Source organism: Saccoglossus kowalevskii, chromosome 6 (assembly GCF_978046115.1).
Source record: "Saccoglossus kowalevskii chromosome 6, keSacKowa6.1, whole genome shotgun sequence".
Taxonomy (NCBI): Eukaryota; Metazoa; Hemichordata; class Enteropneusta; family Harrimaniidae; genus Saccoglossus; species Saccoglossus kowalevskii.
The window spans coordinates 15,228,171-15,372,349 of NC_140646.1; the positions used below are offsets into that span (position 1 = coordinate 15,228,171).

Below are 144,179 nucleotides of genomic sequence, written 5' to 3' on the forward strand. Positions count from 1 at the left end.
GTTGTATTTATGAAATTTCTAAATAATAGTGAAATTGTTATATATTATTACAGGTTAGACGGGCTTGCTTAGATTATACGCAAATTATGGAGTATGGTAATCACCACCATAAGGCATTCAACATTGAGGCTACGCCAATAGAATAATATCTATGAACAAAATGAATATATTAATTTGATCACAGAGAATTAACGCCTGCATAGCGATGCATCATCCAGTTTACTAACTCGAGCAATGACAACAACACCGTGCATGTTTAATTTCATCGGTTACGTAACTTATGCCAGGTAGATAGTATAAGTACATGTTATTATTGAAAATACTAAAATCAATAAATGTATTGCTACATGCACAGTATGTCTGCTCACGATGGTGAAGTGTGTGAGCATTTTTCTTCTAATATTTTCTTATGAATCATGCATAGTTGGGTGTTTCATGTTGAAACGTTGCATGTGTGTTTTCTGGAGTGTTTCAAGATAAAAACAGTTTGGAAGAACAGTTTTTTAGTTAATGTCATGAACTGTGTCTTAAACATTAGCACTTCGTGAAACATTTATAGTCTGGTGTTTTGGGTTGAAGTGCTTGAAATTGAACAGTTTTTGAGAAAAATGTTTGAATCACATGTGAGAATGGTTCGATGCAATTCGAACCACCATCACCGTTCATCAAATGCGAAAAATCACACTCCATTAGATAACTTCGCCACATTAATTGATTGCCATGTATCAACGCATACAATTATTTCCTCCTTTACCTGTATGTTACTGACATGTTGCTTACTGAGGATATATTTGAATTTAATAAAGTCGTGACATCATAAAAATATTCCCTGAATAAAGAAATGTCAAGACAATTATGAGTAGAATTACGTTACGTTAAATTTCGGTGGTCGTCTAGTTGAGTCAATGGCATACAAATCATAATGTTTACTTACCAGTTCGCAGTTCGCGCACCAGACAATAGTTTAATTTCTTTTCACTCAATTGTTACATTAGTTCATAAATGTCCTATCAATAAACATTTTATTAACACATTATTTTATTCTGAAAAATGTATATTTGTGTGTTCACAATGAAAGTGTTTTACTCACTCCAATTAACAACACTTTTACAAACATACTAACACACTAATGTTATTGACAAAAATACAGACGTGTTTTTACAGGTTTTTAATTTAAACAGCGCAATTTCAATTTAATGAAAAATATGACAGTGTTCCTAATATACCATATATATATATATATATATATATATATATATATATATATATATATATATATATATATATATATATATATATATATATATATATATATATATATATATATATTTATATATGTAGCAGGTAAATAAACATTGGACATCTTACAATGAAACTAGAATGTATGCACTGTCATCTGGCGTACAAGTGATAACATTAGGGCTGTCACTGATTAACTCCTGAGTTGGAATGACAATTTTGGTTTTAGAAAGTGTTCTGTTTTTTGTTTGTGTGTTGGCATGCAAGGGATTTCTCCATACAGACGACGTATTCGGCCGAATTAAGCGGCTGGCTTAATATTACCCAAACGGATCATTTAAGCTGTGAAAGTGTAGTATTTTTTCCTGAATCGTAATCTGAAATACGCGTTTCTCAACTTGTCTCTCATTTAGTTTCATGCCGGATTCAAGATGGCGACTCCCATATTAGTAAGTATCGATAAATCAATCGCATTTATATTATCACTTGTACGCCAGCTGAATGTGGATGTAGGTGAACCACTTGCAAGGTGGGTCACATAATTTCTATAGTTTTGTCATGAATTTGTTTTTGCGTATCTGTTAACCGACTTAATTAACTGATTATTAGCGAATTGCTGTGTTATGTCTGTCATCGTGTAGGCCTATTTGAAGTTTTGGACTGAACTTGGCTCAGTGATTTGGAACTAATTACCAGATAACCACCGCTTTTTAGACTACTCATTCTGACAGTTTATATCCATAGTTATTAAGGTAGTGAACGATTAATCAAAAGATATGACGTATTCAGTACTTAGTGTGATTGGCTTTATGATTGAAGGTTACGCCTTAGAGTCTTTTTACTGCTTTGTAATTGGTTAGAGTTTTGAAAATGAATAAAGAGAGTTTGAGTTGGTCTTGGGGAGCACAGCACGATAGACGCAGTAGAGAGAGAGAGTGCAGTCCTGGGCGAATCTTGGTTCAGCCTTGTGATAGTCTTGGGGATTTTTTCCCCAGGGCGCTGTGTCTTATAGAGTGCTCCAAAAGATCGACTAAGACGAGAGTTGAAACGTATTTCGTTGTGTGTGTCTTATTTGACTGTAAAGTTAAAGTGACTTTCCCAATCCCGTACCTCAAGGGGACGAGATATAGAGACGAGACGAGATTCCCCCTGACAAGGGTGGAAAACCCCGAGAGAGAGATTTCCCCCTGATACGTGGTGGAGAATCCGGGCATTGCGTTTTACGCACATTGACATCCTGTGAAGAGAAGTGAAATGGCGAAGGTGTGTCTTTCTTGCGAACCGAACTAACAGCTCCATGGCAGAGACGACTCAGAAACCGCGCTTGACGACTAACGACTTTACCAGTATGGCACCGATGTACAACGCTGAAGAGATGAAGACTTCTGAACCCCTTACGAAGGATGAGTACTGGATAGAACAGTATAATTAAGAATTGAGCGACATTAAAGACAAGAAGATGACAAAGAACGACCCGGAATAACGCGACAAGAGAAGAGACGCTTATAGACTTTGATTAGAACTTTAGCTATCTGTGTATTGCTTAGAGAACTGCTCGCTGGACACTGTAACTGACACTGTGTAACTCAAGACGTTGAACTCTTTTTCACAACCCTAACCCTATTGCTCAGTAATGTAATGTATTGTTTGCTTTTCCTATCGTTTTTACTGTTTCTTTTAGTGATGTTGAATTGTATGTGTGTAAGCGCCCAGATCTTTGTTTTGAACTGATATTTAATGACGTTCGAGGTCCTTTATAACGATTTAAGCGCGCCTCAGTTAACAAGTATTTGCAACACAGTGTTTTGAGTTTTGTGATGTTTTATGGAGTTTTAATGAGTTTATGAGTACGGAATATGATGGGAGGAATGATGCCCCCACGTGTTTTTTTTAAGAGTTTTGAGATTTGTCGAGTACAGAGATACCGACGTTTTAAGAGTTGTTCCGGAATACTTCTGATGCTTTTTGAGTTTAGAGCACCTTTGTAACGTTTTTTTATGTCTTTTTGAGATGAGAGTTTGGTGCGCTTATATACGTATTGTTTGATAACGCAAGCTTTTGTTCATGATTGACAGGCTTATATGTAATTCAGTAGTTTCTATCGTTTTAGTCTTTTTCCCCGTCTTTTTGCCAGAGGAGTAATGTGTTATGAAAGCGAATTTGTCTTTGCATTCTGTTTCCACGCCATATGACTTGTGTTTAGATTAACGACTTGTGAGTTCAGTTGATGTTTATAAGCGTATATGACAGGAGTTTGATTAATAGCTTGTTTATTCATTGTTTATTAGTTACCGCTTTGCAATGCTTTAACCGAGAGACGCATCCCTGGTAATCACGTGATCGTGCTGTCGACTGCAGCGATTGGCTGATCGCTTGGTTACACCGCCACGCCTTAGTTTTTTGACCTTTTGATATAGAGTTTGTAACCTTAGTAACGGAAACAGTGCAGCAAAGGGTTATCTCAGCGAAGCGTTTTGAGAAAAGTGAGTCGATTGGTAGCCTTTCCTTTGTTTTTGATTTATAACCATTGATATTTGGGACTTTATAACCATTGCATTTAGACTTTATAATCATTGTACTTAATTAGTGTGTTTTACTCTTTTGATTTATACCTTTTATTAGTATTGTATTTAACCCTATGACGATGAGTGGCTGACGGTATCTTTGATTTGTGAACGTGCAATGCCGAGAGGCATATCTCAGTTTGGGTGAAGGGATGTGTCATGAATTTGTTTTTGCGTATGTTGCATACGACTTGTTTACCACTTCCGTGTGACTGAGAATGTTCTAGAACCGTACTGTGTCTGGGTGGAATTTTTAGAAGTTGGTTGAATAGGTAATAGGGCACTGTAGAAGGTAATGGAACATTCTAGAAATTTGTAGTAAGTTCCAGACTCATTATGTATGCTGATGTAATGGTCTATTTATAGACAGTGTGGGTATATATAGGGGAGTTGTTCAGCACTGAGATCAGATCGGAGATCTCGTTGAATTGTGTTGGAGTTTAAGTATCTAGTTATTGGAGTTTTGGAGTTTTACCGAGTTATTGTACTTGATGTTTGCAGAGTATAATAATACCAGTACCAGTTGAAACCTCATCTGTTGACTCCGTGTTCGTATGTTATCATCACCGCCAGGGAAGTCTTTATGTTACTGTTGCCATTTTGGTATTTGAACCATCACACCTGTACTATACCAATTGCGGTAATATTACGCTGCGTGTGACATCTGGGGGCTCGTCCAGGAGCAGTGAAGACATATAGAAGACAACATGGCCAGCGAGATAAAAGATATGTCGAAACAAGAGTTGATGGAATGGGCGGATGAGCTGGGAATGACTGGAGAAGACAAAAGGAAATTTATTTTGGAGCAACTGAGTTCTCAGCGGGCTGACAGACAAGCGGCAAGGGAAGAGAGAAAGGCAAAAATGGAAGCAGAACAGCGAGAAAAGGAAAGGGAAGCAGAGGTGAGGAAAATGGAGATTGAGGAAAGAAAGGAAAAGTTACGGCTGGAAGCGGAAGCAGGCGAAAGAGAATTTGAGTTGAAGAAATTAGAGCTGCAAGCAGCAATGCCGGGGTTCCAACAGGCTGATTTTGGTGGTCAACGAAATGTGGTCAGTGATGCACAGTCACCAAAGTTGCCTGCATTTGTTGATGGTAAGGACGAACTTGATAGTTATTTATTGCGGTTTGAGAGGTTTGCAATGAATGCGAGTTGGCATAGAAATGGATGGGCCACAAAATTGAGTGCGCTGTTGACTGGTAGAGCACTGGAAGTATATTCCAGGATGTCCAACACTGATGCAGTTGACTATGATCGTGTGAAGGTGGCGCTGTTGACAAGATACGATTTCACAGAGAATGGGTACAGGAAGCGATTCCGTGAAATTAAACCTGAAAGTTCCGAGAGTCCTGACCAGTTAATTGTGCGGCTTAAGATTTATTTTGCTAAATGGGTTGAGTTGTCAGGCACTGCAGCAACATATGATGGTGTTACCGACTTGATGGTGAAGGATGTTATGTATGTCAGGGTGTTGGTCATCGAGCAGTACAATGTCCATCCCGTGTTACTGATGTCAACCATGACAAAGGTGGACAATGCCTTCAGTGTGGTGCTATAGGACATGTGGCTAAGTTCTGCCGTAGTGGACAACACAGGGGTCAAGAAAGAAAGAGTGTCAAACCCAGCACTACTACTGGTACAGCTGCAGTGGTTAAAGAGGAGTCTAATATCAGTGCTAGCTGTGCTGTTCAAATTAACGGTGACGTGCCTAAAATGGTTGAGAAGGACCATTTGTTGTTAGCATCGGAGGAGCAGTTAAAGGTTGTGAATGGTGCATGTATGGAACGGAGTGGCGTTGTGGAGGACAGGACTTTGCCTGTGGGTCAAGGGAAGGTTGGTGACACAGTTGTGACCATGTTGAGAGACACTGGGTGTAATGGCATTATAGTCAAGAAGAGCTTGGTACCAGATGACCAGTATACAAAAAAGATGGGTCATATGTTGATGGTTGATCATACTGTAAGAAGGGTTCCAGTCGCCATGGTGGAAATTGATACGCCATATTTGAGAGGCACGGTGGAAGCATTATGTGTGCAGGACCCAATCTATGATTTAATTGTTGGGAATGTGCCCGGAGCAAGACCACCAGATGACCCGGATCCAGTGTGGAATGTGAGTGGAGCAGTAACAACCAGAGCACAAGCGAAGAAATCTGGTAAGGTGAAGCCGCTCAAAGTGTGTGATGTAAAGACTGGAGCACATGTAACAAAAGACAAATTAATCGAGATGCAGCAAGCAGACACATCGTTGAAGAAATATTATAATAGGAGAGAACCAGAAGTGAGAGGGCACCATACAACCGAGTTCCAGGTATATGGAGGCTTGCTATATCGTGTGTATCGGGATCGTTCAGTTCCAGGAGGCAAGACGGTATGTCAAGTGGTTGTGCCAAAACTGTTGAGGACTCGTGTTATGGAGATTGCCCATGATTCAATATTTGGTGGACACATGGGGATAAAGAAGACAGAAGACCGGATTGTGACTAGCTTTTATTGGCCTGGGCTACATCAATATGTTACCAGTTTTTGTAGGTCGTGTGATGTGTGCCAGAAGACTGTTTCAAAGGGATCAGTTGTGAAGGCCCCATTAGGTAAGATGCCTTTAATTGATATGCCATTCAAGCGTGTGGCTATAGATTTGGTTGGACCAATTACACCAGCCAGTGACGGGGGTCATCGATACATCTTAACTATGGTGGACTATGCTACACGGTATCCAGAGGCCGTTCCACTTAAAAATATAGATACAGAGACTGTAGCCGAGGCGTTGATTGACTTTTATAGCCGATTGGGGATTCCAGAAGAAGTATTAAGTGACATGGGGACTCAGTTTGTGTCAGAATGCATGCAAGAAGTATCAAGATTGCTTAGCATTAAGAGACTGACGTCTACGCCCTATCACCCCATCTGTAATGGACTGGTGGAAAAGTTTAATGGCACTTTGAAGAAGATGTTAAAGCGGTTGTGCCATGAACAACCAAGGCAATGGCATCGGTATATTAGTGCTTTACTCTTTGAGTATAGAGAGGTACCACAGGAGTCAACTGGTTTTTCCCCATTTGAGCTGTTATATGGTCGAACGGTTAGAGGCCCAATGAAGATCCTTAAAGAGTTATGGACCGAAGAGAGCGATACTCCTGAGATAGTTAATAGTTACCAGTATGTGTTTGAGTTGAGAGATCGGTTAGAACAGACTTTAGAGATTGCTCAAGAGGAATTACAAAAGGCACAGAACCGATACAAGTGTTACTATGATCGTAAAACAAAGAAACGAGTGCTTAAGGAAGGAGATAAGGTGTTAATTTTGCTGCCAACTGACAACAACAAGCTATTGATGCAGTGGAAGGGTCCTTATGTGGTGGAGCAGGTAATAGGCGAAAACGATTATCGAGTGAGGGTAGGTGACAAAGTGAAGACGTATCATGTAAATATGTTAAAGTTGTATGTTGAGAGGGAGATGTCACCTCAACAAGATGGAAGTGAGACAAGTTACTCACCAAATACGGCCATAGACTTGATGAATGCTGTGCGCGCAGCTACAGCGGGGTGCAACGAGTCAGATGAAGAAAATGCTGTAGATGAAGATGATCTTCTAGAGTTAGGAACTTGTAAACCCAAGGAGTCAGGTAAAGATGTTCAAATTGGTACAGACCTGACAGAAATCCAGAGAAATGAACTGGTGGGTTTAGTCAATACTTATGATAAGGTGTTTACTGACTTGCCAGGAAAGACCAAGATAATCAGTCATAAGATTGACCTGACAAATGATACACCAATACGATCTAAGCCATACTCACTACCATATGCAATAAGGGAGAACCTTAGGCAAGATATTGAAGACATGTTAAAAATGGGAGTAATCAGGAAGTCCACATCACCCTATGCGTCACCGGTGGTGATTGTAAAGAAGAAGGATGGATCGAATCGCATATGTGTAGATTATAGGAAATTAAATAAGGTCACTGTAACCGACCCTGAGCCAATGGCAACAACAGGGGACATATTTCAGAGGCTACATAATAGTAAGTTCCTGTCGAAAATTGATTTAAGTAAGGGTTATTGGCAGATACCAGTAGCTGAAGAAGATATACCAAAGACAGCATTTGTTACTCCTGATGGAACTTATGAATTTTTAAGGATGCCATTTGGAATGAAGAATTCGGGAGCTACTCTGGTGCGGGGAATCAGGGAAATATTGTCAGGTATGGAGGGGTAGATAGTATAAGTACATGTTATTATTGAAAATACTAAAATCAATAAATGTATTGCTACATGCACAGTATGTCTGCTCACGATGGTGAAGTGTGTGAGCATTTTTCTTCTAATATTTTCTTATGAATCATGCATAGTTGGGTGTTTCATGTTGAAACGTTGCATGTGTGTTTTCTGGAGTGTTTCAAGATAAAAACAGTTTGGAAGAACAGTTTTTTAGTTAATGTCATGAACTGTGTCTTAAACATTAGCACTTCGTGAAACATTTATAGTCTGGTGTTTTGGGTTGAAGTGCTTGAAATTGAACAGTTTTTGAGAAAAATGTTTGAATCACATGTGAGAATGGTTCGATGCAATTCGAACCACCATCACCGTTCATCAAATGCGAAAAATCACACTCCATTAGATAACTTCGCCACATTAATTGATTGCCATGTATCAACGCATACAATTATTTCCTCCTTTACCTGTATGTTACTGACATGTTGCTTACTGAGGATATATTTGAATTTAATAAAGTCGTGACATCATAAAAATATTCCCTGAATAAAGAAATGTCAAGACAATTATGAGTAGAATTACGTTACGTTAAATTTCGGTGGTCGTCTAGTTGAGTCAATGGCATACAAATCATAATGTTTACTTACCAGTTCGCAGTTCGCGCACCAGACAATAGTTTAATTTCTTTTCACTCAATTGTTACATTAGTTCATAAATGTCCTATCAATAAACATTTTATTAACACATTATTTTATTCTGAAAAATGTATATTTGTGTGTTCACAATGAAAGTGTTTTACTCACTCCAATTAACAACACTTTTACAAACATACTAACACACTAATGTTATTGACAAAAATACAGACGTGTTTTTACAGGTTTTTAATTTAAACAGCGCAATTTCAATTTAATGAAAAATATGACAGTGTTCCTAATATACCATATATATATATATATATATATATATATATATATATATATATATATATATATATATATATATATATATATATATATATATATATATATATATATATATATATATATATATATATATATATATATATATGTAGCAGGTAAATAAACATTGGACATCTTACAATGAAACTAGAATGTATGCACTGTCATCTGGCGTACAAGTGATAACATTAGGGCTGTCACTGATTAACTCCTGAGTTGGAATGACAATTTTGGTTTTAGAAAGTGTTCTGTTTTTTGTTTGTGTGTTGGCATGCAAGGGATTTCTCCATACAGACGACGTATTCGGCCGAATTAAGCGGCTGGCTTAATATTACCCAAACGGATCATTTAAGCTGTGAAAGTGTAGTATTTTTTCCTGAATCGTAATCTGAAATACGCGTTTCTCAACTTGTCTCTCATTTAGTTTCATGCCGGATTCAAGATGGCGACTCCCATATTAGTAAGTATCGATAAATCAATCGCATTTATATTATCACTTGTACGCCAGCTGAATGTGGATGTAGGTGAACCACTTGCAAGGTGGGTCACATAATTTCTATAGTTTTGTCATGAATTTGTTTTTGCGTATCTGTTAACCGACTTAATTAACTGATTATTAGCGAATTGCTGTGTTATGTCTGTCATCGTGTAGGCCTATTTGAAGTTTTGGACTGAACTTGGCTCAGTGATTTGGAACTAATTACCAGATAACCACCGCTTTTTAGACTACTCATTCTGACAGTTTATATCCATAGTTATTAAGGTAGTGAACGATTAATCAAAAGATATGACGTATTCAGTACTTAGTGTGATTGGCTTTATGATTGAAGGTTACGCCTTAGAGTCTTTTTACTGCTTTGTAATTGGTTAGAGTTTTGAAAATGAATAAAGAGAGTTTGAGTTGGTCTTGGGGAGCACAGCACGATAGACGCAGTAGAGAGAGAGAGTGCAGTCCTGGGCGAATCTTGGTTCAGCCTTGTGATAGTCTTGGGGATTTTTTCCCCAGGGCGCTGTGTCTTATAGAGTGCTCCAAAAGATCGACTAAGACGAGAGTTGAAACGTATTTCGTTGTGTGTGTCTTATTTGACTGTAACGTTAAAGTGACTTTCCCAATCCCGTACCTCAAGGGGACGAGATATAGAGACGAGACGAGATTCCCCCTGACAAGGGTGGAAAACCCCGAGAGAGAGATTTCCCCCTGATACGTGGTGGAGAATCCGGGCATTGCGTTTTACGCACATTGACATCCTGTGAAGAGAAGTGAAATGGCGAAGGTGTGTCTTTCTTGCGAACCGAACTAACAGCTCCATGGCAGAGACGACTCAGAAACCGCGCTTGACGACTAACGACTTTACCAGTATGGCACCGATGTACAACGCTGAAGAGATGAAGACTTCTGAACCCCTTACGAAGGATGAGTACCGGATAGAACAGTATAATTAAGAATTGAGCGACATTAAAGACAAGAAGATGACAAAGAACGACCCGGAATAACGCGACAAGAGAAGAGACGCTTATAGACTTTGATTAGAACTTTAGCTATCTGTGTATTGCTTAGAGAACTGCTCGCTGGACACTGTAACTGACACTGTGTAACTCAAGACGTTGAACTCTTTTTCACAACCCTAACCCTATTGCTCAGTAATGTAATGTATTGTTTGCTTTTCCTATCGTTTTTACTGTTTCTTTTAGTGATGTTGAATTGTATGTGTGTAAGCGCCCAGATCTTTGTTTTGAACTGATATTTAATGACGTTCGAGGTCCTTTATAACGATTTAAGCGCGCCTCAGTTAACAAGTATTTGCAACACAGTGTTTTGAGTTTTGTGATGTTTTATGGAGTTTTAATGAGTTTATGAGTACGGAATATGATGGGAGGAATGATGCCCCCACGTGTTTTTTTTAAGAGTTTTGAGATTTGTCGAGTACAGAGATACCGACGTTTTAAGAGTTGTTCCGGAATACTTCTGATGCTTTTTGAGTTTAGAGCACCTTTGTAACGTTTTTTTATGTCTTTTTGAGATGAGAGTTTGGTGCGCTTATATACGTATTGTTTGATAACGCAAGCTTTTGTTCATGATTGACAGGCTTATATGTAATTCAGTAGTTTCTATCGTTTTAGTCTTTTTCCCCGTCTTTTTGCCAGAGGAGTAATGTGTTATGAAAGCGAATTTGTCTTTGCATTCTGTTTCCACGCCATATGACTTGTGTTTAGATTAACGACTTGTGAGTTCAGTTGATGTTTATAAGCGTATATGACAGGAGTTTGATTAATAGCTTGTTTATTCATTGTTTATTAGTTACCGCTTTGCAATGCTTTAACCGAGAGACGCATCCCTGGTAATCACGTGATCGTGCTGTCGACTGCAGCGATTGGCTGATCGCTTGGTTACACCGCCACGCCTTAGTTTTTTGACCTTTTGATATAGAGTTTGTAACCTTAGTAACGGAAACAGTGCAGCGAAGGGTTATCTCAGCGAAGCGTTTTGAGAAAAGTGAGTCGATTGGTAGCCTTTCCTTTGTTTTTGATTTATAACCATTGATATTTGGGACTTTATAACCATTGCATTTAGACTTTATAATCATTGTACTTAATTAGTGTGTTTTACTCTTTTGATTTATACCTTTTATTAGTATTGTATTTAACCCTATGACGATGAGTGGCTGACGGTATCTTTGATTTGTGAACGTGCAATGCCGAGAGGCATATCTCAGTTTGGGTGAAGGGATGTGTCATGAATTTGTTTTTGCGTATGTTGCATACGACTTGTTTACCACTTCCGTGTGACTGAGAATGTTCTAGAACCGTACTGTGTCTGGGTGGAATTTTTAGAAGTTGGTTGAATAGGTAATAGGGCACTGTAGAAGGTAATGGAACATTCTAGAAATTTGTAGTAAGTTCCAGACTCATTATGTATGCTGATGTAATGGTCTATTTATAGACAGTGTGGGTATATATAGGGGAGTTGTTCAGCACTGAGATCAGATCGGAGATCTCGTTGAATTGTGTTGGAGTTTAAGTATCTAGTTATTGGAGTTTTGGAGTTTTACCGAGTTATTGTACTTGATGTTTGCAGAGTATAATAATACCAGTACCAGTTGAAACCTCATCTGTTGACTCCGTGTTCGTATGTTATCATCACCGCCAGGGAAGTCTTTATGTTACTGTTGCCATTTTGGTATTTGAACCATCACACCTGTACTATACCAATTGCGGTAATATTACGCTGCGTGTGACATCTGGGGGCTCGTCCGGGAGCAGTGAAGACATATAGAAGACAACATGGCCAGCGAGATAAAAGATATGTCGAAACAAGAGTTGATGGAATGGGCGGATGAGCTGGGAATGACTGGAGAAGACAAAAGGAAATTTATTTTGGAGCAACTGAGTTCTCAGCGGGCTGACAGACAAGCGGCAAGGGAAGAGAGAAAGGCAAAAATGGAAGCAGAACAGCGAGAAAAGGAAAGGGAAGCAGAGGTGAGGAAAATGGAGATTGAGGAAAGAAAGGAAAAGTTACGGCTGGAAGCGGAAGCAGGCGAAAGAGAATTTGAGTTGAAGAAATTAGAGCTGCAAGCAGCAATGCCGGGGTTCCAACAGGCTGATTTTGGTGGTCAACGAAATGTGGTCAGTGATGCACAGTCACCAAAGTTGCCTGCATTTGTTGATGGTAAGGACGAACTTGATAGTTATTTATTGCGGTTTGAGAGGTTTGCAATGAATGCGAGTTGGCATAGAAATGGATGGGCCACAAAATTGAGTGCGCTGTTGACTGGTAGAGCACTGGAAGTATATTCCAGGATGTCCAACACTGATGCAGTTGACTATGATCGTGTGAAGGTGGCGCTGTTGACAAGATACGATTTCACAGAGAATGGGTACAGGAAGCGATTCCGTGAAATTAAACCTGAAAGTTCCGAGAGTCCTGACCAGTTAATTGTGCGGCTTAAGATTTATTTTGCTAAATGGGTTGAGTTGTCAGGCACTGCAGCAACATATGATGGTGTTACCGACTTGATGGTGAAGGATGTTATGTATGTCAGGGTGTTGGTCATCGAGCAGTACAATGTCCATCCCGTGTTACTGATGTCAACCATGACAAAGGTGGACAATGCCTTCAGTGTGGTGCTATAGGACATGTGGCTAAGTTCTGCCGTAGTGGACAACACAGGGGTCAAGAAAGAAAGAGTGTCAAACCCAGCACTACTACTGGTACAGCTGCAGTGGTTAAAGAGGAGTCTAATATCAGTGCTAGCTGTGCTGTTCAAATTAACGGTGACGTGCCTAAAATGGTTGAGAAGGACCATTTGTTGTTAGCATCGGGGGAGCAGTTAAAGGTTGTGAATGGTGCATGTATGGAACGGAGTGGCGTTGTGGAGGACAGGACTTTGCCTGTGGGTCAAGGGAAGGTTGGTGACACAGTTGTGACCATGTTGAGAGACACTGGGTGTAATGGCATTATAGTCAAGAAGAGCTTGGTACCAGATGACCAGTATACAAAAAAGATGGGTCATATGTTGATGGTTGATCGTACTGTAAGAAGGGTTCCAGTCGCCATGGTGGAAATTGATACGCCATATTTGAGAGGCACGGTGGAAGCATTATGTGTGCAGGACCCAATCTATGATTTAATTGTTGGGAATGTGCCCGGAGCAAGACCACCAGATGACCCGGATCCAGTGTGGAATGTGAGTGGAGCAGTAACAACCAGAGCACAAGCGAAGAAATCTGGTAAGGTGAAGCCGCTCAAAGTGTGTGATGTAAAGACTGGAGCACATGTAACAAAAGACAAATTAATCGAGATGCAGCAAGCAGACACATCGTTGAAGAAATATTATAATAGGAGAGAACCAGAAGTGAGAGGGCACCATACAACCGAGTTCCAGGTATATGGAGGCTTGCTATATCGTGTGTATCGGGATCGTTCAGTTCCAGGAGGCAAGACGGTATGTCAAGTGGTTGTGCCAAAACTGTTGAGGACTCGTGTTATGGAGATTGCCCATGATTCAATATTTGGTGGACACATGGGGATAAAGAAGACAGAAGACCGGATTGTGACTAGCTTTTATTGGCCTGGGCTACATCAATATGTTACCAGTTTTTGTAGGTCGTGTGATGTGTGCCAGAAGACTGTTTCAAAGGGATCAGTTGTGAAGGCCCCATTAGGTAAGATGCCTTTAATTGATATGCCATTCAAGCGTGTGGCTATAGATTTGGTTGGACCAATTACACCAGCCAGTGACGGGGGTCATCGATACATCTTAACTATGGTGGACTATGCTACACGGTATCCAGAGGCCGTTCCACTTAAAAATATAGATACAGAGACTGTAGCCAAGGCGTTGATTGACTTTTATAGCCGATTGGGGATTCCAGAAGAAGTACTAAGTACATGGGGACTCAGTTTGTGTCAGAATGCATGCAAGAAGTATCAAGATTGCTTAGCATTAAGAGACTGACGTCTACACCCTATCACCCCATCTGTAATGGACTGGTGGAAAAGTTTAATGGCACTTTGAAGAAGATGTTAAAGCGGTTGTGCCATGAACAACCAAGGCAATGGCATCGGTATATTAGTGCTTTACTCTTTGAGTATAGAGAGGTACCACAGGAGTCAACTGGTTTTTCCCCATTTGAGCTGTTATATGGTCGAACGGTTAGAGGCCCAATGAAGATCCTTAAAGAGTTATGGACCGAAGAGAGCGATACTCCTGAGATAGTTAATAGTTACCAGTATGTGTTTGAGTTGAGAGATCGGTTAGAACAGAACAGATTGCTCAAGAGGAATTACAAAAGGCACAGAACCGATACAAGTGTTACTATGATCGTAAAACAAAGAAACGAGTGCTTAAGGAAGGAGATAAGGTGTTAATTTTGCTGCCAACTGACAACAACAAGCTATTGATGCAGTGGAAGGGTCCTTATGTGGTGGAGCAGGTAATAGGCGAAAACGATTATCGAGTGAGGGTAGGTGACAAAGTGAAGACGTATCATGTAAATATGTTAAAGTTGTATGTTGAGAGGGAGATGTCACCTCAACAAGATGGAAGTGAGACAAGTTACTCACCAAATACGGCCATAGACTTGATGAATGCTGTGCGCGCAGCTACAGCGGGGTGCAACGAGTCAGATGAAGAGAATGCTGTAGATGAAGATGATCTTCTAGAGTTAGGAACTTGTAAATCCAAGGAGTCAGGTAAAGATGTTCAAATTGGTACAGACCTGACAGAAATCCAGAGAAATGAACTGGTGGGTTTAGTCAATACTTATGATAAGGTGTTTACTGACTTGCCAGGAAAGACCAAGATAATCAGTCATAAGATTGACCTGACAAATGATACACCAATACGATCTAAGCCATACTCACTACCATATGCAATAAGGGAGAACCTTAGGCAAGATATTGAAGACATGTTAAAAATGGGAGTAATCAGGAAGTCCACATCACCCTATGCGTCACCGGTGGTGATTGTAAAGAAGAAGGATGGATCGAATCGCATATGTGTAGATTATAGGAAATTAAATAAGGTCACTGTAACCGACCCTGAGCCAATGGCAACAACAGGGGACATATTTCAGAGGCTACATAATAGTAAGTTCCTGTCGAAAATTGATTTAAGTAAGGGTTATTGGCAGATACCAGTAGCTGAAGAAGATATACCAAAGACAGCATTTGTTACTCCTGATGGAACTTATGAATTTTTAAGGATGCCATTTGGAATGAAGAATTCGGGAGCTACTCTGGTGCGGGGAATCAGGGAAATATTGTCAGGTATGGAGGGGGTTGGAAGCTATATAGATGACCTGATAGTTTATTCAAGCTGCTGGGATGAGCATGTTCAAGTATTATCTGAGTTGTTACGAAGACTGAGGGCAGCGGACATAACAGCTAGACCATCCAAGTGTGTTCTGGGTGCAACATCAGTAGAATTCCTGGGTCATGAAATTGGACACAATTGGGTGAGTCCGAGTCACGACAACATGAAAAAAATTCGAGAAGCGCAAAGACCAGCGACCAAGTAGGTGTCCGATCATTCTTTGGGCTGGTCAATTACTACAGAGACCACATCCCCTTATTCGCAACTATTGCAGCACCCCTGAGTGATCTACTAAGGAAAGGACAGCCCAACAAAGTTGTATAGGGAGAGGCCCAGGAGAAAGCATATAACACTTTGCGGGAATACTTATTGGGCAAACCAATTTTGAAGTTACCAGACCCACAGAAACCATTTGTGTTGCGGACGGATGCGTCTCAGGTAGGAATTGGAGCAGTACTTATGCAGAATCATGGTGAGAAGCTTCATCCAGTTGCGTATGCAAGTAAGAAGTTATCCGATGCAGAAAAGAAATATTCAACTGTAGAAAGGGAATGTTTAGCCATTGTATGGGGCGTGAATAAATTTCGCCTATATTTAGCCGGTGTGGAGTTCATTTTGCAGACAGATCATAAACCATTGTCTTACCTGGATAAAGGCAAGTTTGCAAATGACCGAGTGATGAGATGGGCGATGACTCTGCAAGGATATAATTATCGTGTTGAGGATATTCCTGGACGGGACAATGTGGTAGCGGACTACCTGAGTAGATTGATGGATTGAAGAACTTTTGAACAGTATAGTAGAATGTTATTCGTTTATGACTGTATTTCATATTTTATTATATTCTACTGTATGTGATTTTCGAATTTTTGTACTCAGAGCTTTATTCAGTTCGATTTGATATATTGTATTGTTGTTTTATTTAAAATTGTTATCGTATTCGTATCATTGACGTCGTTGCTAGTCATGTAATATTATATGTTATAATATTCTTGAGAGGGGAGGTATGTCGCATACAACTTGTTTACCACTTCCGTGTGACTGAGAATGTTCTAGAACCGTACTGTGTCTGGGTGGAATTTTTAGAAGTTGGTTGAATAGGTAATAGGGCACTGTAGAAGGTAATGGAACATTCTAGAAATTTGTAGTAAGTTCCAGACTCATTATGTATGCTGATGTAATGGTCTATTTATAGACAGTGTGGGTATATATAGGGGAGTTGTTCAGCACTGAGATCAGATCAGAGATCTCGTTGAATTGTGTTGGAGTTTAAGTATCTAGTTATTGGAGTTTTGGAGTTTTACCGAGTTATTGTACTTGATGTTTGCAGAGTATAATAATACCAGTACCAGTTGAAACCTCATCTGTTGACTCCGTGTTCGTATGTTATCATCGCCGCCAGGGAAGTCTTTATGTTACTGTTGCCATTTTGGTATTTGAACCATCACACCTGTACTATACCAATTACGGTAATATTACGTTGCGTATGACAGCGTATCTGTTAACCGACTTAATTAACTGATTATTAGCGAATTGCTGTGTTATGTCTGTCATCGTGTAGGCCTATTTGAAGTTTTGGACGGAACTTGGCTCAGTGATTTGGAACTAATTACCAGATAACCACCACTTTTTAGACTACTCATTCTGACAGTTTATATCCATAGTTATTAATGTAGTGAACGATTAATCAAAAGATATGACGTATTCAGTACTTTGTGTGATTGGCTTTATGATTGAAGGTTACGCCTTAGAGTCTTTTTACTGCTTTGTAATTGGTTAGAGTTTTGAAAATAAATAAAGAGAGTTTGAGTTGGTCTTGGGGAGCACAGCACGATAGACGCAGTAGAGAAAGAGAGTGCAGTCCTGGAGAGTCGAGACGCAGTCGAGAGTCCAGTCCAGGGGCAAGCCTTGAGGCAGTCCAGTCTTGGGCGAGTCTTGGTTCAGCCTTGTGAGAGTCTTGGGGATTTTTTTCTCCAGGGCGCTGTGTCTTATAGAGTGCTCCAAAAGATCGACGAAGACGAGAGTTGAAACGTATTTCGTTGTGTGTGTCTTATTTGACTGTAAAGTTAAAGTGACTTTCCCGATCCCGTACCTCAAGGGGACGAGATATAGAGACGAGACGAGATTCCCCCCTGACAAGGGTGGAAAACCCCGAGAGAGAGATTTCCCCCTGATAGTTTACTAATAATGTGCAGGAAACATAATACATACCGAAATCAAGAAATATAAAATCTAAACTACTCAACCTATTAATTCCGAAACAAATTGTAATAACCACCAGCAACTTGCGCTACACTTTGTTCAACCGTTATGAAAACTGTAATGGACCTCGGGTAAATGAAGTGAGCAAAACTGAACTTGTATACACATTTCATTCACTGCGAGGTCCCGTACAAAGGTCGTAGCGTCGTGATGACATGGAACACATCACATCACGTGGGATTCGGCAAGCGCGAAACTATTTTTGGGGTATATCCGCGCTTAATAATGTGCTAAACCACATTTGACGATGGTCATTTTTTATGAAGTACAGAAACCTCAATGCCATATTCTCCTGTGAAATACGGGCATTTCGAAATTGAACTGTAAACAAATAAAGTTCAAAATCAGATCATTCGAGTTTTGCGGCTTACGTTCGATCGGTGTCTTTCACACGGAAAGTTACCTATTATAGTTAAAATAGTCACGAAATTGAATTCACGATTTTTTTTTTATTTTCCTATAATTGATTCACACACTGAATGTGTGCACGTTTATGGAGCATTTCATATCTTTCATAAAATTTCAACACTATACCACTAAAGGTAAACCAATTCGACACGGACAAATGACAGATGGGAAAATACATTTTATTTCTGCTTATATATATATATATATATACCAACATCTCTGCGTATATGTACATACAAATTGAAATGCAATGAAGAATGTATTGGAGCAGTAACTGGTATTAAAGGTGGTAGTCGTCAAGTCGCGTATGTGCGACATTTGTGTTGAGAAACATTGATTTTCCCACAATCCAATGTGCTTTTCTAAATCACAAGTGTGAGGTTTGACCTGGTCGTGACTTGCACTAATTACCATCGGTGACTCTTTCGATACCTTCCAATCACCTAAAAAATACCTAATTAAAGCATGGTAATGTCTCACTTTGTACTCGTTGATCTGTGCAACAGCCAAAGTCGCCATCTTTGTTTATATGAGACCCATAGATCTCGCGCATGCGTGGCGCGACGACTACCACCCTTTAAATATTAATTGTAATGCTACAAATCATTTGTTTAGTACACTATATTCATTCAGTTTTAAAGTATACAAATAATTCAATCAATTGCTGTACAAATTAAGGGCAGAACATTATGCTTATTCAGAACAAACTGGTAATAAATAGCCACTAGAATACTAAAAAGATTATATGTTATTTAGTACTAGTTCTAGCACACAATTGAGTCGATTTCTATGCAGATTATGTGTACCACGTAATGTACATTTCGTACCAATATATACAAATTATTACCAATTGACTGACTGTTATGCAGATTATAGCTTCTAACATAAAAACACAAATTAGATCGATTGCCAGACAAAAAACGATTTACAAGGTTTTGTAAAAAAGAAAGTGTATTCTATTCCCAGCATTAGCATATGCGGTGGGGTCACTATACTTCAGGCTTATCAGAATGCACAAACTGATATGGAGATTCGTTTATTTACCAGACCAGTACCCACACTGAATATTCATACCCAAATATGAGAAAAGTACTTGACCATAATTTACATTTTTAATTTATTTAGATAATTTTATTATTATCTTTACCTGATTATTTGATCTCTATCTAATTATTTCTCACATGTTACAAACAGAAAGTTGCATCATTACATATCAGTGCCTGTAAATACAAACAAGTATCATATTTTGTAATGAGAGGCTACAGCTGTTACTTTGCTCAGTATTTACCCAGATCGAATAATCAAATTGTGGCGTCTGTCTTCAACATTGAAGAGCTGCAAATTGTAGCTTCTGTAATAGTTATGAATATGTTAAGGTAGAGATGCAGGTTCATGGGCACTTGAGAGTAAATTTTTTTTTTTGGCTTTTTATTATCCAAACAGTCTTGGCTATAGACTGTTAAAATTTTGTAGAATTGTGAATAGTGGAACATACTCAAAAAAGCAATTTTAAAATATAGATAACAGATGCAAACATTCTCTCTTTTGAATGCTTAGCAAGATTTAGCAAGGCATACATAAATACATACATACATAAATAATAAAAAAGAAACATGGTGAAAAAAAGAAATGACGGGATTTCCATATTATGCACTATATTTAACTTTTTACAAAAAGATAATAGGTTTAAATTTGTGTTTGTCTTCAAAACGCCGTCGGGGCATTGTTTTTGGTTGAACAGTGTTACAACAATCGTACAGACAACTAACCTGGGTGTTAATTTATGCATAAACTTGAAGTAATGAAATTTGAGCTGCTGCCCTGAAAAATTGACAACTGGTAGACAGTTTTCAAGACGACACTTTCTTCACAGTAAACAGATGTACCCATCACCAATTTTGACAGGAAACAGAAGCATGGTTTAGAAGCTAATTTTTTTAAATCACTTTTAACCAAAAAAGCACATTTTTGTGCATATTTCAAACTACAGTGTCCATAACAAAAAAATACTAACAAAATTTTTAAATTCATACAATAAGCTTTCCGAAAATATAGTTTTCTGGACAAGGGAGGTCATCTTGGTTTCCTAATTAACTAATTAAAATACCTGTCAGGTAAACTGCATCTCTACCTTAATACTACGCTTCTTCATTAGATGAGATATCATGGTACCGGAAAGTCATGTCATGTTTCCTTTATATTTAATTTTTATCTTTTTATTTTTCACATAGTGTGAAAATAAGTGCTTGTATTGAACACATTTTAAATGAATAAGTTTTAAAAGATGAAATTGCAATTCAGTTATGCAGCCACCATATTGATTTTTGACCCCACTGTACACAAACTTCAATTTGATATGCAGAATAAAGTAAGCAGCGCCCTCAAACATCATACTTAAACATTTATAAAAAATGTCTAAATATATAAATTTTCGTCTAATCCCAATCCTCCTCATCATCAGACCAATCATCACCGTCTTCATCATCATCTATAACAAGAGTAAAAACAAATGATCAAATTCGTTATTAAGACATGCAACTAAAACATTAAATAGAAGTTAATGATGTATGCAGCAATGCACCTATGCTAATGAGGTATGCAGCAATACACCTATGTTAATGAGGTATGCAGCAATACACCTATGTTAATGAGGTATGCAGCAATACACCTATGTTAATGAGGTATGCAGCATTACACCTATGTTAATGAGGTATGCAGCAATACACCTATGCTAATGAGGTATGCAGCAATACACCTATGTTAATGAGGTATGCAGCAATACACCTATGTTAATGAGGTATGCAGCATTACACCTATGTTAATGAGGTATGCAGCAATACACCTATGTTAATGAGGTATGCAGCATTACACTTATGTTAATGAGGTATGCAGCAATACACTTATGTTAATGAGGTATGCAGCAATATACCTATGCTAATGAGGTATGCAGCAATACACTTATGTTAATGAGGTATGCAGCAATGCACCTATGCTAATGAGGTATGCAGCAATACACCTATGCTAATGAGGTATGCAGCAATACATCGATGTTAATGAGGTATGCAGCAATACACCTATGTTAATGAGGTATGCAGCAATACATCTATGTTAATGAGGTATGCAGCAATACACCTATGCTAATGAGGTATGCAGCAATACACTTATGTTAATGAGGTATGCAGCAATACACTTATGTTAATGAAGTATGCAGCAATACACCTATGTTAATGAGGTATGCAGCAATACACCTATGTTAATGAGGTATGCAGCAATACACCTATGTTAATGAGGTATGCAGCAATACACCTATGTTAATGAGGTATGCAGCAATACACCTATGTTAATGAGGTATGCAGCAATACACCTATGCTAATGAGGTATGCAGCAATACACTTATGTTAATGAGGTATGCAGCAATATACCAATGCTAATGAGGTATGCAGCAATACACTTATGTTAATGAGGTATGCAGCAATGCACCTATGCTAATGAGGTATGCAGCAATACATCTATGTTAATGAGGTATGCAGCAACACACCTATGTTAATGAGGTATGCAGCAATACACCTATGTTAATGAGGTATGCAGCAATACACCTATGTTAATGAGGTATGCAGCAATACACCTATGCTAATGAGGTATGCAGCATTGCACCTATGTTAATGAGGTATGTAACAATACATCTATGTTAATGAGGTATGCAGCAATACACCTATGCTAATGAGGTATGCAGCAATACACCTATGCTAATGAGGTATGCAGCAATACACCTATGCTAATGAGGTATGCAGCATTGCACCTATGCTAATAATGTATGAAGCAATACACCTATGTTAATGAGGTATGCAGCCATGCACCTATGCTAATGCGGTATGTAGCCATGCACCTATGCTAATGAGGTATGCAGCACTACACCTATGCTAATGAGGTATGCAGTACTACACCTATGGTAATGAGGTATGCAGCAATGCACCTATGCTAATGAGGTATGCAGCCATGCACTTATGTTAATGAGGTATGCAGCAATACACTTATGTTAATGAGGTATGCAGCAATACACCTATGTTAATGAGGTATGCAGCAATACACCTATGTTAATGAGGTATGCAGCAATACACTTATGTTAATGAGGTATGCAGCAATACACCTATGTTAATGAAGTATGCAGCAATACACCTATGTTAATGAGGTATGCAGCAGTACACCTATGTTAATGAGGTATGCAGCAATACAATTATGTTAATGAGGTATGCAGCAATACACCTATGCTAATGAGGTATGCAGCAATACACCTATGCTAATGAGGTATGCAGCAATACACTTATGTTAATGAGGTATGCAGCAATACACCTATGTTAATGAGGTATGCAGCAATACACCTATGTTAATGAGGTATGCAGCAATACACCTATGTTAATGAGGTATGCAGCAATACACCTATGTTAATGAGGTATGCAGCAATACACCTATGTTAATGAGGTATGCAGCAATACACCTATGCTAATGAGGTATGCAGCAATATACCTATGCTAATGAGGTATGCAGCAATACACTTATGTTAATGAGGTATGCAGCAATGCACCAATGCTAATGAGGTATGCAGCAATACACCTACGCTAATGAGGTATGCAGCAATACACATATGTTAATGAGGTATGCAGCAATACATCTATGTTAATGAGGTATGCAGCAATACACTTATGTTAATGAGGTATGCAGCAATACACCTATGTTAATGAGGTATGCAGCCATGCACCTATGCTAATGTGGTATGTAGCCATGCACCTATGCTAATGAGGTATGCAGCACTACACCTATGCTAATGAGGTATACAGCACTACACCTATGGTAATGAGGTATGCAGCAATGCACCTATGCTAATGAGGTATGCAGCAATACACTTATGTTAATGAGGTATGCAGCAATACACCTATGTTAATGAGGTATGCAGCAATACACTTATGTTAATGAGGTATGCAGCAATACACCTATGTTAATGAGGTATGCAGCAATACACCTATGTTAATGAGGTATGCAGCAGTACACCTATGTTAATGAGGTATGCAGCAATACAATTATGTTAATGAGGTATGCAGCAATACACCTATGTTAATGAGGTATGCAGCAATACACCTATGCTAATGAGGTATGCAGCAATACACCTATGCTAATGAGGTATGCAGCAATACACCTATGCTAATGAGGTATGCAGCAATACACCTATGCTAATGAGGTATGCAGCAATACACCTATGCTAATGAGGTATGCAGCAATACACCTATGCTAATGAGGTATGCAGCAATACACCTATGCTAATGAGGTATGCAGCAATACACCTATGCTAATGAGGTATGCAGCAATACACCTATGTTAATGAGGTATGCAGCCATGCACCTATGCTAATGTGGTATGTAGCCATGCACCTATGCTAATGAGGTATGCAGCACTACACCTATGCTAATGAGGTATGCAGCACTACACCTATGGTAATGAGGTATGCAGCAATGTACCTATGCTAATGAGGTATGCAGCCATGCACCTATGCTAATGAGGTATGCAGCCATGCACCTGTGCTAATGAGGTATGCAGCCATGCACCTGTGCTATTGAGGTATGCAGCCATGCACCTGTGCTATTGAGGTATGCAGCCATGCACCTGTGCTATTGAGGTATGCAGCCATGCACCTGTGCTATTGAGGTATGCACCCATGCACCTGTGCTATTGAGGTATGCAGCCATGCACCTGTTCTATTGAGGTATGCAGCCATGCACCTGTGCTAATGAGGTATACAGCCATGCACCTGTGCTAATGAGGTATGCAGCAATGCACCTATGCTAATTATGTATGCAGCCATGCACCTATGTTAATGAGGTATGCAGCAATACACCTATGTTAATGAGGTATGCAGCAATACACCTATGCTAATGAGGTATGCAGCAATACACCTATGCTAATGAGGTATGCAGCATTGCACCTATGCTAATAATGTATGAAGCAATACACCTATGTTAATGAGGTATGCAGCCATGCACCTATGCTAATGCGGTATGTAGCCATGCACCTATGCTAATGAGGTATGCAGCACTACACCTATGCTAATGAGGTATGCAGTACTACACCTATGGTAATGAGGTATGCAGCAATGCACCTATGCTAATGAGGTATGCAGCCATGCACTTATGTTAATGAGGTATGCAGCAATACACTTATGTTAATGAGGTATGCAGCAATACACCTATGTTAATGAGGTATGCAGCAATACACTTATGTTAATGAGGTATGCAGCAATACACCTATGTTAATGAAGTATGCAGCAATACACCTATGTTAATGAGGTATGCAGCAGTACACCTATGTTAATGAGGTATGCAGCAATACAATTATGTTAATGAGGTATGCAGCAATACACCTATGCTAATGAGGTATGCAGCAATACACCTATGCTAATGAGGTATGCAGCAATACACTTATGTTAATGAGGTATGCAGCAATACACCTATGTTAATGAGGTATGCAGCAATACACCTATGTTAATGAGGTATGCAGCAATACACCTATGTTAATGAGGTATGCAGCAATACACCTATGTTAATGAGGTATGCAGCAATACACCTATGTTAATGAGGTATGCAGCAATACACCTATGCTAATGAGGTATGCAGCAATATACCTATGCTAATGAGGTATGCAGCAATACACTTATGTTAATGAGGTATGCAGCAATGCACCAATGCTAATGAGGTATGCAGCAATACACCTACGCTAATGAGGTATGCAGCAATACACATATGTTAATGAGGTATGCAGCAATACATCTATGTTAATGAGGTATGCAGCAATACACTTATGTTAATGAGGTATGCAGCAATACACCTATGTTAATGAGGTATGCAGCCATGCACCTATGCTAATGTGGTATGTAGCCATGCACCTATGCTAATGAGGTATGCAGCACTACACCTATGCTAATGAGGTATACAGCACTACACCTATGGTAATGAGGTATGCAGCAATGCACCTATGCTAATGAGGTATGCAGCCATGCACTTATGTTAATGAGGTATGCAGCAATACACTTATGTTAATGAGGTATGCAGCAATACACCTATGTTAATGAGGTATGCAGCAATACACTTATGTTAATGAGGTATGCAGCAATACACCTATGTTAATGAGGTATGCAGCAATACACCTATGTTAATGAGGTATGCAGCAGTACACCTATGTTAATGAGGTATGCAGCAATACAATTATGTTAATGAGGTATGCAGCAATACACCTATGTTAATGAGGTATGCAGCAATACACCTATGCTAATGAGGTATGCAGCAATACACCTATGCTAATGAGGTATGCAGCAATACACCTATGCTAATGAGGTATGCAGCAATACACCTATGCTAATGAGGTATGCAGCAATACACCTATGCTAATGAGGTATGCAGCAATACACCTATGCTAATGAGGTATGCAGCAATACACCTATGCTAATGAGGTATGCAGCAATACACCTATGTTAATGAGGTATGCAGCCATGCACCTATGCTAATGTGGTATGTAGCCATGCACCTATGCTAATGAGGTATGCAGCACTACACCTATGCTAATGAGGTATGCAGCACTACACCTATGGTAATGAGGTATGCAGCAATGTACCTATGCTAATGAGGTATGCAGCCATGCACCTATGCTAATGAGGTATGCAGCCATGCACCTGTGCTAATGAGGTATGCAGCCATGCACCTGTGCTATTGAGGTATGCAGCCATGCACCTGTGCTATTGAGGTATGCAGCCATGCACCTGTGCTATTGAGGTATGCAGCCATGCACCTGTGCTATTGAGGTATGCACCCATGCACCTGTGCTATTGAGGTATGCAGCCATGCACCTGTTCTATTGAGGTATGCAACCATGCACCTGTGCTAATGAGGTATACAGCCATGCACCTGTGCTAATGAGGTATGCAGCAATGCACCTATGCTAATTATGTATGCAGCCATGCACCTATGTTAATGAGGTATGCAGCAATACACCTATGTTAATGAGGTATGCAGCAATACACCTATGTTAATGAGGTATGCAGCAATACACCTATGTTAATTATGTATGCAGCCATGCACATATGCTAATGAGGTATACAGCAATACACCTATGCTAATGAGGTATGCAGCCATACACCTATGCTAATGAGGTATGCAGCAATACATCTATGTTAATGAGGTACGCAGCAATACACCTATGTTAATGAGGTATGCAGCAATACACCTATGTTAATGAGGTATGCAGCAATACACCTATGCTAATGAGGTATGCAGCAATGCACCTATGCTAATGAGGTATGCAGCAATACACCTATGTTAATGAGGTATGCAGCAATACACCTATGTTAATGAGGTATGCAGCATTACACCTATGTTAATGAGGTATGCAGCAATACACCTATGTTAATGAGGTATGCAGCAATACACCTATGTTAATGAGGTATGCAGCAATACACCTATGCTAATGAGGTATGCAGCAATACACTTATGTTAATGAGGTATGCAGCAATACACCTATGTTAATGAGGTATGCAGCAATACACCTATGCTAATGAGGTATGCAGCAATACACTTATGTTAATGAGGTATGCAGCAATATACCAATGCTAATGAGGTATGCAGCAATACACTTATGTTAATGAGGTATGCAGCAATGCACCTATGCTAATGAGGTATGCAGCCATACACCTATGCTAATGAGGTATGCAGCAATACACTTATATTAATGAGGTATGCAGCAATACACCTATGTTAATGAGGTATGCAGCATTGCACCTATGTTAATGAGGTATGCAGCAATACACTTGTGTTAATGAGGTGTGCAGCAATACACTTATGTTAATGAGGTGTGCAGCAATACACTTATGTTAATGAGGTATGCAGCAATACACTTATGTTAATGAGGTGTGCAGCAATACACTTATCTTAATGAGGTGTGCAGCAATACACTTATGTTAATGAGGTGTGCAGCAATACACTTATGTTAATGAGGTGTGCAGCAATACACCTATGTTAATGAGGTGTGCAGCAATACACCTATGCTAATGAGGTATGCAGCATTGCACCTATGTTAATGAGGTATGCAGCAATACATCTATGTTAATGAGGTATGCAGCAACACACTTATGTTAATGAGGTATGCAGCAATACACCTATGTTAATGAGGTATGCAGCAATACACCTATGTTAATGAGGTATGCAGCAATACACCTATGTTAATGAGGTATGCAGCAATACACCTATGCTAATGAGGTATGCAGCATTGCACCTATGTTAATGAGGTATGTAACAATACATCTATGTTAATGAGGTATGCAGCAATACACCTATGCTAATGAGGTATGCAGCAATACACCTATGCTAATGAGGTATGCAGCAATACACCTATGCTAATGAGGTATGCAGCATTGCACCTATGCTAATAATGTATGAAGCAATACACCTATGTTAATGAGGTATGCAGCCATGCACCTATGCTAATGCGGTATGTAGCCATGCACCTATGCTAATGAGGTATGCAGCACTACACCTATGCTAATGAGGTATGCAGCACTACACCTATGCTAATGAGGTATGCAGTACTACACCTATGGTAATGAGGTATGCAGCAATGCACCTATGCTAATGAGGTATGCAGGCATGCACTTATGTTAATGAGGTATGCAGCAATACACCTATGTTAATGAGGTATGCAGCAATACACTTATGTTAATGAGGTATGCAGCAATACACCTATGTTAATGAAGTATGCAGCAATACACCTATGTTAATGAGGTATGCAGCAGTACATCTATGTTAATGAGGTATGCAGCAATACAATTATGTTAATGAGGTATGCAGCAATACACCTATGCTAATGAGGTATGCAGCAATACACCTATGCTAATGAGGTATGCAGCAATACACTTATGTTAATGAGGTATGCAGCAATACACCTATGTTAATGAGGTATGCAGCAATACACCTATGTTAATGAGGTATGCAGCAATACACCTATGTTAATGAGGTATGCAGCAATACACCTATGTTAATGAGGTATGCAGCAATACACCTATGTTAATGAGGTATGCAGCAATACACCTATGTTAATGAGGTATGCAGCAATACACTTATGTTAATGAAGTATGCAGCAATACACCTATGCTAATGAGGTGTGCAGCAATACACTTATGTTAATGAGGTATACAGCAATACACATATGTTAATGAGGTATGCAGCAATACACTTATGTTAATGAGGTGTGCAGCAATACACTTATGTTAATGAGGTATGCAGCAATACACCTATGCTAATGAGGTATGCAGCATTACACCTATGTTAATGAGGTGTGCAGCAATACATCTATGTTAATGAGGTATGCAGCAATACACTTATGTTAATGAGGTGTGTAGCAATACACCTATGTTAATTAGGTATGCAGCAATACACCTATGCTAATGAGGTATGCAGCATTGCACTTATGTTAATGAGGTATGCAGCAATACATCTATGTTAATGAGGTATGCATCAATACACTTATGTTAATGAGGTATGCAGCAATACACCTATGTTAATGAGGTATGCAGCCATGCACCTATGCTAATGTGGTATGTAGCCATGCACCTATGCTAATGAGGTATGCAGCACTACACCTATGCTAATGAGGTATGCAGCACTACACCTATGGTAATGAGGTATGCAGCAATGCACCTATGCTAATGAGGTATGCAGCCATGCACTTATGTTAATGAGGTATGCAGCAATACACTTATGTTAATGAGGTATGCAGCAAGACACCTATGTTAATGAGGTATGCAGCAATACACTTATGTTAATGAGGTATGCAGCAATACACCTATGTTAATGAAGTATGCAGCAGTACACCTATGTTAATGAGGTATGCAGCAATACAATTATGTTAATGAGGTATGCAGCAATACACCTATGTTAATGAGGTATGCAGCAATACACCTATGTTAATGAGGTATGCAGCAATACACCTATGCTAATGAGGTATGCAGCAATACACCTATGCTAATGAGGTATGCAGCAATACACCTATGCTAATGAGGTATGCAGCAATACACCTATGTTAATGCGGTATGCAGCCATGCACCTATGCTAATGTGGTATGTAGCCATGCACCTATGCTAATGAGGTATGCAGCACTACACCTATGCTAATGAGGTATGCAGCACTACACCTATGCTAATGAGGTATGCAGCACTACACCTATGGTAATGAGGTATGCAGCAATGCACCTATGCTAATGAGGTATGCAGCCATGCACCTATGCTAATGAGGTATGCAGCCATGCACCTGTGCTAATGAGGTATGCAGCCATGCACCTGTGCTATTGAGGTATGCAGCCATGCACCTGTGCTATTGAGGTATGCAGCCATGCACCTGTGCTATTGAGGTATGCAGCCATGCACCTGTGCTATTGAGGTATGCACCCATGCACCTGTGCTATTGAGGTATGCACCCATGCACCTGTGCTAATGAGGTATGCATCCATGCACCTGTGCTAATGAGGTATACAGCTATGCACCTGTGCTAATGAGGTATGCAGCAATACACCTATGCTAATGAGGTATGCAGCAATACACCTATGCTAATGAGGTATGCAGCAATACACTTATGCTAATGAGGTATGCAGCAATACACCTATGTTAATGAGGTATGCAGCCATGCACCTATGCTAATGTGGTATGTAGCCATGCACCTATGCTAATGAGGTATGCAGCACTACACCTATGCTAATGAGGTATGCAGCACTACACCTATGGTAATGAGGTATGCAGCAATGTACCTATGCTAATGAGGTATGCAGCCATGCACCTATGCTAATGAGGTATGCAGCCATGCACCTGTGCTAATGAGGTATGCAGCCATGCACCTGTGCTATTGAGGTATGCAGCCATGCACCTGTGCTATTGAGGTATGCAGCCATGCACCTGTGCTATTGAGGTATGCAGCCATGCACCTGTGCTTTTGAGGTATGCACCCATGCACCTGTGCTATTGAGGTATGCAGCCATGCACCTGTTCTATTGAGGTATGCAACCATGCACCTGTGCTAATGAGGTATACAGCCATGCACCTGTGCTAATGAGGTATGCAGCAATGCACCTATGCTAATTATGTATGCAGCCATGCACCTATGTTAATGAGGTATGCAGCAATACACCTATGTTAATGAGGTATGCAGCAATACACCTATGTTAATGAGGTATGCAGCAATACACCTATGTTAATTATGTATGCAGCCATGCACATATGCTAATGAGGTATACAGCAATACACCTATGCTAATGAGGTATGCAGCCATACACCTATGCTAATGAGGTATGCAGCAATACATCTATGTTAATGAGGTACGCAGCAATACACCTATGTTAATGAGGTATGCAGCAATACACCTATGTTAATGAGGTATGCAGCAATACACCTATGCTAATGAGGTATGCAGCAATGCACCTATGCTAATGAGGTATGCAGCAATACACCTATGTTAATGAGGTATGCAGCAATACACCTATGTTAATGAGGTATGCAGCATTACACCTATGTTAATGAGGTATGCAGCAATACACCTATGTTAATGAGGTATGCAGCAATACACCTATGTTAATGAGGTATGCAGCAATACACCTATGCTAATGAGGTATGCAGCAATACACTTATGTTAATGAGGTATGCAGCAATACACCTATGTTAATGAGGTATGCAGCAATACACCTATGCTAATGAGGTATGCAGCAATACACTTATGTTAATGAGGTATGCAGCAATATACCAATGCTAATGAGGTATGCAGCAATACACTTATGTTAATGAGGTATGCAGCAATGTACCTATGCTAATGAGGTATGCAGCCATACACCTATGCTAATGAGGTATGCAGCAATACACTTATATTAATGAGGTATGCAGCAATACACCTATGTTAATGAGGTATGCAGCATTGCACCTATGTTAATGAGGTATGCAGCAATACACTTGTGTTAATGAGGTGTGCAGCAATACACTTATGTTAATGAGGTGTGCAGCAATACACTTATGTTAATGAGGTATGCAGCAATACACTTATGTTAATGAGGTGTGCAGCAATACACTTATCTTAATGAGGTGTGCAGCAATACACTTATGTTAATGAGGTGTGCAGCAATACACTTATGTTAATGAGGTGTGCAGCAATACACCTATGTTAATGAGGTGTGCAGCAATACACCTATGCTAATGAGGTATGCAGCATTGCACCTATGTTAATGAGGTATGCAGCAATACATCTATGTTAATGAGGTATGCAGCAACACACTTATGTTAATGAGGTATGCAGCAATACACCTATGTTAATGAGGTATGCAGCAATACACCTATGTTAATGAGGTATGCAGCAATACACCTATGTTAATGAGGTATGCAGCAATACACCTATGCTAATGAGGTATGCAGCATTGCACCTATGTTAATGAGGTATGTAACAATACATCTATGTTAATGAGGTATGCAGCAATACACCTATGCTAATGAGGTATGCAGCAATACACCTATGCTAATGAGGTATGCAGCAATACACCTATGCTAATGAGGTATGCAGCATTGCACCTATGCTAATAATGTATGAAGCAATACACCTATGTTAATGAGGTATGCAGCCATGCACCTATGCTAATGCGGTATGTAGCCATGCACCTATGCTAATGAGGTATGCAGCACTACACCTATGCTAATGAGGTATGCAGCACTACACCTATGCTAATGAGGTATGCAGTACTACACCTATGGTAATGAGGTATGCAGCAATGCACCTATGCTAATGAGGTATGCAGGCATGCACTTATGTTAATGAGGTATGCAGCAATACACCTATGTTAATGAGGTATGCAGCAATACACTTATGTTAATGAGGTATGCAGCAATACACCTATGTTAATGAAGTATGCAGCAATACACCTATGTTAATGAGGTATGCAGCAGTACATCTATGTTAATGAGGTATGCAGCAATACAATTATGTTAATGAGGTATGCAGCAATACACCTATGCTAATGAGGTATGCAGCAATACACCTATGCTAATGAGGTATGCAGCAATACACTTATGTTAATGAGGTATGCAGCAATACACCTATGTTAATGAGGTATGCAGCAATACACCTATGTTAATGAGGTATGCAGCAATACACCTATGTTAATGAGGTATGCAGCAATACACCTATGTTAATGAGGTATGCAGCAATACACCTATGTTAATGAGGTATGCAGCAATACACCTATGTTAATGAGGTATGCAGCAATACACTTATGTTAATGAAGTATGCAGCAATACACCTATGCTAATGAGGTGTGCAGCAATACACTTATGTTAATGAGGTATACAGCAATACACATATGTTAATGAGGTATGCAGCAATACACTTATGTTAATGAGGTGTGCAGCAATACACTTATGTTAATGAGGTATGCAGCAATACACCTATGCTAATGAGGTATGCAGCATTACACCTATGTTAATGAGGTGTGCAGCAATACATCTATGTTATTGAGGTATGCAGCAATACACTTATGTTAATGAGGTGTGTAGCAATACACCTATGTTAATTAGGTATGCAGCAATACACCTATGCTAATGAGGTATGCAGCATTGCACTTATGTTAATGAGGTATGCAGCAATACATCTATGTTAATGAGGTATGCAGCAATACACTTATGTTAATGAGGTATGCAGCAATACACCTATGTTAATGAGGTATGCAGCCATGCACCTATGCTAATGTGGTATGTAGCCATGCACCTATGCTAATGAGGTATGCAGCACTACACCTATGCTAATGAGGTATGCAGCACTACACCTATGGTAATGAGGTATGCAGCAATGCACCTATGCTAATGAGGTATGCAGCCATGCACTTATGTTAATGAGGTATGCAGCAATACACTTATGTTAATGAGGTATGCAGCAAGACACCTATGTTAATGAGGTATGCAGCAATACACTTATGTTAATGAGGTATGCAGCAATACACCTATGTTAATGAAGTATGCAGCAGTACACCTATGTTAATGAGGTATGCAGCAATACAATTATGTTAATGAGGTATGCAGCAATACACCTATGTTAATGAGGTATGCAGCAATACACCTATGTTAATGAGGTATGCAGCAATACACCTATGCTAATGAGGTATGCAGCAATACACCTATGCTAATGAGGTATGCAGCAATACACCTATGCTAATGAGGTATGCAGCAATACACCTATGTTAATGCGGTATGCAGCCATGCACCTATGCTAATGTGGTATGTAGCCATGCACCTATGCTAATGAGGTATGCAGCACTACACCTATGCTAATGAGGTATGCAGCACTACACCTATGCTAATGAGGTATGCAGCACTACACCTATGGTAATGAGGTATGCAGCAATGCACCTATGCTAATGAGGTATGCAGCCATGCACCTATGCTAATGAGGTATGCAGCCATGCACCTGTGCTAATGAGGTATGCAGCCATGCACCTGTGCTATTGAGGTATGCAGCCATGCACCTGTGCTATTGAGGTATGCAGCCATGCACCTGTGCTATTGAGGTATGCAGCCATGCACCTGTGCTATTGAGGTATGCACCCATGCACCTGTGCTATTGAGGTATGCACCCATGCACCTGTGCTAATGAGGTATGCATCCATGCACCTGTGCTAATGAGGTATACAGCTATGCACCTGTGCTAATGAGGTATACAGCCATGCACCTGTGCTAATGAGGTATGCAGCCATGCACCTATGCTAATGAGGTATGCAGCAATGCACCTATGCTAATTATGTATGCAGCCATGCACATATGCTAATGAGGTATGCAGCAATACACATATGCTAATGAAGTATGCAGCAATACACCTATGTTAATGAGTTATGCAGCAATGCACCTATGCTAATTATGTATGCAGCCATGCACCTATGCTAATGAGGTATGCAGCAATGCACCTATGATAATTATGTATGCAGCCATGCACATATGCTAATGAGGTATGCAGCAATACACCTATGTTAATGAGGTATTCAGCAATACACCTATGTTAATGAGTTATGCAGCAATGCACCTATGCTAATTATGTATGCAGCCATGCACCTATGCTAATGAGGTATGCAGCAATGCACCTATGATAATTATGTATGCAGCCATGCACATATGCTAATGAGGTATGCAGCAATACATCTATGTTAATGAGGTATTCAGCAATACACCTATGCTAATGAGGTATGCAGCAATACACTTATGTTAATGAGGTATGCAGCAATACACTTATGTTAATGAGGTATGCAGCAATACACTTATGTTAATGAGGTATGCAGCAATACACCTATGCTAATGAGGTATGCAGCATTGCACCTATGTTAATGAGGTATGCAGCAATACATCTATGTTAATGAGGTATGCAGCAATACACTTATGTTAATGAGGTATGCAGCAATACACTTATATTAATGAGGTATGCAGCAATACACCTATGTTAATGAGGTATGCAGCATTGCACCTATGTTAATGAGGTATGCAGCAATACATCTATGTTAATGAGGTATGCAGCAATACACTTATGTTAATGAGGTATGCAGCAATACACCTATGTTAATGAGGTATGCAGCAATACACCTATGCTAATGAGGTATGCAGCAATACACCTATGCTAATGAGGTATGCAGCATTGCACCTATGTTAATGAGGTATGCAACAATACATCTATGTTAATGAGGTATGTAGCAATACACCTATGCTAATGAGGTATGCAGCATTGCACCTATGCTAATAATGTATGAAGCAATACACCTATGTCAATGAGGTATGCAGCCATGCACCTATGCTAATGTGGTATGTAGCCATGCACCTATGCTAATGTGGTATGTAGCCATGCACCTAAGCTAATGAGGTATGCAGCACTACACCTATGCTAATGAGGTATGCAGCACTACACCTATGGTAATGAGGTATGCAGCAATGCACCTATGCTAATGAGGTATGCAGCCATGCACCTGTGCTATTGAGGTATGCAGCCATGCACCTGTGCTATTGAGGTATGCAGCCATGCACCTGTGCTAATGAGGTATGCAGCCATGCACCTGTGCTAATGAGGTATGCAGCAATGCACCTATGCTAATTATGTATGCAGCCATGCACATATGCTAATGAGGTATGCAGCAATACACATATGCTAATGAAGTATGCAGCAATGCACCTATGCTAATGAGATATTCAGCATTGCACCTATGTTAATGAGGTATGCAGCAATACATCTATGTTAATGAGGTATGCAGCAATACATCTATGTTAATGAGGTATGCAGCAATACACCTATGCTAATGAGGTATGCAGCATTGCACCTATGTTAATGAGGTATGCAGCAATACACCTATGTCAATGAGGTGTGCAGTAATGCACCTATGCTAATTATGTATGAAGCAATGCACCTATGCTAATGAGTTATGCAGCTGTGCACCTATGCTAATGAGGTATGCAGCAATGCACCAATGCTAATGAGGTATGCAGCCATGCACCTGTGCTATTGAGGTATGCACCCATGCACCTGTGCTATTGAGGTATGCACCCATGCACCTGTGCTAATGAGGTATGCATCCATGCACCTGTGCTAATGAGGTATACAGCCATGCACCTGTGCTAATGAGGTATACAACCATGCACCTGTGCTAATGAGGTATGCAGCCATGCACCTATGCTAATGAGGTATGCAGCAATGCACCTATGCTAATTATGTATGCAGCCATGCACATATGCTAATGAGGTATGCAGCAATACACATATGCTAATGAAGTATGCAGCAATACACCTATGTTAATGAGTTATGCAGCAATGCACCTATGCTAATTATGTATGCAGCCATGCACCTATGCTAATGAGGTATGCAGCAATGCACCTATGATAATTATGTATGCAGCCATGCACATATGCTAATGAGGTATGCAGCAATACACCTATGTTAATGAGGTATTCAGCAATACACCTATGTTAATGAGTTATGCAGCAATGCACCTATGCTAATTATGTATGCAGCCATGCACCTATGCTAATGAGGTATGCAGCAATGCACCTATGATAATTATGTATGCAGCCATGCACATATGCTAATGAGGTATGCAGCAATACATCTATGTTAATGAGGTATTCAGCAATACACCTATGCTAATGAGGTATGCAGCAATACACTTATGTTAATGAGGTATGCAGCAATACACTTATGTTAATGAGGTATGCAGCAATACACTTATGTTAATGAGGTATGCAGCAATACATCTATGTTAATGAGGTATGCAGCAATACACCTATGCTAATGAGGTATGCAGCATTGCACCTATGTTAATGAGGTATGCAGCAATACATCTATGTTAATGAGGTATGCAGCAATACACTTATGTTAATGAGGTATGCAGCAATACACTTATATTAATGAGGTATGCAGCAATACACCTATGTTAATGAGGTATGCAGCATTGCACCTATGTTAATGAGGTATGCAGCAATACATCTATGTTAATGAGGTATGCAGCAATACACTTATGTTAATGAGGTATGCAGCAATACACCTATGTTAATGAGGTATGCAGCAATACACCTATGCTAATGAGGTATGCAGCAATACACCTATGCTAATGAGGTATGCAGCATTGCACCTATGTTAATGAGGTATGCAACAATACATCTATGTTAATGAGGTATGTAGCAATACACCTATGCTAATGAGGTATGCAGCATTGCACCTATGCTAATAATGTATGAAGCAATACACCTATGTCAATGAGGTATGCAGTCATGCACCTATGCTAATGTGGTATGTAGCCATGCACCTATGCTAATGTGGTATGTAGCCATGCACCTAAGCTAATGAGGTATGCAGCACTACACCTATGCTAATGAGGTATGCAGCACTACACCTATGGTAATGAGGTATGCAGCAATGCACCTATGCTAATGAGGTATGCAGCCATGCACCTGTGCTATTGAGGTATGCAGCCATGCACATGTGCTATTGAGGTATGCAGCCATGCACCTGTGCTAATGAGGTATGCAGCCATGCACCTGTGCTAATGAGGTATGCAGCAATGCACCTATGCTAATTATGTATGCAGCCATGCACATATGCTAATGAGGTATGCAGCAATACACATATGCTAATGAAGTATGCAGCAATGCACCTATGCTAATGAGATATTCAGCATTGCACCTATGTTAATGAGGTATGCAGCAATACATCTATGTTAATGAGGTATGCAGCAATACATCTATGTTAATGAGGTATGCAGCAATACACCTATGCTAATGAGGTATGCAGCATTGCACCTATGTTAATGAGGTATGCAGCAATACACCTATGTCAATGAGGTGTGCAGTAATGCACCTATGCTAATTATGTATGAAGCAATGCACCTATGCTAATGAGTTATGCAGCTGTGCACCTATGCTAATGAGGTATGCAGCAATGCACCAATGCTAATGAGGTATGCAGCCATACACCTATGCTAATGAGGTATGCAGCAATGCACATATGCTAATGAGGTATGCAGCTGTGCACCTATACTAATGAGGTATGTAGCAATGCACATATGCTAATGAGTTATGCAGCTGTGCACCTATGCTAATGAGGTATGCAGCAATACACAAATGTCCATGAGGTGTGCAGCTGTGCACCTATGCTAATGAGGTATGCAGCACTACATCTATGGTAATGAGGTATGCAGCAATGCATCTATGCTAATGAGGTATGCAGCCATACACCTATGCTAATGAGGTATGCAGCATTGTACCTATGCTAATGAGTTATGCAGCATTGTACCTATGCTAATGAAGTATACAGCAATACACCTACAGTACGCTAAAGATGTATGCAGCAATACACCTACAGTATGCTAATGAGGTATGCAGTAATACACCTACAGTATGCTAATGATGTATGCAGCAATGCACCTACAGTATGCTAATGAGGTATGCAGCAATACACCTACAGTATGCTAATGATGTATGCAGCAATACACCTACAGTATGCTAATGAGGTATGCAGCAATACACTTACAGTATGCTAATGATGTATGCAGCAATACACCTACAGTATGCTAATGAGGTATGCAGCACTACACCTACAGTATGCTAATGAGGTATGCAGCAATACACCTACAGTATGCTAATGAGGTATGCAGCAATACACCTACAGTATGCTAATGAGGTATGCAGCAATATACCTACAGTATGCTAATGAGGTATGCAGCAATACACCTACAGTATGCTAATGATGTATGCAGCAATACACCTACAGTATGCAGCAATACACCTACAGTATGCTAATGATGTATGCAGCAATACACCTACAGTATGCTAATGATGTATGCAGCAATACACCTACAGTATGCTAATGATGTATGCAGCAATACACCTACAGTATGCTAATGATGTATGCAGCAATACACCTACAGTATGCTAATGATGTATGCAGCACTACACCTACAGTATGCTAATGATGTATGCAGCACTACACCTACAGTATGCTAATGATGTATGCAGCAATACACCTACAGTATGCTAATGAGGTATGCAGCAATACACCTACAGTATGCTAATGAGGTATGCAGCAATACACCTACAGCATGCTAATGAGGTATGCAGCAATACACCTACAGTATGCTAATGAGGTATGCAGCAATGCACCTACAGTATGCTAATGAGGTATGCAGCAATACACCTACAGTATGCTAATGATGTATGCAGCAATACACCTACAGTATGCTAATGAGGTATGCAGCAATACACCTACAGTATGCTAATGATGTATGCAGCAATACACCTACAGTATGCTAATGATGTATGCAGCAATACACCTACAGTATGCTAATGAGATATGCAGCAATACACCTACAGTATGCTAATGATGTATGCAGCAATACACCTACAGTATGCTAATGATGTATGCAGCAATACACCTACAGTATGCTAATGAGGTATGCAGCAATACACCTACAGTATGCTAATGAGGTATGCAGCAATACATCTACAGTATGCTAATGAGGTATGCAGCAATACACCTACAGTATGCTAATGAGGTATGCAGCAATACACCTACAGTATGCTAATGAGGTATGCAGCAATACACCTACAGTATGCTAATGAGGTATGCAGCAATACACCTACAGTATGCTAATGAGGTATGCAGCAATACACCTACAGTATGCTAATGATGTATGCAGGAATACACCTACAATATGCTAATGAGGTATGCAGCAATACACCTACAGTATGCTAATGAGGTATGCAGCAATACACCTACAGTATGCTAATGAGGTATGCAGCAATACACCTACAGTATGCTAATGAGGTATGCAGCAATACACCTACAGTATGCTAATGAGGTATGCAGCAATACACCTACAGTATGCTAATGAGGTATGCAGCAATATGCCTACAGTATGCTAATGAGGTATACAGCAATATGTCTACAGTATGCTAATGAGGTATGCAGCAATACACCTACAGTATGCTAATGAGGTATGCAGCATTACACCTACAGTATGCTAATGAGGTATGCAGCAATACACCTACAGTATGCTAATGAGGTATGCAGCAATACACCTACAGTATACTAATGATGTATGCAGCAATACACCTACAGTATGCTAATGAGGTATACAGCAATACACCTACAGTATGCTAATGAGGTATGCAGCAATACACCTACAGTATGCTAATGAGGTATGCAGCAATACACCTACAGTATGCTAATGATGTATGCCTCAACACTGGTCTTCTTGTATTTATTCAATGCTGAAACCCCTGAACAAACTTATACTTTGGTCCCTGTCTTAGTGACAAAAACTGAAATGTCCTATGTATATACCACACATGAACAAAATCCATCCAAACACACTGCATCTATTTCACAAATACCAAAGATGCCTGATTGAAAAATAACAGCCAGTCAGCCATCTTGAATCAGATCACTGAATGAATGCACATGCACCATTATATCCCAATCTGTACATTAACAAATTGTATTCAGCTGAAATAAGTATCAGGTAGTAGATATATGCTAATGTGCAATACACCTACAGTATGCTAATGAGGTATGCAGCAATACACCTACAGTATGCTAATGATGTATGCAGCAATACACCTACAGTATGCTAATGAGATATGCAGCAATACACCTACAGTATGCTAATGATGTATGCAGCAATACACCTACAGTATGCTAATGATGTATGCAACAATACACCTACAGTATGCTAATGATGTATGCAATACACCTACAGTATGCTAATGAGGTATGCAGCAATACACCTACAGTATGCTAATGATGTATGCAGCAATACACCTACAGTATGCTAATGAGGTATGCAGCAATACACCTACAGTATGCTAATGATGTATGCAGCAATACACCTACAGTATGCTAATGAGGTATGCAGTAATACACCTACAGTATGCTAATGATGTATGCAGCAATGCACCTACAGTATGCTAATGAGGTATGCAGCAATACACCTACAGTATGCTAATGATGTATGCAGCAATACACCTACAGTATGCTAATGAGTTATGCAGCAATACACCTACAGTATGCTAATGAGGTATGCAGCAATACACTTACAGTATGCTAATGATGTATGCAGCAATACACCTACAGCATGCTAATGAGGTATGCAGCAATACACCTACAGTATGCTAATGAGGTATGCAGCAATACACCTACAGTATGCTAATGAGGTATGCAGCAATACACCTACAGTATGCTAATGATGTATGCAGCAATACACCTACAGTATGCTAATGAGGTATGCAGCAATACACCTACAGTATGCTAATGATGTATGCAGCAATACACCTACAGTATGCTAATGATGTATGCAGCAATACACCTACAGTATGCTAATGAGATATGCAGCAATACACCTACAGTATGCTAATGATGTATGCAGCAATACACCTACAGTATGCTAATGATGTATGCAGCAATACACCTACAGTATGCTAATGAGGTATGCAGCAATACACCTACAGTATGCTAATGAGGTATGCAGCAATACATCTACAGTATGCTAATGAGGTATGCAGCAATACACCTACAGTATGCTAATGAGGTATGCAGCAATACACCTACAGTATGCTAATGAGGTATGCAGCAATACACCTACAGTATGCTAATGAGGTATGCAGCAATACACCTACAGTATGCTAATGAGGTATGCAGCAATACACCTACAGTATGCTAATGATGTATGCAGGAATACACCTACAATATGCTAATGAGGTATGCAGCAATACACCTACAGTATGCTAATGAGGTATGCAGCAATACACCTACAGTATGCTAATGAGGTATGCAGCAATACACCTACAGTATGCTAATGAGGTATGCAGCAATACACCTACAGTATGCTAATGAGGTATGCAGCAATACACCTACAGTATGCTAATGAGGTATGCAGCAATATGCCTACAGTATGCTAATGAGGTATACAGCAATATGTCTACAGTATGCTAATGAGGTATGCAGCAATACACCTACAGTATGCTAATGAGGTATGCAGCATTACACCTACAGTATGCTAATGAGGTATGCAGCAATACACCTACAGTATGCTAATGAGGTATGCAGCAATACACCTACAGTATACTAATGATGTATGCAGCAATACACCTACAGTATGCTAATGAGGTATACAGCAATACACCTACAGTATGCTAATGAGGTATGCAGCAATACACCTACAGTATGCTAATGAGGTATGCAGCAATACACCTACAGTATGCTAATGATGTATGCCTCAACACTGGTCTTCTTGTATTTATTCAATGCTGAAACCCCTGAACAAACTTATACTTTGGTCCCTGTCTTAGTGACAAAAACTGAAATGTCCTATGTATATACCACACATGAACAAAATCCATCCAAACACACTGCATCTATTTCACAAATACCAAAGATGCCTGATTGAAAAATAACAGCCAGTCAGCCATCTTGAATCAGATCACTGAATGAATGCACATGCACCATTATATCCCAATCTGTACATTAACAAATTGTATTCAGCTGAAATAAGTATCAGGTAGTAGATATATGCTAATGTGCAATACACCTACAGTATGCTAATGAGGTATGCAGCAATACACCTACAGTATGCTAATGATGTATGCAGCAATACACCTACAGTATGCTAATGAGATATGCAGCAATACACCTACAGTATGCTAATGATGTATGCAGCAATACACCTACAGTATGCTAATGATGTATGCAACAATACACCTACAGTATGCTAATGATGTATGCAATACACCTACAGTATGCTAATGAGGTATGCAGCAATACACCTACAGTATGCTAATGATGTATGCAGCAATACACCTACAGTATGCTAATGAGGTATGCAGCAATACACCTACAGTATGCTAATGATGTATGCAGCAATACACCTACAGTATGCTAATGAGGTATGCAGTAATACACCTACAGTATGCTAATGATGTATGCAGCAATGCACCTACAGTATGCTAATGAGGTATGCAGCAATACACCTACAGTATGCTAATGATGTATGCAGCAATACACCTACAGTATGCTAATGAGTTATGCAGCAATACACCTACAGTATGCTAATGAGGTATGCAGCAATACACTTACAGTATGCTAATGATGTATGCAGCAATACACCTACAGTATGCTAATGAGGTATGCAGCACTACACCTACAGTATGCTAATGAGGTATGCAGCAATACACCTACAGTATGCTAATGAGGTATGCAGCAATATACATACAGTATGCTAATGAGGTATGCAGCAATATACCTACAGTATGCTAATGAGGTATGCAGCAATACACCTACAGTATGCTAATGATGTATGCAGCAATACACCTACAGTATGCTAATGATGTATGCAGCAATACACCTACAGTATGCTAATGATGTATGCAGCAATACACCTACAGTATGCTAATGATGTATGCAGCAATACACCTACAGTATGCTAATGATGTATGCAGCAATACACCTACAGTATGCTAATGAGGTATGCAGCAATACACCTACAGTATGCTAATGAGGTATGCAGCAATACACCTACAGTATGCTAATGATGTATGCAGCAATGCACCTACAGTATGCTAATGAGGTATGCAGCAATACACCTACAGTATGCTAATGATGTATGCAGCAATACACCTACAGTATGCTAATGAGTTATGCAGCAATACACCTACAGTATGCTAATGAGGTATGCAGCAATACACTTACAGTATGCTAATGATGTATGCAGCAATACACCTACAGTATGCTAATGAGGTATGCAGCACTACACCTACAGTATGCTAATGAGGTATGCAGCAATACACCTACAGTATGCTAATGAGGTATGCAGCAATATACATACAGTATGCTAATGAGGTATGCAGCAATATACCTACAGTATGCTAATGAGGTATGCAGCAATACACCTACAGTATGCTAATGATGTATGCAGCAATACACCTACAGTATGCTAATGATGTATGCAGCAATACACCTACAGTATGCTAATGATGTATGCAGCAATACACCTACAGTATGCTAATGATGTATGCAGCAATACACCTACAGTATGCTAATGAGGTATGCAGCAATACACCTACAGTATGCTAATGATGTATGCAGCAATACACCTACATACTGTAGGTGTATGCTAATGAGGTATGCAGCAATACACCTACAGTATGCTAATGAGGTATGCAGCAATACACCTACAGTATGCTAATGATGTATGCCTCAACACTGGTCTTCTTGTATTTATTCAATGCTGAAACCCCTGAACAAACTTATACTTTGGTCCCTGTCTTAGTGACAAAAACTGAAATGTCCTATGTATATACCACACATGAACAAAATCCATCCAAACACACTGCATCTATTTCACAAATACCAAAGATGCCTGATTGAAAAATAACAGCCAGTCAGCCATCTTGAATCAGATCACTGAATGAATGCACTTGCACCATTATATCCCAATCTGTACATTAACAAATTGTATTCAGCTGAAATAAGTATCAGGTAGTAGATATATGCTAATGTGAAGTACATTTTTTCATCCAAGGAACCAAATAAATGTACAAAATATTTACGTACCTGACTGAATGACTTTATGGCGTGCATTCAAGGCATTAGCTAAAGCTGCAGCCATTCCTGTTGGTGCTGGCGTAGCTGGTCCATCAACATGTTCAACCTTTCAAAACAAAGATTACAACAAATTTACTGAGAACTTCATAAACTCGCATTTCAGATAAATTTTGGATATTGTTTTTAATAAGGAGTCAAAAATAGCCTTTTTCTACAAAAATTCAAGAAAATAGAAATTGTCACAAAGTTCACAAATACATGTATCTCTGAGGTCCACTCAAAGTGTTTATATATAAAATATTGAAGCAATTTGGCTAGCCATTTTCAAGAGCATAGTTGAACTTTGGTGACCTTGCCAATTGTTGTATAATAATATTTCCTTTATCATAGTTTGTTTCAATATGAATATGCATTGTCATAATTATTTTGAATTAAAACAGTTTTAGGATTGAAACAACAGTGGGAAAGCAGTCTACCGAATGTCCTCGATTGATGTAAATATCTTACAAAAACATTGGTGGCTAATTTGTTTAATTATTTTAGGGGACATAATTTCCAGCTTTATTCAAAGTAATTCAGATAAATTAGTATAAAAACAAATGCCTCATCTCAGAAAAAAAGTTCTGCAAATAGATTCATAAAACATGCAAGATAACAGAAAATCTTAGCTGGCTTTTGTCCAAGTAATTAGTACATGAACTGCCTTATTATATTCATTGTGTGACTACTGTATTATTTGGAAAAAAAAAAAAAAAAACACCCTTTAAGTATAATTAACATGTTGCAAGCTCTGCTTTGTATGCAAATCAACTCAAATTTGTGTCCAGTGGAGAGAGTCAGTAGTTCTTTTTCCTCCTGAGAATCTACATCTTCAAACATTGCAATCTTTGTTTTTAAAGTGCGTTTTAACATTAGTATTATAAAAGCTCTATAATTCTGTTCAAATAGGTGAAACAAATTCCTGTTTTTTTTTTTATTTTCAAAATTTATATACTTTAACAAAAAAATATTTTGTCAAATACAAAATACATATTTTTGAGTAAAAAGTTGTGTATGTGTAGTTGAAACATAATCATTCAGGCGTGACAGAGATACAGGTATACTGATACACACTAGTGAAATTATACATCCCTGTTTTCTGACTTTGTACAAATGGAGATTAAAATGACGTGAATCAGGTGTAGATGTAGATGAGTTGTAAACCCAATAATTATCATATACCTTAGATTTGGTTCCTGAATTCTTGGTTTTGGCATATTTTAATCAGCTCATGTACTGTACATGTGAAATGTGAACAAAGTGCTGACTTACTGGCTTAAGTGAAAATCCACCTCTTATCTCTGATAACAAAGTGCCTCTGGAGTCTTCTGGAGCAGCTGATCTTTGTTCAGAAGCATCCACATGCTTCAACATTTTACCTCCTTGAATCTGTCCAAGAAGAGCAGATCTACCTCCACTAGACGAATCTGTATCAGGAAGGGGAGGTGGGGGTGGTGGGGGTGGCCCACCCATTGGTGGTGGTGGGGGCCCAGGAGGTGGTGGTGGTGGAGGAGCACCATAGGATGTGGGAGGTGGGGGTGGTGGTGGGGCAAGTGCTGGAGCTCGAGATGAACTTGGTGGTGGTGGAGGTGGCGGCGCTCCAGTCCTAGTTGGTGGTGGTGGTGGAGGACCACAATTTGCGCGAGGTGGTGGGGGTGGCATCATTCTTCCTGGTGGAGGCACCCCTCTTCCTGGTGGAGGTGGGGGTGGTCCAACTGAACGTGATTGTGGAGGAGGAGGAGGTGGAGGTCCATCACCGGGCGGTGGTGGTGGTAGTGCTCGAGAAGAGGGTGGAGGAGCTGAAACAAATGAACAATTGTCATGATGCAATCATAAACGATTGGAATATTCTATGACAATGAACTTGACCCTGATAAATCTGTGAAATAAGAATATACAGACCCGCCAGAAAGTATTTACGCACCTGTCATTTGATCGTTTTCGTAACTAAAAATAACAATTCCGGGTAACATGATGTGTTGACTTTAAAATATACTAAATTTAAGAAGAACTAGTGCATTTTAGTCAAAATAAAATGGTTGATTTGTGTTTAGTTTTTTTGTATGTAGACGTTTTTTCAGTGAGCGAAAATCGCCATGGTTAACTCTATGGGAGCGCGCTCATTTGCATATCATTTGCATCTCATTAAAACTTCGCGCCATAAAACATGTGCGATAGTCGTGTCCTTTCTCATGCAAATTTGAACCAATTGGGAAGCTGAAATTATTTCAACACGCGCTTCTGGGCGGGAATACCTGTCAGTTGTAGTTCATGAATATTCCTATCGAGGTCATAGTGTCAGATACGTAATTTTTATTTACAAACATTGAGCCATGCCGAAAGTTAGGGAATTGTCAGAATTTACTAAAGGGAACATTGAAGCACTGTATACAGAAGGAGTGTCTAATAGGGAAATTGCAAGAAGACTGGGAATTTCTGAAGGCTCCATACGTTTCAACTTGCGAAAACTTCGTCTGCGAGGTAGTATGGGCAATCGTCGTCGATCAGGTCGACCAAGGCGTACAACGCAACGCGAAGACCGGCTACTCATCAGGTCTAGTTTAGCGAATCAGTTTCACACCGCCCGTGATTTGCGTGCCAATTTTAATCAACTCACTGGGAAAAGATTGAGTTTGAGCACTATAAAATCAAGACTATATAAGGATGGTAATCTTCGCGGCTGTGTTGCAAAAAAAAAACCTAAACTACAACCTCGACACATCGCAGCGCGGTTGCAATTTGCCAGACAACACAATGACTGGACTCCGGCGCAGTGGGCTCAAGTTATCTGGTCGGACGAATCAAAGTTTACGGTGTTTCGTAGCCGTGGAAGATTATTTGTACGTCGGAGACCAGGTGAAGAGTACGAGCTGAAATGCATTAAACCTACAATAAAATTTGGTGGTGGTAGCGTCATGGTGTGGGGATGTTTTTCGGCTACCGGCTTAGGGTCGCTGGTCCGTGTACCGACGACCATGAACCGATGGAAATATTTGGATATCCTGCAAAACGAAATGATACCGTCGGCACTAAGACTCGTTGGACCCAATTTTCATTTCCAACAGGATAATGCCCCGGTTCACACAGCATTGGCAGTGAGGGATTTTCTAAATAATCCACAAGAGTACGGATATCTTTTCGACAACTTTACCACTTTGAATTGGCCTGCACAGTCTGCAGATTTGAATCCCATTGAGAACCTTTGGGAGTTAATCGATTTAGAGGTGCATTCCCGACCAGTTGCTAACATCGAGGATTTATACGCGAGTATAATGGAAGCTTGGGGACAGTTCCAGGTAAACATGTGTCGGAAACTCGTCGATACCGTGCCAAAACGGCTCAGAGAAGTCATCCAGCGAAGAGGTGGACACACGCATTATTGACAATCGCCGCGTTCTATGTCTTCATGAATATTCATGAGCTTGCGTTTACACGGTATTCTCCATAGAGAATTCGAACGTTTTTTCACTGTTTCGTTCAGACTGCCGTTTTTATTCAATCCTGCATGACAATGACAATTTTGTTGTTTTTATTGTGTGTAAAAACGCATATTTTATTAGATATATAAATATATTTATTCAAACCGTTATTGAGTTTATTTTATTGTATGATATCGTAGGTAGTAGCTGCCTGTAGTGTGGTGCGTAAATACTTTCTGGCGGGTCTGTATATGTCACATAAAATCACGTACTTACCACGGGTACTTTCCTGTCGCATTCTCTCCTGATCTCTCTTAATTGCTTCAACTCCACCTTGCTGTTCGATAAAGTCGTGGATAAATTTTGATGTTTCCTTATCTTTCAACTGTTCTTCAGAGATACCAACTGTGTCAAATAAATTCTTCACATCTGGATCAAGATTGTCAGTCTAAAATGAAAAAATCAATTTACAATTTGTTTTGACTGAATTTTCTAGAAATATTGATTGTGAGTTCAATTGAAAATGAAAATCAATTGAGTCGCATGGACACATCCAATGACATTTTTTTAGAAGAGCACATAATTTCAAGAAGAGTATATTTTTCTGTATACAATCACAAAGCGTAACGTGAACTATTCTTTTTACAAAATTCACTTACATCAAATCCTTTTTCTGGGTCCCAACCAACATGACCAACATGTCTGGTGATAAAGAATATTCCTAGTTATTAAATTAAATGTAGTCAGAACTTCTTAAACTATGCAGCTTTCACCAAGTTTAAAAGCCAGCAGTAGGAACTATCATTAAATTCAATTAAGTTTAAAAAAGGTAGGTGTCAGAACTTAAACTACTAAACTGTATTGCTAAATTCACCAAGTTTAAAAATGATAACTGTCAGAACTTCTTAAACTAGTGCTGAATTCACCAACTTAAAAAAAGGTAGCAGTCAATAACTGTTAAACTATTGTTAAATTCACTAAAACCAGTTTTTTTTGTATTGTAAGTGTAACATTACTTAACTTTTTATTTTAAAATCTAGTTAAAAGTCTATGAAAGTAAGACCTTCATCAACTGAAAAATTTATATTTTTGGCTGATTTATGGAATGAGTACATTCTTCATATAGCTTTTAGGATAGTGTAGTACAGCATGGGATGTGATATAATATAATTGCTTGCCTAAAATCACTTGGTAATCCAATATCTGCTTTGGATAACTTTGCTTTTTTTTCTTTTTCTTTTGATTTCTTTTTTTTCTTCAATGTATTTGGAGTTGGTGATGGAGCAGGTAATGATGCTACAACAGAAGAATGAAATGTGAGTTCTATATATCAGTGTGAAGTTAGATCACAATGCCTCATGAACGGTGAATGCATAAGCAAGTGAATTAAAGTGCAGAGAAAATTTATTTCACTAAAATCAGTCAAGTTGGACGATTGTTTTTGATCATTAATCGTTTGATAATGGTGACCTTGTAAAGCCATTAAAATGAACAATTCCACTCATTTTTTTTTCAGAGCATTTTAACTAACTTATACCGGTAGTCATTATTTGTTTATTTTAGAGTTGTTTTTAATATTTTTGAACAATTTACAACTTTTTGAACATGTTCACAATATTTTGACCATTGTATGAAATATATATATAATACGATCTGTTTTAACCTTTTTATCACCAGACTTTCTCGTCCAAATATTTTTTTCCTTTATTTTATTTTAAAATTCATTTGAAAATATATTCCGTACAACGAAAGCCAAAATGTCTTTTCCACACATTACAAAAAAAGAATTGAAAATATCATCACAAAATAAACAAAATCTGAGAGAGGTCCACCTGTAGTACCTATATCAAATCAATCGGACATTTTACCAAAAATGACAAAAATATTATCAAAATTAGAGAATTGAAGATATCTACAAGAAATGAAAAAAGCTGAGAGAGGTCTACTCAAGGTACATATACACCAAGTATCAAAGCAATGAGGCTTATAGTTTTCAAGAAGAAGTCGAAAATGTAAAAAGTTGACGCGGATGATGACAAATGACAATGGACAATCAATGTACTTACCAATTGGTGCAGCAGTCGGTGTTGGTGATGGTGGTGGAACTCTGCCTTGCTTCTTTTCTAAAAAGAAAATAATAAACAATAATACTTTAAATTTCAGAGATGCCATGTTACAGGGTGTTCTGCAAGAGGGGAGCTATATTGTAAGCTATAAGTGGTCACTTACATGTTGGATTTCTGTAACACATTAATTATCCACTGTGATTTAATAAATTAAACATGCTAAATTTAGCACATTAGTTATCCACTGGGGGGGGGGGGGGGTTAGTATAGTATAGTATTATTGAACATAGTTGTTTCTACATGCTGTAAATTCAGTTAAATATTTTATTTCACTTTGTGTTTATTTCATGTATTCCAGTTTCATGTCTGGGTACCTTGTCACAATGCAGAGTGTGTTTTTGCTTTTTTTTTTCCCCAGTGTAGTGCAGCTTAAGTGGGACACGGAGAGCATCCCTTATACCAATAAAGTATTTTTAAATTGTAACTTGTAGTGTTTGTAAAACTATTGTGATTATTAAAATTATTTTCAACTGTAATTGACAAAATATTTCATATAAAAAGTGAACTTTGAATCAGTGGTAGGCAGTTTTTGATTGATTACTTTTAACATTTACCTTAACAAAATATGATTTTAAATTTCAGTTTATATGAAATTATAATATTGTATGCTATGGAAAAATCATGTTTTCATTTTGCATTTGATACCAGGTGGAACCTTGATGATGTATGTATGTTAGTGCTTGAGGTCACCCAATCAAACCTATCATGATTATGTTCCTTAATACTATATGTACTGTATTAGTCTCAGTGTCCCTTATAAATATATATGCAGTGCAGTGATATACATATATAAGCAAGTATTTTATCTTTGGAGTGAGACTTAACCTCCAATAGGTCTGATAACAAAAGTATATATCTTTTCATTTTTTTTTCAAAATTGATTTGTTTTTTAATAACTGTTTTTATTTATTGTTTTCAACAACTTTTGGATATTACAGAACTCAGTGACCAGATTAGGCAACCCCACATAGTCACCATTTTCGCCATAGAGGGCTTACTTTTATCAAGTTACAATACAACTAAAATAGATTTACAAACCTTGTTTCCTTGCCTGTTTCTGCATAATTTTCTCAATAATCACATTTTTAAATCCACTGGCTTCTTTTTCATTGGCAAAGTTAAGAGCTGCTTGACAATCCTAAATGCAAATAAATGTATTACCATATTTGCTCTACTGTAACATACATTATTTTTGCTTGGAATTCATTTTCACTATTTTTGTTTAATTAAGAAATGATCCAGTGAAAATAAAAACCAGCGAATATACCCAAAAAGTCTTATTAGCAAAACAATTAATTCCAGCTGAAATAAAGTATTTTACAGTATTATAAGCAATTACTCAAAAAAACTTAACCCATGATAGCTGTGATTGATTGTGCATTGTGACCTATTTAACCAAAGTATGCATAAACAAAAAAAAAGCTCTTGTTTGATCACAAAAATTTATTCACGACACTGAAACTGAAACTCATTAGCATAATACCTACATCCGTAGCAAACGTGTGAAAGAATGATTTTGGCGTTCCATATTTAAATTGATTATATAACTCTTGTTCCCATACCATGTTGTATCTGTAACTATTCTGTAACAAAATAAAATAATTTTTTCTGTAAATATTTTACTAATGATTATGTCTGATTTAATGTACTTATTATTGTTCTTCTACATATTTTTGAATCACCAACAATGTAAAATAAAGATATGCCAACAGAAACCACAATATTTTGAAATCTCCTCCAAATAAAGTCAATTGTACGAACGAAATTGGAAAAGTTGACTTAAGCTGATGACCTGATAAATACGCTAGCCTGCTGATTCCTGGAACCACTGGAAACAAAATGTCAGGTCATAATATCATATCTATTTACTTGATAGGTTGACTCCTATTTTAAAACAACTATCTCAATTACCTACTTATTCTACCGTTGGTTGAATGTATTATTTTTTAATATTGATCATACATATTCATTTTTTAATAATAAGCAGCTAATAAACACTTCCACTAGAGGGCGCAGTAGAAGAAACCAGTCATGGTAATTTCAAGTGTCAATCAGAGATATGGTAAATTTATTCTTGACTATTTGAGTGCTGAAATCAATTTCAGACACCATCCACAAAATTAGTTAAATTTATCTACTATATTTTTCCAAATAAAATTAAATTTTTTGCTCAAAAACTAGAAGCTATATCACATTTTGCCTGTGCGCTACAACATTAAAATTGAATTCAATTAAAATTTTAGAAAATTTGAAAAAAAATTACCTAAAATTTAACCCCCCCCCAAAAAAGTTGGTACTCAAAAAATATTATCATATAAAAATGCCTCTGAGTGGACCAGTCTAATATTCCCCTTACGAACAACTTCTATAGAATTCTGTATAATTTCTATAGAATTCTGTATAATTTCTATAGAATTCCGTAGAATTTCTATAGAATTCCATATAATTCCATAGAATTTCTATAAAATTCTATAGAACTTCCATACACTTCTATAGAATAATCAATACAAATTCTATAGAATTTTTTCATAAGGGTGATTGTAAAATGGGGAGTCTTTTTGCAACAAACCATATACATTGTATAAGCCATTGATGGATATTCAACAATCGTAGCCATTATACATGTAGGCTGGTAAATATAATTATGATTTGATATGATTAAATTGAAATATTATAAATATATCATACACAAGAGAAACAAACACTGTGTCGATCCTATTTCAAAGGAATCATAAATGCAGATAAAGACAAAATACATGCAACCGAACATGGTATACAGACATACTGAAAGCAGTTGAAAATGTTTGATGAATTAAATGAAAATCATAATTTATGAAAAATTTGCCTAACATTTTTTTGAGTTTCAGTTTTGGTGCTAACCAGCCTTTACCATTAAAAGAATGCCTTTGTTGTGCCAACAAGACTATGCACATTTTTTTTTTTTTTAAATAAGACATTTAGTTTTAAAAGCATTATGTTTGTCACTAACTAGACACCAAAAAATGTATAAAAATAATGCATTATTCATTTTTTATATTTTGCAAACACTTATGTGTTTTTTAAACTGGGTGTGTTTAACCTTTTCACTGCCAGTTCCATCTTTTCACCACAAATTCACAAAATAATCTGAAATAATAGATTAGATCAAAAATAGCAAAATTGTTTGACTAAATACTGAAAATTGACTCGAATTCTGTATGTTGGCTCAAAAATTAGGGTTTATTTCCTGAAATATTGAAGAATATAAGGAAAAAGTGCAAAAAAATTTGGGCAAAAAAGTCTGGTGGTGAAAAGGTGAAAAGATCAAGTTATAGCAAGTAGAAACACAGAAAAAAAAATGAGCAACATATATCAAGAGGACCATCACCTTTTTGTTGGACGTTCTTACCTGAATGTCATAAATACGTATGAAGTAAGATCGTTTGGGATTGTCTTTAACGAAACAAGCAACTCCACAAAGCTGCTGAGTCCATCTATCTCTAACAGGAAATGCATAATATAGCTGAACCACAGCAGTCGCTAAAGTCTGGAATACGCAAAAATAAAAAAGAATAGTTACATCTCTCTTATACATCTGTTGGCTGAAATCAAGTCACATGGTGATGATAAACTGCAACTATTGGCTGAAATTAAGTCACATGGTGATGATAAACTGCAACTATTAGCTGAAATCAAGTCACATGATGACAATGAAGTGCAACCATTGGCTGAAATCAAGTCACATGATTACAATGAAGTGCAACCATTGGCTAAAATCAAGTCACATGATGATGACAATATGTAAATATGTCACCTGTGAGAGAAAATAATCACTTATTTTCACAACCGGGAAATTGATAAGAATATTTTATATTGCAAAAAAAAGCATGTTATTATATAACTGTACGTGTAATATATATATATATATATATTTTTTAAACATTTTATTGAGTCCCCTTATAAGATTTACAAGTGTAAAGAAACATGAAAGTTGGTACTGTAAACGTTAAAATGGTTTGAATACAAGATTACAATATTCTGTCTTTAGTGGCCTGGTCGGTATCCATAAGTTGTAATTTCCCCCACTTTTATTTTGTCAACTTTAAGACATGCGTGTATATATTTTACATCCAGTATGAAAGTGAATAATTTACAATACCAAACAGGAAAAAACTCAAATAGTGGCCAAACACTGCAGCCATTTTGGATTTGTCTTATTCATTGCTGGTATGTTATGTATGGAGCCAAAATTATGTGACAAATTATAGACCAATTAATTTTTGATGATGTCACATGTTGAATAATATAATATTGTTTCAAAACTGGATGTCTTTATTTTGACCTGAACCTGCATATACTTATTTACATAACAACAGAATGTTTACAGAAACATATCCTGAAAAATAACCATTCCACTACAGACATTTTACACAATATCGAAACAAAATAGCAGGCAATGTTTAGACTACAATAATTTTCTCCAATTACATCATATTAAAATTTATTAAAGTTTACTGGTGGATATTTACATTTTAATTTTTTTTTCATGTTTTTTTTGTAGTCATATACGTCTCAATCGCCATTTTTTCTCGCCTGACATAAGGAGAACATGAACTGGAAAAGAAAAAGAATCAGGAAGTGCATATTGCAGCAGGGAATTGCAAATGGATTTTGTTTGAATTTCAAATATAATAGAGTATACTCAAGTTGTCTGTGTTACGGTTAATAATTGAGTCTGATTCAATAGGTGACGGGGACTTTATAATAAATAACATTGTATGCATCGTGAACAACACCCTGTTGGGAAAACAGAAACACCATGTACCCACCCAATATACTTATCAATAATTCCAAGAATCAACAAACCAGATATGCCCACTCACCACACATCTGTTTCCAAGAACATTGAACAGTTGGTCGTTCTCTTGAGCGCTGAGAAGATTTGATGGCACATTTGTAGGTGATTTCTTCGTCTGATGGTCGACGTTCGCCATTATGATTATAGACTTCCAACTTTATTTCGTCCTACTTCCGTGTTCACCTGGCATTTACATGTTAGTACCTAAACTCTCTTTAGTCGTCTCCTACCGTTGGCGGCGTCGTCGTCTAAGACAAGTTACATGACTGACCAAATAATATAAATGACCTCCTTGGTTTGTCGAGGCAGCAGCTCCCTGGTCGAGGTTAGTACAGACCTCGTCAACGAAGCATGGAACACTGTCCCAGGCCAGGGCATCCGCGGTCCATTGGGGTTAGAGAATAATCTGATTCTGGAACCGGACTTTGACTGCTCGCGTACATTTTCCTGAACTTCCATGCAAGTCACATCGCCGCGAATACTGTAATAAATGGAATCCGGTGACATTATTTGTGTGTGATTGTGTGTGTGGTATGGACAGTGACGCAGAGATCTGCGGATGGTTTGTCTCAGAATAGAGCTAAAAAGATAGCTTCAGCCACCATGGTTTCAGTTACCCACAATGGACCTGCCGATGGATTGCCCTGCATTCTACCTACCGTTGTTAACACAAATAATAGTCCACATACAGATAATTTAGTCATGGTTGACTTGGCATTATGAAAAATATGAAATCTACCAATACGGGTACGCATACACGAGTTGATGCCAGACTGGATTTACAGTACCTTCCCTGCCCGCGCGATCGCCCGCGCGTTACTGTTCGTTATACTGCCCTCAACGTTATTTGTTTTCATACGCAAGCTACTAGTACTTAAACTTCTCTCTGGAGAAGCTCTTTCGAAGCCCAAAATAGTGTTAGTACTATCTCAATGTTGTAAAATACACAACTACATGTTGTTCTGCAAGACAAATCAATTATATATATATATATATATATATATATATATATATATATATATATATATATATATATATATATATATATTGTAATAGAGTATGCGAGGCAACAAATTTTGGTGAAAATCACGGTTGGGGAAACCAGATCCATAAAAAAACAACCCTTAGAACTTGTTTTCAAGAAAAATCCAACAAATTCACCAGAAAAACACAACCCTTATATAAACTGGATCAAAATAATCATGGTAAGATGGATCTATCATTACTGCATATCACACAACAAAAATACCATCTCTTTTATTCATGAAAATGACAAAAAAACTGGAACCATTGCCCCTTTTTGAACATAATTTGTCGACACCTTGGGTGCCTCACATACTTAATGGTTGCCACTAGTGCTCTCTTGATTTGTTTTCAATTAAACTCAAAAGGTTTTTATTTTTTATTTTTTGACATGCTTGGGATAGATGGTGAATGCAACACGAATATAAACAATGACTTTTATAGAAATCAGGAGAATTTTCACTACAAATTACACTTAATCTGTCACCGTCGGTGATGACCAGTCACACTTGATCCAATCAAAGTATTAAGCAAATTAGACCCTCAATGTAATTATCCTTTTTTTTTTTTTTTTAGAAAAAACACATCCCAGGCACATTTTTTTGACAGGCAGGCAGGCAGAAATGGGTCAGAGAAACGATTATTAAAAAAAACAAAAGAAACACAGATATGGACATAGAGGAAGTAATTTACATTTTATTACTTCAACAACGGATAAATATGAGTGATACACATACATGATAAACTTAATATCAAATCCATTAACTACAAAACTGTACTCTAGTTTGATAAAAATATTTACAATGACTTCAAAAAAATGAAAATAATAGAAAATTTAGTTAAAGCAAACAACTGAACAACAAACTTGCAACCTGTGACAATACAGCATTACAAAAAGAAAGCCTGGCAAACAAACTGTTGATTTGATATGGCTTTGCATGAGGTAGTTCTCCCTTTCAAGCGAATGATAACATTCAGAAAAAAAATATATAATAGGTTAAAAAAGTTAAAATATTTGTTATGAAATATACATTGCAGTGGGCCTATGTTGTATTCAGGTATTAACATGGCATTTACCATATCTATGTATTGAAGTAACCATGGTAACGTTTCTATTATTTACACTTGAAATGCATAGTATTGTTAGTTTGCACATGAACTTTACCTATTGAAAAAAATAGTGTTAATTAGTGCAACAGACATTCATATATGCTAAACAGTGACTGGACTGTACAAAAACAGATTTGGTTTTGAGTTGTGACTTTAAATGAGGTAAATTAGACATTACACAAAAAAATATGCTTCCATTGCAAAGATTATAATTATAAATCAACTGAATAAAGTATTTCCATCAAGCAGGAACAAAAAATAATTTCAATTGTCCATTGTTTTCCTTTTTTTGGCCACACTTTAAATGCATAAAAATAATGAAAAACACATTATACCCTCTATTATGTGTAATCAAAATTGAATATAAAAACTGAAAAATGTATAAAAATATTACCCTAATATTTATTTTAGGTAAAGCCTCATTAGTTGTCAGAATATTACACCAAGGCAGTAACCGTTAGTCTAACTTACATAATTTGTAATAATTATTTTCACGGGTAAACCATTTTTGTACTCGTTACATTTGGTGTGAAAGTTGTCATAACTATCAATTCATCGTACGAAACCGTTAATACCTGCGACCCCACGATACCAATAATGAAGAGAGCAAGTACCAGGATAAGGACAGCGATTCTACGCAGGATGATTTCAATGCTTAGTTTGAATTCTTGGGTGTTACCGGCTTGCGGCGAAGTGCTGTCTTCGGGATCTTTCAACAGATCCATTTCATCTTCATCTACTGGTTCATTATTGATTTCGTTGTTTACTGGATTGTAAGTTATGTTAATAGGCGATGATGACTGAACGGTTTTTGTTTCAGTGAACGTCACAATTCTAGCTTTGGTCTTCTTGCGCATACCAGCTCTTATCTGGGCCTATTGATTATAAATTTGTAATAATTAGTCGGCAAGATGATTACCCGGTACATCGTTTTTTTTCAAAACTGTGGACAGAATAGTATGAATATTCTATGTATGCTGGAGACCTGTGTAATACACTGTTTATCAATATTGTTTGTCTGTGTTTTATTATTTACTGCCTGTCTCAGTACTTTCTAAATTACGATATGCGTATGAATCTCATGTCAACAAACAATATATAACACATGCATCTTATTTGTTGCTATGAGTCCAACATTGAACAGTGTTGCCATGACCACCATGCTTCAATTATCAAATCGACAAAATATTTAGCAATATAACTGTATCGTTGTAACACACAAAATTAAATATCAAATAAAACAAGAGTCTTAGTCTTTTCCTGATACATTATTATTGTGATGCAAAATGTACCTTATGTTCTTGCCTATCCCAGTTAATTCTATAAATAGCTATAAGGAATATGATTCCTTGAACTATAGCAGCTATTGTATAGCCCCACCACAGACCTGAAATGAGAACAAAATAATTCACTGAAATTGCACAAAACTTAACCACTAGTTTTTACATAAAAGGCAGAATTATGTACATCAAGAAAACCTGCTCTCTAATTGGTCCAATTATTTGGTATTAGGGCTGGGTAGCCAATCATACACAATCTTGTAAAAATGCAAAACGGAAAAATAATAAAAACTGGTGTATGTTATGTGCCCCGTTATGTGGCATTAATAATATTAGTATAGAACTCACCATGTATTCCCATCATGACCACAAACATCAAAGTTATACCAACTGGAAATCCCACAAAATAGTATCCAATTGCATCCAGAAAAGCTCCAAGACGTTGCAGACCGCATCCTCTCATCACACCCGCACAACAAGCCTACAAGAAACAACGTTACCATGCATCATTAACACTGGAATAAAAAATATAATTACCGGTACATCGCGTCTGACGGTAATGCAGGAAAATCAGGAATCAGGAATTGTACACATCACCTACAAGTTGGTTATCCAAGTTTGTGAGTAGAGAAAGGCCAAAAAGAGAAGATTTCGCTTCTCATCCCAGGAAAAATGATGTAGTTGTAATTTTTTGCTATACAATAATGATAAAATAAGTTTAACATTAAATAATGCTCTGAAATGCAAAAAGCTGCATTCCCAGCATTTATAATTGACAATAATTTAATTTTTCAATTATACTTCATGTGTATTGCTTCCAGAATACAAATTACGTACACCTATTAAATGCTGTATTTGGTTCCTATTTCCTAAATACCAGTATGAAGACATTTTAGGATTGAAATTCTTTGTTTTATGCTAGCAATACAAACATGTCAACGATCATCGATCATGCAATTATTAAAGAATACTCACAGCTGTGGAGTCAAAAAACTGGAACAGCGCCACCAGTGGCAGTACAGAGCTGACCATATCAACTACATCCCTAGAAAGAAAGAGAGCTTGTTTCAGATTTCAGAGATACATGGAACTGCTAGAAGAATTCAAAATAACAGTATTTATTTATTTATATTTATTTATCCTTTTATTTATTATTCTTGTGCTTGATATTGGAGAGTTAAAATCTATTAAATCTTGTACAATAGTTTTTCAGAAATATCATATTTGCTCTCATGTAAATTACAATGTTATTTCCAATAGAATAAATACAGTTGGAGTTTAAAGGCAGTGGTTGTTGTGCACAAAAGACATACATGTTATGGTTTACATTAAAAACAAAATTTTTTCAATTTGAGAAACGACTTACTGATCATCAGTGAATGCCCATCCAACCACAGTTTTAATTGCTAAATACAGAACTGCAATAATTACAGCACCAATCCCTGCAGCAATAAAAACAACAACATTTTAGTCAAAAAATAAATAAAAATAAATAACAAGCAGCCTCTCGGCTGAGATAGCTCCGCTGTTAGCAATGCACATTTCAATTAAAGAACAGAAGATATCATTAGAAAATGAACAATATGTATTGTATCAAGCAATGGGACTTGCTGTTTTCAACAAGAATTCAAAAATATCACTTTTTACGAAAAATTACAAAAATATTCACCAAAATTAGAGAATTAAAGATATCATTACAAAATGAACAAATCTGAGAGAGGTCCACATGTAGTACCAATAAATGTAATATAAATGCAATCGGACTTGCGGTTTTTAACAAGAAGTCGAAAATATAACTTTTTATCAAAAATTACAAAAATATTCACCAAAATTAGAGAATTAAAGATCTCATTACAAAATGAACAAATCTGAGAGTGGTCCACATGTAGTACCTATATATGTAATATAAAAGCAATCAGACTTGCGGTTTTTAACAAGAAGTCGAAAATATCACTTTTTACCAAAAATGGCAAAAATATTCACCAAAATTAGAGAATTAAAGATATCATTACAAAATGAACAAATCTGAGAGAGGTCTACATGTAGTACCTATATATGTAATATCAAAGCAATTGGACTTGCGGTTTTTAACAAGAAGTCGAAAATATCACTTTTTACCAAAAATGACAAAAATTAGAGAATTAAAGATATCAACATGAAACGAACAAGCCTAAGTGAGGTCTACCCAAGGTACATATACACCAAGTATCAAAGCATTCAGGCTTGTAGTTTTCAAGAAGAAGTCGAAAAAGTAAAACATTGACACGGACGACGACGACGGACAATCATTCATATAATAAGCTCTGCTCGACAAAGTCGACAGCGGAGCTAAAAATTATATTATAATATTTTGCAAAATAATGAGATGGTTGTTCTCAACACTCAAAAGATACAACTGAGGAGATAATAGTGTGTACATTACATATGCTTTTTGTGTTTTGTTATTCACCACTTCTCATTTTGTTGGCGAAGATTTTTAATATTACTCGCTTCATGGGAAATACTGTACATCAACTTTACAAGAAAAAAATGCAGCGCATCTGTGATGCGTACGTGTACGTGACTTGACATAGTATCAGCATGCATACAGACATGATTATAATATTGTTGGTTGCTCTAACTTGCATGCATTATTGAGTTGGGGCGGTTCAAGACCAGTACCGAATATGTCAGTAAGCGGACAGTTAATTGGATCGTGCGGGTGTTCCGAGACTGAATACTCACATGTACAGATGAGAGAGACTTTAGTGATTGTCTTGGCTCTGTCACGTTCAAGAGCACCAAGTGCATTGCCGACTCTCACATTGGCAGCCAGTGACATACCATATGGAAACTACAATAAAAAAAAAAATTTTGAAACATATTATATATAAAATCTAAGGTACAACCAGCCATAAACATAAGCTTAGTGGACACAAAAATGGTTTTCTTTTATCAATTTATTATGTATTCGTTCAGTAATGAATTTCTTTCTTTGTCAAATAAATGCACATATTCCAATCAATTAGTGAATATTAAAATGATTCTCTAGGACTACACAAATTATATTATGAAATTCAGATTCTGATTTCATGAAAGAAGTTCAAACACTAAAGTAAACCATTGAAGTTTGATAGCGGTTGTGATTGTTACTGTGATAATGTTCATACAGCAACAAAATTTCAAAATTTTTGTAGCATATAATGCACTTCACAATACTCTAAAATGATTAATTTTCACTGGGTTAAAATTTCGCTGATTTACCATTTCAGGCATATTCATAGGGTTTTAAATTCACGGTTTTATCATTTAGATAATGTGTTCTATGCTAAATTTGACATATTCATTGGGTTTTAATTTGGCTCATATTTCCAGTCAGCGAAATAAGCAAGTGAATAATTAAACCTTTTACAGTAGTGGTTAATTCTGTTCTATTAACAAAACAAAACCATGCTTACCACAAACGTGATGAGTGCGAGTTGATATACAATACCCTGAGTTGCTAGTGCATACTCTCCAACAGCACCTACATAGAATAGAACAGTAACACATGTTGTAAATTGCACCAAATATTAGCAGTTACATATTGAAATGCACAAATAGGTGATTTTCCTAACAATTGCGAGATCTTGCGAGATGCATGAAAGACGCGCGTCGAACGTCTGCCGCAAAAATCGAACGATTTGATTTTGAACTTGAATTTCTTTATTTCGTAGCTCACATCGACCGACCAATCTTCGACAGAGGAATATTGCTTTCGAATACCCTCACTTAATCGAAATTGTCTATCATCAAATGTGTACAGCAAATTATTAAGCATGAAAATGCCCTCAAAATATTTTTGCGATTGTTGATTCCCACGCGATGTTTGACGCCTCTACGACGCTATGACCTTTGTTTGTCCTGTTTTTACGTTCGATTTCATGCACAACGCGTGATTCTCGCAGTGAACGGAAAATGGTCTATTTAAGCACAATTCTTGCTTAAATGTTTACAAGAAGTCACATTTTAAACAGCCATGTGAGACTTTAAAATGACTGACGATAGTGTATGATCACAGGTTTATTCAAATCAAATCTCAAGGCAGACAATAGTGTAAAATAAGATTAACACATCTGGTAATATTTGTGTACATAGATGAGCTAGCCATTCAAATTGCATTTCCCATGATGCACTGGTGCTGAGTCACATTTTAAGTAATACTGAGAAAGAGACACTTAATTAACTTCTCGTAAAGACAAATGTATACAGATAAACAGGTTTATATTTTAATTTGAACTTCACATGTATTAATTAATTATTTTTGCCATTTACCGAGTCATTTATACAGTACATTACCTGAGAGAATGACTCCAAACTCCAATGCCCACATTTCCAGACATACCAAGAATATACCAGCTGCACCAAGACGGGTAAAACTACTCCAATCATACAAACATTTGAGTGACCAACCTATAAATAAATATTAAATATCAATAATTAATAAATAAATGCATTCTTGTTACATTTTTAAACTAATTAACATAAATAATTACTAATATTATGAAGACTATAGAATATTGTAATAGAGTAGTGTTAGATGTAAAAGTATATGCTATAAGACCAGGAAAAATGTTTTGGATCAATTAGTTTTCTAAAATCGACCAAAATATTATTTTAATTCTGAAATTGTCATTAAATTTGTGGTTTATCATGGAAACTGAATCTTTCTTTTAAATTTTGAAAAATTCGGATGAAAAAAACCTAAACGTAAAACTGTGACGGACAAGTTTCAACTGATGAGTATAGTTATGAGAAACAAAAATAATTTTTGCCTGGGCCTACTGTAAAAGGATTAATTATACACTTGGTTTTAATTTTGCTTATTTCACTGACTGGAAAATGTGGTAAATTAAAACACAACGAATATGTAAAATTTAGCATAGAACAAATTATCTAAATGAAAAAACCGCAAATTTAAAAACCCATTGAATATACCTGAATGGTAAACCAGCGAAATTTAAACACAGTGAAAATTAGTCATTTTACAGCACTTGATATATTAATGTCTGGGTAAGTTACCTGGCCACGTTGATGCATGTAATCTTCGTTTCCAGATGTATACGGCAAGTATGATAGCCAAGACCCAGTGAGACAACACCTGTGCAATGGCAGCACCCCTGAAATAATAGAATATTCCAGCATTGAGCGGCAAAGTTAACTTTTGTCAGCTACATTCACAAATTAATTTCAAATAATTTGTTTTAAATTTTTCAAAATTTTTTAACCAAGACCTGCAGCTAATGGGGAAATAAGTCCATTTTGTCCAAAATTATTAACCAAATTATGGAAAAATACTTCAAAATAGGAAAAATGTGGCACCAAATTTTTGGTGCGAAAAATTACGACATTCAAAAGATTGAAAAAATAATGTTCATAATTTATGAGTATTTTTGAGCTTGTTCAAATAACTTGATAATGATAAGAATAAAATGAATTTTTTAGTTAAATTGAAAAATAAAATAAAATTTAGATTGTACTGAATTATAAGTCGGGCCTGTCCAATAATTTCGATAAAATACTTAAGATTGAACTCACCGAACGCCAAGATTTGCTGAAAATATTAGTATGTAGTGTAGCGGGATATTGATGACATTAGCGATAGCAGCAACTACCACAATTGGCAGGACAATACTCTGACATTGCAGAAACTTACTCAATACAATATAAATATACACAGCCTAGAAAAAAACAACAATGAAAGTCATCGTCATAGCGCCCTCAATATTAGAAGCATAGTAGCTCAAATAGAAGCATACAGAAACTAAAAAGTTGAAAATGGATTGGTACAAAAAAGTATCTGTTTCTAGATCACACATGTGTCAAAAAAAAAAAATATTTAAAAAAAAAACAAAAGAATGAGAGAAGGGGACGCTTGGTGGCACACAACTCAACGGATGCATAGAATCTTCTCAATTGGCATGTACAGGATTAATATTTATATTGATTTGCCAAGACATTCTGCTCGGTTGATGTATTGCCCACTTCAGTGTTACAGAAAAAAAAAATTTTTTGTAAGAAGCCTTGAACCAGAAACAGATCTTTTTTTTTCTGTATACAATATCATTAAGTCTTTGAGCACCATTGTCAATTTTTGGCATCAAATATTTCTGTACGGTCTGCACCTGACATGAAATCTTGATAAAAAATTGACAAACTCTTTTTAACTAATCCTAAAAGCCAATGACAAATACTGTCTGCATAATTCAAAATTATGTTGAAATTTAAGGAAATTTTGTAAAATGTGTACAAATTTTGAGGGGAAAAACATCAAGGGACCATTATGTGAGTGCTGCTAACAGAACAAAAACAGTAGATGTCCAGGGTTGTTTGTTTGGAAATTATGTCCAGGGTTGTTTGTTTGGAAATTATGTCCAGGGTTGTTTGTTTGGAAATTATTTCCAGGGTTGTTTGTTTGGAAATTGTGTCCAGGGTTGTTTGTTTGGAAATTATGTTAATGAGTACAAATAGTGAAATATTGCAACTAGTGAGATGACAAAAGATCTAGTCACCTGACCCAATCACCCGACCCTAAGTGAGATAGGTTTGCTTCAGCGCACACAACTGGAAGATTTGATGTGTGCTCGACATTGTCATCAAAAATATGCATGCATCACATTAGTTGAACAAACCAAGTCAACAGCTAAAATGTGAGCTGTGTAAAAAAAAAGACAATTTCAAGATAAATTTCAGCCATGACATGATTCGAGTAAAACACATGGCAACGATATCGTCAAGGTTTAATTATACTATCACAATAATACATTGAATTATAGAGATTATAATTTTTACACTGCAGTGCTAGGAAACATAACTACCATATTTGTTATAATAGTAGTGCAGGTACTATGAATAAGTCTATGGTTACATAGTATACAAAGAATAAGTTTTGTTTTATGTGTTCTTCTAATAGAGATGCACTTCTAACAGAGTAAATGTATATCAAAAATATTTTGTTCATCCATCAATCTCATAAATTTACTTTTATAAAATCGTTTCTAAAGTTAACCTCCGATTCAAATTTCCATTCAGTTGAATACTTATTCAAATTAAATCATTGATAATTCTTATAATTTTCAGTGTTTTTTTTTTTCAGCTAGCAAAAGGACAATAATGAATTACTGACAAGGGAAACCCAAAAACTTCATTTCTACTTACCGGTAGACCAGGCAAGAGATTATTGACAAAGATACCAGCCAGTCTGTGAATGAAAGAACACAATTTGGTTTGAGTTTAGTGTAGAAGAAAAATATTTACTGCGTTTAAATTTAGTGTATTAGAGGCAGGGATATTTACTGGGTTTTAATGGAGAAAATAATATGTTTTATTGTTAAATGTTAATTATTAACTGGTTTTGAATTAAGTACATTCATTTAGTAATCAATAAATTATCAAGTAAATATAAAACCCAGTGATAACTATTGAGCTTTTTATAGGGTAAACATATTGGGACACTGGAGAAAACAAACAAACAAACAAACAAACACACACACAAACAAACCACATCTTGATTAATGTATTTGGATTGTAACTGCCATGGGAAAAAAATTCAAATTTTATTTTAAAACTTTAAAAAATAAATCGAATATACTGAGAAACTTACAAAAAAAGATTAATTCTTTTTTTTTTCATTGCATCCACAAGTTTTGTTATAAAATTGTATTCATATGATTTCAAACATTGAAACGACAAAAGCTCTGAGTAAACAACCGTTAAAATACATGCCTGAGTAGTTGACCTTCATTTACATACACACATTAGCATATTCATTGTAAGAAAGTAATTTATCATAAACGCGTTAAATCAATATGCAAATGAGCAATGATCACACCACTTTTAGTCCATTAATTACTGAAGGGAACAAACATTAACAACTGACCTGGTAATTCGTGGTTCTATTCCAAACGTATGCAAGAAGAACCCAGTGTTGACTAATACTCCCCAAACTGGCAGAATCAGTAGGCCCATTATGATAAAACTCTGCTGCAGGACGAGACCTACTCGCTTCTTGTTTTTACTTCCAAAAGTCTGAAACAAATTATTCAATGAATTCAATACCTCCCCAAAACAAAAAAACAAAAACATTTCTAATTGATTTTGAAACTAGCAATGTTGATAGTTGACTCTCTGGATCTCAGTAAAAAACAAATCACTTCAAAATTTTGCCATCAAAATTTGCTCTCTGACAAATTACTTTGGTTTTAATATTAATTGTTTATATAGGTATAATGTTAAGTTGAAATAAATTAAATATGAAACTGAATTAACATTTATATCGGAGGCTGGGAAATTTAGATCAATTTGGTATACATTGACAATTCAACACCCCAGATAATAGCAGTTACCCGGTAAGTAGTTCAGATTAGTGTTTGATTTTAAATAACTTTAATTTCTTGTCACAAGCTTTACTCATGATAATTGTAAACTGCGATATTTTCACCGCCTAAAATTTTCTAAAATTAATAAGTTACAGTACATGATTCTTTGCCTAAACAACGCCATTAGAGCGTTATTCACCACTTCAAACTCACGTTAATTTTGCACCTATAAATAAAAGTGACAAGTACACTGTCCCCACACTAACCATTTATTTTCACTGAAATTTAATTTTGTTATTTTGATGACATATGCACTGTGTTTTAATTTCATGAATTTGTCAAGGAAAAGTGTTTTATTAGTTTATATGTTCATGTGCATTTAATTTAGCGGATTTGTTATCAGCGAAAATAGCGAAATTAATAAAACCCAGTGAATAATTAATGCATTTACAGTACACACTTCTAAACAGACCATATTGCTACCCAGGATAATATATGTACGCTTTATTGACTTATCGTGACTGCTATATAACTAACAATAACTAAGATATATGATATGATAAGAATTGACTGACCTGAGAAAACAAAGTGTCACAAGCTGTAGCCATACCATTACCAACACAGACACCAACCACGGATACAATCTGAAAACATACACAGTAGTATATATTCAACTGGGGACATTCACTACCATGTATGTCGCTTAATTTTTACTGCTAGTAAGTTTTTCGCAATTTTAAGACTTTATGGTATTTGCGAAAATAAAATTGTTCAAAGATCAGACAAAACCCCGCAGAAATTTTCAGTGATAGAAAATTTTGCAAATTTCCACTGTCTTGCAAAATTACAAAAATTCGTCTAACTTTTTCACCACTAAACTTCCTTGCGTACATTTTTCTACACTTTTTTCTTATATTCTTTAATTTTTCAGGAAATGAAACCTAATTTTTAAACTAGCAGAAGAAATTTGAGTAAATTTTCAGTTTTTACTCAAAAAATTTGGTTATTTTTGTTGCAATCTGCTGAAGGAAAGTGCAGACTAAAAACAAGACTATTGTATGAATTTGTGATGGAAGTGGTGGTGAAAACGTTGAAGCTATTTACAGTATTCTAGAATATTTTTTATTGAAATTTTCGAACTGGTTTGCACGTTGTTTATGTGAAAATAAATCCTTTAGGTCAACTTGATTTGCTATTCTCTGAAAAATTACATTCTGGGTCTAAACAAGCAGCCTGTCGGCTGAGATAGCTCCGCTGTTGGCAATGCACATGGCAATTAAAGAACAGAAGATATCATTAGAAAATGAACAAATCTGAGAGGTCCACATGTAGTACCTATATGTATAATATATCAAAACAATTGGACTTGCGGTTTTCAACAAGAAGTCGAAAATATCACTTTTTACCAAAAATTACAAAAATATTCATCAAAATAAGAGAATTAAAGATATCATCATGAAAAGAACAAATCTGAGAGAAGTCCACATGTAGTACCTATATATGTAATATCAAAGCAATTGGACTTGAGGTTTTTAACAAGAAGTTGAAAATATCACTTTTTACCAAAAATGACAAAAATGTTCACCAAAATTAGAAAATTAAAGATATCATTACAAAATGAACAAATCTGAGAGTGGTCCACATGTAGTACCTATTAGAGAATTGAAGATATCATCATGAAATGAACCAATCTGAGGAAGGTCTACTCAAGGTATATATACACTAAGTATCAAAGCATTCAGGCTAGTAGTTTTCAAGAAGAAGTCGAAAAAGTAAAACATTGACACGGACGACGACGGACAATCACTCATATGATAAGCTGCGCTCGACAAAGTCGACAGCGGAGCTAAAAAGTACTCCATAATATTGCAAATTTTATACAGGAATATTGCTCTCTAAAATTGGGACAACATATATCAACAAAAGCCAACTCTGTACTTACAGACTGTCCAATTGCAACTCCTCCCAACTCATAGTCGCCAAGGTGACCGCAGAAAATAATACTGACCATTGACAACATCAATGTCAAGAAGAAGGTGATCATCTGCAATTATATTAAACAAATTTAAATGAGGAAATTTTGGAAGTTCATATTTTACAGTCATTTTCTTCATTCTTTTAAAATTAGCCAAATAATCATGTACGTTTCATTTTATATCATTTGTAACAATTTTATATCATTCACAAAATCATAAATGAATCAATTTCGTTTAGCATCTCAAAATTCTCCCACCTACTTGTGCCATATTTTTTCTATTAGTACTGCATGTACAAGGATATTTCTATGGTTAAAACACATAATATTTTTATATTTCAAAATTTTTTTAATTTAGATGCACATCTACTGGAGATGCATTTATAGTAGAAAAAATATGGCATATATTAATCTGTGAATGGCAAAATCAACTGTCATCTTCAATAAATAAACCTGGCTCATTCAATTTTTTTCATATTTTCCAAAAATTGTAGCCAATGGAAAAATATGTTTTTATGATCCGAAAATAATTTTAAAAAAATACAGAAAAATGTGCGAATTGTTGTGCATATTTTCTGACAGGATATATTACATCATTTCTATTTTTAGTACAGAAATATGATTGTTCAACAACCCGATTGAGAACAGCAAGACAAAGGGGACTTCGTCACTATAATCATATTTTTTTCTTTCTGAATTGTCATCTTCATATTACCGGTAATTTCATCATCAATTTCTTCCTCACATTTTTAACAGTGCATCACTACTCTACCTTATCCCTTATCCTTCTCATTATTCCTCTCTGAATCATTCTCCATCCCCAGTCCTAATCTTTCCTACATTGTCACATGTTCCTTTAGAGAAAGTATTCAGTTCTCCAAAATTGTATACAAGTCTGGGCTTCTAGATGCCATGACTAATTCCCAAAATGTTGCAGCTAGAAGCTGACCCACACCTCATTTACATCCCTGTAGACAACTTACCGAGGGCCATGCCAGTTTAAGCAGTTCTTTTATTTCTTTACTCCAATCTAAAGGTATTTTGTGACAACATGACGGGCAGCAAGAGCAATCCGCATCTCTGATGACAGCAATCTTTATGACATCAAACGTATTACCACCTGAGAAAGTAAAAACAAGTCAATTCAGTAAATTCTGCTGACAAATTTTTTCAAAAAAGAAAGAAAAAGAAACAAAATACCAAGTTATCACATCACTTTTTTTTTCCCATTCATTTTGGCATACCTGGAGATTGTCAGCATGTGTTATGTTAAAGGCAAAATTTTTTTAATTTTAACTTTTCAGGGATCATAGCACCAAGAGCCAAATGATTTCCAAGACTTTTCCAGACCTTTTCCCAAACTTTCTTGCATTTTCCCCAAGACATTTTGACTCCTAATTCAGGCCAACACTATCCCCAAAGCTCAAAGTTCTGATGATATGGTAGTTCCCTGGAGAAAACGGGCCTTTCTAAAAAAAAATTATTTTTCCTGTAATTTAAAGACAACCTAAAGACTTTCAGGACCTCAAAAAATCCAAAGACTTTCAAAGGATTTTCCCAACGCTATGGACCCTGTTTTTTGCTATAATAAGTTATGTTATAATAAGTAATTCAGTAGATTTCTGAGTAGAAACCATAACAAATGCTGGATACCGGACACCACATCACAGATAGCTAGCTAGCTAATGGCCCGAAAAATAACGCACTTCTAATTGAGTAATTACAGTAGTCCTAGTTGTATACTTTATTATTACTGAGCATTGTTGTAGACATAGTTCACAGACCTGTGAGTATGCCAATGAATTACTGTTTCCTGTGTACATGACCACTCATAGGCAGGAAGTAGAGTATGCCATTAAAACACAGTACATGCAAAACAAACAAGTACTTTCTAAAAAGTATAACAAGTATGTAAATCTCCAGTCTGCATAATAAAAACACCCCCAACCCCACCTCATCTTCAACACCACTGTCTAGCATATTCATGTATAGATGAACCAGAAAAGGAGAGTAAGACAGATTTTGAATAGATGAAATTATATATTTTCAACTTAATTACTGCAAAGGTGTAGCTTCTTTGAAGATGTGTCTTCAATACAGGCAACCACAAGCCAGAAACACTGAGCTGTTAATATTGTTAACACTACAAATTTACTACTATTTCATAACATTTCACAACTTTTGCAAATTAATTAAACCACTGCTAATGATTTTCTCTCAAAAAATTCAAGCAATTTATATCAGGAACTTACAATTTTTTTAATATTCATATATTTTAATACAGTATATATATTTTTAATATATCACACAAACACAAGATTCTAGTAGAGCAAACACATAGTTAATGTACAGTAAGATTGAGCTAAACTTGATTGTACTTTATATACTTGAAAGTTGGAATTTCTTTCTATCACCATCTACCGATATTAGTATTCACAAAGATTCTAGACAACATGCATGGAATGACATTCAGTTTAGTCATCTATATTTTCACCACCTTCAATACAAGTCATTGTTCAACCAAATAGATGAGGGTCATAGATAGGTCTGACACTGATATGGTATACATATGTAAAGCTGTCAACTCTAATGTCATCTGTTTTGAATTAAGAGCATCATTGCTATTTTGGGAGAAAAACAACTATATTGTAGCCACATGAAGCTATAGTTTCTTTAATTCTGAGCTGGTTCATTTTGTAAGTCAGTAGAACATTGTGAAATGTTGTAGCAATGGAAATTTCTCTGGAAACCTGAAGACACAGAGTCACAGCAACTTTTGAAAACTTTTGTCCAAGAATATGCCTTTAAGGTATAGATGCAGGTTCGTTCGTGTAGTGCAATTTTTTTTTTTTTCGCTTTTTCTTACTCGAACAGGCTCAGGTAAAATTTTGCAGCTCTGTGAATAGTGGAACATACTACATTCCTTGCGGTTCCTTAAATAAATGTTTACAGCAGGTTCTGGAGATTTACAAACAACAATGTGTATCGTGTTGATGTACGGCAATGCCTCTTATTGTATTTCACTTTATATGGGGGATATTTTACAACACAACTGCGGCCACAGTGGGACATTTTTCTAATGTACCTTGCTTAAAAAGAACAGGATATCATCGAACATGTTGTTTTCTTTGCCAATGATTATTTCAACAAGTCATTCACCGTATTTATTAGTAAAATCTCTGACCAACCTCAACTCCTGAGTCTTCCTATAGTATTCATCAATTGTTTCGCTTCAGTTAAAGAAACTAATTTTTAACAAAGGGGAAGTATGAATCATAAATTGCTATAAACATCACTAATTTGTTAACAAAAACACTTTTTAATCAGTATTCTGTTTTCAGCTATTGAACAACAACTGAAACACATTTCAGAAACCAATATGTTTTCGGTAGCCTTCCATAATAAATGTTTGGTTTTACAATGACGAGCAGGAAGCGAGGCAGCAAAGTAGTAGATTTGTTCACAGTTTTAGTGCGGTATCAGGTGAAATCAGCACAGAGCCATAACCAGTTATAGATGATGGTTAGCAAAGAAATTATATACAAAGAGATTTATAAAACAAAATTGTTCTATTTGGTCAAACAAAAAATATGTTTTGACCATCCTACCCTACCAACGATTTATTGTCTACCCTGAAGTTTTTTTGGCCAAACAATAAAAAAGAGGATGCAAAATCACACAAGATATCAATGAGACATGAAAGAAACCCAGAATTTGAAAAACTTTCTGGTAAACATCATTAAACATTGACTTTGTAAGTAATCAACAAGCTATTGCAAAGTAAATTACATCAAAAAAATAAATAACAACAAAAATCTGTCCTACTCTCCTGTTTTTGAATTGCATGTTATCAAGTCCACACAATTTATTATGTTTGGGTCTAGAAACATATTACCTAACAACAAAGGCACACATAAGCCAACACCATTGCATTATTATATTATATTACGTTCTGAATTATCAAAATATTACCTAGTTTGTGCAATAGAGCAAATACTGTATATGATTTTATTGTTATAGAGATACCGACCTATATAGTACTCGGTGTTTATAGCCATTCCTACATTCAAATGTACGATAATGGCCAATTCTGTTCCATATTACGAGTGTTAGTCAATCCTAAATGTTACACAACCTGACACTACTGGTTAATTAATAACAATTGTTAAAATCAATTAGTTTATTGAGCTGTAACTGCAAAAAGAAGTTCTTTCCTCTAAATTGCAAGGTCATTTTAACAAAGAGAAGTTATTTTAACACCTCAGTTAATGACCACTAATAAATAATGTCTTGGGCAGTTTGAGACTATTGAGACATTCCAGTTGTTATCTGCACCCCCCCAATGAAATTTAACTTTCATAACATTTATTTTCTATAATGTAATGATATATTTCTGTACATCATATCTCTACACTACAAATATTTTTGCAAAAAATTAATTACCCATGTGTTTTTTGTTTAGATCTCACAGACATTTGACACAGAAGGGGTGTTGATGATAACTGCAATAGCACATTCCTAATATGGTTGTTCAGAAAACAAATTATTTTGAAAGACCTCAAAAGTAGGTGAACATCTTCGTGACGGAATGAACCTCGTTATGAATATTCAAATATTACTATTTTACTCCAGGTAATACCCAACTGAAATAAATTTTCTCACAAATTGGGAAAATTGATCAAAAAAACATCCATTTTACAAAAATAATTTCATGTAATGTTTTGTATGTACTTTATGATAATCAGTATACATATATACTCAGATTTTGATTATAAAAAAAAAATTATACATGGAATATGAAAGTTAGTATTTTATTTGATAGTACTAGACATAGACAGTTGACTTCATTGTTTGTGCAGCTAAAAACATGTCTAGTGACATTATTTTCTGCTTTGTTTCAAACTGTAGCAACTGTACAATCTGGTTGATTCCAGTTGTGTGCATGCCTCACTGGGTTCGTAAAGTGGGGCAATACATAATTCATGAGGAATGAAGCATTGAAGGCGTGGATTATGACATAAATTTGAATGATTATCAGCTGTTTCATTAAATATGCAGGTAAACAAGTGCAATCTGGTTTGCTGCTGGGGACAGTCCATGGTACAAATTTAGTAACTGACGTGAACGAAAAAAATTCCGGTTTCATTTTCGTTGCACGAGTGTGATCATATATCGCGACTCAACAATCTATGTGTTTGTGCCGATGTTAAGTTCTGAAATGAACGTCCAGTGCGAACAAAGAACAAAAAAACTTTAGACTTTAAAAAAATATATGCTGAGCTTGCGATCCGTGAAGTTCTCGCTGCAGTTACAAGTGCACTAGAACATCTACTGTATGCGGTGTATGTACGTCCATGATAACAGTTAACTGCGAGCGTAATTTGCAAAGTGATTTTGCCATATAGTAGTACTGTACAAAAGTGGGATCGCTAATTTGTGGACTTGCACTCCGTATGCAACCCCAATCAGAATCGTGATCATTTTAATTCTTTTTTAAATCTCGAACTTCCGGGAGAATAAAATAAAAATAAATAGAAACCCATAGCTATAATGTGTTACGTTATTTAGTTGAAACAAAAAGACAAAGGAACAACTATAACATACCTTTGTCTTTCTCCGTCGTGAAGTGCTGTGGTTTAATTTTGTCGTCTGCCACTTTGTTCGGTTGATTATCATCGAGGCTCATAGATGTATAAGTAAACTGGTTACTCGTATTAGTAGAGGTGGAGACGGTAGTGCGTCCCTTGTTGTCTTCCATGTTGATTTCAGACTCCACAGGAGCGACTTTACAACTGGCGCGTTGCGTGCTGACCGACTGGGGTGATAGCGCTCAGCTGATGACAAACAGCTAAATGTCGATTTAAATGAACGCCCATGGGTCAAGGTGTATCTTTGCATATTGCAAAGTAGGTGTAATGTAGACCGTTATTGACAGCTTCAATCAAGAACAGCTCATTTCCATACAATGGAAAGTGCGTGAAAGCGAGGCTGCCCCTCCTTGTTAATTTGTTGTACGTTCTCTACTCGTGTGCGCTGACTTTCGTTTGACCCTGGTTTGCCCCTGCTGTCGATAAAATAGATTTATTGCCGAACACATTTGTGTAAACACTAAATGCCGTAGCCTGTATGACGAAATAACAATCTGTTGGAATGCTCCAGGGTGTATTCCGAGACATACACGCGCCAACTGACAATGAAACCAAGTTTCATCATTGTCAACAGCCAGCCAGCAAACACTCGCTGTAAGACCTTACATTTCTTTTGTTTTTATGTAACTTTGTTTTTACGAGTTGGAAACCCATTTGTTGATGAACCGTAGAACGTACTATTTAACGCTGACACTAACGTTGAGGTCAACATTAATATATGAGTGAACGGAACTGAAAAAAAAAACGGAGATAGGAAATATAAAATTATTAATTTGAAATTTGGGTTACTTTTTTTGTTAAAATATTCTATTTTTAATGATGTTGAGATATGGCTGCCGTTATTTGTTTGTACATATTAATAAATATTGTTACAAACATTTTCGCAAATAACATCGAATACCAACTTTTTACAATTAATTACGACATTTTTAACAACATTACAACATTAATTGTGATTATGGGAATTGCAATTGTTACAGTAATCAAAAATACAGCAAATTTGAAAAAAAACAAAAACATATTTATTTATATCTTAATAAAATTCAGGATATTTAATCGCCATGGTACTCACACACCTCGCTAACATACGGCAGATACGCTACTGCATGAAATCTGCAGTGTATACAGTGTACATTAATAATAATCTAAACTTCATACAGCTAAAGCCTGAAGATCTTAATAATACATAAACGCGTTCTCTGGTTGCTACGTTACTGAGAGTATGTAGTATGGATTCTGCAATAGTTTTGGGATGGGTGTTTTATCATAACGTTCATGGGTGGTTTGTGACAGTTCAATAGCTTTTTTTGCTTTTGTTCCTTAATTAGATATATATGACACAAGATTAACTAAACACAAACTCACGAAGTAAAAACTAATTTGGTTCAAATAATGTTGTTGTTTTTTTTTTTAAAAAAAAAAAGCCTCGATAGAAATGGAACACCTTGGTAGAAATGAAACCTTCCGCTGGCTGGAAAGTAAACGTGGAAATATTTCGACTAAAAGATTAAAAGGCACGTTAGCTACAATATAAATTGAATAGCAAATATTATTTAAAATTGTGTCTTGAAATGTGGCGTTTCAAGCGTATGAGTATGAAACAATTCAGATGATGTGACCGCACCCATGAACAGTTCTCCAGCTGGATTTGTGCGAGGGGTTTATATATACGCCATAGGTATATTTAGACTTAAAACACAGGCAATGTTTTGACACCGTTTAATCAGTCAGAGCATTTTGTGTTCTCTCAAGTTGTTTTCACAATCCTGTCCTAAATTGTAATGCTCGTCAAAACAACGTGATCAACATCATAGACCATGGTTTAGTTCCTTTATGTATGATGTAATTATGATGAATGATGTACAGTCTTCTTCTGTTAAAAGTAATTACATAACACTTCACTACAGTCAAATGACTCTCGTACTCACATGGATTTTGTTTGGAAGTGCTCCGCAGCCAGTTGAAAATTGGACTCCAAAACGCCGTTGATGGCGCTCTTTTGAAAACGTGTCTTTACTAACTTAAAGAATACTAGTATCCTGGGTAAAAAGTTAATAACTTATGTCAAAATCAATAATTACTTAACACTCTTGTAATAAAAAAAATCTGATAAATTTGTCGCCTCGATAGGACAAATCCTTTAACGACTTTAATGTGCCCGTAACCTTCACTGTCCGTAAACTTTCAGTTGATGCAACCATCAATTATTGACGGTGATTTCACTCACGTATTTTTAGAGGGACATAAACAACTGACGGTGCTATCAATTGGTTCTACAGGAGATTTATATTTATAGATATCCAGCATACTGAATATCATATCGGGAGAGGAGAATACGCACTTGGATGCTTATTACTGGCTGCTGATTGTGTATTTATTGTTATTTGTATTGTTGTGTTTCATTGTCACGTGAACAAACATGATCCAGAGAACCAAGCAAGCAAATCATGTTGATTTCTTACTGTGTCAACTCACACAAAATGGGGAAGAAAAACAAACAAACAAACACCGTTTAATTAGATAGAATTATTTAATTAGAATTAATCTAATCACAAATGCTGCATGGATTTATAACTGCATTAAACAATTACATAATAACTGACAATATAGAAAGTTGACTGCATTTTCCGATTTTTGACAATATTGATAATAATGTCCAGTGACAGTTTACTATGAAAGACTATTATTATATAATTACTTTTCTTACAAAAGTGTCGATTTATTTAATTTTATAACACTACCAATATACTTTTACGAACCGCCATAATCATAATATTAACGTATTTCTATATTATGTCTACTACTGAAAGCTGGCAATAGTGGCCGAGGGAGCACTTATATTGAAAAATGTATTATTTAGAAATAATGTATTATTGAGTTCATAATAATGTATAAAAGTAGCTCGGACAAAGGGTGTAAGTAACTCTCCTGTCACTACCCCACCACAGAACAAGCATGTCATCAACAAGAGAATGCCTACACGTTTGGCTATTATGACTTTCAACGATGGGGTTCTGTATCGTGAATCCGTTAGCGTGATGAACGTGGTTTTCTCGGGGATATAGGAGATACCATTGGAATCTTTGTCGGCACTCTCCACCTCATCTTCGGTGACATCACCAATATCTAATAAACTTGATGGTATTTTCTTCTCAGCTTCATTTTTCACTTCTTCCGGGCTTTCATCTTCATTGATTGTTGATAAAGCGATGTATTCTTCGCGTCCTTCTACCCCTGCTCGCTCCTGGGCCTGTATATGTGTAGTAATACATTAGATTTAAACATCCATATATGGTAAGTATGCAACAATAGATCATAATCCTTTCACTGCGAGATCCCGCGTTACACGTGAAATCGAACGTAAAAACTGGACAAACAAAGGTTATAGCGTCGTAGTGACGCCTAAACATTGCATGAGATTCGACAAACACGAAATTATTTTTGGGCTATTTCCACGCTTAATAATGTGCTTTACACATTTGATAATGGTCAAGCTCAACGCTATATTCCCTTCTGAAAAATCTGCATTTTGACACCGAACAATACAAAAAAAAAAAAAAAAAAAAAACGAATTCGAAGTTCCAAATCAAATCATTCTATCTTTACGTTGAACGCTCGGCCCGCGTCTTTCTTACGTAGTACGTGAGATGTTACAGTGGGCAGAGAATAAACTATTGTGAATAATTATACATACAGTAACATTATACTACATTGCACACACTGACAAGTAATTTTGAGATATTCATTATAGGAATCTTCAATGTTATTACCTTTTCGGATTCATTCTTCCAGTTCAGCTTTGATATCGTTATGTTGAAGAAAAAACACTGGCATACGGCAGCTGATAAGATTCCCACCCAGAACCCTAAATATGGAAAACGTAGGAAAACAAAATAAGATCACAGGTGAACCATATACAGTATTGGAATGATTTGGTTATTAATATTATCTATATCCCACTTTTCCTACATGCAGTTCAATGGCGCACTTAAATGCATACAAACCATATGGCATTTTACTCCTTATGTAGAGTAGAGTTTATGTTTATGTATGTTATTTATGTATGTTTTGAGTTACTATCTATCGCATGTGCGCCATATTGTTTATGAGCAGCAAGTTATAGGGCCCTCAGGTTGGGACGTTATGTGCGCAAGATAAGAATATGAATTGCCCGTGAGCCAGATGACTTAGTGGCACCCGGCAGAGGGGTTAATCATGTATGATATTGGGGTGTATTATTCAAAAACGCGTGATTGTGATGTCAAATCATTAGCTGAACACTATTTAAAGGGGTCAACTATCAACACGAATTACGATTTTAAAGGTTAATCATACTTATTCTAATATTAAACAATCAGCTACCTCGGTAAAGTACGACGTTGCCTATTTGTTGATCAGATTTGTATTTAAACTTACAAAGACTGTTCGCCCGACGGATCGCAATACAAAATGGTTAAAAATTATGATTTGAACACGAGGATGAATATTCCCAAAACAGTGAGTATATTTCGATATAAGCACATGGCAAGCACAACATGACCACATTAGGCAAAACGTTGTTCAATCTGAAACTGGTTTCTCCTACATTTCCATACTGTGATGAATTGTCTAAATGTAAACTTATTTAAATTGTATTGCGATATGTTATAATACTTCTTAGATATTATAGGATGAGGCAAAACATGTGACATTATATGGCAAAGTGTCGTACGCCAAGTACAAAATATAAAAGCACAGCAATGACCAAATGAAATTGGGCAAAACGTGGTTCAATCTGACAAAAGTGATTTCTTCACATTTTCTTACTGTGATGAATTGTAAAGTATAAAGTACTTTAGGATGAGACAAAAAATCAGTTTATATGACATTATATGTAAAAGTGTCGTACACCAAAAACAAATTGTCAAAAAATGTCAGTAGTCAAATTGTACAGCTTATTGCCCAAGTCAATCATTGTTGTGCTCATTTTTACAAACTACTTCATAACTCTCCAACTACGTTGATCCACTGTTGATGTTGAAGGACTTGTTTTTGTAATTATAAGGAAAAACAAAACATGACTATACATAATTATCCTCAAATATATTAGTCAGAATACACTTTAACTGAATGAGCCGATTATCTTGTACATGTAGTTTCTTCTAAAATGTATATTGCATTATTTAGTATAATTATGCACATAAATTTGAATACATTCTAATGAACTTTTCTGTGAAAAAAAACTATCTAATGATACCACAAACCATTATTCCCTACAGCTTGCACTAAATCAGTTAAAATGGATTAGGATCATGGATTTATATGAAAATATTTCCCGCTACACGCGTTCACCCTAGATTGGTGATACCAAACATTATATAACGGTATAATGTATTATATATAAAGGAGAAAGCTAGACCATTGTTGGTGCTACTACCGTTATATAATATATATATATATATATTTCAAGCAAAGATTGGACCAATTACATCACTGTTTCACAGGGAATCTTATTCAAGTTGTATTGAGGGCCGTGGGTAACAAATACATGGTTCACTTACCAGCTATTCCGGCATGGAAGACAAGTAATAGAAACACACCAACTGGTAAGCCGATGAAATAATATACTATTATATTAAGAATGGCACCAATACGTTGCTGACCACATCCATTCAGAATAGCAGACTGAACAAACTGAACAAAACGAGTCAATACTGGTTAACATTTAAAGAATCACAGCCAAAATGCCATGCCATGTCGCCTTGTTTGATATGGATCGTATGCGTTGTATGTAACGTGTTTATACGAAATGTGATTGTGAGTTGCATGACGACTTTAAATCAACACAATAACAAGCGCGCATGAGTAACTGCTACTGATACATATCATTGTATTGTATTGTAATATAGACATTGATTCAATATATATTGAACTAGTTCTACAGTGCGGTCCACTCGCATCATTTTGTGATGTTGTGTATTATCATGACGATCCAGTACAATTGCGTAATTCTGTGTTATAATATAATACATAAATACATAAATAACAATGTCACGGTACTCTACATAGCTAAGTTGATTATATTGTAGTTTATGCTTACCCCAATATTGACAAAGATAATAATTAACACGGAAATTATTAACATACGTGACGTCAGTTGTCTAACTTCCCTGAAGTGTATAATAATAATAATTTACATATTATAAGTTGTGTGTCTGTGAACTTGTCGCCATGCTTTTTCAATACAAACACAAAACGATAAAAAACACAATATGTGTTCATCACTTACTTATCTTCAGTAAAAATCAATGATATATAATCTCTAGTAAAGAAAACGGCAATGGCAAGACAAATAGCAATCATCCCTGTGAAGATACAGACATACACTGTGACAGTAACATACGATACTTCATAGTGTAAAACTCGAGATAGATAACACTGTGAATGGTTTGACTTCATTTGTTCTATTTCCCCTAATGGATTATGAATTTGATTTTCAAATTGATGAGAATGGTTTAGTTTGTATTTTACAGGATGTTAAAAAGGATGAATAATTTGCTGCAATACATACATCACTTGTATTCAAACTTATGTCAAATTCCTCTGGTTTGATCTAACTATTACAAGTAATTACATGTAGTACCCACCAGTCAGTACGAGTGCCACACGTCCCGTGATCTGCGCATGCTTCGGCTTGTATGCTCCAAGAAAATTGCCCACGCGAGCGATAACAGCAGATGACATACCAAACGCCGTCTATAATTGAGAATAAAAACATTATATTACACCATATTATTACATGAACATAAAATTTGCACATTGTTGTTAAACACACGATTTAGAATTCTTTCTACGATTATTAGAAAACTTGCACAAGCATGTGCGCTAATCGTTATCGTATATGCTAAAACAAAAATGGTTTTGAATGGTTTGAATATGTGTGAATCACTGGGAATATTTGAATCATCCGGATACAAATCTGTCCCGGGTAACCATGGTACCATTCTACGTTGACCCCATCATTTCATTGATCATAATGAATGCATCTAAACTAGAATGGACGTGTTAATAACATGGCGTGACATAAATGAAATAACAAACACACAAATAATAAATATCCCATTCAATTACGTAACCTCTACATGCTGTGACATTTTAATGAGTGAATATAATGGTCGATAAGTCGAACATTGATAGGTATGCATATAAGTGCATGGGAAGTTGTTATGAAGAATTGGTATGACAAGCTTATCTACTTACCACACACGAAACGCTGGTGATTTGATATATTATAACGCTGACAGCTAATTGAGTTTCGTTAATCGTTCCTAATATAGATATACACGCATTATAATAAACTATTCAGATGAATACAATTAACATAATATTTTCATTTTTTCTTGGATTTCTTGGCACTATATGTCTCTAGCCCTGGGTGCTAACATAATACATTTCACTTGAATAACGTGACTAAAGATATGATAATACTACATCACACAGAGGAAAAACAAATCTAGTTTTTATATTTCTTTAAATTGAAATTTGTCAAATTATTTTTTTGACTAGAAAATTTGACATAATTTTAAATTTAATGTGATGTATTTTTTCTTAGTTTCTTACGCAAAGGACATACCAAAGAAAGTAAAGTTCGCCCTCTACAGACACACTCCCGACAAACCCATACTATCTACCACTTTTTATATAATATAGTTGTTTATTTTATCATGTCTTAGCCTGTTGGGGGAAGTTCTAGTCCCATTATTACAAGAATGACTTGCAACTCAAATAGACTTGTGTAGTGACATCATATACATTTGAACTTTGTACTAATAAACAGTTCCGGTGACCTACTATCCCGCATAGACATTTATATTTAGAAAATACTTACCTATATATAGTAATAAGATTTCAAATTTAAATTCAAAGTTAAAGTCCATTAAATACTGGATACTACATGCACATAAACGAAAATACAAAATACCAACCTGACATGAAAGTGACGATCTCCCAGCTCCACCATTCAATACATATCATTATTGCACTAGGAATTCCTAAAACTAGAACTTTGTTCCAATCATAAAGAGACTCAGTCGACCAACCTGTTACATTAAGAATAAAATTAATATATGTTTCAAATTTGCATGTTATGTACAGACAAGTTACGGTTTTAACACAAAAGCTCTTCTGTACATGTGATAATATGTCTTATTGTTCGTGTCATTTTTCGACCAACAAAACATCCCTCAAAAATAATATTATATATAAAGTTAATTCATGTCGCGTATCTACCGTTAAACCAAATTTTAAACTTGAAAATAAGGCGTTTTTCAGCAAAAAGTAATAAACTACACTATTTAACGATATAACTGAAATTAGAATAATTGTATATATTCAACTCGTTTTCTGAGTACTGTAAAGGGGTAATTATTCACTGGGTTTTAATTTAGCTTATTTCGCTGACTGGAAAATGCGCTAAATTAAAACCCAGTGAATATGTAAAATTTAGCATAGAACACATTATCTAAATGACAAAACCATGAATTTAAAACCCACTGAATATGCCTGAAATGGTAAATCAGTGAAATTTAAACCTAGTGAAAATTAGTCATTTTACAGTATACAAATGACATTCAAAATGGAAATTTCGGAACACCGTAAATTCCGACTTGCAGTATAACAAAGCAAATCACATAATAGAAGGCTTCCGAACACTCGGTCGGGCAAACGGACCTTTAGACTCAGGAGGCCGCGGGAGGAGGCCGTTTATCATGCAACGCAAGGCGTTTTTTTGTTTAACAACCAAACAACGCTTTCTTAATACAGGAGGGGAATCGAATGGGACAATCCAACGAGAACCCGCGATCGCCAAAGTGTTGACATCGAACTTAAGCAGTTCGATATGGTGGGAACTTTTAACTTGTGGAAAATTATACTGAAATAGTAAATCAACTGCGCTATTTTGTTAATTCTCTTATTTGAATGGTTAGTTAGTTTGCTGGTAAACGCCGCAATTTCAGAAAGTTCAGCCACATACAAATAATTAGCTTGACATCTGTGTGCTGGGTTTGGAGCACCGCGGAGGGCGCAAAACAAATAGTGTGTTCTGTTTGTCATCTCGAGAATTACCTGCCCATGTTTCTTTGTGCAAATTTGCTATTTTGATGTACAATAACATAACCAGTAGCAGAATCCAAACGGAAGCGACCAGTGCTAGTCCAGCTCCACTGAAATGAAAAATATTTCAGGAACGTTCACGGTTTTCAAAAACAATTACCGAAAAGGATATTGGTAACTGTACATTTAAAGAAAATTGTACGAATCGATCTTAAACGTAAATGGCCGCCAAGATCTCGTAGGGAGTGAGAACGCCACGAGACGTGGTTTACCCATCAAATAGCGTAATAGTTCAATTTTTCCACGTCATCACGTCTACTGTTCCACTGATTGGTGTTACCTTGGTATTTGGAGCTGTGGATTGTCTCCATCAAACTCTAGACGGCCATTTTCGTCTTAGTTTATCAACGGAATGTTTGTACACACATAGGGCAAACATTATTTACCTGATCCCAAGTGATAGTTGAAAAACAAACAAGTAACTCAGTAGTATATGGAGACATGTGGTGATAAGATATGACACTACAATTGGTGCGACGATATTCTGGTTCCTCAGATACGCTCTGACAAGCAGGACCATATTCTCTCCCTAGAGTACGTAAGATATGAGATATTATATTTACCTACAACTTAATAAAATATTATTTTTAAAAATGTTAATTAGAAAGGACCTTTGATTACTTTTTTTTTCAGTTGCATGATATAGCATGAAATATCACTTTTGAATAATGCTTTTGGAATCTCCGTAGGAATATAATGACTATAAGCGACGTTTTTTTCCGTTTAGCAGTTCTACTCAAGACTTAATAAAAAGTATCTTATAACCATTATATTTACTGAAGGTGGGATGGTTTGGGGCATTGACTTACAGGATATGCTTAATTTTGCTTTGTTTTTTCCGGTTCTAGTCAATAAACAATATACAGTATTAACACATAATAATTATTTGTCCTTACTAGTGGATCAGTTGAAGAGGCGTGAAGAAATGGTGTGGTAAGCAATCTTCACTTCACAATTGTATCATCTCATAATCTCATGTTACAGTAGAAAATATCAATTTAGATCACAAATAATTCAATCATTATAACGTTATAATCAATAATAATTACAAAGAATGTGACCAGTGTATTTAATACTTTGTACGTTACAAATCAATTGCCGAGCTTGAACTTGAATTCGGGGGCACTCATTTTCAAGGAAAATTATTATTCAAAAGAACTCCTTGGACATCAATGCACTTTTCTTCAACGCCTTCGTGACGTTCAAGCCTTGGAATGGTCATACTGACAACGTACAAAGTATGTATTATAAGTGCCCAATGATAATGGCCCTGGGAGATGAAATATCGAATATCATGAAACCATATATTCGCGATAGCCACACATCGCGGGCACTTATCAGTAAATGCAAAAGTTACAACAAACTATTATCTCAAGTAGAACATTGCAAATGTGAGTCAGATCGGGTGCATTTGGAGAGTAAGCATGGCATTATGTTGTGAACAGTATCCTGAGACTATTATAATATAATAAACAGTGTAAATATTTGTATTTTACGCTGGTGAAAAAACACTATGTCCGTGAGGTTGAATTGGGTTACCCCTAAAATCTACGCGATGTAAATCTATAACACCAAAGGAAATAATATGTAGTGTCCCATCACAAAATGAATATCTAACTACCATTGCACAGACACATGGGATGAATCCATTGGCAATAAGCTGATCCATGTTTCATGCATCTTCGCCAGCCAATGAATATTTGTTCGTGGGCCGGTTATGGATGGCCGGCTTTAGCGAAACCGCGCGATTCGGACGATGGAGTGAGGTAATTGTGGTATTTTGCTAAGACAGTCACGGTGAACTATAAAAACGTTCTCATTGAATTTCAACAAAATTTTGTAATTATGTCATAGATTGAATTGCATGTGTGTCTTAGAGAGTTCTCGACAGGGCGACTGAGATTAGAAGTTGACACTATTATAGTTATGTGTGTGTGTGTCTTTGTTCGGTGAAGGGCTGGCGAACGTAACGAACCCTGGTGCCTGGCGTGAGGTTTAATAACACGATAATTACACCTTCATAATCATATTGTTCATAGTGACAGAATAAACTGTTGTGCAGCCGACCATGGAAAGCGAACACACTGTCTCTCTGGTGTTGGATGGACACACCAACTATTACTCCGCACTCCAGTTATTTGATAACACTGTGATCGTTGTCTAACCTATTCAGCTGTTGTTCCAGCACTCGATTACGTTGTACAAATATTTTTTGGGGAATTTGTAACTACACTATAGGTTCATGCAACTGGACTATAAGATGAAGTTGAAGGGAGGTTTACGTTAGGAGTATACAATTGACCGTGCCGTGGGGATGCGTTTGACTTACCAGAAGATAAGGGATTAGAATTTTGCAGTAGGCACCAGCCATTCTGAAAAACAATTGCAAACAAGAATATTATATTGTATATTATTCACGAGATGATACATGTTGCATTTTCATCCTCATCTAGTTGGTTATTGAACAATGCTGTACCAAGCTGTCTTTGGGGGGGGGGTACAGAAAGTGTGACATAGTGAATGGTACGTCTATTTACAGTGACGAGGTGTGAATTCGAACCTTGTTTTGCGTGTTTTTGTGTTTGAAATGTGTCTGTATTTCACATTATCTGAAGAATTGATACGTGCTGTAAAATTTAATATTTATTGTACGACTGGTTTTTTTTTTCAATACAAACAGTAAGTGTATCAGAAGTGTCATTTGAATATATATATATATATACTTTAACGTACCTGGCAACCTTTGGTTCTTGTCGAATAATTAACAGAAAAGTTTCTGCGTTGTAATACAGTGTAGCGCATGGGAATAGGGTTAATGTCAAGATAAATATACTACGTTGTAATATCACTCCAACTTGCTTTTTATTTCCACTACCGTGCGTCTACCATGAGAAATAACAATAATAAGTAGAATCCTACTCACAAAGGGGGGGGGGGGTATAATCTACTGTCGGGAGCACAAAACTAGTCTACATTCATGCTGACAATTTTGTCGGTTTTTAGACTTTTTTAGTTACGATAATGAAGACTTCGATAACACCTCGTGTATCATTTGTTTGCATGTTGGTAAACGGTGAAATCATAAAGCAATATTAGCATAATATTTGGATCTTTTGTTACAGCTGTAAACCATGGAAGGGGTTGTTAGTACTTTCCATGGTTAAACGTACGATGTGGCAGAATGGTGGCTTTTATGACGAGTTGTATATCTAAAACGTGCAATAACGTGGGGACGATTCTCCAACATAATCTGCTTCCGTAGAAGATTTTATCATATCTATCGTAAACTACAATTAAAAGGAGTTACCTGCGAAAACAAGGTATTGATGCCACCTATCAAACCATAAGCTATGGATACGCCAACTGTTTTAATCAACTGAAATGACAATATGACACAAATAGATTTATAAATATAGTGTAGTGTAATAATTTCCGATATATCTACCTTGTTATTGGCCAATACGAGTAAATTTAATTATGGCGTCGGAGCTGATAATCGCTAAATACGCTAATACATTAATATTTTGGTAGTTGTATTACCATATCATTAATGTGAATATTTTCAGATCTCAGCTAGAACGTGTACTGACAAGTGTGTTAAGTCTAAGCAGAATACACGTGAAGCGCCATTTCCAATTCTCCCATCCTTAACTAGTCCGCATATGTCTAGTGACGATTTTTCATGGATTGTGAAAAAGCCGTGGATTGAATTGTTCCAAAAAATATTAATCATATTATTTATCCCCAAAACCGTTTTGATGACTTAAAAAAAAGCATAATGTTTATTCATATCAGACAACCTGTGTGTAATGTGTAATTATGAAAACGAGAAAAATAAACACCATCTGACGTCTTAAACACGTGCACACAAGATTCCTGTGTTGGTTGCTGGCGATGAAAAGCTGATAAACGTATAATGGAAAAACAGCTGCAGGATATCAAAATGGGGTAATGTTACTTCTTCATTACCAAGACTTGAAACAAATGTTAATAACTGTACGAGTTGATCATGAATAAATGTGTTGTGGGCAGGGTTCTCTTCTAATAATTAACTCCGTTTGCACAACACTTCAAATTATAGCAACGCCTTTAATATCAATATAATAACAAATTCAGAGCGAATTAGATGATACAAATTCAAACATATTTTACGGCGAATGCTTATCTATACCATGACAAATTCACCATATCACCGAAAGGGACTTTCTAAATGTAACGACAAAAATAATAACCCGAATGTTCTGAGATAATGAAACTACTGTATACGTTATTATATAATTACGATGACACACAAAATATTACAATACTTTATTTATACGGCAAATTACTTGCGCAATATCACTCAAAGGAAAATAGTTCGGTGATTGTGTGCCACTGAGTCTCACATCGCAATGTAATAGTCATTTTAAGTAATAACCATTCCAAAAATTCCAAAAATTCAGAATAACATGAGGACCACACTATGTGTAAATATGAAAGGTGGTATTACTTACAGACAGTGCCAATGCCGATGCATCCAATTCCTCTTTTCCAATATGACCACAAACTATGATAGTAATTAGCATGAAACTTAAATCAAGTCCTTCCACTACTACCTAAAAGTAGAATATATTTAAATGTTATGAACTCATAATACCGAGGCGTTAAACGATTAAAAAAGAACTTTTAGTTGAGATATAAAACAGAGACATACTTAATCAGTCAAGTAACATAAATGGTTGTAGGCATGTCATGTTGGTAGGGTGCAAGACGAGGGCGGACAAGGACTGATAACATCACGTATGGTAATAGTAAACAGAGGTGACCGAAGGTGGGATGAAATTGATACAAGTTTTGGCAAAGTGAATGCGAGTGGCGTTGGGAGGAATACTCGATCAGTAGTAGGAAAAGATGGGGTATTGATAAAGATCATGTCGACGTCGACGACGAGATGGTGGTGGTCACATTTGTGGTTGGCAAATCATCAATTCATTCCATATGTTTGCGTTACATTGTCCTTAATATATATCGTACAACCATGGTTAGACTCATTTCGTACCGCAATGTAATTGTGGTCTGTATTACTAAATTACAAAAAATGAACAAGTGGGCGAAATAAGCAGCTCATGTTCCTACAACCCTGTCTGTCATGTGATCGCGACTATACTCAAATACTGGTGGGTAATATAAAACACGAACTGGACTCATGGACTGGGCAGGAGAAATATGAACTAAAAGTTAATACTGACTCCGACAAAAACAAATAAAAATAGTAATATCCCACAAAACTGAATCTCTCTTCCACTGAAAGTAAGCACATTTCAATACAAATAGAAATGTACAAACTATCACTACACACTCATCTATTTCTCCTGTTACTGTTCTTAAATAATCATTTATTTGAGGGAAAGGACTGGTTTGTTTATTTAACCAATATTGCTAGGCACTACTGAGCATGCCTGCGTAATTAATTACAAGAATGGGAACACTGCATCCACGCATGGGATATGTGTCATCACTGCGATAATCTTGCTTTGAATGTATCATCCCTAAACTGACAACTGTGTTCCGTGTATATATATATATATATATATATATATATATATATATATATATATATATATATATATATATATATATATATATATATATATATATATACTCTTCAAAACATATTATAGTCTCAATGAAAGTCGTGTCAAAACCTAAAAAACGTATCATAATATTTTATTCACAGAAATCCAACACTTGAGTTGTACATGTAGCAAATAGCAAGACTGTTGTAAAATCGCAACGTGGCGGAATACGTTGGTTCTGGTTACAATCCTCTTATGACATACTGTAAAACATGTTTATTATATAAATAGATAAATGCCATTTTAGCGAATTTGACTCTATGCATGAATTAACTGAATCTTAATTTAGCTAAAGTGCTAACAATCTCATTGTGAGAATATACTTTATCCTCAATTAGCGACATCTTGAATTAGCGAAATTACAGATTAGCTAAATTAGCTAAAATAACATGCTAGCTAAAAAGACGTGTTTTACAGTATACTTTGAAATATTCTCAAAGTAAACAATTATCGGTTCGGATCGTCGTAATTTTTCCTAGACCAAGCATTCGTCAAATGACCGTATACACAGCGTCGTTTGTTGACAGGCTAGGCTTCTTTTCCTTGTATTACCTGAACATCCATTATATTAAATCGTGAACATATAATCTTGCGTCAATGGCAATACCCGGATAACATGAAGTGTTTTTGTTCTGGTCGGACCATGTAATGTGTGTTGGTATGATAAACGCATGTGTTAGTTTGAAAGAAGTCTCTTGGTTTTTGTAAAAAAAAACAAAAAAAAAAAACATTTTCACAGAAATTACAAAAAAAAAGGTTTTTGAAAACTCACGGGCAGAAACTAATCATTTTGAATGGACCTAACCACTGTCCTGTGAGTTTCATCCGGGTATTGTGTCAGTGTGTATCTTTGGAATTGTAATTGTGAATATTTAAATTTATCGTTGTATTTGAGTACTAGTCTAGTATGTGTCACAATCAGTGGACGCATTGAATACACGCGCAATTACTCTCAATTCGGCCTCCAGTGAGATACCCTTATAATACACCTGACAAATACACACCTAATTCTCAATTATTCAAAGCGGTGAAGTCGTCACCTGCGCATGCGTCAGACGACCATATCGTGTCGCTGTTTACAAACAAGCGTCTAACCATGAGCCTTTGCTTTTTAACGTTCGTTGTGATCGTCGGTGAGAACGCAGTTTTCGTGCGCGTGCGCACTACAAATCTATTGAATATTTATGTGGAATACTTCTCAGCGAATATTCACTCTGGTTACAAGATAGTTTGTGTTTACAGATAATTAATTATAGTAGTTTGTCTGTAATATTTTATGTAACAACAACCAGTTCCCCTCATGAACCTCAAATATCGACCATTATGAATAAAAACTCCGACATGATGAATTGCGAAATCGATGATCATTATATTCGAAGGTTACGCGTATTCATTTTCAGAACATCTTTGATATATCAGAAGCTTTAGTCTGAAAATATTTGTTATATTTACTATTATTCTTCCTCTAGATATCGATAAGGTTATCGATCTCCTTCGATTTAGACTGATTCTCTCAACACGTATAGATAAAGGTCGCCATTTTGATTCCGGCATGAACTTGAATTGTGTAATCATTTAGGACCATTAAATGCATAAATTCAGACTATGAACAATATTAACATCAATTTTGTATTTTTTATATAGAAATTGAAACTTAAAATCCCCGGTCTAAGAAATTTCTTTGTTATAATTTCTCGTTTCTTGCCTCAAACTAGAAAAGTTATGGTTACTAAAATCATGCATCCAGGTATTCGTCGTATTACTTAGTCGTTTAAAGGACGGCAGTCGTCGTGCCGCGTCCTGTTCGATATGGGACTCATAGCAACATATACAACGCGTGTAGAACTTCGAACACGCGCTGAGCGACGACCACCGCGCTTTAACATTAGGACACACTGAGCATGCGCACAGATTTCTTAGGCGTTGAGGGCGTTCAACCTTCGCGTTATTGTAATCCCATATTATAAAGCAATGATGTATCTACTTTCTCTCTCTCTCTCTATATATATATAATCCATAGAAACAACACCACTCACTCATGGTCACGTCATAAAACACATCATAATAAACGTACTTACCAATGGAAGAGCAAGCGCCAACAATTCTTTTGACTCTTTGAAAAAACGGCCACCGAACGCACTTTTTTTGGGACGGTTGGTTTCACTATCTGGATAGATAAGACACGAATGTAAACAAAATAATCAAATTCGTCTACTGTAAAACTATTTAATTTCACTGACATTTAATTTCACTATTTTGATGGTTTGAGCATTTTCACTGTGTTTTAATTTTACGAATTCATCAAGAAAACAATGAGTTTTTATTGTTATTCATATCACGTAAATTTAATTTAGCGGAATTTAATTATCAGCGAAAATAGCGAAATTAAAACTCCGTGAATAATCAATGCATATTTTGACTTGAATTCACTGTATTTCCAGGCGTTGTTTTCGATATGTATTGTGCGGGTTGAACACCGGGGCTAAATCGTGGGGAGATTACTGTACTATATCTGGAGACTGTCAACCTGCACATTGTACAGAAGCTACAATAAATTCGTTATCAATAATCTCACGATAGAAAGAATGAAACCAATTCTGGTTGTTATTCACTGGGAAAAACGAGTTTGTTCGTTTATATCCTGTATTCATAGAACGAATTGCGTTTTTTGTCCATGTTTATGCTAATGAAAAAGAGCAATGTTTACAGTTTAATCAAGGGGATGTTTTTTGTTAAATATAAAAATATTCAACGTTTTTTTTTCAAATTTAGGACCTACGATTTAATATAATGATTATTAAATAAACCCAACAATTAAACTAATAATAACAATAAAGATCTTGGTGAGGAGGGTTTGTTAGTACTTTGGTGTTGATATATTTCCAATATGACCGCAATCACCATGATGGTGCAGCAAAAACATCGCCGGTTAACATCGCCGCAATGAACATTAATTACATACAATATGTTGATTGACTTTATAAAGAAGCGAACAATGCCAAACGTTCAATCGCTATTGAAGAACATTAACTTAATAGATACTTTGTTGTGTGAATGCGCCATTTTCATTGTTCGTCTAACGAGAAGATAGTGGACCGACGTACCTTGTCTAAACTCCATGGACTTCGCGCGTTTTCTTGACGCATGCATTTTGCTAGATGACATATTTTACACACAACATAAATTTTGAAGCCTCCAATACGAATATGGGAACGGTACGGTTTTCCAATAATATGTCGTCACATTTTACATAGTATGGAGAGCTGTGTTGAACGGTGGTAGTATTTGTGGTACTGAATCACACTTATCGACACATCACGCCCTCTACCGGTATAGACATCGCAATGTTATTATTACCCAGAATCCGGCGGAGCGATATATTTACATAGATTGTGAGTTGGTTTATTAAACTGTTATCGGACCAATTATCAATGCGTTATTTTTTTTATTTTGCCGCGACACAGCGTTGATTGTTGTAAATATCACTTGCGTATACAAACAACGTATTTTACACGCGTTGTTTATACGTCCATTTGTGACGAATATCACCTGCATTTGATAAATTTTATCCAAAAAATAATCAAGCTTCGAATTTGTCAGTATTTTAAAAGAAATCTTACACAGGACATACAATAAAGCGGGTTACTTCAAGTAAACAAAATTACCGTTATAAACTATATATAATTAGATATATTATAACTATTAAGTACTGTCCTCACCGTCTGGATCATAAATATTACTTGTTTTAATATGATGACACAGAAAAGAAAAAAAATGTTGGATCTTTGAAGCCAAAATAGTATGTCTATATAAGTGAGGGCGTGGTATAACCACGAAGTGAATTCTACTACAGAGACATATTTAACTAGACATACTATCATATTTTAGCGTTGCCCGTAATAAGAGTGCCATTAATTGACATTTTATTTTGACTTTATTCCTCAGCTCCTGAGAGCGAGGTTATTTGTAGATATGTTGGCGATCGCCGCTGTGTCTGCGGAAGTACTATGGGAGATTGCCTGATGGGAGTGAAAAGTCTTTTGATCAGTAAAATAATTTTAGAAAAGTGAAAACTAAAGTGACTGTGAAATAAAGGTTGGTTTTCAATATTAAATATCATGACATTTGGAAGTAATAATGAAAGAAAATTGAACTGGTATGAAAGGGCAGTGCATCATGATGTAGCCGGAACGCAAGGTCAGAATCCGGGGTGAAAATACGCCACAATACATACATCAAGGCGGTTGCAAAGTGTCAACAACTATGGATGAGGTAAAATAATTCGTTTGCAGTTTGCGTGAATGGTCGGGAAGAAAAATTCATGCAAATTCTGTGTTTCAATAACAGTATTTGGCATGAAAGGGCAGTGCATGTAGCCGGAACGCAAGGTCAGAATCCGGGGTCAAAATACGTCACAATACATACATCAAGGCGGTTGCAAAGTGTCAACAACTATGGATGAGGTAAAAGACTTCGTTTGCAGTTTGTGTGAATGGCCGGGAAGAAAAATTCATGCAAGTTCTGTGTTTCAGTAACAGTATTTGCTCCTTCTTTTTTTGTGTGCAATGGAAATAAATACAAGAAATGCTGCCAATAAACATGTCATTCTAGTACACAAAACAACCCTGGGACGTTTATCTTGAGAAATTGAGAAGACGAAAATCCCCTGGGACAGTCGTTGTGAAACAATGGACATGCTTCGCCAGGGTATCAAGTTTATTTTGATTATTTGAAGATGGAAACTGCTGCTTTATGGAAGAGCAAAGTTGTCATTGGCACAGTAATGACATTTTTAGAGGGGTGACTCGCTAGAAGTATTCGCCGTGACTCCAGACTTCTCATTTGGGTTCTGTCACCAAACTGTACGTTTTGACGACTGGTATGCACTTCTGGGACTTGTAATAATTTTCTGGAAACTGCATAGCAAATCACATATATTACTTATTAATTGTTCATAGTTTTTATTTTCAGTTTTATTGTTCATAATTATTTACAGTAATAACATATTTTTCCGATTGTGTGCATGACAGCTTTTCCCACACACAATAAGACAGGATGATATGTACGGATATGTGTGGGTATGTTTCATGGATTAATAGGTCACTCCTTTGTTTCAATTCCACTACATCTCTGGAAATATCACTTGCTGTTTATCATCCATATTTTGATATCTCACATAGTGTCACAATTTGACCAGCCTTGCTTTAACTAGTCATTTAAGTCGACTCCCATATTGTCCTTCACAGTGAAGGTTAATGCAGATATATTGTAAATTACACAGAGGTAACATTGCAATACATTTCCCTTCACATTACCCTGTATTACATAACAATCTTTGAGCTGAGGCAGTTATGGTTCTACAACCATCACCAGTTCTCTTGTAAATGTGTGAAATCACCCTTTATCTGTATAGCGATTAGTGCCCTCTGTCGACGGCATCGGTACATCAAACTCGAGCGTCGGCTGAGGGCGCAACTGAGTGCTGACCTTTTACCTCTTCAGGTCGAAGAGTGCGTTGATCGTCTGCCGTCCAGTATATCGATAGTGGTGTATGTCCAATTTTAGTTCACTGACGACGACACTCTCATAGTGTGAAAACATACATCATGTCAGACACTGATGGAGATATAGACGGAGCTACGATACTCTGTCGATCACTAAAAGACCAGGTAAACAACTCGACACTTGTACACAGTATAGTTATTAGTTTGCCAGACAGGTGAACTTTGAGGTGGCATGAGCATTGAATGCCGCTCAAGGTTCATAATGACAACGAACTGTCTGTGATTGTACATACCAACAGTTATGCATTAATTCATTTACTATTTAGCATTAACATTAATATTATATCATAAACTCGTCCTAATATTACTCTTTATCGTTAATATTGAAATACTGTATTTCCACCATTGTAAAAAATATTAGTAATGACAATGCTAATAGCCTCTACAACAATAGAGGGGGCCCTCTATAAGTTGGAAAGTTAGTATTAAGTTGGCGCTCGATCACGCTATAGAAGTGAACCCCCCTAACATTCCAACTTATTCAGGTGTCCTGCATTGCTAAACTAGTAACTCCATAGTTGAAGTGTCCTGCCAACTTTCATATCATACTGTAGATTTGACAATTCTAACTCTAACCTTTACACTTTAACAATATTTAGCATATCATTAATGACAACATGGTCTGTGCAGCAAATATGAATTAATCAGAAAAATAAATGAAAATATTCCCCTCCCTAACAATGTTACAATGATGCAATATGCAAATCACTATTGTGGTATACAGCATTACGCTTAAAGCTACCAGTTAACATGAATGTATTTTATTTACATATGAATAGAAACACGTCAAATGAAAAAAAAAATTATCACCAACACCACACACAAAAAAAAATCATAGCGTGCACTTTAACAGGACTGATTTTGCCAAAATGAAATCCTTCAAAATCAAGTTGAGTAAGCTTGTTGACTGCATGGGAGGTCTGTGTTCAAGAAAATAATAAAATTGTAAGTGACTGTAATATAGTGTAAATGTTGTGGTACCATATTAATTTTATATTACACATATTGTGTCTGTGATGCATCATATTATTTACCAGTTGTCATGGTACTTATTTATTTTTATTTGATTTTTTTCAAAATGTCACCTTTAGTATATCTATGGTAAGTAATTACATGATCTAAGGCCAATTTTTTGTCACAAATTCACAAAAGCATATTTTTTTTACTATATTGAATATTTTCTTTTTTGTCAGGGTGTTAAGTACATGTTTGGTATTGTTGGATTTCCTGTTATAGAAGTAGGGATTGCAGCACAAGCCGTGGGATTGGAATATGTCGCTATGCGAAATGAACAAGCAGTGAGTAGGCATGGTTACGTTTTCAAATTATTTCTTGATATCGTGTGTATTTTATCTCTAAATTCACTTGATGAAGTGAAGTTAAATTGACAATCTTATTCAAAGATTTAATTCACATTTTTTTTATAATACATAGGAGCATTAAAGACCAAAGTGAAAATTGTCTCAACTTTAAATCTTGAAAAATTCACTTTCAGAAATTGATGGTGCGTTATTAAACTGCACATTTCTGATGAACAGAAGTGCCCTCCCCATCACTCCCCTCCCTCACCCCCCCCCCCTGCGAACAAGAAAAGAAAATTATTTTTAAACAGATTTATTTATTACTGTAGGCTTCCTATGCAGCCTCAGCTATTGGATATCTGACTGGAAGGTAATAATCATGAATTTATTTTTTATCTGTGAAAATTTGTCATTAGCTCAATTTATGACCACAAATATCAGTTTATCTGTCTTTGTTCATTGGTCAGCCATCATCTTGCATATTTGCATACCTATGTATTGCTGTGTGGTTGATATGTTTTTATGATTGTTGTGGTACAACTGTCCATAGTGGTGTATAATAATTGAAATATCTTTCCCTTACAACTGATTCTTTCAGTCAATTCAATTTGTGTTAATTTTAAATTGATCTGAATTGTATATGTATTTTTTCAAGGCCTGGTGCTTGTTTAGTTGTATCTGGTCCTGGATTAGTTCACGCTTTGAGTGGGATGGCTAATGCAATGTCGAATGGATGGTGAGTCCTAAAGTGTAGTAATAATTAAAGATGGACTTGGCTAAGTAATAACAAAAATTATTTGATGCTGAGTGAAACTTTCCATGAAATAAATAATAAAAAATCTAATACAAATCTTGTGTACCTGTACTTGTTTCCATAGCAACACCGAATTTGTGATTTCACTATACTGTAAAATGACTAATTTTCACTGGGTTTAAATTTCGCTGATTTTCCATTTCAGGCATATTCAGTGGGTTTTAAATTCACGGTTTTGTCATTTAGATAATGTGTTCTAAGCTAAATTTTACATATTCACTGGGTTTAGTTGGACCTCTCTCAGATTTGCTCATTTTGTGATGATTTCTTTAATTCTTCAATTGAAATGTGCATTGCTTGCAGCGGGGCTATCTCAGCCAAGAGGCTGCTTGTTTAATATATTCTTCAATATTTTTCGAAATGAACTCTAATTTTGGAGCCAACGGACAAACTTTGAGTCGATTGAGTTTTTACTAAAAATTTGGCTGTTTTTGTCCCAATCTTCTCAGGAAAAGTGCAAACTATAAATAGGACTATTTGGAGAATTTGTTATGAAAAGAGGAACTGGTGGTGAAAAAGTGAAACAGTATTTTAACAGTTACTTGAAATAATAATATCTAATACAGTAACTATGTGATATAAGATTTATTGGTTAAATTGGTTTTCATAAGTTACCAGAAATTACTAGAATTGGAATCCTAATTTGTCATATAAATAAATAATATTATCAGGCCAATGATAGTGATTGGTGGATCCAGTGATGAAGACCAAGAGGGCATGGGAGCATTTCAAGAATTCCCACAGGTAAATTAAAGTGAAACAATTCATAGTGTATCACACATTCAAAAACGACCAATGAATTTTACATGCATTTTTTTTAAAACCCACATAATACACAATGCAGTGCAATGACTGTGACACTCAAGAAAAAGACAGAAAATTAGATTAAAGTTTTTTTTTTTTATTGTACACATATTTATAAGATCAAAATTAAATCCAGAGTAATACATGTATACAGTAAACCGCTTTAATTTTTCAAGAGACACATTTTTCGCGAATTTCACTAATTAGTTAAAAATCAAGACCTTTTGTTTCATTGAAAATGTCTCTGGGGTTGGAGTGTCAGCGACATTCGCATAATTTTGTTTTCTTAGATGCCACGGCAACAAATAGAGAAAATTCGTAGTTACGAAAGTTTTACGGTTTACAGTATGTATTTGAATTCTGAAACTGATCACTTTGAGCTTCGAGGATTGCTGTGTAGATACATATGGTTGTCATGGTGATACATGATATGGTAAATTGTCTCATTCTCAGGTTGAAAGCACGCGGCTGTTTAGTAAATACACTGCAAGACCATCAAATATCTCGAGATTACCCTTCTACATTGAAAAGGTGAGTCAACTAAATTTACAGAGTACACATCGTCACAGTACAAGCAAGCCAGCCATCCATGGCGTTCTTATAAACACATGCATGATCGTGATAGGAAAAGCTGTTTTTGACCTCAGTTAAATCAAAAGATTTGATTGGGCATGCTCAGTTAAATCAAAAGATTTGATTGAGCATGCTCAGTTAAATCAAAAGATTTGATTGGGCATGCTCAGTAAAATCAAAAGATTTGATTGGGCATGCTCAGTTAAATCAAAAGATTTGATTGGGCATGCTCAGTTAAATCAAAAGATTTGATTGGGCATGCCAAAGGGCTGGATCCATCATTCAGCATTTTTATCAACAACTCGCATCAATTTCAAATTTCAACCAATAGATTTGGTCATCTTATATCATGTCATAGTTTAACAGAAAAAACATTTGAGTTTCCATGGAAATGCATCAGAGCATGTGTCGTACTGTTTGTTTTCATCAACTGGGAAATTCACTACGTTCAATTACCCACCATAGACTACGGTCAGTCAAAATGACTATTTTGAACTGTAGGCATTAATCAGCGATTCTGCCGGTGACGGAGAGATAGAATCTAGGTCAGGGGAAGCCCCGTGACCCCAAGATTCTCTTCTATTACGTCACGAACCACGTGACCGAGGCTGGACAATCACTCTTCTTTCATCTTCGCCTCGTCGGAATGATTCTGAGTGGCTCTGCATGGCTCGTTTGCTTTTTCCTGTCTGGGTTTCTAGCGTGGGTTATTGCCGCAGCCGCGGCATTCGGCATTCTAGCTGGTAGGATAAGTTTTTTTTGTCTTATTTATCCTTGTGTCATTTTCCTCTTTGTGTGTAATATTTTTTCACAACGAAGAAATTAAAACCCGACGCTACTACGTAACCACCTTTTACTACTGTAATTCGCTTCCCTAATGCATGTCGTCTTCATTTTATACTTGATCTACGTATTTAGAAATGAATAGATGTAATGACAGCTCCATGACTCGCTGCTGTTTTTTGGTCTCCTCGTTTTCGAGTCAACTGTGCAGTGGTTATATTCAGAATTTACCAGCATAGAACCTTCATCCGATATGCTTTTCGCCATGGCTGCGTGCAAGGTTCGGGGTCTTTGCCTTGAAGGCGTGCGTTTTTCACTGGAGTTCTGATGCCTGAGATATTTTTTTTTTCAGAGCCATCAAAATCTCTGAGACTGGCCGCGTCACTCGTTTTTCCACAGCATGAGTGGAAAGTCCTCACACTCGGAAAAGGCACCATACACAGGGTAGATCAGCCGGAACTAAGTCCAGGCTTCTACCCAAATGTGTTCGTAGTACCAAATCTACAAGTGGCGGACGTCCAGTTCTGTACCTAGGCAGACTGAATGAGTACATGCTCCTCCATCGGTTCCACATGGAGATGCCATTCAGGGTTCTTCTCTCCATCCACCGTTTTGACTGGCTAGCCCCACTAGACTTAAGCGGGGTCCACCTGCACATACCGATGCACCCAGCGAGTTGCCATCTTCTTTGAATTGCCCAGCTGGGCCAAGTATTCCAATTTTGGGTGCTCCCCCCCATTCGATTAGGCACAGCGCCCTATGTGTTCACCAGAGTGATGAAACAGGTAGTGCTGCTGCTTCACCAAATGTCGGTACACCTCATTCTGTACCAAGACAACTGGTTACTACACAACCCGGACAAGGGGTTATTAGCCAGGCACGTCAGGCTAACACAGGATTTACTTTACCAGCTCTTTTGGAAATCGACAAGTCCCATCTCGACCCAACACCCAGTTGGTGTTCCTGGGCATGGAGTTTGACATAGAGGTAAGCTTGGTATAGCTATTTCAAGCATGTTGCTTAGCGCTAAACAGCATAGCCGAACGTCTAGTCAGCGTTCCCTCAGTGTCCCTCCGAGAACTAATGCGGATCATCGGAATGATGACCTCCGTTCGAAGGGTTGTTACCCAGGCCGCATTATGCAGTCGCCCGGTATAACGCTTGTTATAACGCCGAGCTCTCCTACAGGAACTAGATAGGCGGGTTTTGATCTCGGACCAAGTAAAGGAAGCCCTGCCCTGGTGGTCGTCACTGGTCAACCTCGGACAGGGGAACCCCTTGGACCCACTCGCAGATGCCTCCCAAGTTTGGGGAGCGCATCTATTGAACGATCAAGGCACAGGCAATGCAGTGGTGGTCTCCTTCAAGAAGGAGGGGGACACGTTCCCCATCGTTGTCAGTCCTAGCAGAGCAAATCCTCCTTTGGTGCCTGGAATACAATGTGGAGCTAACCGCACACCACCTTCCAGGGATGAGGAACAGTCTGGCAGACGCCCTTTCAGGGCGGCCCCATCTCCAGAACATGGAGTGGCTGATACCCCAGTGGGTAGCCTCCAGGCTGCTTCGGCTGTGGCACGGTCCGAGGTTAGACCGGTTTGCTGCACCCCGGAACGCCAAGCTCCCGACGTACGTAACACTCCTGCCGACTCCAGGAGCCTGGGCCAGGGTCGCTTTGCTAACCCTGTGGACCCACTAAGTTGTGTACGCCTTTCCTCCCTTCCCGCTAGTTCACCGGGCACCGGAAAAAACTAGTAGTGCTTCCGGACTTCCCAACCAGACGGCACGCTTCCAACGAGCTCAGTGGGTATCACATACATGCATAGAGTCTCTCAGTAGACCCGCACATACAAAAGCTTTATCTGAGTGGGCTGCCAACGTCCTGGCCAGGGCGAACAGAGATTCCACTATTTGGTGTAGCGGAAGGGAGATTGATCCATACCATCCCTCTATTGGTAGCAGGCTCCTTCCGCCACCTGTTTGATGAAGTGGGTTTGTCCTACGCAGCGATCGTTGGCTACAGGTCGGCCTGGTCCCTCACCATTGAGAACATACGGAAACAAGATTAGCCGATTGTCCTATTATTAGGAGACTATTTACTGCTTTTCAGATGCCGAGACCCCATACAAGGGAACCGCCTAACTGGAACTTGTCGGCTGTGTTGTCTGCTCTAAGCAGACCACCCTTTGAGTCTCTCCGATCAGCACCACTTAAATTTTTGACGTAGAAAATAGTCTTCCTACTGGCCCTCGCCTCAGGTAGGCGTCTGTCAGAGCCGGGAACATTGTCCTTCTTGGATGATGTACCGCCGTTATGGACAATCAAGTTGTGCAAAAGACACAAATCGGGTTTCTCGCCTAGAACCAAATCCCAGGACACGATCCTCACCCGATCGCCATCCCCCGGCTGTCAAATTTTGTCTGCCTGGAGGGTCAGGAGGAATTGCTTCTCTGCCCGGTTTGAGCACAGAGTTGCTACCAAACCGTACTAAGGACGGGGTGCCAGGCACATTTCTTTGTGTTACGGCCCAGGCAGGCAGGATAGGCCGGCCTCCCCAACTTCCATAACCAGGTGGTTTACTGCAACTGTATTAGAGGTCTATAATACTTTAACTTCCTCAACACAGAGCTTGCACAGACACCAAGTACGAGGTCTGTGCGATTGCCAACTCACTAGTGCTAGCGTCATGTGCCCCTCCCCCCCGAGCACACACAGGGGGCAGGCTTCTGGAGAACCCAGAATGTCTTTATCAACTACCACCTAAGAGACACCTAATCCATTGAGGAGGGTCTCTTTAGGTTGGGTCCCGTCGTAGCGGGTCAGTCTTGGTTTGCTGACCCAGCCCGAACGACCACAAGGGTCCCTGCACATGGTAGCTTCCAGGGCCCGTTTTTCGGCCTATGCCTTCATGCAGAACTGTTTCGGTCTTTCTTTTGAAAGCTTACTACCCCCAGAATTGGGTTGGGGTCTAGCTTTCTCGGGCACACCGAACCCTGTCACCGTAGCAGCATTTTGGCTTCTTGCTCAGGGGACAACACAGGCAAGGTAAGACACCACCCGTTTTGGGTCTTAACTAAGGTGTTGAGTTTATTGTAGTTTGTTTCATCCCGAAAAGACTTTCATCATTTTCTGTTTGCTCGGAAAACCCACTACCCATCGGCGTCTAACTCTGCCTACAGTTCAAAATAGTCATTTTGCCTGACCGGAGTCTATGGTGGGTAATTGAACATAGTGAATTTAGGCAGAGGGTTCTCTGAACCCGCCTATTCACATAGTTCATACCCACCATAGACTCCCCCCCAACCACCCCACTCTTTCTGTAGCGTTGGTCTAAGTTCTTGAGGTGGAGAGAAAGGAACCAGAGTGATTGTCCAGCCGTCATTTTGACTGACCGGAGTCTATGGTGGGTATGAACTATGTGAATAGGTGGGTTTGGAGAACCCTCTGTCTAATACTGGTTTATAGTGGGAATTCTGCCATGGTATAATGGTGAAGCAACGATCAAAGAAATGAACCTTGGCAGGTGAAGATGACAGCCGGATTTACCTGTGCTACTGTTGGTTGATATTTAGAAGGCCTAGTAATGTAACATGTACACTATATTATTGTCTTGTACAGGCTGTTAGAAGTAGTATATATGGAAGGCCTGGTGCTGTATACATAGACATGGCAGGCAATATGGTGAATAAAAAAGTAGCTGAGAACGATGTCAGGTAAGTTTATTCCAGACACTTGCAATATATGGTTAATTGTGACAGCTCTCACTAAAAATTTATATAAACTGTAGCTGTTAAAGTGAAAGTCAAGCCAAGCAATATAAGCTCCACAAATGTAAGAGAATGCTCAATTTCTGATAACAGATTCTATGATGTTATACTATACCCAGAAACAAGATGGCGGACTACATAAATTGATGAACAGTTCAATATCTAGAGATTGAAAAGTGATATAAAAAAACTGTAAATTGCATGTCCTTATATTTTCCAAGCTCTTTTATCTGGGAGTAATATGTTGTTAGCCTTGACTTTCCTTTTAAATACTCAATTTTTATCAAAATCGTCTCCATTCATGGAACTGGTAATTAGAATAGCTTGACAATTACTAGCCATCGAGAGGATTGACATCTACTGGCCACTAAAAACTTTGCATTTAATTTTTCTATAGTTTTGTACAAAAATGTGCTGCTGCGCCACGCATGCTGGCTGATCCCGATACAGTGAAAGAAGCTGTCAGTCTTTTGATGACGTCATCCAGACCACTTGTAGTCATCGGGAAAGGTTAGATACTTAACATCTAAGTTCATTGTTGTAAAACCCTTGTCTCTTTGCAGTAACAGATAGTTACCAAAAAAACTCTCTGGTATAATTTGCTGTGTACACATTTAAATATTAAGAAGCTTGCAATGCCCTGTTGGCTCCAAAATTAGGGTTCATTTCTAGAAATATTGAAGAATGTAAGAAAAAAGTGCAGACAAATTTGGGTGAGAAAGTCTGGTGGTGAAAAGGTTAACCACCAGTTGTGTTTTACAATTTGCTGAATGTGTGGAAAGTTTCGAATATGCAAACAGAAATGAGCATTACATGTATTATTGCCGCATTCAAAAACACATGCACACGCTTTTCGAGTTAGTAAAGTGACTACGAAAACAGGCAGAGATGAACACCATGCAGCCTGTCCAGTTCTTTCGCGGAATCACTCATGTGCATTTAGTATTTCTAGAAACGTATGTTTGTGATTTTGTCTTACAATTTCACAATTCATATTACTTCTCCAATTTGCGTGACTTCTTCAATTTTTGCGAAATCTTCTTGCCATGTCACACCACTTGCATACCCAATAATATACGTTGGCCAACTTGACGTTTAATTAATAACTTTACTTTACATTGATGTAATACGGTACACAGGTGCTGCCATTGCGGGTGCCGAAAAGAATGTCCGCACTTTCATAGAGACGCATAAATTACCATTTCTACCAACACCAATGGGTAAAGGTGTGATTCCTGATGATCATCCACTGTGTGTAGCACCAGCAAGATCCAGGTAGATGTACAATTTGTATTGCTTTGTCAAAGTGATTAGTGAACGCAGAATCAGAGGTTATTTGGCTAACACAGAACATGTGGTCAGGTCCATCATAACTAGTGAGATGTTCAAAAACACCATTTACAACATCGAACAGACTTCTTTCAAACTAACACCTGCCTTGACCATACTAAATACACATTATGTGGTCTGGCCCAGAAAACATATTATGCTAATTAGTTTGAAATTAGCATTCCGATTGGCTGAAGCAAGGTATTATATATTTCACTGGAAGACCTTAGATCTTGATTATGCTTGGTTATTATCTCCCGCCAAATATGCAAATTTTCCCCAGAGAGATCTTATATCCGCTAGCAAATATCCACGCTTGTTGTTTATGACTTCTAAATGTTTGATGATCTAAGTTTTTGAGAAATATCTGATATCTGAAACGCATGCATTAGCATATGAAATTCAGACACTCCTTTGAATGAAAAGCTGAAATGATCGCAAAAATTTCATCATACTGAGAGGTATTGAAATTGTTAGGTACATACATGTATTTTCTGCAATTCATGGAAATTCAGATGAATACTTCACATAATAGTTGTAAGACAACATGACAAACAAAGATCATGGCATCATAGTGGCGACAAAACAGTGCATGGGGTTTGACCATTGTGATCACATTTTTTTTTTGGTATTTACGCTTAATAATTTGCAATAAATAGATTTGATGATGGTCAATTTAAAGGGTACATGTATCTCATTGCTTTATTCTTCTCTGAAAGATCAACATTTTGTCATTGAGCTATAAAAAACAGAAATTCAAGTTCAATTCGGCTTGTGCCTTTTACGCAATACACAGAATCTTGCATGGAAAATAATTCATTCCAATCTTTTGAAAGGTATATGACTTACATTCCCTTATCTCTCATTCACCCTTGATATTACTCATTGTTTACAGAGTCACGATCCAGTATATATTATTATTTTATACATTTTCTGTAGAGCATTGCTAAAAGCAGATGTCGTAGTTTTACTCGGTGCCAGATTGAATTGGATTCTTCATTTTGGAATTCCACCAAGATTTGATCCAAATACAAAGTTTATACAGGTAATCAGATTATGGTCTTTCTGTATATTTTATGCTTGTTAGTGAGAACATTTGATACATTGCAAATCCCATCAAAACAAACATTTGGCTGGCCCGCCAGTTGTCTAGGAGTCATGTAGCAGTTACCCACCAGTTGCCTAGCAGTTACCCACCAGTTGCCTAGCAGTCGCCTAGTAGTCATGTAGCAGTTGCCTAGCAGTTACCCACCAGTTGTCTAGGTGTCATGTAGCAGTTACCCACCAGTTGTCTAGGAGTCATGTAGCAGTTACCCACCAGTTGCCTAGGAGTCGTGTAGCAGTTACTCACCAGTTGCCTAGCAGTTGCCCAGCAGTCGCCTAGGAGTCATGTAGCAGTTACCCACCAGTTGTCTAGGATTCATGTAGCAGTTACCCACCAGTTGTCTAGGAGTCATGTAGCAGTTACCCACCAGTTGCCTAGGAGTCGTGTAGCAGTTACCCACCAGTTGCCTAGCAGTTGCCTAGGAGTCATGTAGCAGTTGCCTAGCAGTTACCCACCAGTTGTCTCGGAGTCATGTAGCAGTTGCCTAGCAGTTACCCACCAGTTGTCTCGGAGTCATGTAGCAGTTACCCACCAGTTGCCTAGGAGTTGTGTAGCAGTTGCCTAGGAGTCATGTAGCAGTTGCCTAGCAGTTACCCACCAGTTGCCTAGAAGTTGTGTAGCAGTTACCCACCAGTTGCCTAGGAGTTGTGTAGCAGTTGCCTAGGAGTCATGTAGCAGTTGCCTAGCAGTTACCCACCAGTTGCCTAGCAGTTGCCTAGCAGTTACCCACCAGTTGCCTAGGAGTTGTGTAGCAGTTACCCACCAGTTGCCTAGCAGTTACCCACCAGTTGCCTAGCAGTTGCTTAGGAGTCATGTAGCAGTTGCCTAGCAGTTACCCACCAGTTGCCTAGGAGTCATGTAGCAGTTACCCACCAGTTGCCTAGGAGTCATGTAGCAGTTACCCACCAGTTACCAAACAGTCACTTAGGAGTCATGTAACAGTTGCCTAGCAGTCAGCTTATAGCATGTATATTTCTTCTATAGGTTGACATTTGTCCTGAAGAATTACATAACAATGTAGGAAACAGGGCTATTGGACTTGCTGGTCATTTAGACTGTGTTGTTCAGCAGGTTAGTATTTAGCAGTCTATGAAATAATAAACCTCTGGGTACTTTGACTCTTCATCGTTATATTGCTTTGTATGTACTTTCACTCTATAACACATTGCATACTGGGTACTTTAACTCTAATTTATTATATTGCATTATGGATACTTGCACTTGTTAGTCCTCTTGTACATACATGTACGCTCGGAATTTTGACAATTACATCGAGTTTGACGAAATAATCTGCACTAGTGATTGGCACTTGATAGTCTAAACATCATAATGTTTCTATCACAGCTAACGGAAGCTCTTGGCAAATTGCCTGGCTGCTACACCCATCCAATCAAAAGTCCATGGCGGGATACATTGCAAGAGAAAGTTACAAGTAATGTCAAAGCCAGTGAGACGCTTGCGTCTGATTTATCAGTTCCCATGAACTACTATGCAGTGTTTTCCAAGGTATGTACATCCAGCAGAGTAATGGAAGGCTAGAAATCTACAATATATGATGTTAAAGTTGCATTCCTGTTTTATATTACCGGTATATGCAGTGCACTTCCCACTTATTGTAAATCTGAACAAAACAAATGCTCATTCATATGTGTCCCAGAATGACAGAAGTGATCAATTTTTAATGCAATTAAAGCTTCAACCTTTTAACCAGCAGTTCCCTACTTTCATCACAAATAAACAAAATAGTCTTGTCCATAGTCTGCATTTTCCTCCAGAAGATTGGGAAAATTAGGGTTTATTTCCAGAAATATTGATTACCGGTATCAAGATAAAGAACAGAAAAATTCGGGTGTAAAAGTCTGGTGGTGAAATAGTAAAAAAAAACTAGCCACTATATCTTGAATTTGATCATAATACAAATTGTGTATATGTATGATGTATACAAAAGTTTAAAACTATTTGGTCCATGTGCAAATGGATAACAGTTGCATGCACACAGATATGAAGTCGTAAGTCGGCATTTTAATATCATGTGAGATATGAAATTACAGATAAGAAATGTGTTACCAAAAGATTGCATTATTGTGAGTGAAGGAGCCAATACAATGGATATTGGAAGAACCATGCTACCAAACTATCTTCCAAGACACAGGTAAGAGATAATGTCTCTAAACATTCATAATAAACATTAAAATACCAAGAAAATATGTTTATCACATACTAAGCTAGAAAGTGAAAATAAAAAACAATGTTTAGTGGTTCACTATTGCTCAAATGAAACACAAATAAATAAGAAATAAGGTATACATTCTGTCCATACCATGCATGTATGAAATGACATGAGGTGTTCTGGAGGCCTTCATTGTTCACATACACTCTGCTCTTTGAATGAATGAGCTGTTTAGAACACAATAGTAAAATTATACTTCTGTACACAGATTTATGAATATCAGTTTATTCAGAAGTAATATTTGAACTCTACTTTTGAAATTCTGAGATTTTGGCACCATGTGACTTAAATTCCCATGAAATATTGCCACAGTGGTATTTTGAAATTCAAAAATTTACTAAACTAAAATTTTAGCTTTGATATAGAAATGAACATTTTTGATAATTATTAGCCATGGTCTAGTAAGAATACCTGGATCAGCATGTAATATACCAATACACATGCAATGTTTTCTTTACGAGTCTTACATGACAGCGATTACGCTGGGATTTTATTTGTGGTTTCTTTTATACACAGAAAGGTGCACCATGTGCAACATCATTGTATTCATGGAGAGCAGGCATGTGTTACATCAGCACATCAATCATTATGGATGTGTAGATCCATTCAGCATGTTTATTATTCAAATATGCACTCTGACATTTATGCTTTTCCCTGTGTGTGCAGCTGTTGCATGTAGACATGTGATTAATTTTAACCAATCAGCATCAGGTATACTTATGGGACGACTGTTATGATTTAGATTAGATGCAGGTTCATTTGGTACAATGGGTGTTGGATTAGGATTCGCTATAGCTGCGGCTATTTGGTTGAAAGACATTGGATCTACAAAGAAGGTAGTATGTATAGAAGGTGACAGTGCTTTTGGATTCTCTGGAATGGAAATGGAGACCGTTTGCAGGTATGTAGAATATATCTTTCTTTAATACAATCCATCAAAATATCATTCATAATTTTGTTTGCAAAATAACTGTGATTATATAACCTATTTTGAAACATATTAAAGCGGGGGAGTCATCACCTGCGCATGCGTCAGATGGCCATAGCGTGTCACTATTTACAAACAAGCGTCTACCCATGAGCCTTTGCATTTATAGCTTGTGTTTTTATCGTCGCTTGGGACTCAATTCCTGGACATGCGCCGGTGACAACGCTCTCGCTTCAAATTACATTACATTATATATTATTGCATTTATCTGTAGGTACAATTTACCGATAATTTTCATTGTTGTAAATAACAATGGTATCTCGTTTGGTGTTGATGATGATTTCTATAAACAAGTTAAAGATATGAAGACAGAAACGTCAATGTAAGTTCTTGTATTATACACATATAAATCTTTTTTTCACTTATCTGTTTAAGTCTCTTATAGGATAGTTGAACATGATGTATCGTGTTCAAAACAATTCCCATGCGACATACAATTTGTGTAAAATATGCCACCTTTAAATGATCTCAAGTTATGACTGATTGAAAAAATAACTCTCTACTTTTGCTGAATGTTATAAATTTAGCAAGGGCAAGGCTTTTAAAGTTTCACTATGTTTTTTCTCTCTCTACAGGCTTCCTCCCACCAGTCTGCTGCCAAGTGCTCGGTATGAGAAAGTGATTGAAGCATTTGGAGGGAAAGGATACTATGTTGTAACCCCTGATGCTTTGGAGAATGCTTTGGATTCTTGTCTTAATAAACATCCAAATAGACCATCGTTGATTAATGTTAAGATCAATCCAACCTCGATGCGAAAACAACAGGTAACAAACAACAGTAATACCATTCAGAGGTCAAGCTACAAAAAACATTTGTCTTCAAACTGACCCTAGCTGTTATTTTGATTTTATGTTTTTTTTCAACATTTTTTTGACCGTCTATCATCTCTGCGCCTGTCGTCTGTTTATCAAAAATTACATTTTCATCTTTTCCTTGAAAACTATCAGCTTAATTACTTGGTACCTTTAGTGAACCTCTGTCAGATTTGTTCATTTCATGGGGATATCTTCAATTGTCTATTTTTGTTTACTTTTTTTAGCAAGTACATAAACCCCTATCAGATGTGTTCATTTTGTGAAGACATCTTCAATTTTCTAATTTTAATAAATCTTCTCTTTTTTGGTAAAACAAAACATTTTCAACTTTGAGGTTGCATGTTTTTGTCAATATACAGAATTTTATGTCATCCAAACTGATTCCCAGGTGATGAAAAACCAATGTTTTGTTTGCCAGACCTGAATTGTTTTTATTTAATTTATAAATTCTGTTTTATGTTGCAGGACTTTTTCTGGTTGACAAGGTCTGAAAACAAGCTGTAAATTCTTCAGTGAAGTGATGTTTTTAACATTGAATATAAATCTCATCTTTTGATTTCTCAGCAACCTTTCTCTGACAATCATTACATAAATAAAACTTTTTTTTTGCCTAGTATATGGTTATCTGATAGCAATGTACTTGAATGTATTTTTGAATGGATATATATATATTTACTCTCTCAAACGTATATTATTTTTTCTGCCAACTTTCATATGTATTCTGTGATTTTCATTTCAAACAATGGCTGCTGTCTCGATCAACACTTTTAAGAAAATATGGAAAATCAAATTATATATTTGTTAAAAGTGACATAATTTGATTTTCAGTGTCTGTTCGTCTGTCTGGAGTCATATTTCAGAACCATGTCGACCAAATCTGTTCATTCTTTGCATGTGCTTAGTATAGTACTTTATCTGGAACATATGCACATCCAGTGGTTTACTGATTTAATCCAAGATGGCCGACTGCAAGCCATTTTGTTTTTTGAAAATGGGATATTTTATGCATGCTTTGTCAGTTTTTGTTAAAATTCATTATAATCTATTAGATACATTTTTGATGATCAGATCAAAGATGGCCAACTGGCAGCCATTTTGTTTTTTGAAAATGTGGTATCTGATGCATGCTTTGTCATTTTTTTTTCAAATTTTGTACCGTACATGCTTCTTTCAGTTCAAACTAGGTACATACATTGCACATTTTAGATTACATGTCCATGACAATTTGTTTTACAATCAGATCAAACAGGCTATCTCCAAGGCTTATAGACCATTTTCATTCATAATTGGCACATACATCATTCATATAGGAATACATGTTCATGTCAGTTTCTTCCATAATCAGATCAAAGATGGCTGACTGGCATCCATCTTGTTTTTTTGAAAATGTGTTATCTTGGATAGGATTTGTCAGTTTTCAAATTTGATATAAACATTATACATGTCCATGATGATTCGTTTTGTGTTTCATTTCTTTGTATGGACAAATGAAACTCGATTTGGATACAAAAAATGCATGAATAGCATATCCTGTTTAATTTCTGACCACATATTATGATTTTGGAAGTGATTTAGGGACGACGTCAAAAGATCGATGTCGGATAAAAAACTTATTCCCTTTAGTTTGGGGGGGGGGGGGGGGGTTTGACCTCAAAAAGTTTCCATCCTACAAAAACGATTTTATTTTTTAATGAAGTCAAAAAAATCTTGGAGTATTTGTAGTTTTTTTTTCTATCCAATCATGGACAGAAATAACCGAAAAGGGAAAAAAAAACAGAAAAATGGTTTGGTTCGAGTGTAAATCTGCGTCAAATGAGGTGCATTTGTAAAATCTTTTTACACCCACCCGACAACCAACTGCTATGCTATACTACTGTCCAATTATCAATGTAGTCTGACGCCATGACCAATATTTATCAATTAAGTTTTAGTGAGGGGTAGGGGGGGGGGGTTGGAAAAAACTAATGGAATTAAGTTTTTTATCCGACATCGATCTTTTGACGTCGTCCCTTAATACATCTAATTTCTATTGATACTATATCAGACCAGTCACTGTAGATTATTAACTATGCTTTTGGTCCATATTACTTTATTTTTGGCATAAATAACACTTCTATTTTCAACGAAGACTGTCAATAAGTACAATGATTTGTCTTAACCAGTTTGTTACAGAAACATATTGAAACAAATTTTCGGTTTTGGAGCAAACAGGAATGACCCCAGTAAACATTTTTAATGATAACTTTAATAGTTAGTCAGAAGCTTTGCTTTCGATTTCCAAAATATATTTTTTAATAAATGATCTTCAATTATTGTGCAATATGGGACATGATGTATTTTATAAAGATGATATAATAAAAAGTTGTTTTATGTTTAGTAAGATTACAATTATGTGTTACATCATACATGGTCTGGTATTAATACTGTTCATGTACTGGAAATCGAGAAATGTGAAATTTCAGAAATTTGACTGAAAGGTGACATGTTTGAAAAGTTCCTGGAATGTGAAAAGGCATCTGAAGAGCGTGCCCAAAATATCATGAAGTTGTCTGCAAAGATCAGTGTCTTTCTTCAAACTTCTAAAAGTTCCTTTGGAAGACAGGAAATGTTCGGTCTCTCTAAAACAGAAACATTGCTTGAAAAAGTTCAAAGATTCACACAGGTTAGCTATGTTGCCCAAAAAGTTGTCTAAAATTTAAAAAAAAATTGTTTTGGCAAGAGGGAAAGTTGCCTGAAAGGTCATTGATGTGAAGGTTGGAAAGTAGCTGCAAACTCCTAGCAAACAGCAGGAAGGTTGCATGGAGTCAAATAAAGTTGTAACTTCGCATTTAAACACAAAATTGTTGAATAAAATGTCACAAAAGATATCTAAAATTTAAGGGTTTTCGTAGAAAAGTTTACTGAGAAGTCATACCAGTTGCTTGTAAAGTTCAGTCGTATTTGTAGGCAAGAGTAGTATTGAAAGGTGTGAAAGTTAAATGAAAAGTCATAGAAATTAACTGCTAAGTTTGGAAAGTCACTAAGGAAAGCAGTAAAGTTATCTGAAAAATCTTGGAAGTCGTCTAAAAAGGCTTGAAAGTCATCTGCAAAAGACTTGAAATGCCAGTGTCATCTACAATCTTCAAAGAGGCACACTGGACCATGGGAAAATTGCCTAAAAAGTCGTCTGTAGATGTCTCATCTTACTTTTGCAATGATTAAAACATCACTTTCGAAAGTAGGATAGTTGTGTAAATGTTGCCCAAGATGTCATAAAAGATTGAAAGAAGAGAAAGTTGCCTGAAATGTCTACAAAGATCACAGAGTAGATTCACAAGGCAGCAAAATCATCTTCAAAGTTCAGAAAGTATTGCAATGTGTGAAAGTTGAATGAAAAATCCTGAATGTTGTTTGTATAGTTTTGAAAGTCACATTTAAAAGAGAACATTTCATAAAAAATAACGTCATCTGCAAAGTTTGAATAGTCAATTCAGGAGGAAATACATGAAATATCATGAAAGTTCTATGCTCACAGATGACAGATGGTGAATTTGTGTATCATTACCATGGATAGTAGGATTCTGAAAGGAGTCATTTTCACATAGAAACAAATATTGGTAAAAACACTAACACTTTTCCTCATATATGACCACAGATAAACTGCTAATTTTAGTATCAAATGTATACCACTGTGAGCATTACTTTGAATACACAAGTATATAATCTTGGTGAGTGTTTTTCAATGAAAAAGTAACAGCCAAACTTTTATAGTTATTGTGTCTTGGTGCTGGCTCTGCATAGTTTAGAGAGTAACTTTGAAAGATGAGAAAGCTGCCTGAAAAGTCACTTTGGAAAGCGAAAATGTTTCATGAATAAGTTCTGAACATTCAATAGCCCTACTATGACAGAGGTACTAAAACAGCTGCTAGTTGATTAAGTTGTATATCAAATACTTTATTTTGTACCATGACGTAATTCACATTAATACAATTGTGGTAAATAACCATGTGCCTATCGTCACATTGATTGCTTTATTGTATCTATAAATTGTACACAGTGATAACAGTTTTGATACTAATATAGAAAATAAAAAGGTACAACACTTTCCATAAACTGAATTGTGTAAATTGTCATCTGAATTTCAGTGACAATTTTTACTGAAATTCAATGGAAATTCATTTGCATAAAAAGTGAAAATATATCTTGAAATGCAGCATAATGTAGTGGTAACACAAACTGAAAAATCTATTTTAATTGTTGACTGCTCTACATATTTACATAGCAAATTTTTAAACAAAAACTGCCATATGAAAAGTCTAATAATACTACTCATTGAAAATAAAAGAAAACAAAAATTACATATTATAATAAATATATTAGGTCTCTTCATCACTCCAGTAAAATTGTGAGGGGTTTCCCATCTGGACCAATTTGCTTCACACCATGTGTTAAATCATACTCATGTCTCAAAAATGCATAAAGAAGATCTGTTACCAAGAAGATCTGTTGATATGAATAAAATTTTTCAGCATTAGAAAGTTTTAACTATTTGATAATAATTATCGTTCTTTCTTTCTAAATTATGAAGGGGATTATAACAATTTAACTTCTAATTATATCTCTAATACAAGGATGTATAAATATGGGCATGCAACCAATGTGATATGCAATCAAGATCTCATTTTCGAAGTCACATGATTTGCGAGACGTAACACAAAATTGAAAGACAAATTTCTATTCATAGAAATGCAATTGGCCGAGATCATGCATATTGCATAGTCCATTTGTTATGCATTTTTTTGTTGTTTCTATTTTCACAAGCAAACTTTTTCATGTGTCACTTGAAATCTTGGTCAGAATATTAAGTTTGATTGATGCATGCATAGAACTTGTACATTTTATTTATTTATACATGAAACACATACCTGAGCTGTTGTATAAACCAACGTCATTGCAAAGAAAAAGTTTGCATTAGCGCTACCAGAATAGATCCATAGATGCCACACTACAAATGCCAAGACTGATGATACAACATACATTACACCTACTACAAGACTGTTCTTCAGATCTGAAAAAAAAATGCAATAAATTGTAATATTTATAAAAGTTTGTTTGTCTGGTTTCAGAACATGATAGTTGAATGTTTTGTATCACCCTTGGTCATTAGATTCTTTAAATTTGGTAAATAAACCCCTTTTGTGTTTATGAAAATTAACTGCATTAGTTCAGTAGTTCACCAGCAGTTTTAAACCTTTATGTTCGTTCGTGTTTGCTGTAGTATAAGTTAATAACTGTATACACTGTCATATGTTTACAATTCATATAATATGTAAACTCACATCCATGTAACCATAATTATATGTGAATACGTGTAACCATACTTACATGTGAATACGTGTAACCATACTTACATGTGAATATGTGTAACCATACTTACATGTGAATACGTGCAACCATACTTACATGTGAATACGTGCAACCATACTTACATGTGAATATGTGTAACCATAATTATATGTGAATCTAGGTAACCATAATTACATGTGAATATGTGCAACCATAATTATATGTGAATCTGTGTAGCCATACTTACATGTGAATATGTGTAACCATACTTACATGTGAATATGTGCAACCATACTTACATGAGAATACGTGTAACCATAATTACATGTGAATACATGTAACCATAATTACATGTGAATACGTGTAGCCACACTTGCATGTGAGTACGTGTAACCATAATTACATGTGAATACGTGTAACCATAATTACATGTGAATACGTGCAACCATACTTACATGTGAATATGTGCAACCATACTTACATGAGAATACGTGTAACCATAATTACATGTGAATACGTGTAGCCACACTTGCATGTGAGTACGTGTAACCATAATTACATGTGAATACGTGTAACCATAATTACATGTGAATACGTGCAACCATACTTACATGTGAATACGTGCAACCATACTTACATGTGAATACGTGCAACCATACTTACATGTGAATACGTGCAACCATACTTACATGTGAATACGTGTAACCATACTTACATGTGAATACGTGCAACCATACTTACATGTGAATACGTGCAACCATAATTATATGTGAATCTAGGTAACCATAATTACATGTGAATACGTGTAACCATAATTACATGTGAATATGTGTAACCATACTTACATGTGAATATGTGCAACCATACTTACATGTGAATACGTGCAACCATACTTACATGTGAATACGTGCAACCATACTTACATGTGAATACGTGCAACCATACTTACATGTGAATACGTGCAACCATACTTACATGTGAATACGTGCAACCATACTTACATGTGAATACGTGCAACCATACTTACATGTGAATACGTGCAACCATACTTACATGTGAATACGTGCAACCATACTTACATGTGAATACGTGTAACCATACTTACATGTGAATACGTGCAACCATACTTACATGTGAATACGTGCAACCATACTTACATGTGAATACGTGCAACCATACTTACATGTGAATACGTGCAACCATACTTACATGTGAATACGTGCAACCATACTTACATGTGAATACGTGCAACCATACTTGCATGTGAATACGTGCAACCATACTTGCATGTGAATACGTGCAACCATACTTGCATGTGAATACGTGCAACCATACTTGCATGTGAATACGTGCAACCATACTTGCATGTGAATACGTGCAACCATACTTGCATGTGAATACGTGCAACCATACTTGCATGTGAATACGTGCAACCATACTTGCATGTGAATACGTGCAACCATACTTGCATGTGAATACGTGCAACCATACTTGCATGTGAATACGTGCAACCATACTTGCATGTGAATACGTGCAACCATACTTACATGTGAATACGTGCAACCATACTTACATGTGAATACGTGCAACCATACTTACATGTGAATACGTGCAACCATACTAACATGTGAATACGTGCAACCATACTTACATGTGAATACGTGCAACCATACTTACATGTGAATACGTGCAACCATACTTACATGTGAATACGTGCAACCATACTTACATGTGAATACGTGCAACCATACTTACATGTGAATACGTGCAACCATACTTACATGTGAATACGTGCAACCATACTTACATGTGAATACGTGCAACCATACTTACATGTGAATACGTGCAACCATACTTACATGTGAATACGTGCAACCACACTTACATGTGAATACGTGCAACCACACTTACATGTGAATACGTGCAACCACACTTACATGTGAATACGTGCAACCACACTTACATGTGAATACGTGCAACCACACTTACATGTGAATACGTGTAACCACACTTACATGTGAATACGTGTAACCACACTTACATGTGAATACGTGTAACCATACTTACATGTGAATACGTGTAACCATACTTACATGTGAATACGTGTAACCATACTTACATGTGAATACGTGTAACCATACTTACATGTGAATACGTGTAACCATACTTACATGTGAATACGTGTAACCATACTTACATGTGAACACGTGTAACCATACTTACATGTGAACACGTGTAACCATACTTATATGTGACCACGTGTAACCATACTCACATGTGAATACGTGTAACCATACTCACATGTGAATATGTGTAACCATAATTACATGTGAATACGTGTAACCATAATTACATGTGAATATGTGCAACCATAATTATATGTGAATCTGTGTAGCCATACTTACATGTGAATATGTGTAACCATACTTACATGTGAATATGTGCAACCATACTTACATGAGAATACGTGTAACCATAATTACATGTGAATACATGTAACCATAATTACATGTGAATACGTGTAACCACACTTACATGTGAATACGTGTAACCACACTTACATGTGAATACGTGTAACCATACTTACATGTGAATACGTGTAACCATACTTACATGTGAATATGTGTAACCATACTTACATGTGAATATGTGTAACCATACTTACATGTGAATATGTATAACCATAATTATGTGAATACGTGTAACCATAATTATATGTGAATCTGTTGTAACCATAATTATATGTGAATCTGTGTAACCATATTACATGTGAATAAGTGTAACCATACTTACATGTGAATCTGTGTAACCATACATACATGTGAATCTGTGTAACCATAATTACATGTGAATCTGTGTAACCATAATTACATGTGAATATGTGTAACCATATTTACATGTGAATACGTGTGACCATACTTACATGTGAACACGTGTAACCATACTTACATGTGAAAACGTGTAACCATAATTATGTGTGAATCTGTGTAACCATAATTACATGTGAATACGTGTAACCATACTTACACGTGAATATGTGTAACCATACTTACACGTGAATATGTGTAACCATACTTACATGTGAATATGTGTAACCATACTTACATGTGAATATGTGTAACCATACTTACATGTGAATACGTGTAATCATAGTTACATGTGAATATGTGTAACCATACTTACATGTGAGTACGTGTAACCATACTTACATGTGAATACTTGTAACCATACTTACATGAGAATACGTGTAACTATACTTACATGTGAATACGTGTGACCAAACTGGTAGTAATGCCAAATATATTACGGTATCACCAAATGATGGATATGATTTGAATATTGCAATTAAGGCACATTGTAAATACATTACAAGTAATGGATGATTTCTGTAAAAAATGGAACCAATAGCTTTAGTAAATGTCATGGTTTAATATGATCAGAAAGGGGCGTTTTATTGTCTAAACTGTCAACAAACTTCACAGGTAAGTGTCTGCCCGAAAAATAGTACAGGTACTTTTAGTTCACTTGCTGAAATTACATAAACTGGACGTTAGGTTTCAAAATAAATAAATGTTCGAATAAGGAATATAGTATATTATATAAAGGAATATGTGATAAGCATAAAAATCAAGACTTGGAATACATGCATTGTAAAACCTTGTTTAAAAAATGTACTTACTTGAGTTTTACGAGCAATGGTACAGTGTAGATGAATACATTGATTTGAAATACAAACAGGAAAAACACCCGAAAATGTTCAAACATTTCCGTAAAGAAATACCAAAACACTCCCATATTAGGTCTAAGATTTGGAACTGAGAGTCTGCAACAAGAAAAGCACAATTATAATGCATGTTGTTATGAATGATACAATTTTCTATATCAGAAGTGCATTTTTAATAAGGTACATTCAAACCAGACAAGTTAGCTCCCATCATGCATCACAGAGAAACTAACTTTTTAGATAAAAACGCGATTCTAAAACGGGTCCATGAGTAATGCAGCTTTGATCACATAGATTGAACCATATCAAAGAGTGCAAAATATACTTACATAAAACCATATGTTGAATACAGGAAATCAGCTGATGAAAACATTAAATAGGATAACAGTAGTAACCATGCCAGCCAGACAACAAATACACATATAGTTTTTGCTATGGAAACCATAATTTTGGGAGATTTGTAATCAATATCCAACTTATCCTTCTAAAAAAAAATAGGAAACAAGATTAAATGTGGAAAAAAAATACCACAGAGCTAGAAACACTACACGGGATACAGGTCTTATCAGGATGGTATGACACTTACCTGTGCTAGAAACACTGCACATGGTGCAATTAACATAGCAGGGTAAAGTGATTGATATGTTGCTATGGCAATGGCTAATGTTGATATTGCTCTATTTCCTATGAAACAAAGAATATAGATATGAACATAAATTTTGATTCATTTGGCAAGTATAGATCACCATTTTATGCTTTAGACATTCCCCAATACCTCTGTTCTGAGAAGGTAGATACATAATTTCTTGTTTTGTCATAAAAATTTAAACTCATCGGACAAAAAAAAAAATATGTATAAAGTTGTGCTTCTTCGTCTTAGGGAAGAGTGAAAAATGACATAGTGACAGGGTTTTATTTAATCTTTTGTATTACCAATAACAACGTTTTAGGTTTATTGAACAATGCTTTCAAATACATACACTAAAGGTTGATTTTGATGAACAAAACTTTATCTGAAAAAGAAAACAAACATTTTCCTATTCTACTGTATGTGGCACATTTACTGGTACAAAAATAAAATGCCTGAGAAGCAGGTTACAATTAAAATGATGTGCATGATGCTGTTAAGCCAATGTTTTTTTTGTTTTTGTACTTATGCGTCAGATGACCATAGTGTGTCATTATTTGCAAACAAGTGCCTACCCATGAGCCTCTGCGTTTTTAGCGTGTGTTGTTATCGTCGGCTGGGAACTTAATTCCTGTGCGTGCACATATGACGACCCTCTCGCTTTAATCATTTCCTCATTAATATAAAATTTTCAAAGTAACCAGTATCACCATGGTGATGTCTTACCTTTTAATGTATACAGTATTGCTATAGTGATGGCTAAATTATTGAGCAAGATTGTTGATTTAGCAACACAGGTTGCTATGGTGTAAGGGTTTAATAAATACCTGAAAGATGAAAAAATGTAATGAATTATATATGGTACCTGTCAAACCACATCAACTCCCCCCCCCCAGAAAAAACATATTTTTTTATAATTTTAGGGAGTTAGGAAATTATATACATATAGTTCAAAACAAAAGAAGAAAAATACAAAAAATCATAACCCTAAATCAATATCCATTACATTAATTAATCTTTAGTTTTTGATGCAACAACTGAATAATTGGAATACTTACAAGGCAGCTACTTGATCAGGAATTTCACACAAATTAGAAAACTTTATCAATATAGTGTTAGCATCTTTAGCAATTTTCTTTCTCATAGATATTTGTCTGTCATACTATAAATACAAACAACAACAACAACAACAACAAAAATAAATAAATTAATTTATTTATTTATTTGAAACATTTAAATTGTGAAATTATATATATAATTATATAAATATGGGAATGGGTTTTTGTATCAATAGTGGATAAATAATTCATTGAATTAATTTTAATATTGTTTAATGTTTTAGAGAAGACAGTAAAAGCAAATTTAAATGAATGAATTGAAAATTTTTGATTTTCATCACAAAGCTTTATAGAATTAGGTATACTTCTGTATAACACTTTGCATTTTGATTGTGATTATACAAGTGTTTACCTAGTCCAATGTTGGTCATTCATTCCTCTCACACTCCTTTTATGGATATAGTCCTGTATGTATTCGACTACGTAGGATTTATAGAGTTTCTTACCAGAAGTTTACCAGTTGATGAAGCAATGCATCGTAATAACCATGCAATGTATAAATCAACGATGATAAAAACAACAGACACATATTCAGCAGAAATGTTTTTCATATAGTGGAACATCAGAAGAGCCAGTGGTGTCTATAAAATAAAACAAAGTCATAGATTACTTTATTGCAAATGTAAAGATTATGTCTAGATTACGGGAAGATTATCAAATTGAGATCTTTTGATTCAAATTTGAAAACGGTAGTTAGTTAAACATGTAAAAAACACTCAATTCAGAGGCTCAAAAAAAATTGTTTTTCTAAAAGTTAATGTTAATTTGCAACTTTTTGTGCTGCAGGGGTGGGGGTGCACCTAAATGTACCATTTCTTTCTACATTTTAGGACCAGAAACATATCTTTTTTTTGCCTTGCAAATCAAAGACACTAGAAAACAAGGAACATACACCTCCAGCAAACATGTAAGGTAAGTAACGAAAGTTCCGTGCAACGTCTTTTTTGGGAAATGGTCCGCTGTGCAAACAGATTTTTTGGCATCCCGCATCGTCACATGATAACATTTTCTTTCTACGTCATGAATGAATGAGTGGCCAAGGTAGCAATTGACTTTGTCTATGTTTTTTGTGGGACCCTTTTTCAGCCAAATTTAGGCAGAGGGTTCTCTGAACCTGCCTATTCACATAGTTCATACCCACCATAGACTCCGCTCAGTCAAAATGACTATTTTGAACTGTAGGCATTAATCAGTGATTCTGCCAATGACGGATATAGAATCTAGGTCAGGGGAAGCCCCAAGACCCCAAGATTCTTTTCCCTTATGTCACAAACCATGTGGCCGAGGCTGGCTAATCACTCTGGTTCCTTTCTCTCCGCCTCGAAGACTTAGACCAATGCTACGGAAAGAGTGGGGTGGTTGGGGGGGGACCCGGAGTTTATGGTGGGTATGAACTATGTGAATAGGCGGATTTGGAGAACTCTCTGCCTAAATTCACTATGTTCAATTACCCACCATAGACTCCAGTCAGTCAAAATGACTATTTTGAACTGTAGGCAGAGTCAGACGCCAATAGGTGGCGGGTTTTCCGAGCAAACAGAAAAATGATGAAAGTCTTCTCCAAGTCCAGGATGAAACACTCAACAATAATCACTCAACACCTTAGTTAAGACGCAAAAAGGGTGGTGTCTTACCTTGCCTGTGCTGTCCCCGGAGCAAGAAGCCAAAATGCTGCTACGTGACAGGATTCGGTGTGCCCGAGAAAGCTAGACCCCAACCCAATTCTGGGGGTAGTAAGCTTTCGAAGTAAAGACCGAAACAGTGAGGGCATAGGCCGAAAAGTGGGACCTGGGAGCTTCCAGGGAGAGCTGATGGTAGAGAAATCTGTCCGCAAAAAATGCCGAGACTGTTTGGGCTGGGTCAGCAAACCAAGTCTGACCCGCTAAGACGGGACCCAACCTAAAGAGACTCTCCTCAATGGATTCGGTGTCTCTTAGTTGGTAGTTGATAAAGAAGTTCTGCGTTCTCCAGAAGCCTGCCCTCCGTGTGTGCTCGAGGGGGGGGGGGGGGGCTGACGGTAGCACTAGTGAGTTGGCAATCACACAGACCTCATGTGCTTGTACTTTGTGTCTCTGCAAGCTCTGTGTTGAGGAAGTTAAAGTATTATAGATCTCTAATACAGTCGCAGTAAACCACCTGCTTATAGAAGTTGGGGAGGCCGGCCTATCCTGCCAGCCTGGGCTGTAACACAAAGACATGTGCCTGGCACCCCGTCCTGAATCCTTACTACGGTTTGGTAGCAACTCCGTGCTTGAACCGGGCAGAGAAGCAATTCATCCTGACCTCCCAGCCGACAAAATTTGACAGTCAGGGGATGACAATCGGGTGAGGATCGTGTCCTGGGATTTTGGTTCGTGGAGAGAAACTCAATTCGTGTCTTTAGCACAACTTGATTGTCCATAACGGCGATACATCATCCAAGAAGAACAATGCCCCCAGCTCTGGCTGATGCCTACCTGAGGCGAGGGCCAGTAGGAAGACTATTTTCCACGTCAAAAATCTGAGTGGTGCTGATCGGAGAGGCTCAAAAGGGCGTCTTGTTGCTTAGAGCGGACAACACAACCGATAAGTCCCAGTTGGGCGGTTCCCTTGTATGGGGTCTCAGCATCTGGAAAGCAGTAAATAGTCTCATAATAATAGGACAATCGGCTAGTCTTGTTCCCGTACGTTCTCAATGGTGGGGGGACAAGGCCGACCTGTAGCCAACGATCGCTGCGTTGGACAAACCCACTTCATCAAACAAGTGGACGGAGGAGCCTGCTACCTGGCCAATAGAGGGATGGTATGGATCAATCTCCCTTCCGCTACAACCTAGAAATGTAGGCCATGTTGGTGGAATCCCTGTTCGTCCTGGCCAGGATGTTGGCAGCCCGCTCAGATAAGGCTTTCGTATGTGAGGGTCTAATGAGAGCCTCTATGCGTGTATGTGATACCCGCTGGGCTAGTTGGTAGTGCGCCGTCTTTTAATTAACGTTTCTGTTACTTTTTCTCAAAAAGTTCACAGATGTTTGTTATTTTATGCAAAATACAACAAGCAAAAATTGTGATTCTTAGTTTCACTGAGTTGACAAAAAAATGTAAACTAAACTTTTTGAAAACCTAATTACTAATCTTTTAGTTAACGTAGCTCGTAGCGCAGTTTGTGGCCTAATTTGCATATTCTCAAATTACACTCATTAATGTAAATCAGGAGGTTTCGTTGCAAATAAACAATTCAAGATAAGACGTAATTTAATCTAATTGGATTAACGATTGATTAAAACGGATCCCAACAGACGTTACATCGTAGAAAAGACTGAGTTGCTTGTCCCTTTTTTCTTGTGTCTTTGATCAAATGTGGTCTAAAGCACCAGACACCACAAAAATATACTGTGATGATGTGTTGTTCTAATTGTTATCCATATTAAAAGTTTAATGACAAACAGATAAAAATTACTCTAACATCAAACATTTTTTTGATCATTATTATTCACAGAAACCCCCAAAACAAGATGGTTGATTCATAGTAAAGTGCATAGTATAGCCAATGAAAGTAAACTTAATGATATATTGTATTCCATGCCATCATGTTATGCAAAAGCGTAATGGTTTATCAACATCAAGACATACTCAGACATGTACATCAATATCAAGGCAATCTTTATGTGTAAAGAATTCGTCAAGTTTTATAGCTCCTAACTTATTGAGCAATTTTTAGAAGTGGCAACTAATCATTAATGAGTGATGCCATCTTGAAACATGCTCAAGTTTAGACATCTACATATCACAAGCTGCAATGTTCTATGATATCATCAGTTTTATTTTCAGTTAGTTAATAAACAGCACTGCTGCTTTCCCTAGTCAGTTACTACCTGTTACTATACATAACATTTGTTACATTGTATTTATAACATTCAGTGATTGCCATCTCTACTTTGACACCTACATCTATGAGTACAAAGACATTGGTGTAATATACATGTAGCCAACTTACCTCATGAAACACATCCCCAGAGTACGGTGAAATACCATTTTCAAATAATGAAAGACCTTCAGTGACTGTAAAAAAAACCAAAAAACATCTAATATCGGTATTCATCATTTTGGGCAACACCACTTCGTTACTACCTGTACATCTTGAAATCATCAATTCATGTGTAAGCCAAAAAACCTTGACATTCGCAGGTCAAGCACATCACTGATCTATGTCTACACCAGTTTTATTATTAGTAAATTGAAAAACTGTTCGTCTGCATTCGTTCTACATTTTCCTTGGTTATTCTTTGTATGCATGATGTGATATGATGTTGCTATGAAAAAGAATTTAATTGGTGGCCATCTTGGTGTACAAAGTAAACACTTTCACGCTAATCAGTGAAAACACATTGAGTACACAAGCTGATATTGCCAGACTGAATGTTTTGAGCCCCATTGACGTCACATGCATACTAGTGATACCTTTAGTAATGCTAGTTATCACCACAAGACACTTCACTGAATTCAAGAGAACAATGCTTTTAAAGTTGTGCAATGCACTGTAATCTTGTTTTAATGATTCAATTAGTTTGAAAATTGGGTTTATTATGAGTGGAATGTCATTACAAAGGGAAATTCATTATAAATGTGTTCATTACAGTATACATATTCGTTTCTGGTCATCCCCAGTGTCTGCACATACCTGGGTGCTACCAGTAATTATTAAAATCAAAACCAGAAATCCCTATTTTACTGCTATAGCGTACGAGTCAACACGCATGTCCTCCTGTTATAATATTGAATGCAGTTTCAGCTTGTGACCCAATAGCTCTCAAGAAATAACCTACATTGTTATGTTAATAATAATTTATTAATTTATGTTAGTGTTTGCAGTAATTTGTGAAAGTATGAACAATTCAAGATGCCAATAAAAACAGTTATCTCTTAACAAATTCTCTTTTATGTGTTTGCAGGACATTAAATTTTGAAGCAGTAAATTGGTTTCCAGGGTGTGGGTGCTGGATGAATCACCAATTTCCTGGGTGTTTGCACTGTCCTTCCATTATGCTAAAATATAAGTGTTTTTATAATATATTATAAGTGTAATTTGCCTCATACATTTTACAAACAAGTATCTATGTCCTACTTTCGTTGTACATTTCTATTACAAATAATTGATATAAACACTTCTTTAAACATTACGGGTATTTATACCAAACAACCAATGCCATAATGTTCTTTATTAACTGGGGCCAAAAGGGAATATGACCGGAATGTCAAGCAATAGTATGTGGTTTGGGTAGTTACCCAACGACAATGGTGATTAAGATTGTCCTATGATGAGAGACCAAATCTGTAGTTGACCCTGAACCCACAGCGTGGACAAAGTGGGTATTTTTTCATTCAGCCATCAGCTGCCCACTCAAACACGGCCATGGATCCTACAAAACAGGGTGGACGCGTAAAATAGAATACGCAGAATGTGCGTGTGTACACCAGCAATAACAGTACATGTACTTCAATTTTCCCTGGACACAACAATTTAATCAAATTGCGCCACATTGAGGTGTAAACGGATAAATGTAGGATTTGGTAGTTACTAGTTTGTCTATGGTTCATCAGTTTGATCCAAAACAGTGCGCATCAATTTGCGGCGCATCCATGGCGGTGTTCGAATTGGCAGCAAAAACCGAATGTACATTCGCCCACTTTTACGGAGCCGTGGATCCGGGGCCAATGTTCTGTGGCTCCGGTGGAAGTTCATGAAAATAACTAGCCTAACTATTTCTCCAGTAAATTGTCATACCTCCGTCCCAGGATGTAATTGGTGTTACTATCTCTACTCGATTCGACAACCACTCAGCAACAGACGATCGCAGCAGTAGAAAACGAACTCCGACAGCCAAGAGTCCAATTACAATTATGGGCGCCGCCATTTTGAACAACCAGTTAATGGGTTGGTTGTTTGTTTGCTCTTTACTCAAACATATACTAGTAATCCCGAACCCTGTCTCGCCGATTTGACAAGATTCAAACCAATTGCAAGCGGTTGTATTTCATCTTTTCGGCGATTATTTCGCACAATATATATGTAAATTAAATATCAGTGTTTTTTTTTTTTCCGTCGGATCAGAGCTTGATATTTTTATTTATTAAATGTAACATAATCACCTACATTAATAATACGGAAGGAACAATTTGACTAAATGTTAGTACTGCATACAACATAAACATAAATCACTATGATCGTTTTTTCTATTCATGAAAGTAGAAACAAAATATAAGAAAGCACAGCGGCGTATTTTTCACTGCTGAAGCGCCCCCAACGCCAATGTATCGGAAAAAAACACTCACCGCAGCGAGCGCTTGGCGCAGTTGAATCTGCCTTCCACACATTGCATTACTCTGTGCAAGTCCCCCTTTATCAGAGGGACAAAACTGTGTTGGTCGTCGATCAAAGACCACCGTGAACGATATGTAAACCCCATCTTAGACAAATCGCTGAATCTAGGGCCGCATGTTCCCACAGCGTTATTACAAGAGCCCTTGAGTATACTTGATTCAAGTTCAGAACACTTCGCCCATTATTCCAGCAAATGACTGGCAGTCTGTGATAGTTGACGTATGGAGAATACGTTAAAAAGGCGTTCCAACTCAGAAAATTACTAATATTTGCACATCATTGCAAGAAGTGGAAGTGGTTGGAATATGCCTACAACAAATTCAGTTCTGAATCAGTTTGTGTGAGATTTTTTTCAAAGTTAAACTGTTTTCAATTGCTCAAAATCCGCTCTTCGCGCTCACTCTAGGTACAGTCAAGTCCCAACTAAATACCGCACGCTGTGGGTCATCTATTGACACGCACCGAATATAGATCACCACTCAAGTGATTATCATCTGTGGGGTCAACCACTCATGACGAAAACATACTTAAACCGATAATATTTTATTGGTGACAGATATTTATCACATTGTGACCTTGAAATGAACTGTCAGGCGACATTTTAAGTGTCCGACTTCATCCATTTGGCGATATATTATTAGGGTACAGCATGCCTGGAACGGAGCCCCATTTTTTCGAGTACATCGTGGTTGGATGCGGTGGAATCGGTAGCGCCGCTGTATATTGGTTGTCAAAAAGAGCCAGCCGAGGTAATTGTCGCCACGGTTTGTCTAATTAGCGTGTAACGTAAAAGAAATGATGCAGATATTATTCTATTATATCGGCTATCAATGTGTTCGCGAATATATCATTCTAGCATGCGAGCTAGATTGAACTTTTGTCTTAATATGAGCGTCCAGGGTTTTAATTGTCGGAAAACGGCCAGAGAGTACAGACAAGGGTAAATCTGTTTCGCAAAGGCCTGTGGGAGATTTTTGTACCTCAAATAAACAGCCTGTGACCTACAACATTTATGCACATTGTATAATGTCCGGATAGGGGCTGACCATTAGAAAACTTGGGATGATATAATAGAAAATTTGATAACAATATATAAACAACAAATTCAGATATTATTCTTGATGAATTGACTGCAAAATGTTAAAAAAACATATCTGTATCTAAAAGATTATTGAAACCAACGTGAAAGACAGAATTTGTACACTATTTTAACCTAGCACCACGCAGAAATTATAATAGTTCATTCGTTACGACACGTGATACAAAATGGATAAGGATGGTCACTTGGACCACGTGGTTTATCTCATGCAGGTCATTCATCGATAAACTAACATATTTTTTGTGTTGGCATTTAAATAAATGTGTATGTACACTGTGTTCAATCATATATTGACATATATTGTGCGTGTGATTGACTTACAGGTGTTCTTGGACTGGAACAATTTCAACTAGGACATAGTAATGGCGGATCAGAGGACCACTCACGAATAATGTTAGTATTGCATCATGGGTATCGAACGATAAGAAGTAAAATGGATGATAACATTTTGCTTAATAATATCGTAAACTTAAAAAAACGTGTTTGCAGGTCACCACTATAGTAAGTGTTAGATGGAAAAGAAATGAAACAAAAAATATCCACACCGATTGTATCAGTTACGGAACGATTACTAAGCTTGTTGGTTGCATGCAACGAACATGCTATGAGTACACATGTCTATGTTTACAAATCTAGTTTAAGTTCTCATTACCTACCCACCCAATCTCGACATTTGAAGATGAATATATTGGTCAAATTTGCAAGGTGGGAATGCAAATTTAATTAATGTTATTCCAATAACTTATTATACAGACGTCTGCTGTACCATGATGAGTGTTACACAAAGTTGGCACCGCATGCGTTCACGGCGTATGACGAGGTTGAAAAAGAGTCTGGCATAAAATTAGTATATAAATGCGGAGGACTGAAGTTTGCTAGAAACGACGAACCTGAAGGGAAACATCTACTTGAACATCATGCCAAGTCAATGGATGAGCAGAATATTCCGTGAGTTCACTAGTGTTTGTATCAAGCATATTGGGCGTATCAACATCAAATAGATAGACAGTAAATATATTATAAAATAAACTTCGATGTTATCACTTTCTTGCATATTAATTGACGTGATGACATCATCGGAGTAGATGTATAGTTTATTTTGATTTACTATCCCTCTGAGTGACGTCAGCCCTATGTATATATACACAAGTGGATACGTCTTTGGATAGTGGTGACATAATTTCTCGTGTAAATCAGTCATATGACGTCATCCTCATGTATATCAGTCATATGACGTCATCCCCATGTATGACAATACAGTGTGAAAATAACATAAAATCTACTTATGGCGTTATATTATCCAATGATATATCCAATAAAAATAAATGTTGTCATACCAGTCTATTCACAATCTAATGATCAAGTGTGGCATCATCTTCATGTGTAAGCAGGACGTCATATCATGTATACAATCAATGCCTAAGTATGACGTCATCTTTATGATAGTCCGTACGGGAGATTCGTACGGGTCCCCATCACTCTTCAAATAACCCTATCAACTTACCCAAAAATAGTTGAAATATGTACGACAAACAACTTAGCCATAGGACGTAATAATTAGTCGAATATCAATTGAACCCAGGGGAAGTAAAATCGTTTTTATAACATTGAATCATGATAGCCCCTCGCTATATGAAAATGTTCGTAGGGACTTCACTGAAAAGTTTGATAACTCGCCGTACGAATATTGTTAGCGCCCGCTGTATGTTTACGAATCAACCTAATGACTAGTAATGATATACCTGTATATGTCTTTCCATCTCCCCAACACGTGTTTTCATACAATGTCTTACCTTTTTTGTCAATTGTGCCATCACCCAAAATGGTATTACTTACCAATCTGTCAAATGATCCCGGGTAATGTCTACGTCGTCTCATTGTATACCCACCTACCCAATGATTAGTGTAGCTACAAGTTCTCAACTTCCCTATAACTTCCTATTTACGACATGTAACGCTGAATTATCATCGTTGAGTCCAGCGTGTGTACGACGATTTTAGCCCGTACACCATGATATCATTTCCACAATTTTCAAGTATACCCATTTATACGACACTATGCTAAAAACAATATGTATTTTGATTATGACCCTAATTTGTCTGTGAATACTATATAGGTATGAACTTCTGAATGGAAACGAAATTCGTAAACGTTTTCCACAGTTTCAAACTGATCCACATGTAATTGGTATGTATGACAAGAACTCTGGTCTGGTAGATGCTGCCATGGCTAACGCTACTCATATACAATTAGCTAGAAAACATGGCGCGACGATTCGGGAAAACTGTAAAGTTCTGAAGTTGGAGAAAGATAAAGATGGTGTGCACGCCTTGGTGAGTAGAAAATAAGAATATAAACTTGAGGTAGCAATATGTAATCATAGATATAGGTAATATGCCAATAATACTAATACTAATATTAAAGCTCTGCTCACACACTTAAATCGGATCTATTGTGCCAATTAATTTCAGGTGTACACCAATCAAGGCGTGTTTCGTTGTCGTCGGATCATCGTCACAGCTGGAGCATGGTCCAATCACGTACTGGGTTCTGTTGGTGTACACGTCCCTCTAACTGTTACTCAGGAACAAGTCACATATCTTGCTACACCAAACATGAAAGAATTTACAAAGGAGAAGTACGTATGCTATGTGCCATAGTCATCATATATTTTCGTTCTTTGTGATGACAGAAATATTACATTGTTGATTACTTGTTTGCAGTACATGAAATACATCGTCAACAGATTAAAACATATACCATTGGATTTGCAAAATTGAATTTAAATTAATTACAGTTTTCCAGTGTGGATGTATCATGATATCAAATATAATATTTATGGCTTTCCAATACATGGAAATACCGGAACAAAGATCGGAATAGATGCTTGTGATGAAATCGTTACCCCGGAAACCAGGACATTTGAACCTGATCCAGTCAAAGAGCAAATATGTATCAAGTTCTTCGAGAGATATTTGCCAAAGGTGAGATTTGTTCTAACACAGTCACTCTACTAGGTAGAGTGGTAGAGTGACTGTGGTTCTAATTAAACTAATGTATTCCCGTCTGCACTACAAATACAACTGACTTTATATAAAAGCAATATGATGATCAAGTGCCACGGCAGATGCGACACGATACGATACATATCCGTCGCGTTCGACCTAAGACGTAAATGGCCGCCTATATCTCATTAAAAACGAGAAAAACGAGATTTGTTTATGTAAATTAAATAGTGTTCATGATTCTCTCCAGCCATTGTACCACTGGTAACCAGAGTTACACGTACAGGTCACGGTAAAAGTGGACGTATTGACGGGAGAAGATATAACACAGTGACTGTTTGAAGGACTAAATAATTCCCGTCACACTCGTTCACAGTGAGATCTCATCTGTCATTTACGTCTTGTTGTCACATTATACGCGCACATGAATATTTAATTAGATGATGTGATGATTTGTGACGTCATTCACAATATTTTACGGTATATCAGGCTGGGTCATGATTGTTAAATATCATGTTGACTCGTACTGTTAGCCATGTCAATTTCTGTCGAGGTCATGACAAACTGTTTACATGCTAAAGAGCAGTACACACCAAATATCAATTAGTTTACACATGAAGTGTGAATTTTTTTATTTTTATTGTATGCACTCTCTAGAAAAAAAGTATTCAAAACGCACACAGATTGTTTCAACCACATACTTGCGGGTATTGCAATCGGAAACACTTTGCTGTCGACTGTAAACTTAGTGTAATATGGTATATTTGTCCCCACAAGCGTAGATTCACGGCCTGCCTAAACCAGTTAAAAAAATTATATTCCCATGAACGATTGTCCAATGTAACCATCGTTTCTCGTGGACGTGTCAACATATAAAGGATATGTACTTATAACGCGAATGTATTGGGTTCTGCATATTAAATATTTCACTTTAACACTACTGGAGACCAACATGTAACAGAATACTATTATTTTCAACCCATAGGCTATTGGTCCAAAACTTTATACTAAGACGTGTCTGTATACAATTCCACCGGATAGGAATTTTGTCATTGATTCTCTGTCAAAGCAAGATTTACCTCAGGTTATTGTTTGCATCGGTGCTGGGCATGCGTACAAGTAAGCAAATAAAACATACACATCTACTAATGTTATATGCCACTCATCATGGCATCCTATCTGCCAGGAACCATAACACTCTTCATAACAATGGCAGGTGTTCAGATGGTAATAATAAAAGACTGATACATCTCCCATATAAGGTTTTGCAACTAAGTTTTTCTTGGTGGCTTCCGTGTGTATAATTCCCACAACGTGAGTTTTAAAGCGGGACGGTCGTCACCTGTGCACGCGCGGAAATTGAGTCCCAAGCAACAATAACAACACAAGCTTAAAAACGCAAAGGCTCATGGGTATACGCTTGTTTGTAAACAATGACACGCTATGGCCATCAGACGCATGCGCAGGTGACGACTCCCCCGCTTCAAGCTGAGTAGCAATAAGCCATGCAGCCAGGCGTATCTTGTAATTTTCATCTTATACAAGAGAACTGGTGATGGTTGTAGAACCATAACTGCCTCAGCTCAAAGATTGTTTTGTAATACAGGGAAATGTGAGAGAAATGTATTGTGATGTTACCTCTGTGTAATTTACAATATATCTGCATTAACCTTCACTGTGAAGGACAATATGAGAGTTGACTTAAATGACTGGTAAAAGCAAATTCTGCGAAATAGTAGTTAGAATTTCCAGATACGCAATCGACACAATGTGGGATATCAAAATATGGATGATAAACAGCAAGTGATATTTCCATAGATGTAGTTGGAATTTAAGCAAAGAAGTGGCCTATTAATCCATGAAACATACTGTAGAATACTTTATTTACGCTTGGAATTTATTTTCGCTATTTTCGCTGAAGGGATGATTCAGTGAAAATAAAATCCAGCGAATATACTTTTTTTCCTATATTTCAAATTAAACTCATCAAAAATCAGTGAAAATAAATTCCATAAAAAATGTCCAAAAATGGCTTTTCAGCGAAAATTAATTCCAGCAAAAATAAAGTATTCCACAGTACTCACACATATCCGTACATATCATTCTGTCTTATTGTGTGTGGGCAAAGCTGTCATGCACACTATCGGAAAAATATGTTATATTACTGTAAATAATTATGAACAATTAAAACTGAAATTTAGAAAAACTATGAACAATTGATAAGGAAAATATGTGATTTTCTGTACAGTTTCCAGAAAATTATTACAAGTCCCAGAAGTGCATACGAGTCGTCAAAACGTACAGTTTGGTGACAGTTGGGAATGATTCCAAGATTTAACAATTCTATGAGAACATCGCAATGTTCTTCATTAACACATGAAACGGATTTGCATTTGTCGAATTTTGTATAGTTTCAATAGGCATACAAGCTCCTCAATTTCTCAAGATAAACGTCCCAAGGTTGTTTTGTTTACTAAAAGGACATGTCTTTTGGCAACATTTCTTGTATTAATTTCCATTGCACAAAAAAGTAGCAAATACTGTTACGGAAGCACAGAATTTGCATGATTTTTTCTCACTAGCCTTCACGCAAACTGCAAACGAAGTCTTTTACCTCATCCATAGTTGTTGACACTTTGCAACCGCCTTGATGGATGTATTGTGACGTATTTTGACCCCGGATTATGACCTTGCATTCTGGCTACATTTACTGCCCTTTCATACCAGTTCAATTTCCTTCATTATTACATACACATTTCACGATATTTAATATTTAGACCCAACCTATATTTCACAGTCACTTTAGTTTTCATTTTTCTAAAATTATTTTACTGATCAAAAGACTTTTCTCTCCCATCATGCAATCTCCCATAGTACTTCCGCAGACACAGTGGCGAAAATAGTAATTTTCAAGAAATATTAGGTTACGTTTCTCAAAAAAGCTTAACTGTAAAATAATGCTATTTCATTGTACCATGGGACATTAGCTTCATGATTGTACATAATAAACTAATGAACATTGTCATGCGATTTAAGACCAATTTTGTCAAAAATTATGACTAGGCTTCAACCTTAGCAAACGCAAATTGGTTCGGAGTGTCAACACACTTGCATGAACTTTATGTACGTTTGCGTATACACATTGTGTACTTTTACAGATGAAACACGATACACGTGTCTGGGTTTTGATGCACACTTTACTTTTAATGCAATCGTTTTTAGGATAATGCAATGAAAGTCTTATGACAAAGCTTGTGAAACTGTAGTTTAATAGTTAATGTGAATCGCCTCTCAAATCAAATATGACAGCAATTCATATAAATACTTTATTCCCATATATTTATATAATATGCTGAAACACTATTCCCTTAACGCGACTGACTACAATAGCTCCGATTATCATATTGTTAGTCTTCTGCTAGGTATTCTAATCTTGGGGCTTTTTTGTGTGTTAACCCCTCCCCCCCAACTAGTAACAGTAATCGGTGATCCAAATGCTTGGTGTCATAATTGCATGGTGCAGAATAAATGATTAAATACAGAATCGTGTAAAACTATATATAGTAAAACACATTAGTTTAGTTCGTACCGCCCTCTATGGCGCCGTCTGATTAATCATTTTTTGGAAATTTCACAGGAGATCAGATTGTACTGTTCACCCGATCAGGTTTTTTCTTAAAAGATTTATCCTATAAAACTAATCTGACAAACTTTGATCTTTTCAATCTTTTTTTTTTTACAATCACGATTGATATCAGAATAATTGTGGATTTGTTTCATTTTTGTTCTTCTATTTCTCAGATTCTCGTGTTTGTTTGGGAAGTTATTAAGTGAAATGGCAATCGATGGAAAAACTCGGTATCCGATTGAGAAGTTCAGTATAGACAGGAAAGCTCTCACCGATCCAAGTTATGAAGCTGACTTTCACCATAGTCAGTATAGAACAAAGACGGCCAAGTTGTAAACAAGCATAAATACTATCAATTCAATTAAAATATATGGTCTACATTTTTAATTCCGTCTCAGAATGAATTGATTCATCCCAAAGATTCTGTTATGTTTTGAAAATTTACTATATAATATTTACTCTCATTCTTTATTGTCATTGCAATAACTAAAATAAAGTATTTTAAGTGCAATTTAAAATGTTACGTTTATGTAATGCAATCATGGCACAGATGAAGGTTTGCTTAATTGACAATATATTGACAGAAACACTTCCCATGACCATAAAGAATTTACAATGAAAACCACGAAGATGTTGTTATTGAGACAACTCTGGATGTTGTAAGATCTACCTATTTTATTTTTAAATATTGTGTCAAGCAGACTTTTATCTACAAGCTAGACGTATTTACAATATTTCTATTTGAAAATTTGGTGATTTATTGCCTTTATTATTATTATTTTTACCAGTGATAGAAATATCAAACCGTGCATTTGGCTCGCACAGAAACATCTAAGTGGAGACTCATAGGTTAAAGACAATACACATCAAATTAGTACTAGCGCAGTGCACTAACCGATCATATTGTACCAAACCAGTGGAAGAGACTAAAGACAATCATGTTGTTGGATGTTGCCATGGAAATGGCAGGAGGAGATTTATTTTATTTTATTTTATATTTCATTGTCTTCGATTATATTGATGAACTATATAACCTGTGTTATCACAAATACACGTTTTCACAAATTCTGTGCAATAACCGCTATCTCCTTCGCGCTCAGTACCTTCAGGTAAATTTTAAATCACCAAGTTATTTCTACGAATTATATTATGCAAATTAGCACACCTCTTCTTCAACGCGTTAAATACTTCTACACTCGCCATCTGTTTTGACTTTTCAATATCTACCGTCCGACTTTGTAATTCACTTATTGCGTCTTTTATACTCTTTTCTTCCTTTGATATTTTTACTTCATTTAGGCTACACCGATTTAATTTTATGGATGACATCCGCGCGCGCGTATTAGTTTTCGCCTAAAAAAAAAAAAACATCTCCTATGACGAATCTCCACAGATCGGTTTTCTGTCCGGAACTTGCCGACTCATATTGTCGCAAAGCGTTGACTTGTCGTAAAACTTGTTTTGGACTACCTCAAAACTTCGCTGGTTCCCGGCGTCCTTTGCGAATGGTAGGTAGGATGCAGGTAAGGCAGGTGACTGAGTGACGTAATTTGAAAACATTCCAAGTTCCGTTCTGCGTAAACATGTCTATAATACTACAATAAAGCCATGCTCAAACATACTGCCTGCTTAGATTTACACATTTGAGATGTTTCTGACATTCCTCGCTGTTTCTGTGAAAATTGATAACAAAAGAAAGAAAGTTTTTTATTCACCCAACTTTCGAAAGTAAAAGGAAACCCCTGAACGGCCACGAGCGTAAGCGCTGCCGTCAGGTAACCAAGGGAAATAGAACAAGCAACGAGAAAGTTACGGACCAATCAGAATGCCGGATTCATTACTAGTTACCGGCCTCTTGTGGCTTGGTACGCCATGACATTTGAGGCAGGAACCAGCCAACCTCAAAACCAAACTCCGCACAGTTAGATGCGCGTTACGCAAAGCGCAAAGACCTATGGGAAAGATATTACCTCAAAACATGCAAATTTTGCCATAAATGATCCAACATGGCGACCACACCACCAAAATACGTGAGCATAAAAGTTCAGAGGTGAAACGGAGGGATTGTTGTAGACTGGTACGCAATTGACATTGGCCAGGGAGACGTTTTTACAGCTATACGAGAGGTCGGTAGCGGCAAGCGAGTTTCGGCCAGACAACTTTGAGAACATATTGTCCAGAGTGGCTGTCCCGCGTTTCTTCTGCAATGATGAGAGAAATGGGAGAGGAGTGGAGGTGTATCTTGCCTAAAATGCCTAAAAGTCGGTCAGGCGACAAATCAGTTCGGTTGCTTTGTCCGCATTGAAGTCGACAAAACTGCAACGAAAGCAGCAGAAGCTCCTTGGCCGAAGTCCCCTTACGGGGTGAAGAAAATTTTCTTCTTATTTTTTTTTTCATTTTCTGATTCGGATAATTTGCTTGCACACACATTCAGTAATATTTTGATCATATGACGCATTTTCATCAAGATACATGTACATAATTTTCTGCATCCAAATTTTTGTTGACTCTCTGTTGGTGTTCAATATCGAGCCTCTTATAATTTGTTACAGAGTTGAAGTAGTTCTTGAGCATTTGTGTCTACACTTAGTCTATCTGAAGTGTCACTTTAAAAGCTGTCGTTTGAATGTCAAAGAAGTTAATTTCCAGGTTGCTGTTGACAAACTTATTGTTCTGGGGATGACAGGAGCATCGTCTGTCACCAATGGTTGTGAATCTACAGGAGTTTCTACAGGATGGGTATGTCCTGCAGTTTGTTCAAATGGATGCTTCCCTGCTTTGTCTGAAGACCTCAGTTGATCATTTTCTGAATCGCTAGGTACCTGTCTATTTCCTGTGGATTCCCTTGGTGTAAAGGACACAGCTTGTGGACTTAGGATGCACATTTCGTTCCACTGCCTACTATCCACACCAATATCGTACTCTTCGTCATCAGAGTTATTGCTAGACAGCTCATAAGACTCAATATTGTCAGGAACATCGTTGATCTCCATGCCTTTTGCAAGGATTCTGGAGTTTAACAATTCTGCTCGATGTACCGTCTTCCTTGGCAGGTCTCCATTAACAGGTTCAACTACATACGTGTTTCCTCCAGTGTCAAGCCGATCAACCACTCTGTACGGTTCTGGGACCCATTTGTCCTGGATTTTGTTACGGCCTTTCACACTTCTATTCTTCAGGAATACACGGGCACCAAGCTGTAGATCAGTTTTATCAGCTTTACGGTCATTTGCTACTCTTCTTCTGAGAGCTTCCTTCTCTGTCTTCAGTGAGGCCATTTTGAAAGCTTCAGTCAGTTTCTTATGATGGTCAGAAATCCATTCATCCATCTGTGCATCACCTTCCGTTACAGTGTCATTACCGAGTAGGTAATCAATAGGGAGTACTGGTTCCCTACCAAAGAACAAGTAGTGAGGTGTTTAACCAGTAGACGAATGAGGAGTGCTATTATATGCATAGACTAATTCAGGTAACTGATCTGGCCATCTGCGTTTCTTGGCAGGAGAGAGGGTACATAAACGATCGTGTAGGGTCCGATTAAAGCGCTCACATTGGCTGTTCCCTTCTGGGTGGTATGCAGTGGTTCGACTTTTAGTAATGCCATATACCTTGCAAAGCTCTCTCACTATTTGACTTTCAAAATTACGTCCTTAGTCACTGTGTAGTCTTCGTGGGACACCGAATCTGACAAACCAATCACGAACTAACACTCGTGCCACAGTTGTAGCTTTCTGGTCTCGCGTTGGTATAGCTTGTGTAAACTTAGTGAATACATCTGTGAGTACAAGTACATTCTCGATACCTGTGGAACTTGGCTCCAAGACGGTATAATCCATAGCAAGCATCCTCTAGCGGTTTAGTTGCAGTCAGGGATCCCATTGTGGGGTGAAGGCTCTTCCCTGCTTTGGCAAAAGTACATCGTGAGCATTTACGACAATACTCTGCAATTTGAACAACCATTTCTGGCCAATAACATCTAGTTCGTGCTAAAGCTGTTGTTTTCTCAGCTGCCTGATGTCCAGCCTCGTCATGGATTGCACTTAACACTTTGTCCTGGAGAGTGTCTGGCAAAACCAGTTGTTTAACTTCTGTGCCATCAGCATGTACTATACGATAGAGTACACCATTGTCTTCTCTGATGCGTTTCCAAGAACGTAGTAGTTTTCTCACTGGTTTGGACTCTTTCATCAGCTGACGTGTTGTGGGTGGATGTTTTGACTGCCAATAAAACCACAATCTAGAGATGTTATTATCTGCTTTCTGCATCTGGGCTAAGTCGACCTTTGATATGGATGGTAAAGTGGAAATGGTTTTTGGTTCGACCTTCTTGGATTTCACACGTATTTCATTGAGCAACACAGTAGTAGTCATACTTTGAATCTTCATACGGAGGGAGTTATGTAGTGCAGTAGATAAACTAACGTCTGGAGCACATTCAGCAAAACAGCTACTTCTCACCTCTTCCAGTCTAACAGACATTGTATGAGGTTCGCTACCATGGCTAGTTTTTCTACTCAGGGAATCAGCATTCTGGTTACTTTTACCAGAGCGGTATTTTGTAGTAAACCGGAACTGTGCAAGTTCTGCTGCCCAACGCGTCTCAGTCGCTCCCAACTTAGCAGTTGTTTGTAAGTAACTCAGGGGATAGTTATCCGTATAAATCACAAACTCTGCACCAATCAACAGATCCCTAAATTTTTCTGTCACTGCCCATTTAAATGCTAACATTTCAAGCTTCATGCTTAAATTGTTCTGCATATTCCTCTCATTTGGCTTTAGACTTCTACTAGCGTAGGCCAGTACAACTATCTGGTCACCTTGTTTTTGTGAAAGTACAGCGCCTAGGCCCAAGAAACTTGCATCAGTCTCAAGTATCAAAGGTAGAGTGAAATCTGGATAACCTAAGATTGGAGGGGAAATTAGTGCTTTTTTCAAATTATTGAAAGCTACATCACAGGATTCATCCCAATGTTGTTTGACATCAACTGACAAATGGTTCTTGGCACTTTTCTTTCTCTTTCTTTTTGTCTTTGAGACTTTCTCAGATTCATCAGGCTTCTTCAGTAAGTTATGAAGCGGGGCAGCTATTTTGGCATACCCTGGAACAAACCTTCGATAGTAACCACTCAGTCCAAGGAATCCTCTCAGTTCTCGTTCAGTTTCAGGTCTAGACCACTCTTGAACAGCACGGATCTTCTTAGGATCTGGGGCTACACCTTCACTGGAAACCATGTGACCCAAGTAATGAACTTTAGTACCAAAGAGATGGCACTTCTCCGGTTTAACCTTAAGATTCAGTTCACCTAAACGAGTGAGCACAGTATCTAGTCTGGTAAGAGTTTCATCAAATGTTGACCCGAATACAAGAATATCATCCAAGTACACCAGAAGAGTTTGAAAGTTTAGGTCACCAAAAGCCTTGTCCATTAGTCTCATGAAGGTGGCAGGGGCATTGCATAAGCCAAAGGGCATTCTAGTATACTCGTATAAACCACCTGTACCAGTACGGAAAGCAGTTTTTTCAATGTCTTCTTCTGCAACAGGAAGTTGGTTGAATTCATGGGCAAGATCTAAACTGCAGAAATACTTCGCACCACCTAGAGCCTCTAATGCCTCTTCTATTCTGGGGAGTGGATATGCATCCTTGTGTGTCTTCATATTTAAAGAACGGTAATCGACACAGAGTCTCATCTTACCATTCTTTTTCCTCACAAGAACTATTGGTGAAGCATAGGGACTGCATGATTCCCGTATGATGCCTCTGTCCAATGACTTGCGTATGTATTCTCGAACTTCCTCCCAATGATGTGGAGATACTCTGCGATGCGGCACCTTTACTGCTATGTTGTCAGTGGTTATTATTCTGTGTTTCACCAGGTCACAGTAACCGATATCATCTTCATCCTTACTAAATTTGTCATAGTGTTTGACAATTAGACTGTTTAATTTGACCTGTTCAGCATCACTAATCTTGTCAACCTTCATTCTTGAAACAAGTTCGTTCACTAATGATGTGTTCACATTAGCCTCTGACACTTGAACTTCATTCACATTTACTGCATGAAATTGTATAGATGGTTCCACAGAAGCAGTTTCAATCACGCCAACTGGAGTACGAGGGGGTAAGTAAACATCATTATCGCTGAAATTTGCTACCTGCATGGGAATTCTACCACTATCATCATTTGTGACATAAGCTGTAGCAACAGTCACTCCATTTTGCAGTTCTGTAGCATGGGCTGTATGTCTCTCAAGCATTGCATAATGCACACGACCTTTTGGGCTGGGTTGAACTGACCCTTCAATGACGCTTAATGATCTAGCAGGCAGTAACACCGATTTTTTTCCAGCAACTCTGACATGTCTAACTTCAGGCTCCACAACACAAGTCTCCTGATTCACGACTGTAGTTTTGTAAGCCTCCAATATATGCAAAAGTTTAACTTCATCAGGTCTCAGCTTCTCACTTAATTTCTCAACAAACTGCTCACCTGCTTATCTACAAGTACCATTCTCATATCTCTGAAAACATTAGAACCTAAAACACCTGGTAACCTACGCTTGCGTGATTCAATAGGAGTATTTATTGGATCACGCACAACTAAAAAACCTAATTTATGGAAAGTGTGGTTAAACAATGTCACAGGAAGTTCTACATAGCCGGAGTAGGGGATTTCCAGGCCCTGGGAACCAGTAATCTTGATGTATGCAGTGACATCCTGTAGTTTTTCCCCGTGAGCGAGGTGCTCACTGAAAAATTGTTCAGTCACTGTAGACACCTCAGCACCAGTGTCAATCAAACATGCTATTGCTGTCCCTGCAAACTTGGCAACAACTTCTGGACATTCTCCAACAATCTTGCTTATAACTGAGCCTCCATCAATTGTTTCATCCACCACACGGCTCTCAGCAGTAGGTTTAACTAGTTTAAACTTGGTGACTTGGGTACATTCTCTCTGCGGCGTGGCTTCTTATCAGGACAATCACAGTGTAAGTGGTTTGTGGATCCGCAAGTCCAACAGTGCCTCTTACCATCTGGTGCAACAACAGGTTTTCTATTCACAGGCTTGGTCTGCGAGGATATGTGTGACTCTAACTGTTTCTGTAATGCAGCTATTTGTTCACCCTGCTTCAAGATCAATTCACGGTAGTCATCTTCAACTTTGACCTCTCGAACAGCAGCACTGTGCTTTACTTTAAATTTGCTACGCTGCCCCATCAGCTCCATAACACGGTCACGTGTGTCAAAGAAACTAAGCTCAGGCTGGTTACTATTCAGTCTACGCAACTCCATTTTCAGGCTCTCATCAGACACAGCTTCAGACAGACGGTTTTTCAGCTGAATATCTCTGCCAAATTTAAAGGATGGATCAAGTTGTATCATACGGTCATACAAATTAACCAATTCTAGGGAACAGGAAATGAGATCTTCGCCATCGGTTTGCTTGTAAGAATAAAATCGTTGTTGAAGCTGGGGCAAACTATCTCCATCACCAAAGACTCTTGACAGTACAGCAAATATCTTTTGGGCATCGTACTGTATTTCATTTCTTCCCAGTATTTCGTGTCTGGCCTTACCACCTAGATGTTCGATGAGGAAACTCGCACTTTCACCTGCATTAAGACCTCTGGATGTAATAATAGCTTGGGCATCCTCGATCCAGTCATTTACCGTCAGATCACTATCTGTTTCTGGTTTGCCTCTGAAGCGGTCAAGTTTCCTGCTGGGGGCAACATACACCATGCGACCAGTACTACTACTATTCACAGGGGGAAAACTGACCTCTACATTGGGTTTCAACCTCAGTTCTGCAACCAGACGTTTCACTTCTCTATCTGACACTTCAGCTTCAGCAATCGCACGGGCAGCTGCTTCATCTCTTTCCATCACAACTGACTCCAGCTGTTGGATCTTCAACTTTAAAGCTTGTACCTCCTGCTCGGTGTCTGAGTCAGACATGTTAATTCATATAATAATCAACACAGTTTACAAGCATGCATCAGTATACAATACAATCAATAAGAAAATTGATGTACACTCAGAATTGATCATACAATAACAGTTCAATATGGGACCATGCAAATGATTTTAGACAAAAATCACAGAGATACAAGTGAAATACATGTACAATAAAAATATAAGACCTGTCTACATACAACTACGCATGTGAGTATCACACTGTTACTAAAACAAAATAATTCTGACAAGTGTCAATGTTGATCTTCCATACTCTTGGATAATTAACACGGTGAAATGGACGGTAAGTATATTTTCTTACTTCACATTAGTAGAAACACAGTTGCGATCTTCACAGTTAGTCCTCACGTCAACAGTCAGGGTTTTTAATAACACGGTGCAGAAATCCTGCCGACTACGCCATGATGTAACGCCAAGAATATTACACAAACAAGATGGTAGAGTTTAATGCAATGTCCTGTTCTTTTTATTTCTAGACCAGTGTAAACAAAAGCAAAAACAAAAAAACCCTGACTCAGTCTAGACAACCGCCACTGTAAACAGCTTCAATCAAATAGTGTAGTTCAGTTTCAGCTAACAGTCAGTGACATTGGCATCAAAATGAATGATTGATGGCCAAAATTAACTCAGAAAAGAAGAAGAATCTTCCGCCAACCTAGCAGAAGACAACATTAAAAATGGACGGATGCTGAAACATGACCTTTGACCGGTCAAAAGAAAGTAAATGAAGAAATTGTTCTCCGATAAAAATAGTGTTAAATCCAAGCATTGCATTATCAAAGATATGAAATTACAACAGCAGGGCACTTCACAATGTCAGAAAAATCATTTCACAGAAAAATCTCAAAATTACCAAAAATCGTCTCAAGAGGGCGCTGTGTTCAATTTCATGTCTCACAAATACAACACAAGTTTTTCTTTATTATTGAGTTGATGTATATGCCTTTGGCAAAGCTAACATCTGCCTTACCCTATTGCCTTTTCAAAATCAAAGGTGATGATACCTGTGACAGTAATACAGTACGAAATGTGTACATCAGCATGTGCCTCCTACAAATAAAGACTTGTTGTTTTTTTGATACACTGTGGTTAAATTCGTAATAATAGTCCTGTGGTTTTAGCAGCATTTTTTTTTGGCCGATTTTTTTTTCGCCCTCTCGCATTAGTTGTGGGGTCTTCAGAGGATTTCATCCATAAAATTTAATCAGTGTGGCCTTATCAATATATAAACTGGATTAAATCCCATCCAGTCTTTGCCACAGTTTATTCCAATTTAACTTTAGTTATCGTTCACGCTGCTCATAGTACTTCCATAGGAGGAGATTTGTTTCTCATAACTAACGTACAGGCGTGACCATCATATCAAATTTGATAAATTTTGATCTGGAAAAAAAACGAATCACCGAAAAGGTATTACGTACAGACACGCATACAAGCTGGTAGGCTGAAAGGCTCTCTGCTAGGTCTGGCAACTAATACCTGCTTGGCAGACTTTGAACGCTCAGGGGTCCAATACAATAAATCTGAATGCTTCTTAGACATTTGAACGCTTGATGAACTAATTGTTTAAATATTTTGTCATTCAAAAATAAGGTATAATACATAGTGTTGACCCACTAGAAGCACTGACACTGCACAAATAGTAACTTTGGGCATACACTCAAACTATTAAGTAGAATAAGATATGCCCAAAACTCAAAGATTGATTATGCATCTTTTTAAATTTCCTAATTCTAATTTCACTTTAAAAATAGTTCATGCTTCAGTCTGCCCATCCCTATATTCAATTTTAGCCAATACTATTTAAATTAGAACAGGTATAATGATCGTTAACTCGCTCTATAAAGTACACTATAGTGGTTGCATTATAACTTGAAACTGACGTTTTGCTTGGTGGAGCGTTCAACATAGGGTGACCATAAGGTGACCTTGAACATCCGTCTGATGGGTCACAAGACACCGTCACCTCCCAGTGAACTCATTGCCGACTTTATACTGCCATTGCTGATTAGTTTTCCGCAGTTGTAATCAATCCTGCAGTGTGCAACATGCCTGGATC

The 144,179-nt window shown here is 37.0% G+C and overlaps 5 protein-coding genes across 5 annotated transcripts; 1 reads left to right on the forward strand and 4 right to left on the reverse strand.

Annotated features, from left to right (window-relative positions):
* Positions 1-18,619: 18,619 nt before the first annotated feature.
* On the reverse strand, positions 18,620-55,253 carry LOC102805238 (actin nucleation-promoting factor WASL-like). Its single transcript, XM_085500103.1, has 11 exons — positions 55,071-55,253; positions 53,597-53,734; positions 51,696-51,791; positions 51,247-51,346; positions 50,149-50,205; positions 49,261-49,378; positions 48,742-48,784; positions 48,359-48,530; positions 45,936-46,462; positions 44,634-44,730; positions 18,620-20,944 (listed from the first exon to the last, which is right to left on the reverse strand). The coding sequence occupies exons 1-11, from the start codon at positions 55,179-55,181 to the stop codon at positions 20,892-20,894; spliced, it is 1,512 nt and encodes a 503-aa protein (XP_085356229.1). The 5' UTR covers positions 55,182-55,253; the 3' UTR covers positions 18,620-20,891.
* A 2,000-nt stretch (positions 55,254-57,253) lies between these two features.
* LOC100370317 (multidrug and toxin extrusion protein 2-like) lies at positions 57,254-74,619 on the reverse strand. The gene is made up of 16 exons (XM_002737005.4): positions 74,374-74,619; positions 69,753-69,889; positions 68,737-68,838; positions 67,370-67,438; positions 66,356-66,504; positions 65,635-65,677; positions 64,015-64,157; positions 63,499-63,596; positions 62,776-62,889; positions 61,896-61,963; positions 61,183-61,291; positions 59,825-59,900; positions 59,434-59,503; positions 58,807-58,939; positions 58,471-58,565; positions 57,254-58,053 (listed from the first exon to the last, which is right to left on the reverse strand). The coding sequence occupies exons 1-16, from the start codon at positions 74,525-74,527 to the stop codon at positions 57,670-57,672; spliced, it is 1,944 nt and encodes a 647-aa protein (XP_002737051.1). The 5' UTR covers positions 74,528-74,619; the 3' UTR covers positions 57,254-57,669.
* A 2,309-nt stretch (positions 74,620-76,928) lies between these two features.
* On the reverse strand, positions 76,929-92,502 carry LOC100370468 (multidrug and toxin extrusion protein 1-like). Its single transcript, XM_002737006.3, has 16 exons — positions 92,290-92,502; positions 91,264-91,352; positions 88,064-88,165; positions 86,878-86,946; positions 86,304-86,452; positions 85,900-85,942; positions 83,957-84,099; positions 83,523-83,620; positions 82,382-82,495; positions 81,657-81,724; positions 81,044-81,152; positions 80,686-80,761; positions 80,497-80,566; positions 79,958-80,090; positions 78,188-78,282; positions 76,929-77,667 (listed from the first exon to the last, which is right to left on the reverse strand). The coding sequence occupies exons 1-16, from the start codon at positions 92,348-92,350 to the stop codon at positions 77,218-77,220; spliced, it is 1,869 nt and encodes a 622-aa protein (XP_002737052.1). The 5' UTR covers positions 92,351-92,502; the 3' UTR covers positions 76,929-77,217.
* Positions 92,503-94,672: 2,170 nt separating this feature from the next.
* On the forward strand, positions 94,673-111,644 carry LOC100370616 (2-hydroxyacyl-CoA lyase 1). Its single transcript, XM_078011119.2, has 17 exons — positions 94,673-94,854; positions 95,943-96,047; positions 96,380-96,420; positions 96,706-96,786; positions 97,536-97,608; positions 98,122-98,199; positions 102,640-102,734; positions 103,186-103,298; positions 103,928-104,063; positions 105,057-105,162; positions 106,207-106,293; positions 106,567-106,728; positions 107,274-107,374; positions 108,195-108,353; positions 108,655-108,762; positions 109,016-109,205; positions 109,722-111,644. Exons 1-17 carry the CDS (start codon positions 94,792-94,794, stop codon positions 109,758-109,760), a joined length of 1,737 nt encoding a protein of 578 aa, XP_077867245.1. The 5' UTR covers positions 94,673-94,791; the 3' UTR covers positions 109,761-111,644.
* Positions 111,645-113,168: 1,524 nt separating this feature from the next.
* Positions 113,169-125,947, reverse strand: LOC102805584 (GPI-anchor transamidase component PIGU-like). Its single transcript, XM_085500752.1, has 11 exons — positions 125,813-125,947; positions 124,025-124,089; positions 120,498-120,632; positions 119,992-120,095; positions 119,660-119,760; positions 118,892-118,989; positions 118,635-118,789; positions 118,261-118,404; positions 117,843-117,967; positions 114,161-114,303; positions 113,169-113,738 (listed from the first exon to the last, which is right to left on the reverse strand). The coding sequence occupies exons 1-11, from the start codon at positions 125,940-125,942 to the stop codon at positions 113,625-113,627; spliced, it is 1,314 nt and encodes a 437-aa protein (XP_085356878.1). The 5' UTR covers positions 125,943-125,947; the 3' UTR covers positions 113,169-113,624.
* Between the last annotated feature and the right edge of the window lie 18,232 nt (positions 125,948-144,179).

Coding starts and splice junctions, on each gene's coding strand:
- LOC102805238 (XM_085500103.1), bottom strand. CDS start 55,181: ATGGCGAACGTCGACCATCAGACGAAGAAATCACCTACAAATGTGCCA. Junction 53,735..55,070: donor TTCTTGGAAACAGATGTGTG/GTGAGTGGGCAT, acceptor TGCGTATTCCAG/ACTTTAGCGACTGCTGTGGT. Junction 48,785..49,260: donor GGATTACCAAGTGATTTTAG/GCAAGCAATTAT, acceptor CTTTATCACCAG/ACATGTTGGTCATGTTGGTT.
- LOC102805584 (XM_085500752.1), bottom strand. CDS start 125,942: ATGGCGGCGCCCATAATTGTAATTGGACTCTTGGCTGTCGGAGTTCGT. Junction 117,968..118,260: donor CCATTGCTCGTAAAACTCAA/GTAAGTACATTT, acceptor CATTTTTTACAG/AAATCATCCATTACTTGTAA. Junction 113,739..114,160: donor TGGTTTATACAACAGCTCAG/GTATGTGTTTCA, acceptor TCATATCAACAG/ATCTTCTTGGTAACAGATCT.
- LOC100370616 (XM_078011119.2), top strand. CDS start 94,792: ATGTCAGACACTGATGGAGATATAGACGGAGCTACGATACTCTGTCGA. Junction 94,855..95,942: donor GTCGATCACTAAAAGACCAG/GTAAACAACTCG, acceptor CTTTTTTGTCAG/GGTGTTAAGTACATGTTTGG. Junction 109,206..109,721: donor CCTCGATGCGAAAACAACAG/GTAACAAACAAC, acceptor TTTATGTTGCAG/GACTTTTTCTGGTTGACAAG.
- LOC100370468 (XM_002737006.3), bottom strand. CDS start 92,350: ATGTCATCTAGCAAAATGCATGCGTCAAGAAAACGCGCGAAGTCCATG. Junction 86,453..86,877: donor TCAATACCTTGTTTTCGCAG/GTAACTCCTTTT, acceptor TTCTCATGGTAG/ACGCACGGTAGTGGAAATAA. Junction 82,496..83,522: donor GCACAAAGAAACATGGGCAG/GTAATTCTCGAG, acceptor TTAATGTAACAG/GTTGGTCGACTGAGTCTCTT.
- LOC100370317 (XM_002737005.4), bottom strand. CDS start 74,527: ATGGAAGACAACAAGGGACGCACTACCGTCTCCACCTCTACTAATACG. Junction 67,439..68,736: donor GAGTTGCAATTGGACAGTCT/GTAAGTACAGAG, acceptor GTATGTTTTCAG/ATTGTATCCGTGGTTGGTGT. Junction 62,890..63,498: donor ACATGCATCAACGTGGCCAG/GTAACTTACCCA, acceptor ATTTATTTATAG/GTTGGTCACTCAAATGTTTG.